The 144,179-nt window shown below is 39.5% G+C and overlaps 1 protein-coding gene and 1 long non-coding RNA gene across 9 annotated transcripts; one reads left to right on the forward strand and one right to left on the reverse strand.

Moving 5' to 3' along the window:
* The first annotated feature begins 834 nt into the window (after nt 1–834).
* Nucleotides 835–120,566, forward strand: GLRA2 (glycine receptor alpha 2). 8 transcript variants are annotated; one of them, XM_031503777.2, is made up of 10 exons: nt 835–1,410; nt 3,570–3,703; nt 24,836–24,903; nt 31,548–31,771; nt 44,161–44,243; nt 45,162–45,299; nt 47,686–47,762; nt 92,538–92,687; nt 94,566–94,685; nt 119,052–120,566. In XM_031503777.2, exons 1-10 carry the CDS (start codon nt 1,343–1,345, stop codon nt 119,328–119,330), a joined length of 1,341 nt encoding a protein of 446 aa, XP_031359637.2. In that variant the 5' UTR covers nt 835–1,342; the 3' UTR covers nt 119,331–120,566. The 8 variants fall into 8 exon arrangements, with proteins under 8 accessions (XP_031359637.2, XP_077637741.1, XP_077637740.1 ...); XM_077781615.1 differs by lacking the exon at nt 24,836–24,903 and adding an exon at nt 24,672–24,739 and having other exon boundaries at nt 1,008–1,410; nt 3,638–3,703; nt 47,548–47,762; XM_077781614.1 differs by having other exon boundaries at nt 1,009–1,410; nt 3,638–3,703; nt 47,548–47,762.
* Nucleotides 36,826–39,229, reverse strand: LOC116183193 (uncharacterized). The gene is made up of 4 exons (XR_004147734.2): nt 39,102–39,229; nt 38,911–38,985; nt 37,794–37,839; nt 36,826–36,889 (listed from the first exon to the last, which is right to left on the reverse strand). It is a non-coding gene; the product is annotated as an uncharacterized LOC116183193 (long non-coding RNA).
* Nucleotides 120,567–144,179: the final 23,613 nt, after the last annotated feature.

The raw sequence follows: 144,179 nt of genomic DNA on the forward strand, positions 1-144,179 counted from the left end.
GAATTGATTACCACACTGTTGAAAGTTGTTCATGTTCAGGTGGAACTTGTGCATCAGCTTCTGTCTCCTGCCTCTCCTAGCGGCTGGCAGCACCGGCAAGAACCTGGCACCTTTCTCTCGACGCGAGCCCCGCGCAGCCCCGCGCAGTGCTGAGGGAAGAGCCGCAGCCCGCGCAGCCCCGCGCAGTGCTGAGGGAAGGGCCGCAGCCCCGCGCAGCCCCGCGCAGCCCCGCGCAGTGCTGAGGGAAGGGCCGCAGCCCCGCGCAGCCCCGCGCAGTGCTGAGGGAAGGGCCGCAGCCCCGCGCAGCCCCGCGCAGTGCTGAGGGAAGGGCCGCAGCCCGCGCAGCTCCGCGCAGTGCTGAGGGAAGGGCCGCAGCCCGCGCAGCCCCGCGCAGCCCCGCGGGCGGCGAGCGGCGGCGGCTCCCGCCCGCGCCGCGCCAGCGCCCCCAGCGGCGGGAGCGCGCACTCGCACCGCGCCCCGCTGGCGGCGCCGCTCCGCGGCCCCACGCGCGACAAGCGCGCCGCCGACACCCCCACCGCACTCGCGCAGCCCCGCTGGCGCGGAGCCCCGGCAGCGCCCCGCACCAGCGCGCCGCTGGCAGGCAGGCACCCACGGCCCGCAGCTCCCGCCCGCCCCCCGCCCCCGGCACCGCGCCCCGCGCACGCCCCGGGCGCCCCGCGCCCCCCCGCCCGCCGCATGCGCAGCGCGGGCGCGGAGCTGTCCGAGCGCTGAATCCGGGCGCTCCCGCCCGCCCCGCTGCCCCCCTCCCTCACACCCTGCCGCCCTCCCCGGCAACGCCGACGCTTCCCTCCCTACCCAAAGAGGGGCAAGCACAGCGACCCAGTAGCCCCACCACCGTTCATAAATACTAATTTCCAGCGAAAGGGAAATAAAACATATCGACAACAGAACTGCTCTCAGCGCTGTTCTCTTTTGCCTGATGCTCCTCGCATAGTTGGGTTTTCTCCTTTTCCTTTTTTCCCCCTTTCTTTCAATTTCTTTTCTTCTTTTTGCTTGGTTTTTTTTTTTTTTTTTCTTTTTTTTTTTTTCTTTTCCCCTTCCATCACCAAAAGCAAGTCGGGGAAACGACTGTGTCTGATACCTTATCTCTTTTGTGCTGACTGCTGGAGATGAGCCTAGGCTTGACCTGACCATGATTCCAAGGACTGGCACTTCTCTTTTACCCCCACTTTGTAGAGATCCAGACCTTCTCTTCTTGATTGTCAAGAAAATTAAATTTTTGCTGAATTTGGAAATCTAGGCAGCAGCAGCTTACTTTTTCCCTGCATCTCTCTGGAATCGTTTCTGGGATATTTCCAAATCATCACAGAAAGCAGGAGGAATGAACCGGCAGCTAGTGAAAATTTTGACAACCTTGTTTGCATTTTTCTTAGAGACAAACCACTTCAGGTAGGTGATACCACTGTGTAATAATATTTGTCAAAAGGTCGTGAGAATCATAACTATAATGATACTACGTCATAATCACCTAGTTTGTTTGCTGTATTTGAGAATGTTTTGTGTTCATTCCATATAGACAATTCCTTTTACACTCAGAGACTCGTTGCTTGGTAACAAACACAAAAAATAATAATCTCAAGTTTGGGTGATCTATTTTCCATTTTCTGATGCAAAAATGTGGGGTTTTTTTCACTGTATAGCAGTACAGCTAGGAACATTTTCTTCAGCTTTTCTTCCTAAATGCAAATTCTCTGCTCCTGGCAAAGGTTGTTAAGGAAGTTGCTTTGGTTCCCTCCTCTTCAATCTTTGGAAATGATTGTATGGTTTTGTCAGGGATGTAGTTATTTGAAATTAGAGAACCAGCCCTCTGATTTTGGGAAAACCCTGGATCAGACTAGTATTGTGTTCACTTAAAGTCCCAATGTTTCTGATTTTTTTTAACATTTTATGAGCTTTTGCTTCAGCTATTGACTTTGTGGTGGAACTAAGCAAACAGGACAGTCTTATTAACCAGAACAGCATTTTAGATGAGATTCATTATTGGACTGAATGCTGCTGTGCATCTGCACGTACAGATGAATCTACACATAGAAGTGTTCTTCTAAGAGTGATGAGGTATACATATAGTGACAGAGTGAAACATGCTCATATTTGTGAGCCTGGGTTCACAACACGACTCATAACTAGTGGGCTCTGAAGGAAAACAGAAGTAATTAGTATATGAACAAGTGCAATATTTTAATTTTCCAGTTTTTATTCTCTTGTCTCAATTATTTCATTATTTGAGTTGGATAGCTCATCTGTTGTGTATTAAATATTAAAAATATTTGCAATGGTACTCTGTCATTGACAAAAGCAAAAGGAAGCAACTGCGTCCTATAAATGGAACCGGAAAAAAATGTGTGGAATCACACCACGAGAATTTACTATCACCTTGCCTTTTAACGATTCTGGCAAATTGTTTATCTTTTGTAGCAAAAGAGGATTTGGTATTTTCTTTTCATTATAGATGAGCACATGTATGTTTGATATTTTCATACTTGGATGTAGATGCATGAAAATACCCCATGAAACACTCCTGAAAGGGAGAGGCTCCCTTTGGGCATATATTTAAACAGTCGTTAAGAAGTCAGAGACAGAATTACTTTCAATGTAGTTCAAAGATACAGTGGAAACAGATACAATGAAATTGGTTATTTAAGACTTAAGATAATGTTTTATTATTAAATCTGTGTCTCTACACACCAAATATGATTGTTTTCATTCTATTTTCTTTTTCCCTGGGGAACAACCATGGGGAACTCCTAAGCTGCCTTCCTCTGCAATATATTATATGTTTGCAATATGTAATGTGCTGTGTACACAGCATTTCACACACATGATATCATACCAGAAGTTTTCTCTTAAATCCTCGAAACAGACGTGTTCAATGAACTTGTATATGAATACCACCTGGTGATACTAAATTTTATTATTCAGTGCTCTTGGAGTGGGGGTGAAACCCCCCTAAGATCAGTTGTGACTGACTCTGGAACCCTTTTTGCCATGTTGGGAAAGAATCCAGACACTGACTAGCATGATTTAAACCTTTTTTGGGTATCATCTTTAAAAAACAATTACATTTTTTTTTCATCTGTATCTTTCCCACCATTAACAAATCCGATATTTTTCACTGTTGCTTGTTAAGTGTTGTTGGCTGTTATTTGGAAGTTTAAGACCACCTTAAACCAGTGTTAACATAACATTTTAACAGCATCCATGCAATTAAAAGAATGATATAAAATAGGTTATCAAAATCACTCTAAGGTGGATCTACACATTAAGGTGAAGAGTAAATTGAATCTTCTAAAGTCTTAAAAATGTAATGAATTTATTTTTAAAGCTAAGACTTTTTCTGAATAGAAAATTGTGTTCATGCATGATACCTGAAACTTGAATTTATTTCTAGAATAAAGTTTTCAGATGAAAGGTAGAGTATGTTGCTCTTTAAAAACATTAATTTCTACCTTCACTGAGTTGAGAAAATTTTATTTAGTTATGTAATTTCTCCATGACTTGAATACAATACAAGCTAAATATTAGCTAATTTTGGATAATAATTTATTTAGGACGACTTTCTGTAAAGAACATGATTCAAGAGCTGGAAAATCCCCCTCACAGACCCTGTCTCCTTCAGATTTTTTGGACAAATTGATGGGAAGGACATCGGGTTATGATGCTAGAATCAGACCAAATTTTAAAGGTAAGTTTTCTAAGACTTCTAATTAATTAATTGATAAAGTTTGGGATAAATTATAGGTTTTGAGGAGTTTTTAATCTCTGGTTTTCCAACAACTTCACTTTTCCAGTGTTATAGTGCCATAGAAAGCAACTGATCCGTCGGGTGGACTAGAAGACAGAGCAGTGTAGGTAATAAGGGTCCAGAGCTTGAAAACCCTCTTTTGACATGAATTGTCAGTGTTCAGCTGTCAGAAAATACTTCTGAAGACCTTACTAATTTAATGTTGTGAATAGGCATATGGGCTTCAGACTAAAACCAAATGAGATGACTTGTTCCTGAAATTTTTAAGCCACAAAGACAATATCATTAAAACTTTCATGCTGAGATACTGTCTTCTTTATAGGAGTGTCTGAAGAAAAAAAAATGTTTTCTTTCAACTTGAAGAAAGTAAAAGCTTCTTCCCCAAGGTAGGGGAAACTCAAGGAATATACAGAGAAGATTTTATCCTGAAAATGCTGAATGAATGATAAGAACAAATGGCTCAAGATCCCTATAAAATATAGAAACTGTATTTTGTTTGCCACTTCCATGACAGACCCCTTTTCTTCCAAAATTTGGCCTGAATTGTGGAACATCATCACCACCATCCCAGCACAAAGAAGGCTGTGTACTGGAAGCTTCTTTTGCAAACATTATTACTCAAAGCAAGTTTTCTGTGCTGTAGCCCTGTAAATCCATAAAGAAGAGAGCACAGAATATCTTGTGGCTTTCTATGAAAGGAGTTGGGAGAGAAGTTTCCATTGCCAACATTTAGCATTTTGGGAGAGTCCTTTAATTCCACCAAAATCATCTCCTCTATGCCAATTTAAAGCTCAGAATAGGTTTTACTTTGAAAACTGATAGAATGCTTTCTCCCTTAACAAATCTCATGACAATGTACATTTGCAACTCATATCTGTTAGCTCTGGCCACTGGAATGCATTTTTTCCTGTATAAAGCCTTTTTAGCAGTACTGTGAAAGTTGATAATGGCTGGAAAAAATAATCATTTCTTAGCCAGTGAATGAACTGTAAGGAGAGAAGAAGCTCACATGTCAATAAGAAAAGTGTTTAATTAAATTTAGATCAAAGATCAGTTTCTTCTCTCTGTTCCACATGTGCAAATTACAAGATTTAGAACAAAGTGCCTTTTTTTGACTGCTTCCTATGCCTGAGCAAGGAGCAAACCAGTATGGATTTCAGATCCAAAGGTTTGAAAGCTGACAAATTAAGAAAACTGAGTCAGTGAAGTCTGAAGTCTTAATTTCAGAGTATTTTTCAAAGCGCTTATTGAGTTCCTGAACTGATGTCCACATCAGCTTATAGTAAGTAATATTGCACTAGACTCTTACAGTCATTTTGCGTATTTGCATGAGTATTACTGAAATTTTAGAGAATGCAAATGAAGGCAGAAATTGCCTGAATTGAGCACAGTATCAATCTTTAAGAACATTTTCCTGCTCTTTAAATGGGGGGTGGGGGGGTTGCACTAAAAAATCTTCATCTCTTGTATCTCAGTAATAAAAAGCAGTAATAGCAAGAGTCCCATGTACATACATGGTTTAGAGACAGCTCTCTGCTGCTCCCCTGTATGTGTCTACAACCATTTCAGGAAAGCACAAAGAGGCAGGTTCATGGCTTTGCTCCCCTGACACTGAAGTATAGAGCAGGTATTGTGTGGTGCACAGTCCTGTGTGGTTCACACTCAGCTTGACAGATACGTCTCACCTCTGAGTCCTGTATTTTGTTTGCATTCCCAAAGTGAAGCTTCTGCCTCTTGACACATATGAGACCCTACTGGGGCTTTCCCAGTAATATCTGCCATAGTTTTGTTTTTGATTTTTTATTAAGTCACACTCCAGAGCAGGATGGTATTTTTTGGTAGTTTGAACTGGTAAATAGATCTTCAATTCTTTCTCATAATTTTGTCTACATGAGTTCTCCCAGAGCTCTCAGTCTTCTGGTGAGGGGCCTGAAAGTTCTCCCTGTTCTTTGCTATGTTCATCTGAATGGTATTTTGGTGCTCAGAGTTTAGAACTAGGAATTAAGCAATGCAGTTTTGAACTTGACATCATCAGTCAAAGCCTTGTCAGCTAATAATTCTGTTTATTAGTCAACATCCATGTTTTAGTTGCCCAAGCCTCATTAATGTTTCAAAAAAAATTAAAAATACTTATTGTTTTGTATTACATGCTTCTTCCTTTTAGAGAATGAGGACAGCTGCCAAGGAGTCAAAATAAATTTATTTTGCTTGAACTTAGTATGATAAAGATTATGTTTTGTGAGTCTTTACTGTGTCCACAATAAATTGTTCTGGTTTTTAGCATTTATATGTATATATATATATATATATATATATATATATATATATATATATATATATAGTTAAGATAATTTTGGGGGTAAGGCCTATTGTACAATACTGATATTCAAAATCATACAAATGGAAGAATGTATGAAATGCTGAATGAGTACCTGATCCATAACACTTTACGCATTTTAAGGAAAGAAATTTTTATCATCAGAGGCTACGAGAGCAATAGTAGGGATAAATAAACTGGGAATCTTCTATCTGGTTTTGATTTTAGTCTGGGGATAATATTTGTTTCAGAAAAGACATTGTGAATCAAGATAGTTTTGCCACTGCCTCTCCTCATAGGGTCTTGAGGGGCAGCTGTTTGAGCAGTGGCTGAGAGGGCGCTTGGTCTGTTCAGCCTGTGGAGGAGGAGGCTGAGGGGAAACCTCCTTGTGGTCAACATCCTCACGAGGGGAAGTGGAGGGGCAGACACTGATCTTTTGTCTCTGGTGACCAGTGACAGGGCCCGAGGGAATGGCCTGAAGCTGTGTCAGGGGAGGTTTAGGTTCAATATTAGAAAAAGATTTTTCACCCAAAGGGTGGTTGTGCACTGGAACAGGCTTCCCTGAGAAGTGTTCACAGCACCAAGCCTGAGAGTTCAAGAAGCATTTGGACAATGCTCTCAAGCACATGGTGGGATTCTCTTGGCCCCTGTGCAGGACCAGGAATTGGGCTTGATGATCCTCATGGTCTCTTCCAACTCAGTTCATTCTGTGATTCTCTGATTCTACTCATGCATTTGTCTATTTTTTTCTGCTTAAGGCCAGTTACACAGCTTTTTCTGAGTCCACTACAGGGATTTTAAAGTGTCAGAAAAGTCTGATTTCATGGAAATTTAACTGAGTAGAACACATTTGTCTTATGCCACTGATTATACAATAATTAAATATACTTTTATGACTAGTTTGAATTACTGGAAAACAGCAGCTCTTAGATTAATTTTTGAAATAAAGGCTGTGCACTCTAAAGAGAGAGGAAAATGCTACTTACTGGAACAAGGAGCTTTATCCAGATAAAGCATTCCTTCATTAGTGACTACTTTTTCCTATCTTGTTCCTGCAAATTAAAAAATTCAAGATAGTGGGAGAGCAACAGGTGGATATGTAAACATTTAGACAACAACAACAGGGGTTCTTTGGTTGTGATTTTTTTTGTGGGTGGTTTGTTTTTGGTTTTGTGCTTTTTTTTTTCCATCAGTACTGTATAATGAAAGATATTTTATCTTTTGTATTGTTCTGTCTTATACAATTATTTGAACGCAGAAAAACATATTTCTTTTTCCTCTTGATTTCAAGTGGATGGATACAAAATGTCCAGACTCTAAGAGGGGATAAGTCCCTGATGAAAAGCCAGAAGGAAGTGCCAGAGTGACAGCTCTCAAAACTGCCCTTCTTTAATCACTCTCAGTTAGATATTTAATGCATAGTTTTTTATCTTCCACTTATCTTTCATTGAATTAGAATAGGCTAATAATTTGTGTAAGGACACAGAGGGGAATACTTCTAAATGTAAATATGAAGACTGCAATCTAGTACTACCTGAAGTCCCTGAGAGTCTTTCTGTTGACAACAAATGTATGCTCATGGTCCTGAGAGTTGATTTGCAGCTTCTTCTTCAATTATAACATCAATGGAACATGGTTTCTGAAATATAATAAAAGGTGAGCTTTGAACAATACATTTTTACTTTATTAATATTAAATTTCTATTTTTTTATAGTAAAACACAAGAGAAGTAATATCTTTTACTTTCCCCAGTGCTCACATTGCTTTCAAAGTTAAATAAAAGCCAGAAATAGCAGTGTAGAGTACCTCAGTTATGAAACTAGCCAAGAATGTGCTTTCTCCTTGCTAGAAACAAGAGATGGTGAAGTGGTACCTTAGCTTAGTGTACATTCAGCTCAGGCTCAAGAGCACTGCATGTAATGCCAGGATACAAGGGATCAATCTAAAACTGAATTACAATATGAGATGTAGGGCTAATGGAGAGCCGACTTGAATTTAACATTTCTGAGCAGGTGTTGATCTTCGGAGGTTACTAAATTCAACTTTTTAACACTTTCATCATCTACCACCACTAAAAATCTAAATGCAATCTAGAAATTATCAGATAGAAAAAACTTCATTATATCTAGGCACTGATATGTCTATTATGCCAAATACTTTAAGTAATAGGCTGGCTGTCATGCCCTGGGTACAGAGCAGGGGAATTGGCCACCAAGAAATGCAGAAGTGAGTTATCTTCAGGTATAGAAAACATTTACAATGACGGTGATAAAGATTTTCTTTGCATTGAATTTCATTCCATGTTTTAAATTCAGTCTTTCTGATTGAATCATTAATTACTAAAGATTATTCTGAGTTTTATGGAATTACATGAAGGTGTGCAGCAATAGTGCCTGTTAATGTTACCCTTATGACTGGATGTGCAATACAGTGTGAATTAACTTGCTCAAAAGCTGCTGTTTTGTTAGTGATGCAGTTTGGAGTGTAGGGCCGTAGTTGTAAAAGATTAGTCTGTGATTACTGCAGTGTAATGCCATTTTCATGCGAGTCTGTGGGTTTATATCTGAATAATAAACACATGGACTAAGTAATTTACTGACAATTAGCCTGACAACTGTTACAGGAAATGGCTTATGCACTTTAATACTTTAACTCCTTGGCAGCAAGGATCAGGTTTTCCCATATGTTCAAACCCATTGCTTACTTATGTGGCCCCTGAATTGACCAGTAATGAAATGTTTAAAAAACATGAATGGAAAACACTGAAGGACATTTAAGGGTGAAATTAGTGGCATCAAGCTTAACAAATAAAAGCAGTTTTCATGCACATGATAAGAGGATCTGTCTGCAAAAGTTGACCCTTATCTAAACTTATAAAAGTTGAAAAACATACCAAAGATAAGTTGTGGGACTGTAGCAATTTGTTCTCCAGTGATTAACAACCTTCCCACTACACTTCAGTTGGTAATAATTACTGGCCCTGAAGTCAGATGTGGTGAATATCCTGTACTGGGCTATTCTTCACAAAGAGCCAAGTTCAAAGTCTCAGAGGGCCAAGTCCAATGGAGGCTCAAATCTTCTTCAGGCAGAGCAGTGTGTAGTAAGAAAGGGCACATTATTGGTGCATTCAAGTTTTAGGGCATGGGATGAGGATTCTTTATAGGAAAAGGGCAACTAATGGGGCACTTTTCAGATCTGGCCAGACCATTACACTCCCTAAATATAGTTGCTTGAGAAGTCCAAGCATATATTATTAGGAAGGTAAGCTTCTGTTTTATTTTCTGTCTCGAAACACATCTAAAACTTTGTAGCGTTTTCAGATAAAGCCATGTACACACACCTCATTGCACAGCAAGATGTTGCATAAGGATACTTACCCACAGGACATGGTATTTATTTGGTTTTGGTTTATTTTCCTTCAACTGCAAAAATGAAGCTAAGGAAATGATGCTCAGTCTCTGCCCTAGGTATGCACTTTTTCAGGCAGAAGGAGCCTTTTAATTGTGTTTGTTTTAAAATTGCTAGGGAAAAAAAAAGGCTGTGGACCTTGCACTTCTTCTTCTCTTACTTTAATTTCAGGTTCTTTCTCAGAACATGAATAGGCTGGATGAGTTGCATGGCTAGTTAGGTTATGTCTAGGTGACTAGACAAATGGGGTCCCTATTAGCTACGCTGCTTGGCTTTTTGCTCATCCCTTGGATGGGCTCTTTCTGAGCTGCCCACAGCCAGTTGCTTCCAAAGCAAGCCAGAAAGTCTGTGAGCATGCAGTAGGGTAAAGCACAAGCTAACCCATGCAGTCTAGCATCTAAGCTGAGGATCAGTCCAGGTCTTCGTTTATATATAAATGTTTAGCCACAGTCATCTGTATTGTATTGGTGTGTTGCCTTTATTCAGAACCATTTATATATAAATGTTTAGCCACAGTCATCTGTATTGTATTGGTGTGTTGCCTTTATTCAGAACCATTTAATTGAGAGATATCAATAGATTTGGCTCTTGTAATGGAATATTCTGCTACTGCACAGACTGCAGGGGGGATTTCTGAAAAACAAATGTCAAAGCAGAGCCAAAGACCTTTCATATCAAAGGAGTAGATATTATTGTTTTGATTATATTCTAATATAAGTGTAATGTTTTTATCACATCCAGTGTTATATTCACACCTAAATTTTCTATGTAGTTGAAGCCAAGGCCATTGGGTCACTTATTAAAGATCTTGTTGTGTTTTGGCTGTTTTAGAAAGCATGCAGTTTATATTTAGAACATATAAAAACATATACATTAAATTCACTATAAGTATATGCATTTATAATCTGCAAATCTCTTTTACACGGTTACTCTCCCTCTCCCTCTCCCTGCTGCCCACACTGCTTTTCATGCAGCCCAGGACAGGGTTTGCTTTCTGGGCTGTGAGCACACATTGCTGGGCCGTGTCCAAGTCTTTCTCCTCAGGGCTGTTTTCCATCCCTTCTCTGCCCAGCCTGAACTGGCATTGCCCCACATACAGGACCTTGCACTTGGCCTGGTTAAGCTTCATGAGGTTCACACAGGCCCACCTCTCAAGGACCCTCAGGATGTTATCCCTGCCCTCCCGTGTGTTGACCACCATCCAGCTGTGTCACAGGAACACTTGTGAGGGTGCACTCAGTCCCACTGTCCATGTTCCTGACAAAGATATTAAAGCAGCACCAGTCCCAATACTGATATGAGCTGTTGGACTTGGACATTGAGCTGTTGACTGCAGCTCTGGCAGGATTGATGAAGGAGGTTCCTGCACCAGAGTCCTTTGTCACCATGCTTGGGCTCCCATCTTTCCTGGTACTCCTCAGGCAGCTCCTGGCTGTGTCACTGGCACCCACGTGAACCAGCAGCAGTAGGTAATGGTTGTACAAGGGTAAGCAGCTCACCTCTCCTGAGAGCACATGGCTCCTCCCTCCATACCTCGTCACCCAGAGTCCCCTTTTCTCAGCTGCACAGGTGGTTACACAGGGACCAGATGGAGCTGCCTTACTCAGTTCCAGCAGCAATCCTGATCTGACAAGTCTTTCTTTTTCATTCTCCAGAGCAGTGAAGTAGTTCTGTGGTGGCACCTCAGCCTTCAGGGGAAGTCCTTTCGTCTTGCAGGTCCTTTCCTGTCCAAACTTCCATTCTTCTTCATTACTGCCCCCCTCTCTCTGTGTGTGTTTTGAGGGGGAGGTGGGAGTGGTTCTTGACTGTAGGTACATATAAATCTCTGATTAAGTAATCTGAAAATGTATGTGACAGTTCAGCTTCCGAATATGCATTTTTGTCTTTCACAGAAATGTGTGATTTTAAGTCTGCAGAGAAGAGCCCCCCAGATGATGCAGACAGGGTGGTACAGGGTCTGGCAGAACTCTAATATGAAGGGTGCACCTTCATATGTATGGCATAAATAATGACCTGTCAATGTCATAAACACCAAGTCCATGATTTAAATTCTAAATTTAAATAGATATATAAATTTAAATTTATAGATATATAAAGGCTCTGATACTGGAAACTGTGCAAGATCTAAGCCATACAGTACACGAGAGAGCAGTGCAATTCACCAAGCATTCAGTTACTTATGAGGGTTAAATAAGAGCAGCCTAGTGGCTTATTTGAACTGTACCAGCTACCAGCAATCCTCAAGTATTGCTAGGGAATGAAGGTGTTATGATTACCTCATATGCATCAACTCAATGTTAGCATTTAAGAAGTCAATAAAAGAAGAAAGCATTTAAAATAGGACTTAGGTGGAATATGAGCCCACAAACAAACCCCATGCCTGCTCTCCAGAAATCTCTGATCCACCTGCTTTGTAACTCTTGGCAGTACATTACTGTTTTACTTAAATTTTCTCAGATTCTCTCAGTTTTGCTCTCAAGTATGGCTGTGTCACTGGCACCCTCTCTCAGATTTGCTCTCAAGTATGCACAGAACTGCCCCAGTCTGCTTCACAGAGCACCCACCTCTCTCCTAATCCAAATTTAGACTCTCTGATGAGGCACTGCTCCACCTCCATCTCCCTGTATGGACCAAGCATTTCAGAACCTGCCTTATATTCCACAGGAAAAAGATTCCTCTTAATGTGGATCTGTAATCACTTAACATGCCGTGCTGCCACACCCAAACAAATGGGGTAGTCTGCCATCCTCTGCAATACATAGGATATTTTCTGGTCCAGCTTCTCCTCAGCTTAAAGAGTTTTCTATATGATCCAAAGGAATATAAATGGTTATGAGAGGTCTATTTTGAAGCAAAGAATTAAAACTTGACTAAGCCAGGAAAAAATTGCAAAGGGAACGTGACTTTTCAACCTTTCAATGTAGCTGCTTGTCTGAGAAAGGAGAGCCTTTACTCTTGATCACTTTGATGAAATGCACAGAAGTGCCTGTTGTAGCCAATACACCTGGGCAACTGATGTGGCTGTTACAGAAAATGTTGTAAGGACAGGGTTTGAGAAACAGCACTTCTCTCACATTTCCTGATGATTACCCCAATCACTAAGATAGAAGTATTTTTAGCAGCAGCCACTGCTGCACTTTAGGATGAACCTTACCTCCTCTGAATAAAAGGCAGTGAGGTCTATCCCACCCCATTTTCCTAGAAATCCACAGCTTTGTAGCCTAAGAGATGCAAGTCAGCATCCCTTCAATCTGAGACAGTCATAGAAGCTCTTAGAAAGGACCTTTCTGCATGAAATCTCTCCATATTTTGTTATTGGCCACAGAACAGATTGTATTTTAGAAGGAAAAACTGAAATTCTTGACTGATTTTTCAGTGTAAAGTTGAAAGGTGCAGAGTGGTCTGAACAGTGGATCCTGAAAGGAGGTACCTCAAGCCCGCTGAGAATCTCAGTTTCAGGAGGGCAGACAAAGAGCCCATTGCAGATCACTTGCTCTCTGCATGTAGAACCCTGCTGTGCTGAAGCATCATGTTCTGCCCTATGGACCACATGGTTCCTCCACAAGGGCTTGGATATTCTGCACTGAAGCAGCAGCCACTGCACCGCCTTCTGTCTGCCATGGGGCTGAGATTTTTTTGGCTGTAATAAACAGTGGGCTGTCCAGGGAAGCACAGTAGCAGAATGATGCTCTTTTCCAAAAGATAACAACCTCTACCTGTGTATTTCTGTGTCTCCAAAGCCGAGGGTTGCAGAGAAGCAACTGGGCAGAGCTGTGACTGGCTGAATTGTGGGCACTCTCCTTTAAAGAATGGTAACCAACACACAACTGATTCATGCTGCAGGAAAAAATTTGTTGCTCCTCCATGCCAGGAACACAACTACAGGTTATCTTGCTTTTGTCCTTGGGGAAATATATCTGAGAAAAGGCTAAATGCTTTCCTTAATCTGACATAATTAGTCAGGAAAAACCTAGGATTAAAATTTACCAGATCAATACTCATTAAGTTAGGCTGCCTCTAAGGACTACACTCCCAATATGTGCTGTTTTTATGTCTGTGTCTCAGGCTATGAAATTATTGTATCAGAATTGCTATTTCTTCTTGCACTGTTTACTATGTCTGATAAAGTATTAGTCCTAAATAAGAAATAAAACAACAGAGCAGCCTGCTCAGAAGGCTGCTATAAACTCTCACACTGCAATTTAAATCAGCTGTTGAAGAGATGCAAATTACATGCACGGTGCCAAAGCAGGAGCATGTGTAAAAATTCCTTTTATTTCCAGGTGTGAATTTGCCTGTTGCCTGTGCATAAACACATGTGCATACTCCCTCTTATGTTAAACTAAAATGAAGGATGTGTTTACTCCATGTAAGTTTCAGACTGCAGCAATTTTCCTTTCCAGACAGTGATATCCCATCAGATGGAGCAGTCTGAAGTGTTAAAGCCTTTGGTCAGTCTGGTTATAGGAAACATCCAAAAATAAGCATTTGGGGGAATTTTTCAGCTCTGTGGATCTGTACCCCTGCAAATAATTTTGTACTCTTTGGCTTCATACCCCTGAGAGTTTTGGTTTCTGTCACACTTCAGAGGTGTGTTTTATGTGAGGCAACACACACACAATCTATTAATAACAGACTTTAATTCCTTGTTTTTTGATTAAAATATAAATTTGACTTATCAAAGTTAAATATAATTTGGGATAGATTCAATTTAGATGGATAAGTTCCTCAGTGTGGATACAGTCTCATTTGGATGACTTTGTAGAAGACCTCTGCTCAGCATGACTGGTGGTGGTAGAAGCCAGAGAAAGATCACATGCCCTGACCCTGCAACATGTTTTATGTCAGCAGAGGTCTGAGCCCATGTGAAAGCCATGTGGTGCTCCTCACAGTGCGGTGAACATCCTGCACCAAAGAGCAGGATGTATTGCTAAAAAAGTAAGGCAGTCAGTTTAGGAGATGCTTATTTTTTAGGCTGGCAAAGACTTCTCATTCCCCTCCCATTCTTCCAGTCATTTTATATATACAAATAACTTCTGTCAGAAAAATGCTTGTGCAAGACACCCAAGAAGTACATTAAGGATGTCTTGCAGTAAAAACACAAATTCTTTTCTGTATTTAGGATGTGGGATTCAAGATAGGATATTCCCCAAAGGAAAGGAGACGTGGGAAGGAGAGGGATAGGAGGCTGAGCAACAGATCAACTGATGGGAACATTGAAGATGAGAGTCAGTATGGAGGAATTAATTTCAAAATAATCTTTTGCACACATTGTGTGAAAATGAATTGAACTGTAAGGAGGTAAAAAATAGGAAATACTTAAAAAGAAAATTTCATTTGTGCAAGATCTGGTGGGTGTTTGCATCAGTGCCTCTGACATGTTGCTGATTGACATCTATACCAACTCCTGACCATTTCTTTTGTAATTTGTCCCTATCATTGAGCCATCCTATTTGTCTAAATCCCATTGTTCACCTGTGTCCCATGTATAATTTGGTGTATAATTCCATATCAGCCATAAATCAGTGTCTGCTCTCTAATATTATGTCATGGTTGTCCAACTGCTTTATAATTCAAGTCCTGCATATGCCTTCAGACAGTAAAACAAGGAACATTATGGAGAAAAACTGGCAGAATTGTTAAATAAAGTGAATGTCTGAGGCTCAGATGAACAAGAAAGGAGTTAAAATGGATTCTGAGTCCTTTCTGTAGCCACAGAGATAGGTATTGTTTAAACCTGTATTTGAGACTACAGCTGTTGATATTTACAACTGAGCTTCCATTAATTTCTGCAACACAAGATCAGAATCACAGAGAAGGAACAAAGTAACACATATTTATAGAGAAATGAACAAAATAACATTTCTTTTAAAAGAAATCTTTTGAAATGTGTGCCAAGAAAGAGTAATCAGTTCATTCTGACTTAAAATAGAAACCTAGGTTAGTAGCAACATTTTAATATTATTATTTATAAGTTTATTTTTTTCTTTCTTTCATTAAGTAGGTCTTCCCCCTGCCTTCTCTTTTCAGTGAACATATTTACATCTTGTGATTCCATGCAGTCTCTTAGATGAGTTGGCTACCCTGGCTTCATAAAACATTATTAATAAGATTATCCAGAAGGAGTTTGTCTGACCCTATGCTGGAGTGCAGATTTCATTATTTCATTACTGTAGATCTAGTACCATCTTTTATTTCACCATGTTCAGGAATGTCCCAGGCCTCTGCACACGTTATGCAGTTCACATGCCAATCAGCGGGGAAGAGCTCTGTTTTCATTAATGCAGAGCAACTGGGCAGTTTCTCAGGATCAGGTGTGAGGAGCATCTCTGCTGAGAGCCACTTCAGAGAGCACTGTTTTATGATAGGAAGAGCAATAGAGGTCCAGATATTATCATGTCAGAAGAAAAGCAAGCAATTCCTTTTGCCCAAATACTGTCCATTGTTCTATTACATTGGAAGAAGGAAAACTTTAAAAAGAGATGCCTTGCAAAGAGGTGCTTGTCATGACCTGGAAATTTCAAAGATTAGTGGAAAGCTCAGACAAAGAAAAAGGATTTGATGGACATATGAAATATTAAAGGATTGATTTGAATATTCTCAAAGTTGACATAAATTCTAAATAACTTTGCACTGTAAACTTGTAGTTCCAGTTGGAAGATTCTAGATGTAAGATTTCTGATTCACTGTTTTTTGGACTTATTTCCACTGTTTCATTTGCACATGGATCATTTTAGCTCTGGGAATGGCTGCACCTAGTTACAAGTGTTGCTGAGGGTTGTGTAGAAATATCTGGGTGAGCTTTCAAGTGATTTGCTCAGAGATGTGCTGCACAACACTGCAGTGATACAGAGCTCAGCACGAGCTGTGGTGTCTGGGGTTAATGGCCTCCAGTGAATTCCAGCCTGCCATGACTACATTGGTACCATCCTCAAACTACCTGTGTGAAAGCCAGCTCTGGCACATTTATACAATCTGTTGTGACTACTGGGGCTGTATATTCTCTGTAGACTAGCTCAGGTTAGCTGGGTAAACCAGGAGCATGTCAACTGTTTAACAGGCTTTCCTTTTCTGAACTCCTGGTTCGTGAAGTGAAATTAAATAGGGCCTGGAAATTGCTCTTGTTCAGTGTCTGTTAGATAACCTGTGTGGATATATCCCACTGTAACCCAGAGCTGACAGTAATGTATGTTTCTGTTATCAACCTCAGCAGAAAGAGTCAGGGAAGAATGAACTCATCATATGGACTATCCTGTAATGCCAAATGCAGAACTGAAGAAGCTTTGCAGAGTGAGATTTACCTTCCTCTGCCAGAACTGGGTCTATGGACAAAAGCATTCACTGAATGTGAAGCATGCCAATCCAACAGTTTTCACAAGAGCTTTAAGGCACAAAAAAGTGCATCTTAGCAGGGATTCTCCTTCCTTGAAATGTTGATAGGATTTTGCCAGCATGACTCCAGTTATATTCAGCAATAGTCCCACAGCTGAAAACTTACATACTACTTCAGGAATTGACTATTCACTGTTTGAGCTCAAGCTGTGTCAATGTATATATATAGAGAGAGATGGCTTTAGTAGTACTTACTCCAGAGAATTTTCTTTCTGTGACTCTTCCTGTGATCACTTGTACTTGACAATTGCAGGAGTATTTGTCTTGGGAGGCCTCAGTGGTATTTTGCTAAAGAAGAGCTTTCAAATCTGCAATATCACATGCCCTTTTTACATTCAGGTCATCTCATAGGGCCACATTCTTGCTTAGATGCTTTCTCAAGCAAGTGAAGGGAAGCAGCTTAAATCTTGATGTAAGAGTAGAGTTCTCTTTTTGTTTGTTTGTTCATACATGTACATAGGCAGCTGGAACTAGGGAAAAATTGTACTTTCTGCTGTCATGCTTTCCTGCTGATTCTATCCGGCATTGCCTCTGTATCTCATCTGCTATGGGTAGGACAATGTTGTGTCTCCCCAGTCTGAAAGATACCATTTTCACAAATGGTATTGCTCACATGTATTTCTCAGACACTTGGTAATTCTTGGACTGAGTGATATCAATGGGAATGAGAGTCCTAAAAGGATTTTAGACACCTAAAGATCTCTCCAGGGTTTTCTCTGGTTCTGTAAGTGCTTTTGGTATTCTTAGCCTCAGTCTGTTGGTCATAAATATATATTGATTGTACAAAATAAGATTCTGAGTCTTGATACAACAGTAAGCACCCAAAATCATTGCCATATTCCTACCCGGGCAAATGGCATTCTCAGCAAGCTAAGTTATTATATATGACAGATGAACTTTCAGAGGATGTTTGTTTTAGCTTGATGAAGCAGAACAATAATATTTTTTTTTTTTGAGTTTGCCAGCAAATTGAATCAGTGCAAAATAGCATACAATTACTGCATTTCTTATGGATTATGGATTTTTGGTTTGGTTTGACGGGTTGATTTTTTAAAATTTTTTGTTGTTGTTTTTTTTTTCTGTGGGTGTTTTTGGTTTTGGTGTTTTTGTTGTTGTTCTGGTGGTTTTTTTTTTTAATTTGGAGGTGGTTTTGTTTGTTTATTTAGTGGGTATCATTTTAATGAATTAATAAAAAGTGACATAAACTTAATAATCCACATTGGATTGTGTTGAACACTTCTAAGGAAGAAGAAATTCTGTGTTTACTGGGTATTATTACACTTAGGCAGTCAGGGTGATGAACTTGACAGAAATCCCATAGAAAGACAATCTCATAGAAGAAAGACATCACTACCCAGCAAAAAAATGTCACCTTGATTTGTAAGCCTTAGGGTAATGATGTTGTCCTGGTGCCGTCAATTTTGCCTCCTGTGACTGAGCTGTTAAGACTCTAATGAGAGGATGATGTTTAAATAGAGGAAAAGATTGGTTTTGCCAAAGGCAAAATGATAGGGAAAGAGAGAAATCTTACCTAGGTGCTTGCAAAAAAAACTACCTGTGGTCAGCCTCCTGATTTATTACTAAAACCTTCAGCAAACTTGTTAAATTGTATGAATTTTCTCATCACAGTTTGGACTACACATTATATGGGCCCTTGGAAACAAGTATGCAGCTGCACTTCTTCTAGGGTAGCTGCAGGATTCCTATGTCTCAGAGGAACTTTTTCAGTGCATCAAAGCTGCGTTTGTCTCCCTGGCCCAACACTCATGGTCACTGGCTTAGCTGCCTTTGATAATTCTTCCTATGTGCTACACCCTGGGCAGAGAAGGAGCTAGGATGATGAACAGCTTGTCCCTGTCTAATGACCATGGCTAGCTGAGGTGTCCCAGCAGCAGTTTATCCTCGTCTGACTTACAGGGATGTGCAGGGCCATGGAGAGGTGCCTTGGCAAGCTCTTGAAGTGGTAACTCAGGCACCCGTAGTGCTGCAGCTGCAGAGGCAGAGGCCTCCATAGGGATAAGCTCTGTTTCAGGTCTCATGAGGACTCTGATGGATGTTGGAGGCTGTTCAGTTTGGTTGGGGATAAATGGTTTCTAAAACACCAGCTGTCTCTAGAACTTGCATATAAAAAACCATCTCCAACAAGTTCCTCTGTCCTCCCCTGCTGTCCTAGGATGTGTGCTACTGGTGCTCAGGTCAGCATGTGGGTCTTTGTCCTGCCATCATCCACATTTTGATCACCTCCCTCGTCTGAGCTCCGACACACAATCCCTGTTCTACAGACAATGGGATTCTCCATCCCTGGTGGGATCACTGTCTCCCCACTTAGCCCTTTGGTTCTGTTCCCAGATTCCTGCTCTATCTTCAAACTCAGGTGGGATTGATTTTAGTCTTTTCAAATACTCTTGATTATCCTGCTCTCCGTGGTAAGGGGAGAAGGGAGGTTTGGCTCAGCTTTCTCCTCTGTATATACAAAATAAATCATTTGAGATAGTGACAAAAAAACCTCTACATTGGCACAGAGTCAAATTGAGAAGGTAGACCAGAAAATATTACATATAGAAAAAGATACAAGATCCTTCACAGATCTTGCCAATAACTCCACTGTCATTCCATAAGTTGGTTCTGCCTCTTTTATTTTTGCTTCCATGTCTATGCTTTGCCCACAGTTCTCTTGTATACTGTATTTTAGTTTGCCTTACAGAATCCCTCAATAAATACACATATCAAAGAAAATTGGCAATTATAATCACACAATCTCTTGTGTGATTATAATATTCCCTTCCCACTAAGGACAATTTAGCTATATGGTTGGAATTATTGTGAAAAGTCTTCCAGGTGCTGGAAACTCTACTCCAAAAAAGACAAGAGTTGGGATGAACTTGAGGATGTAGATATGATTAGTTGCAGTTAGGATCATCTCCAGAGAAAGAGTACAAGTAAATCTTCTCAAGAATGTACCAAATGAAGCAAGATTTGTGACTGTGTACCATCAATACTGAAGAATATTTAGCAGAGGCTGGAATTAGGAGTTGGATAGAGCTTGAATGTATTCCTCTCAGCACTCATTAATCCATATGGGGACTGTTCCGCACACTGGGATGGATTCACCTCCTCTGGCAGCTGATAAGGAAAGGATTCATTCTCTAGCCAGATGGCAATAAGATCACAGACACCTTGGGTACAGGAGTTTTGAGGCAACATGCCACAGCACATTCAGGGAAATATTCTGTGTATTCTGGTTTCTTGTGGGTAAGATAAGCAGATGAGTGCCAGGGACTTTCTGTAAGTGTTAAGTGCTCCAAAGTCACAGGAGGTGTGTGACACATTCTGTGTCAGGGTTTTTCAAGGAGGCAGTGTATCAGAGAGCCCTGTTGACTGGCAGCAGCAGCAGCAGCAGCAGCAGCAGCAGCAGCAGCAGCAACCCCTCTGGGGAAGCAGAGGAAAGGGAGCTGCAGGGAACAGAAGCCATATCTTAGCTGTTTATCGGAATACCAGACATGTACTTTCTGGTTGATTTGAACATTAGCTGCCTGATTTGGGCTTGGTTTGGTGTTTTGTGTTTTTCTGTGGTTTGGTTGTTTTTTTTTTTTTTTTTTTTGTTTTTTTTTTTTTTGTTTTTTTTTTTTTTTTTGTTTTTTTTTTGCCTGAGTCCTTTCAAGAAACATTTCCCTTATGACTCAAATAACACTTTGATTATCTTGAATGTGCTTGAAAGGCAACTGGACTGTTACCTTATTGCATTGGAAGTGACAAAAGGAAAACTAGGGGGAGAAAAGGATTTAGTTATAAAGTATACTTTGATTAATTTTGTAGGTAATGTCAACTCTTTTTAGATTTTAGGCAGTAAAGTCAAATTAATTATTTCCTTTGCCTTTGAAGATTTTTATATTGTGTCCTGAAACATTGGCTATGCTTCATGGAAGTTTGCTGCTTTAATTTTAATTGAACTATTAGATTAGAAAAATCTTACAAGATGAAGTGTGGTTTAGTTTACCATTGCCCCTTTTCCTACTGCAGAATGCCCCCATTAAAAATAATTTGTTCCCACCTTTCTTACAGGCCTGCTTTAAGTATTGAAAAGTTGCAATAAAATGTCCCTGGGACCTTCTTGTCTCCAAGCTGAACAAATTTTACACACCTTTCCAATTCCCAGGATATTGTGGGTGACTGTGTCAAAGGTCTTAGAGAAGTCCAGATAAATGACATCTGTAGCCCTTCCTTCACCCACTGATGTAGTCACTCTGTCATAGAAGGCCACTGGGTTTGTCAGGCAAGATGTGTCCTTGTTGAAGCCATGCTGACTGTCCCAAATCACCTCCTGGTCCTCCATGTGCCTAGGAGGATCTGTTCTATGATCTTCACAAGCACAGATGTCAGGCTAACAGGTCAGTAGTTCCCAGGGTCCCTTTTTCTCCCATTTTAAAAATGAGTGCAGTGCTTCCCTTTTGCCAACCACCAAGAGTTTCACCTGATTGCCATGGCTTTTCAAATATCATGGAGAGTAATTTGACAACTACATCAGTCAATTCCCTCAAGACTGGGATGCACCTAATTAGGTCCATAGACTTATTTATATTAGGTTCCTCAGGTGAGAAGCAAACCTGATCTCTGTTTTTTTATTGAGTTTACTGAGTTCTTATAGTTCTTAGAGTGTTCCACTTCTACCAGCAGAAGGCAAATTAAAGACTTAATTATAATTAAGTACGGAAACGGAGGGAGGTATTTACTTTATTGTGAAATACAGTGCTGTGGCATGTACTTACTACTATCCATGTACCTACTCCTGCACATCTGGACTGCAGTCTGTGATGTGGCAGCATATTTCCTAACATACATAAGCCATGTTTTCCTAACACTGTTAAGCATGTGTACTCTGTTCTGCTGGCACTCAGGAGCTGGAACTGTGACGCTCACATATGATGGCCTTTGCAAGACAACAGCTGTGATCCTCCTTCTCCACAGTTTTTATCAGCAAGAATGGTCTTAAGGAATCCCATGCCACTGAGACCTGTAATAAAGTCCAAAATCAATAAAAACTTAGTGATGAAGAACTAGGCTACAGAGCACTTAGGTAAACTGGACACAGACAAGTCCATGAGACCACGTAGGAAACATCCACAAGTGCTTAGCACAGCTGTGGATGCTAGGTCGTTGCATTCTTTATTATCTTTAAAAGGTCATGGCAATTGGTGAAGGCTCCTAATCATATGGGTAAAAAAATGTCACTCCTATCTCTAAGAAAGACAAGCAGGAGGATACAGGAGTTACAGGCTGGCCAGCCTTATCTCAAAGTCTGGAGCAAATCCTCTTGAAGCCATTTCCAGACATGAAGGACAGGAAGATGACTGGTTGTAGTCAACATGGATTTATGAATGGGAAATCATTCCTTGGAATGCTAATAGTTGTCTATGATGACTTGGCAGGATCAATGAATCAGGGCAGAGCAGTGACTATCTCAGCTTTAGCAAGGGTTTTCTTAGTGTCTCTCGCAACATGGAACAGACCAGCTAAAAGGGCATGGAAAACTGACTGAATTGCAATGCTCAAAGAGCTGTGATCAGCAGCACAAAATCCAGCTTATGGCCAGTCACTACTGTTGTACTACTGGCACAGGTACTGGGCCAATAATTTTTAATATCTTCATTGATTACCTGGATAATGGGACATGGTGCATCCTCAATTAATTTGCAGGAGATAGAAAACTGGGAGGAATGGTTGATGCCCTAGAGTTGCCTGATATTCAGAGGGACCAGGAAAAGCTACAGAAATGGGCCAGCAGGACCTCACTGTGTTCAGGAAAGGGAATGCAGTCCTGCAACTTGGAAGAAACAATCTGGGAGATGGCCAGCTGAATGCAGATTTGCAGGAAAGGCCGTGGGCTCCTGGTGGACACCAAGTTGAACATCAGCCAGGAATGTGCCCCTGCTGCAAAGGAAGCCAATGGACTCTTTGGCTGCATCAGGCACAGCATGGCCAGCAGGTTGAGGGAAGGGATCCTTTGCTCTGCTCAGAACTGGTGAGACACACCTGGAATGCTGAGCCCAGCTCTGGCTCCCCAGTATGAGAGAGACATGAATTCATTGCTATGAGTCCAGCAAAATGTTATGAAGGTAGTTAAGAGACTGCAGGATCTGTCATACAAGAGGAGGCTGAGATTGGTGAGGCCAGAGCCTGGGGAAAAATGGTTCTGGGGAATCTCAGCCATGTGCATGGATAACTGATGAGGTGTAAGTAAAGGTAGCCAGATTCTTCTCAGCTGTGCCTAGTTACAGGAAGAGAGGCAGTGGACACAAGCTGAAACTGTGAAATTCCACTTAAGCATAAGAGAAGCATTTTGCTGTGAGGGTGACTGCACACTGGCACAGGTTGCCTAGAGAATCTGTGGAGTGTCCATCTCTGGATATATTCAGAGTCTGATGTGGCACAGTCCTTCTCTAGCTGATCCTTCTCTGGGACAAGATGGACTATGGGGACTGGGTGATCTCCAGAGTTTCCTTCCAGCCTCAATGGTACAGTGACTCAGTATGTCTGGATGTAGAGAAATGTAGGTTCAAGGTGCCTAGCTAATAGAAATACCACCAATTCAAAGAAACAAAAATGATAATATAGAGGGAAAATAGCAGACTCTGGCTTGGTTTTGATCTGGTATTAGAAATGAAAACACATTTGCAAAATAAAAAGGAAGTATTTTAAAAACAATTATTGTAAAAAACCCTGAGCTAAACAACACACCTCATTGGAATACAAAGCCTCAAAACATGTTTCTGTTGTGGTTTTTATTCCCAAAACTAACATGATTGTTTCCTTTAAGGTGGGTAGTCTAGCACTCAGGAAGTTGACAATGGACTCATTATTATTCTTCCATTTTACTAAAAAGAAAGTAATAATGTTTCCATCTTTTGTAAACCAATTTCAGACCTGAATTGTAAACCAAATGGGGATATTTATATTCTCTGCACTGACATTTTTTCATTTATAAAAAATATGCTATGATTAAAAATAGCAGTGACAAAAGATAGAAGAAAGTACTTGATACTCAATGCTTGTACCAACTTCTGTGTCACTGAAATTCAGGCCTTTAGCATGAATCCTTTTTTATTCTGTTGAGAACCCTGTTTATTTTGTCACACCTAAAAAATCAAGGAGGCTAATAGGCAACTAATTAAATATTAAGTCCTCATTCATTCTGTCACATGTCAGTGACTGCTGAATAATAGCAAAGGTGGTGGGAGGGAAGAGAATACAAATAGCTGTTTAATGAAAGCTATCTGTTCAAGCCAGAACAGATACTGCTAAAATATTTGGTCATGGCAAGCCAGAGACTTCCAGATAAGGTGCAGGAGGAGCTGCTTGTGGTCTGGAGTCAATGTGAGAAGTTTCCCTTGCTGGGAATTTCAGTGGCAAACATTTGCCTGCAGAGTGGAGTAAATGTGGAGAGATAACTTTTTGAGTTCTGGATGAAGGGAGAAGGGAGAGAGGAGTAGTTGCAGTGCTAAAGTATATTCTGTACTGGTACTGTGGATGAGAAAAAAGCCCTCACTCAACTCTCTTGTGAATCTCTAAATGCAAGGATGTTGTTCTGTGTGTTCATATAACAACTTCCAATGAAACTAGGTCAAATAAATTAGTGTTCATAATGCTTTTCTTTTGATCAAAATTTACGTGAGCTCTTTGGGAAAACTCACTTTCTGCTTGTTTTCAGCCACATCTGTACCAGATTGTACGGAGGCTGAGGGATCTGTACTTTTGTTTCAATGTATATTGCAACATTTTTATTGCATTCCACAGGTCCTCCAGTAAACGTTACTTGCAATATTTTTATCAACAGTTTTGGATCAGTCACAGAAACCACAATGGTAAGTGCTATGATGCCATTGGCAAGAGAACAGCAATACTTAATATATGTCATGAACACAACCTGTCAATTTTTCTATTTATTGTTCAACTTGCAGGTCCTCCTGTAAATGTTACCTGCAACATATTTATCAACAGCTTTGGTTCAATAGCAGAAACTACAATGGTGAGTGGGACTGATCATTGAAGCCATCTTGCGAAGGAGTGCGATGTGATGTAGAATAGAGATACTCAAGATTTGGGGATATTTACTATGAAGCTACTAAAAACCTACTAAAAACCTGAGTAAAAATAACATAAAATAAATATAAAATAATTATATATATATATATAATTAAATTCACCTATCAAGTCTAAACACACCTACATAGTGATAGCACCACAGTCTGTGGTGACTATGATGGCAGCAAATATAGGTGTGTGCAAACCTGCTTTCTCAGGTTTCATTAGCTCTGAAAAAGCAGAGGAATATCTGGAGCTCAGCTGTGGATTTCCCTGCCAAGTGCACCATATTTGAGTTGTGAGTGTGTTTTGCACCACATGCTGAATCACCTGCTGCTGCAGAAAATGGTCTTGTTTAACTGAGATAGATCTCTGTGAATTGCAGCCACATCAGTTACAGAGGAAGTGTAAAACTTGAGTTAAGTGACTAGAACATGTGGGTATAAGACTTAGGTATTTTGAGGTTAAATAAGTACTAGGAAATTATGGGATTGCACCTGGCTGAAATTTGTATTTTGACTGAATGCAAAGAACAGAGTTAAAAAAAGGTCACATTTTCATTTTAAAAATTGCAAAACATAGAATAAACAAAATCAAGCTAAGGAAAAATGAAAGTTAACATTTTCATCCAACTTATTTTTAAAAATGTTTAGTCTAGAAGTCTATCAGTCTATTATATTTTTCACTATTTGATAAGAAAAATAAAAATATATTTTTCTGATTCCATTTAAAAATATGCTGAATTTTCAAATGTTTTTCAAAAGTGAATAAAAAAGATCTGTCTTTTTAATCAAGCCTACATACACCTGACCATGGGGGTTAATCCACAGAGATATTTTTTGACAGATTTATAATAAGGTGATAAACCTATAATAATTATTAGGTGCTCATATCTATGGCACTTTTGGAGAAATTGCAGTGTAGTTTCACAGCTCTGTTTTCCAGAGATTCCTGGAATCACAGGAAAAACACAGTATCCTTGTTTTTCTGGACTTCCTGAAGCCAGAGGCAATAAAAATCCTTGGCTTCCTGTAGGACTGAAAATTTGGTAATTAATAATGAACTTGCTGCCCACTTGAAGTAAACAAAAAAAGTATCTTTTTTGTAAGATGGAATAGATATTGCCTTGTGGGCCCTGCATTTTGAAGGAAGAGAAGATTTTTAGCCTGACTTATGTATTTTGTTTAATATTAATTTAGATTAAATTGTAACTCATGCCATCATTTTAGTAAGGTCATTAAAGAATGAAGGAACACAAATCTTCTGCTCCTGAACAATTTTATTTAAAAAACCCACCCTGTTATTTAATGTTTTCTAGAGATGAAAGGTGAGTTATTGCTAGGCCAGGTTTCTTTCTTTAACAGTGTGGGAAAACTTTGCTATAAATGACAAGCTGTAACATACAGAGCTATAAAACAAATAAGTTAATGCTTTAGACTATATATCTGTAATATTTTAAAAAAACCTTAAAAGAAAACTAAAATAAATTTTAAAATGACAGGGAAATAAACATATCAGGATGTAACATAATTATCAACAGACAATTTTCATTAATTTTGGAAAACATGAATTGTTTTACTGTGTTTTAAGGATTCTGAGAAGATAGCTGTAAATATAGCATTTTTACATGTCTGTTGATCTCAGTGTTTAGAGACATCAGCATATTATTAGTACCAAAAATCCTGCACGTCACTAGCTTTACAAGATGGCATTCAATGAAAATATTTGCACGACCTAATGCTGATTGCATTAATTAGACTCCTTCATTGCTTTGATTAAATCCCCTCATTACATTTTACCTTCTATCAAATATGTTAATGTGCATCTTTCCAATGTTCATTAACACATTTTGCTGAAAATAGCCAAACATTCAAGTAGATGAAAACAAAGACTATTGGCTTTCTTATTTTGCTTTGTTCATTATATCTGCTAAAAGTGTGGAAAGATTTCTCTAAGATGCTGCTCACTAATTTGATACTAGTTTTCTTAATGTTTTCTCTCTTTTAATGACTATTGTGACTAGTTTCAGGAATCTTCTCTGAGAGGCAGACATCAATTGCTGTTTCAACTATTTTGTCTTTTTGAAATAGATATAAATGTGTGGTAAAATTGTTGGCATCCCTTATGATAAATAACAAGTTTGTTTGACTCCTAGGAATCAATTTTCCCTATAAAATGCTCTTGATGATTTTGACATAAAACTAAATGATTCATTCAAAAGCCTGGATTGCAAATTCAATAGAGACATTCCTGTCTCAGAGGAGAGGAATATTTATTGAAACCATGGACATGCACTAAAGGACATTATCAGAATATAGCTTGGACCACCTACAACAGTCCTTTGGAAATTTGGAAGATGAAAACTTGCTCAGGGAAGCTTTGTGGAGGAGAAATTAATTAACATAGCAAACGGGATTACAGTCCCAGACCTACTAAATTCAGTAACATTACCAGGAGGAGATTCTGTCCTCTGATTAAGACACACAGTACAGGATAAAATTCCTCTCAATATGAAAGGCCAGCACAACTCCAATGTGCAGCACACTCTTCTAAAAATGGAAAACTTACATTAAGAAATAAACTTTGGATTTTTTGCTAATTCAGATGGATGAATTCAACAGACTCTTCATGAGTTTAATTCCCAAAGATCTAGAGAAACAAAATGCAGATATAACTGTCTTTCTGCTCTATAATGCACATATAGGACAGTATCCTAATAGATTATTTTTCCTGCAAAATAAGTATTTTTCTTTCTTATTAAATGATATATATTATACCAAAATGAAAATAATAAAAAAAAGGCCAGAGTCAAGATTATATAGTTGAAAATTTTCTTTGATTTGTCTTTAAGTCCTAACTTGCAAATAAAGAGAAAAAGATTTTTCTGAATAAATTAACTGAATAAAGCAGCTATGAGAGTAAACTCTATATCTATTTTTGGAAGTATTTACACATGCAGTATTCAGCAGAAAATTCACTGTACAGCATGTCTGCAGTTGAGTATCACAGATGAGTAATCTACATCAGCCTGGGCAGCATCCCAAAAAATTCAGATGTTCAGTGTTCCTAATGACCAGGATTTTTTAGCTATCAGCTGTAGGAGAAGTTAAGAGTGTTTTGTATATTGACAAGCTAATTGTTAATTACAGAAATGACTAACTGTGAGGACATTGTTATTGTCGTTGTGCCGTGTAATCAGTGACTGACACTATGCAGCAGGTTCTCTGTTAGGGTAAATGATCCAAACTCCAGTTGTGTTTTGAGTACTTATGTCAGCAGAAAAACCTGCCATTTCTTAATTTTAAAAGCTGTGCTGTGGCTGGCTATATGATACTATCTCCCATTTAAAGGGAAAACACCCCATGATTACAAAAGAGTTTCTTAGATCCTGATTAATTCACATGTATACTTTTAACTAAATGAAAGGCTCCCACTGAAGCCACTGGGGACACATTGCATGCTTATGCCCACAGGTGGCCAAGTGCCTTTTCTGTTGCATGGCCTTGGAATAGGTCATCAAACCACTGCTTTTCAGTTAGCATTTATCTTTAGGATTTAGAGAGAGTCTTTTTGGCAAACCCCTCCTATTCATGGAAGGCCAGCTAAATCTGCTGTTTGTTTCTGACTCCCAGCTCAACTCCTGGGCAATCACTGCTGTTGGAGGGGAAGGTGGGAGGAGAGCTCAGACCTGAGACAAATGCTGGTTCAGAGGCAGAAAGCAGAACAGGGCAGGGGCTCCCCTGCACTCCTCCTGCCACAGCACTGCCTGAGGCCAAAGGGATCCAGAGCTTTGCTCTGGGCAGTGAATCTGGATTTAGATTTGCTGAAAAATGATATCTATCTACATTCATATAATATAGACTAAGTATATCTGTGGATCAAGTCCCTAAATCTTCAGATAGAGCTACTAAATCTAATCAGATTAATATTCTTTCAGTATGTTTGTATTACTGCGAGCTTATGACTTGAGAACAGAGGAAAACTGTTTATCTGAGTTGCCTTGAGCTATTGCTGACACTGGTAGTGCATCTGAGATTGAATCTTCAGGTCCACACTCCTTGTTCAGAGTGGTGGTGCTGTCAGAAGGAATTTGCAGCGTAGGTGTACTTGTGGTTGTGTAGGAGTGCTTTACTACAGCACACCCACTTCTACCCTCAGGACCTCACACTGTAGTGTGCCTCAACTCCATGCTGTCTACTATTCTCAAGAGAATTTTCCTTCAAAACATACTTACAGTGGTAGCTCAGGAAAAGTAAATTCAAAATTCTGCACACGATTAGGCCTGATTTTGTAAACACACATCCCTCTCAATTGCTTGCACAGCAAGCATAGGAGGAAAAAATAATGCTGTTCTTGTGATGTGTATGTTATATTTCCTTTTTTTTTCTCATTAAAATATCTACACATATATATGGAAAGCCTATCAGATGCAAAAAAAAGGTTTCAATTCTGTTTTACTTCTAACAACAAAGCTTTCAGAGGGAAAGCATTTCCAAGTGTATTGGTGTGATGACTCTGATAAATTTATGAAGGGACATATTGAAATATATAGGATAATCTTATTGGTACTATTTTTGATTTTGGTATAATATATATTACCATATGAAATATCTTCTATGAATAAAGATTTTCCGGACAGATTTTATTATCTAAATCACCAACCACTGAAGTTCATCAAAGTAATTTTTTAGATTTTGCTATATAATTTACTGGCCTGACTTATGTATGACTTCTATGTAATGGGGGAAACAATCCCTCTGTTTTCCATAGACTTCATTATATCATATCACAATGAAGAATTAAAGGCCGTCTCATAACTAGTTGTAGCAATTTTATTCTATCAGCAATTGTTCCTGCCTTCTTTTCTGCAGAATTTGAATCAGTGCATTCCTAGATTTATAGCTAAATCTGTCCCATATAAACTCTGAGACTCATATATACTTAAAGATAAATATAAGCTTAAAGACACTTTATAAACAGAAGAAACTCCCAGTTTCTAAGACCAAGAAATAAGGGATAGTATGATTATGGATGGTGTATCCTCACAAGATGTGATGACATTTTATAAGCTCAGAACTGCAAGTAGCTATTTGATATTTAAATGTCTGAAACAAGAACATCATAAAAAGTATTATGACTTGTGAAAAACAGATACAGGCTTTTGTAAGTATCTTTAATAAATGCTATTCTTGAGACCTCTCTCAGGTCTGTCTTGCTCTGATTAGTCAACATTCCTGTTTGGAATCACATCTACCCAAGAGCAAAATGCAAATGAAAAACAAAGGAAGAAAAGTTATTCACCTAGTGACATTGTAAAGCATCTTCCCATTGGGTTCAAAATCTGCATCAGTTTGGATGTCAGAAATATTCTGTCAGGGCAGCAGCACACCTCACTACTACACAGAGCAAAGGGGGCAAAAACCAAAGCTCGGAGGGGCTTGTTCACAGAGTCTGCATATGGGGCAAGCTGCTTTCTGCAGCTCTGATCAGAGTGAGAATATTCATCTACATTTCAAGGGTGATAAGTTCTTTTCTATGCAGTTCAGGTACCTGACTAAAACCCAGTCAGCTCATACATTTTCCAACTCAAAAGCACAGTGTTGCCATTTTAATGTGCAGTTGAAAATCCAAAATGTTAATGCTTTGTGTTATCAGCAGAATTATTTGATAAAGCATTCCTTCAAATAATATAATCAATAGAAATATTATTAAATATTTTTCTTTTAGAGGAAGAGTAGATGGTATTTCTAAGACAGTGTTCACGGACAAATTAAAAATAGTAATTTCAGAGAGATGAGGATCTTATTTGCTGATTTTGGAAAGCTGGGATTAGGAGAGTAAACACTTGCTACTTTCTACTCCCTGTAGAGAGTTTAGAACCTGAAAGCTCTTTTCTCACTCCTCTTTAATAACCAGTTCTTGACATAATGTTAATGTTGGCTCTAAATGAACCTCTAAGTAATTGCTGCCTTTCCCAGTTGTGACTAGCAGACCACCAAGCAGAAGAATACAGTCAGGCCAATTTTGATGGGATGCAGACAGGGAGGAGTAAATGAAGGAACATACACAGAAATCATACACTAACTAGGAAAAGGAAACAAGTAATAAATAAGAAGCAGTAATTTAATTTCTACTATACAGTTTTGGCTTCACTGGAATTAAAAACTATTCATGAGTGCATTAGACATAAATTACTTACATATTAGAATAAATTTATTTAAATTGGTAATTTTTTAGCATCTTTGTTGAACTTGTATATATTTAACTGCAATTCTTTTTGAATTTAAAACTATCTCTTAGGTGATTCACAACATTTGAAATAGGGTTACATTTAATTGGGGAGATTGCAGTTAATATTTTTCTCATCACTGAAGGATGTTTGATTTGGAAAATGTACCAGTTCTGTTTGTTTGGTTCGATGCAGCACTTTGACAATTTTAGTTTCAAATGACAACTCTGATGTTCAAAGGATAACACAAATGTTTGCTGTAATGCTGGTACTGCAGTATATCTAAGAACATAAAGCAAGCTGAAAGTGGGCTTCCAGTTTTGGTGGCTTAGTAACCTGTTTACATGACATTTCTGTAGGACTACAGAGTGAACATTTTTTTGAGGCAGCAGTGGAATGACTCACGTCTGGCTTACAGCGAATATCCTGATGATTCCCTGGATTTGGATCCCTCAATGTTGGATTCTATTTGGAAGCCAGATTTATTCTTTGCCAATGAGAAGGGAGCAAATTTCCATGATGTTACAACAGACAACAAGTTGCTGAGGATTTCTAAAACTGGAAAGGTGTTGTACAGTATCAGGTAAACCAGTTAATTTTACTTATTTTCTCTTCATCCCTTTCTTTCCCTCTCTATTTTTCTGGATGCAATGTAGATGTTTAATTTTTTTGTTGTCCCATGTGTACAACTAAAATGAAACTTAGTAATAGCAGGGTGGAAGGAAAATTTACCTATGTTTCTTTGCTAACATTTTACTTTTTGCAAAATAGTCTCTTAGTGTCACAGTGGTACTTCTTGGTCATGTTGAAAACTTGAGGCTGTCTAGAACTTTAATGGTATGCCTCAGTAATTCCCATTAGCATTAGCTCAAGTCACTTCTCTTGCAAAGAGGAAATCATCCCCACTCTTCAGTAGTCTGTAGGTTGTAATTTAAAAGTAAAGGGGAATATGAATTTAAATGACTGCTCAATACTTTAAAAACATGCTTGAAATTCAATAAATTTGACATGAAAATCACTGGATAAATTGGATGCATCTGGTCACATAAAAAAACCTGGAACTATAAAAAACATTTGTTTTTAGTAGTAAGAGCACTGAAGTGTGTGTCATGTGACTAGCTTTAGCTGGATTAATAAACACTGACAAAATATGATTTGATATGACCTGATGAAACAGGACATAAGCAGAAAAACAAAATTACATTCCACAGGCATAAATAGCAGCAAACAACCTGCAGTATTCATTTAACATTCAGCTTACTGTGAAATATTAATTGCTTAATAGAGGTAGCCAAAGATGCAAAATACTCTATTATTGCTCTTAGGATTTTTTAAAATTAAGTAATTACTGGAGCTCTGGAGCATTTTTCTTCCTGGGGATGCTTCTTGATATTTTCCTTTTTTGCATTGTGGAAAGTAAACATGATAGTATTTGTTTAACAGGTTGTTTAGTGAATTTTCTCATTTGCAAAGCAGATTACTTTAGAAGGCAGTTATTTCTGATGAGGTATTGTGGTTTTTACTGCATTTTCATTAAGGAATTACTATTGATCCAGACTCAGGATAGCTGTGCTCTTTAGGATGTTAAACGAATAAATATTAGTGTGGAATTTCATCCACTTAACATAATTCTTGTGGAAATTCCTTGATAAGAGCCCAGTAATATTTGGATAGATGGAGCAGGGTTACTGAGCAGGGTTTCAAAGTGCTCTACCTGAAGAGTTTGAGAAAAATAATAGGATACAAGGATGGTGCCAGAACTAGCAGAGTGATAAATATGCTGTCACTTACAAATATTTCCTGTTTCACCCTGAGAAAGAAATGAATGCATCTGTTGGTTTGAATGATATCAGGCACCATCTTATTGGAGGAAACAGTGCAGTTGGGTGCTGCTCTGAACACAGATGGATAGTTTTCCTGACATTTGCTCATGCAGCAAAAGTGGTATTTTGAGCTGCCATATCATATTTGTAAAATTCCCACACCTAAGTGCAAATTAACTGGGAGCAGAGTAAGCAGAATTACAAAAGAGCACTGAGCAAACTCATCGCTTCTCACAACCATAACAGAGTAACCCAGCACATCCAACCTGTCATAGAATTTTTAACACTTTCTGGAGTATGGAATCTTGAAATCAGGAGCAATTAGAAATACTTGTCTTTACTCTCTAGATACTGGGCTAGATACTTCTATTTGATGTCATCTGCTTGTAGATATGCTGTGCAGAAACAAACAAGAATATTTTAGTGATTGGTTTCAGTACATTGTGAATGTTCACTATTGAACCAATAGCACTTTGCCTGTCATTGTGATATTTAACATTTAGCATTTAGTTGCTTTAGGTATTTAAAGCACTTGACAAATGCCTCAGGGATGTAGCAGGTAGGCTGTTTTGTCATATTTTCAAATTTAACAAAATCAAGATCAAATTAATCTTGCATAAATAAATACTGTTCTTTGCATAAAGTGAGTTTAGAAGTACACATGGTACTTTATGGTCAAGAAGCAAGGGGTGTGTATTATATGACAGCGGGATCCCTCTTCCCTATATACTGCACCAAAAACATGCAAAAACACCATGCAGGAGGCTGAACTGGCTTATACTGCTAAGTGCTCTCAGAGGCCAAACCTGCCCTTTCTGTACAGAACCTGGAAAGCCACCTGAGACAACAGTTCATGGTCCATATTTTACCAAAATGACGTATTTGGTGTAGGATATGGGTGCTCAGAAAAATAATGAAAAGGTGTGTGAGGGTCTGGGCCATGTATCACCTCCTGTGTGGTGCTTGGCTGCAGGAATTACCTCACCCTGTGAGATAAAGGCTCTTCATCCTTCTCTTGTACAGCTGGTCAAAGAAACAAGCCTAACACAGCACAGAGAGGCATAATATAGATTTTCGTCAGTTTGCCTTATAATAATAATGATGCTCATACTTGCAGATTCCTACAATTATATTTAATTCCCTGGTAGTTGTTACAGAAAATAAAAAGTCATTCATGGTTGAGGTACCCACCTCTGAATCATAACTTTAGGAATCCAGCCCCATTTTTATATGTTTTCTGCATATTCAGATGATTACCTTGATACCTTTTTTGATCTCAGATAGCATGCTGTGTACAGCCTCAGGCTCTGTAGTTGGGTAACTGCTCTGCACCTTTGGGTGCTGCAGGGAAAACTAGAGCCTTGTGGAGGGAACCCAGAACTACTTAATACTGTAAATATATGCTATTGCCACTGGAGATGTAGCAGCAGCTCTTAGAGGAACATGCATTTTGAGAAGTCTGCAATTACAGCAAAGTTATATTCAGCAAGGCACTTTAGTCAGGATCAGCCTCAGTTCCACTCATGTACAACAGTTGAAAAACTGTTAAATAGCTATAACTTTTATTTTAAAGCACTCTGTAGAGAGCAGTCAACAAGAAATGTTTGTAATAGCAGTGTTGAATAAATTAGTTTCTGTTTATATTGTGTGCTGAAAAAACAGTATGAGTTCAAATCATAACCTACACAGTTTCACCCCCTAGATACTTGTGACTCATCTGCTTCCAATCCTTGACTGATTTCTGCATGGATTGGATTTTGGAGGGGGTTCTGCCCTTGGAAAGTGTTGCAGCACGGTGTGATGGTAGCAAGAGTCCTGTTCCAGGCACTCACATTCTGTATGACACCTGCATTTTGCATTGCACACCCCACTGCACAGGCTTTATGTTCCAGGGACAAGGATCGTGTCTTCTCCTCTCCCTGAGGACACCTGGGACATCAGGAAAATGCTAAATAAACTCACAGAAGGCTTTATATTCTCTCTGAGCCACCCATTTGTGCTACCTGATTCCCACAAACTCATTTCAGGCTGCCAGCCAGCTCAGAATATTAGCATCTGCCTAAAAGCTTATTTTAGCAAAATGAGGGAAAGTGGTTTTATTTAAGGTTTGTGGCTTTTTTTCTGCATTAATTGCCTCCTTCTCTTTTTAATATTTTCAGTGCATCTCAGCCATATGAGATTGATTCAGAAGGTGATATAATTCAACCGTAATATTGATCCACAGCATTGAATCTAGAATATATTGCTCAGGAAGGTAAAAGCATTGTAAATTTATAAATATATATATATTTTTTTTTAACTTGCTGCTCCAGAGAACACTCTCAGTTGAGCTTTGCTCTGAATTGTAATGCCAGTGTATTTAGCCAGAAATAGTTACAAAGGAGATTACTACATATTTTTTAAATATGAGAAGATTTTAGAATATGTTGTATGATTTAATGAGAGACACTTGGAATTCTAGAGAGGAGATCTGTGCAAATTCACAAATTACATTTCTTCCCCTATTTTTGCAATTCCTGTTCAAAAAGCAACTAATTACCTAGGAAGATTTTTCTCAAGTCTTTCAAAATACCTGTTTTTCTATCGTTCTTTTTCTTCCCAGTGCCAGAGAACTGTTACTCATGTAGACAATTAGTTCCTTGCGGTTTCAGCTATCGACCTAGTTTTAATTGTAAATGTTGCTGTGGCTGAGGGCAGAGTGTCTGCTGGAGAGCACTTCTGTGCTGTGGGGCACTAGGAAACAGAGAAGGCTCGAGCTGTTGGATTGCTCTGTTTGTGTAGCTGCTCTGGGAATGCTTACCAGCCCTCCATTCCACAGCAAGTAGCTGACAGGGCAGTATGTACATCCCACCAGTGGGAGCTGGTACATCCCAAAGCCCTCACCTGCTTATGCAAGCCAAGAGAAATATCTGTGAAATAGTACATCTATTTGCAATGCTGCCTCCCACGCCAGCTGCCTTGCTCAGGAGTTTCCAAAATCAGCTGTTCCTGGTGTGGCCAAGCACTGAGGGACAGAGCACTGGATCAGCTCACTCCTCCACCCCCATGACCCCACACAGGTCTAGGTGTTAAATCAGGAGTTATGACTGCCATGCCCATCACATAAATCATCAGAGGTAATCCATGACACTTTCATAATGCAGATTTTCTGAGAGAAACTTCTGTGTTTTGTAGTCTCCTCTGTACTCCTGTTCTTTGCCTTCTGGGAAAGAAAAGCAGGTTAAGGAAATACATAGGTAGCACTGCTGATCCCTCTGCAACAGACTGCTCATGGCAAAAACATTCACTATCCTGCTGAAATATATTGCTTTTAAATAAGATACAGTCTTGGAATTTTTGCATGGCTACTAGAGAATATGTTGCCACGTTACATAGTGAAGTCAGGTGTAGGTTTTCTAAAACAAGCTTGGGGTACAGACTTTATCAGCTAAATGATATTGAGGATCCATTTATACCAATTATGAGTAAATCTTCATCATCCCAGCACAGTCTAGCCTAGCAGAGTTGTAGAAAATTTTATGTTCTACAGCTCTGTGTGTGTTCTGTGCTTTAATTTGATGACTTCAATTTTATTTTACAATCTAGTGTTGGGATTTAAGAGGATTTGGACTTTAATAGCAGCATTGTCTGTCCATGTGACAGATTGGCAGAGGTGGGATCACAAAGACGTTTATCATGATTGACATGTCTGTTTGCTTATTAAACTGCCACCTCACACAAACATATCTATTACCTCAGGTCCTTTCAGAATAACACTGGTATTGACAAGGTGGTGATTTTCCCTTGGGAGTCAATGTCAATAATCACAGGGACATTTTCACTGAAAATTATTTAATTCTTCCATTGGCAAAAAGGTACAATGCTCCATTTTAACTGCCCTGAAAAAGCAAAATGCATCAAATGTCTTAATATATTCCCTACATTTATACCAAACCAAAACATTTAAGAACAGTCAATGGAAATGCTAACTGAAATAGAGAACATCTAAAACATTTTGGTGTTTGACAAATAATATGTATTGTGGGCTGAGGCCTTATAGGGCTGCAATCATTAAACTTTATTATGCTGCACAATGTTACTGGGACTCAGACACTTCCCAAATGTGGCTGTATGCTGTGTGAATCCAGTGAATTTGACAAATTTTTCTTCCCATAAGCATGATTACAATAATAACAATGGTTTCAGAAGCTAAAAAAATTGCAGCCTTTTTTGGGACAAGCAGCCGCTCTCATTACAGCTGAACCCAATGTTCTTGAATTATCAGCAGCTCTCTGTTTTTCCTTTTCCTTTTCCTTTTCCTTTTCCTTTTCCTTTTCCTTTTCCTTTTCCTTTTCCCCCTTACTCCTGCCTCTCCTTCTAGCCCCACTCCAGCCCCTTCCTTTTGGGACCTCTTAAATAAATGAACTCAGATTATTCTCATCCTTCGGGGTTGTTTCTAAATACTCTCTTTAATCATCTATTTTCTTCTTTCTCATTCCCTCCCAATCTACAAATTCAGTCTAAGGATCTAGCCCCAAGTTTCCAATACCCTTACTTTCCTGTCGTATCTTAAGTACTTGCTTTGCATAACAAATAATAAAATCTACTAAATAAATAATAGAGCCTAATGTGGGTACTTTGTTATGCAACTAACATAGCTATTGTGAAAACCCCATTGATTATACTGCTTAAGAAAAGAATAATTTGCATTTTAATGACACAAAATTAGTTGCTTTTCACTTCATAAGGCATTTAAAGCAAAGCAAGGATAAGGTCATTATATCTGAGCATATACTGCCTCACCTCTTCCTTTAAGGCCAGGCACATCTCCAGATGAGGCAGGAGAGCACTGGAGGAAAATACAAACACAAGAGGGGAGCTGCTTAGACCAAAGGACAATACTGCCAGGAGAACAAATGGCTCTGAACTGGTCACAAGTAAGCTCACAGAGGAAGTTACAAAGTTTACAGCCATATACACCTTGAATTCCTGCAACCATATTCCAGCACAAACAGGGATACACACACTAGATACCATGAAATTAACTTTGATTGTTTTTGAAAGAGGATGTGACTCTGGGTGATAGCAGATGATCAGACTTGATGGCAGAAACGTCACTTCTACAGCCCTATTCCTGTGTCTCAATTAAAATGAAGACTTTGTTCTGAGCAAAAAAGTGAGAAATGCTGCTGGAGACCAATTTGTACACGTGAAGTTGATCTTGGCTGGCAGGATCAAAAATACTGGCAGGTGGCTACTTCTGGATATCTGTGCCAACAGGATGGTTGCACAGCCAATAGACATCTGTGTACACCCTCCTCATGGCTATGGCAGTCCTTGACTGCTGGTGATCAATCACTTCATTTAACCAGCTAAAGGTTAGGTGTAAAATGATGCAGGTGAAGGAACCCTTCCTAAATGGTACAAAAAAGCATGATTTCCTAGAACATGGTCCCAGGTATAAAGGTCTTTTGACAATTGGATTGAAATATGTGGCTTAGAACTGAGATGTCATCACGCCAGGAGGAAAGCAACACCATACCAAACACACACTGCAGGAAAACTAAGATAGAAAATGACAGAGAAAAAAAGAAAAGGTGAAATACTGTTCTTCAAGTAAAGGAAACAGGTGCTTACAGAATTTAACTGTTACATACAGTCACACTTGAATTTAATTTCATAGATTTTTTTGAGCAATAATTGGAAAATAATTTGCTGGCAGCTCATGTGCTGACATTGTGTATCTGCAGACAGTGATTGCATTACAATGAGAAGTGGGATGCCTGAAATGAGAACTCCACCACCCCGCTCTGTGCCAGCTCCTGTGTTGTTAAGCAGTACATGAAGCAAGGCAAAGCACTGGAGGGAGTGAGAACATGCTCAGCAACAGCAGTACGTGAAACTCCAGCCTATAACTCACATTTTCTCATAGCAGAGAGCGTTCCACATTCCTCTAAACTCTACTTCAGCCCATTCTCACCTGGCAGAAATGAAGCTGCAGAACATGACAAATATTAGAGAGGAATTTCAGGATTCCTCAAAAATAAGAAAAAAACAGTCAGTTCAACTCTTCCATTTAACAGGACAAAGCCCGTAGACTGTGAAAATTACCAGAAATGACATTCAAAATGATGAGTCAGGTCCCTGAAAAAATAATGAGATGGACTACAAAATGAAAAGACATTTAAAAGAAGAATGCCACTGGGAAATTTTTTTGCTGCCTTCTGATAAGTGATCGGTGTGTGTGCCCTTCTTTCAGGCACCCAAGAGAGGGGGCTGGGAGGAATATAAAGAGATTTTAGATTCTCCTCCCTGTTTCAGTGTCACTAGCCTGAATGGCATTTGCTCCTGTGTCATGCGATGCTGTCATGGTTGCTGTGCAACTTCATCTCCCCTGCCAGTTTAATAGGGAACTTTATCTGCTTGTGCTTAGGTAGTATTTTAATGTTATTTCAGCAGCTACAAGGATCAGGAGTTTAATATTTCAAAGAAGAAAAGTACCACTAAAATATCTTTAACTTTATTGTCAGCTTGGAGCTTTAAGAATAATACCAGAAACCTTGCAATTTACAATGGCACCTTTAGATTTAACAATGCTGGAAAAAAGAAATCCCACTTGTGTCACTAAATCCAGCACTGAAGGGTTTGCACAGGTATTAGTATTGTGATAAAAATGGCATGTAGCCAATGCTACCAGTGATCATGCATGTGCTATTTATGTTCTGGTATTTGCAGCATAAAATCCTAGATTGTGAAATCTCTTGTCCCAGCAGCTGAGGTGCAGATGGGCGTAGTGTGAAAGAATGAAAGGATAATAATAGAGACAAAATGTTATTTTTAACATGATGCCTACTCATGGTGAGGCATATATTGCTTTTCATGCTAGTGAGGAGATAATCTTGGGGTTTTTTGCAGGAGGGAGGGATTTATACCCTTATCTACAGGACTTTTTAAATTCCCAACAGTATTTCTATACATAACAGGACTGATCCTAGTTATTTATTATTACAAAAAACTCTGTGAGGAGGCTGTTGTTCTGTAGCCCACTCACAACCCACCTTTCCCGCAGAATAAGTAATGAAAAGAATACTCTCCTGTCATGATATACCACGTATATATAATCCCCAGGGCCCTTCTCTTGTGGAACCAGTGTCCTCCTCTGGGATGAGATATCACTGAGATCAAGGGAAGTTTTGGGTGTCTTGCAAGACATCAGGGTAAGGAGTGATAGCTTCTTTTAAAGGAGTGGGTTAGAATACAGTTCAGTGGCTGCTGCAGACAAGGCAATATGATACATCTCAGTTAAAATTATATATTCTCCTAAATTTATTAAAAAAAAAATTCCTGGATTATGTAACGTGTAAATGCTGTTGCTGGCCCATCTGGGGCCACGGCAGCTCACACCAGGAGAAAACACTGACATTGCAAAACATGTTCAGGTGTGAAAGATAACCAGCATGAGGGTTTCTGATTAAGCAGTCAGACTATTTATTTTTTCCTATGAGATGCCTTATTTTGACTTCTGTGACAGTGGCGGCAGCCTAGGGGACCTTGCATTCCTGCCTGCAGAAATTGGGGAATGCAGACCTCTGAGTGATGCTCTAAGTGGGTTCCTGGGGTGACCAGACATTAAAGATTTTGAGTGGGGCTGGGAAGAGAGACAGGCCCACAAGCCGAGACTTAGTGATATCTCAGCACTTTATAGTGAAACCAGGGGATGAAAGAGGGGGTTTTGAATGAAATGTTGAATGAAAAAAATCCCAGCAGTGCCTTCTGCACTTTGAAGACATTTAAGGCATCAAGAAGAGGGTTCAAAACATAATACAGAGAATGCTGCCCTGGAGTACTTGGATTATAGCCCTGTCTGTGCTAAAAGTGCTGCTCAGTGACATTATTTATTTATTTATTTATTTATTTATTTATTTATTTATTATTTTTGTCACAGTGGCAGCTAATTGTTCATTCTTTGTTTTCTGGCTCTGATTCTATATTTTGTTATGTTCACACTCTTATTTGCATTATTCCAGGGTTTGATTCTTCCTTGGCTGTGGGTTGAGTGAGGGAGCAGGGAGGGAAAGAAGAGAACAGCTTTTCCTTTACTCTGCGGCAGCTTGCTGTCCCTGGCATGTTGCCTGGTGTGCTGAGGCACTGGAGACGTGACTTTCTCCTTCTCCCTCATGAGCCCTCTCTGCTCAGCTGGAAAATGTAATGTGCTCAGCCCCAGAGCTTTCTGTGAACCAGCTGTGCCACCTGGGTCTGGCTGCCGTGGGGTGGAGGGTGCTCAGGTAATGGAAGACAAAATGTAGTCCCTGGTCATCTTCTTCTCATTTCAGTTTTACAGATGGTTCATAAAGCACTTCCCATCAGTGTTTTATGGTTCTCCACCACCAATCTGTTGTTTATGCATCTCAAATGCCTTGGTGGCAGGATGCCTGGAAAATAAAATAATTGTTCTGTAGCAGTTTGTTCTGTTTTATTAACGATTAAAGTATTCATCAGTGTAATTCCCCATTAAATTTGCTCTTTGCTGCAAACCTCCAGGGGCCCTTAAATTTGCCAAGTGTGAGACATTCATCTTGCTGAAATATTTTCTGTCAATGACACTGTTATCATCAGCAATGTGGGTAGCTATATCTACCTAACACTTTCCATTTATGACCCCATGCCCTTATTAACATAGATACATAAAAGTAGTGACATGGCACTGGGGCTTGGAAACATTTTCAGGCTCATAGCTTTACCGAAAAGGAGTAATCTGGTATAAATTGGCCCACCATGGACTTCAGAGACTCGATTTCAAATTCCAGCTGCTGAACATTTAGTATGTAGTGATCTTGTTGAAAATCAGTGGAATTGTGGATGATACAAGGCTCCAACCACTTGTTTCAACACTTGCATTACTGCTGCTAAAAGGGCTAGAGGCAAAGATGTTAATTCTGGGTGGCTGCTGTGCAGAGGTGAAAAACAGGTAGAGGTAAAACTATAACTATAAACATGATATCTTGAGCTACTCTTATCAACACAGTGAATAGAACTTGTTTTTCATTTTTCAGGGTGAGAAGAGAATAATTAAGTCTTTGTGAAAGACAGCAGTGATTAGGAAGAGAAAGTAGGACATCAGGCTTTGTGTGGACCTACAAAATGAGCCTACAAAATTTTCTTATCTCACCTCCATTGAAAAAAATTATATATCTGCCTTATATCAATGGAGATAGAATATTTTTTCCTTGTGAATCTTGAAAGCTGCAACTGCGTGTATTTGCTTTCTCATAAATTTGATATTAAAATAACAAGGGACCTTCCTGACCATGTATGTAGTCAAACCCCCAAATTACTTGAATTTTTGAGGAGTAGAAAGGGCTGAAGGAGAAAGGAAAACAAGTTAGTGTGCAGTCCACACCTGACAGTCAGTAAAATCCAAAGGATGAATAGTCCATGCCTACTTCAATGAATGAAAATAAATGACGTTTACAAAGGCTACATTTGCATAAAGGCATGTCTGAAAAGAGCTTAAAACATCTAAATCATATTTAGCAAATTACTGAAAAGAAGGGAGCTTGATATAGCCATGTTTCAGGAAAAAGACACAGGCACTGTTTTGTCAATGCTGGGGATTAGCAACTTAATTAGCTCAATCTTTAATGCAGGAAATTACCTAGTGAAAATGAGACTAGTTAACATTTGCAAGGACTTAAAATATTTAAATCAGGAAAGGACAGATTTTCAATAACACTTACACATCTACTAGATAAACATTTTCCTCTAGATGAATTTTTTTTTTTTTTAATACTTCTTCTATTTGATACCAAAGGTTAAATGTGAGTTTATTTCCTATGGAGATGTTGACACTGGGGACTGTTTTTTATCTCACTGCCACATAAATGATCTCTAATTTCCTGATATCGTCATCTCAGTTACCTAAATATAATATTTTTGTCACAGTGATTTTATGGCTAGAAGCCCCAGCCAGGTGGTCTCCAAAATTTCACATGGTGAAAAAATAGACTGAAAGTCCTTGAATCACTTGCATGTGGTAAGAACCACAAAATCATCTTGGGAGACAGAATTTAGTCAAGTATTTCTCTGTAAAGATCACATATATTTGTAGGACAACATAGTTTCAAGGTTATACTTATAAAAAGGTGACCTGTGTGTTCACTGACATAACTAAATAATATTCTCATTATACTGTGTCAATGTTTCAGTGTCCCTTCAAATCAGAGAGTCTTGTTACTGCCCTTCATAATAAATGGGCAAGAGGGGCCTTTTTTTGGATTCTTTGTTTTAGAGTGGAAGTTTTTTTGTGCAGAATGTAATCAGAAATAAAAATGTACTTTAAAAATATTATTAAAGCAAAATCCTAATATTTATACTGTTTATCAAAGCTAGTTTGTAATTAGGCCATCTGAATATCTTGGTTAGCTAAAAATGGCTTCATTTCACACAGAAAAAAAAGAAAAAATAAAACAGAAGAGACAGTCTTGAAATAGATTTCAATCAAATGTTAAAAGATTAAATCAACTAAAAAAAAAAGAGGAAAGAAAGAAACATTAAAAGTATTCCCATTTAAGTAAAGTTATGCTTTATCTGGGACAATAACAACTGAAAAATTAAAAGAGAAATATATTTTGTATGATTATGTTCCTTTAGGCTTACTTTCTTCCATCTGTACTTTTTTAATGCAATGTTATTTTTTTTACTGAATAAAGTTTTTTTCCTTCTTTTAGTGGCTGAGCAGTAAGAATGAAGGCTTGGAAATGGGACTCATTCCAACAGAACAAAAAGCACTCTAAAATAACCCCCATGATTGTTTTTCCCTCTTTTTTTTTTTTGCTTCTCCAAAATAAAACTTAAAACCATGTGTCCCATGACCAGGCATTTCAGCTTTTGTATTATTTGGTTCAGTATTGTACACAAAACATTCACTGGTGCAATAGTGGAGAACATATCTTGCTAACCTGACATTGCCTTCACTGCCTCTGCTCTGCTCAGCCAGGGCAGGCTGTGAGTGCCCACTTTGCTCACACATTTTGTCTCTACAGCTCAAGGGGGAGATGAGCCCAGCCTTTGAGGTGCTAAGATTTGGTCTTGATCCTTTGAACTCTTAAGTATGGGGCTTTAGATGAAACCTGTAGATGTCTAACATGGTTTTTTTCCCCTCTAATTTTAGGCTTACTTTAACCTTGTCCTGTCCCATGGACTTGAAGAATTTTCCTATGGATGTACAGACATGTACAATGCAGCTAGAGAGCTGTGAGTGCCCAGTTGATTTACCTATCAAATAACAAGTTTTTACCCTAATATTCAGTGATCAGGCTGTATTTACATCATTGCATTTGTGTGGTGAGACTCAGTATTCTTGTTTTGTAAAGGAATTATGATTATCACCATAATGTGAGGGTTGCCTATTTCTGTGCTGCTCCTGCTTCCTTATCTTTCTCCCTCCTGGGTCACATCACCTCACCCATCAGAGTTGCATCACTTCCAGGGGCAAATACAGCAACTCTGTGGGAGAAATTACTAAATCTCAGGAAAGTGAGAACAATTATTACACAGCCAGGGATTTGCTATGTCTGATAGAGTAAGGTTCACTTTTGGGAAATGGAAGTGAAGTACCCCATGAGGCAGAGATCCTGTTAGTGATACCTAAACTGGTGTGCTAAACCCAGGCAGGGCGTGGGCTGGGGAACCAGCACACCCCCTCCATGCTGTGTCACTGCCAGCACACACCACAGCTCTGCCTCCTGCTGCCCAGGTAGCAATCAGCCAAAGCCAGGAGTGGCTCAGGCTCTGCCAGGTGCCAGTGGATCGTTCCCAGTATTCAGCAGGTACCAGCCTACCCTGATTTCTTCTTTTTTTTATCTAGGGGAGAAAGGACTTAGCTGTATGGATATGATCTATGGCCTGCCACCTGCCTTTATGCCCAGTTTTTGGTAGGAAACCAGGGCAGTGCTTCAGAATATAACAGTGTTTACTTCTTGCTTTTAATAGAGTAATTGTGTAGTTATAGCAACCTACAACTAAGAGGAATTGTGCTGTTGTTAATTGAACAGTTTGAAAATGTAACTGAGATAACACATATTGCAGTAAAAGACATGCTTTTCAGACATTAGAACATTTGCTCTTTTCTGGTCAGTTGCCATCTAATAAACTTTGATTCCTTTATTACAGTTGGCTACACCATGAATGATCTGATATTTGAGTGGCTAAGTGATGGACCTGTGCAAGTTGCAGAGGGTTTAACCTTGCCACAGTTTATTTTAAAAGAAGATAAAGAACTTGGTTATTGCACAAAACATTACAACACTGGTGAGCATTATTCTATTTTTTTTTTCTATTAATTGTTCCCATGGTATTTATTGTCAATTTGTAATGAAAAAAATAGGGGTAAAATGAAAAAAAAAAATTGAAATTAAAATTTGATTCAGTCATACTTATTTTTCAATCTGAATAGAAAAAAAATTCACTCTGGTATTTTTTGAAAGATTTAATTTCAAAGTTCCCTTTAATTTCATTAAAGTATCCTAATGTCCTTAAAATCATCAAAGTATTTAAAATATTAAAAAACTGATTAAAAAATTAATTGTTTTGGTATCCTTGAAATGAAACATTTTAGCAAACTTACTCTTTTATTAAATATTGATTACTCACTTTTAAAGGTCTGATTTTTCTGAACCTAGTTAATTTCTGCAGCATATCAAATTGCTAATAAGGAAAAATATTAAATTTTCACCAGCTTTTGTATGTAGTCTAATTTATGAGATGTAGCATGTACAAAGACAATGTTTTCATTGCTGATTTGAATAGTATAGAGACATGGAACATTGGGAAATTGCTTGTTTAATACTCTTAAGTTTTTTTATTTTACTTGCTCTTTAGGAGTTTATAATGCTGTGTTTTCTATCTTTAGCTTTACAGAGAAGAGGAAACTGTTAAAATTTTGATTTAGATGCTTGGACTTTATTTAATGGGGACAGCATTTAGAGAACAGTTTTCTGGGTGCTTTCTGGGATTAAATATAATCCCTCTCATCTAAAATAGCTTTTTCATAATTTCAGCATAAGATCTGATCTGGTTGCATCAAATACATTTGTTTCAGTCTATGAAATAATACAATGTGAAATGTTCTGTCTCCGCCAAAAATAATGTCACATTTATTTCTTATGAAAATTGTTGGGCTTAACTTTTTATAAATGCAGCCTCTCATTTTGGAGCCTAAATTACCAAGGAAGGAAAACTTTGTGATTGGCACACCCACTGCTGCCTTGTCTGTAGTTTGCTCCTTCAGGTTTAGTGCGAAATTAAAATGTGGATAAAACTTATTACTCAGCCTTCTCCTAAACTCACTGTCCAGGCTGTGCCACAGAAGTCTGGAGAGCCTCTGGCAGATGGTGCTGCTCATGCCATTGCTGCCAGAGGTGGCCACCACACCCCTTCCCAGTCCCCTTCTGTGTGGGCAGACTGGTCAGGAACAGCCTCTGCCCAGGTCTTGGGGTCTGCTTTTCAAGTCACAGCTCCCTCATAGAACTTCTGGGATATCAGAGGATACTATTCAGTCTCCACTCCTTTCTTTGTCAAACAGCCTCTGCACTCCCCTTTGTCTGACTTTTGCACCCACCATTCAGCATTGTAGACCGCCAGAAAAATATAGGGACATCACAAAAAGGAGAAAATAATCTATTTTCCCCTGAAAGGGTGAACAAGGAAAAAAACATTATTACATTAGTTCATTTTCCAACCAACACAAAATGGTTTGAAACCATTAGCATGACACTTTAGGAATGAGAGTCTGCCTGGAGTGAGATCCCTCACAGAACCTAACCCAGAGTAATTTTGAGAGCAGCACAGAGTGATAGCATTAGGAGCTGATGAGCTGTTGCAGCTCAGGACTCTGCATCTCCTGCTGCACAACTACTTCCACTGCCAGGACACCCAAAACCTCTGTCCCCCAGGACTGCTGTGCAGCAGCTATCACTTGTTTGAAGAATCTCTTACCTCCCATGAGAGATTGGTTTAGGTTTCCTGGAGTCAGACTTTTAACAAAATTCAAAGTAGACTTTGAGTTTATTCTGTGAGATGATTCTTTGACTTGATGCTGTGAGACATAATCCACAGACAGAGGCAAATGACGTTAGCAGAATGAGGAGTGTGGTCTACCCTAGGACTAAGAGTAGTAGTTTACAATATTTCTGTTCAAACACGGTTGCTTAATATCATGCCTCAAATTGGTCAAAATGCTGTCCCCTTTTAATACTTAACATTATATTTGACTAAAGTAAAAGCTCATTGAATTTTGAGAAAAGAAACATTATGTTACATTTTCTGGAGGTGAAACAATTGTGCTAATATTCATTTTCTCAGTTAATATGAAGAACTGGGCACAGTATTCTTCAGTGGTCCCATGCTGCTCCCAGGCTAGTATGCAACAAGTGGCTGACTCATGTTTGTGTATCAGGAGCTGCTTACAGCATTAGGTTAGGAAACGCATCTAACTTATGTTCAGAAAACAAGATAAAAATGTGCAAAAAGCATTTATGAAAGTAATTTCATGTTCTAGGAAAGTTTACATGCATTGAAGTCAAGTTTCATTTGGAGCGTCAGATGGGATACTATTTAATCCAGATGTACATTCCTAGCCTGCTGATTGTCATTTTATCCTGGGTTTCTTTCTGGATCAACATGGATGCTGCTCCAGCCAGAGTTGCACTGGGTATCACTACAGTTTTGACAATGACCACGCAAAGCTCAGGATCAAGAGCTTCCCTCCCAAAAGTAAGGAAATAATTTTGTACTATGAATTTTCTCTTAATAGGGAATGTTTGTGCTACCCTTTTAAATTTCAGGAATATCTGTGTAAATATGCATCTGATAAGGATACGTGAGAAAGTGGCAACAGAGTGATGTTAAATTTTCAATACCCTTCCTTGCATTTGAATTAAGGAATGTTTCTTCTGTTTTGGTGGATGGCTGAATGGTGCAGCAGTATGAATTTTTAATTTCTAGTTTTTTATCATTTTAGTTTCTACTAGTTTTGACACTTATTTCTGAGTGTTTAGAAACCAGATTTTCTGAGATATTTAGATACCTTACTGGATTTCTTTCAGACTGGGGACTTTAAAAACACTGGACTGTTAGACTCTCATATATCTTGATGTTTCTAGATATGGCACTTAGTCCAATGAATATATAAATCTATGCCCCAGAAGTGTATATATATAAATACATGTTTGTAACATATATGCAACTAAAAGATTTCTTTGGTGAACCTCTTTAGTGTGGAACTGCTGGTGTGTTTGTTTCACAGCAGAATTTGTCCATATTCCATTCATTCAAGTGTCAGCTGAAGACCTTCATCCTATTTATGCACAAAAATATCCTCTCATTCAAATTTTGTGGTCTCTTTAATCCTAGCCAGATGCTGCAGATGAATTTACAGATTACAGATTGGATTCTCTGTTTCGTCAGGCTGACAGCTCTTTTTAGCATAGGCATAGCTCAAATGCTTCTGATAACAGCATTCCCAACCGAATTTTATGTGCAAGCTCAGGTTTTATACAACTTTCTGGAAGGGAGTTCAGAGGTAGTAAAGTTTGCAGTAGTCTAAGGAGTTACGAGATACACTCCCTGAAGAGTTATTTTCCAGCAGTCCAGCACCAAAGGGACTGGGGTCATCGTATTAATGAAAAGCACAAATTCAGAGTGTTTGTGCAGATCATGATGCATTCATGGAAAGGAAGCTCTGTATTGTGGTGCTCCACTCAATATCACATTTGGTCTTCCAAATATACAAGCTGTTCAAGTGGAGGGAAACTTCAAAAATATAGGGCAACTCCAAAAAGTGCATGGATTGTCTTACTCCTCTGCTAGTAACAAGAAAGTATCACCTAAAAATCTGGTGAGTACATTTAGTTTAGCTTCCCTTATTCACTTAGAGAGATGCATAATTTTACATTCAAACTGAAAGCCTCTCATATATTAACTCAGAATTTCAATCTGAAAATTTATTAAACATTTCTTCAGACAATTCAGTCCATATTACAAGTGAATGTTCTGAAAATAATTTCTGAAAAGATAATCTTGGCAAGAAGCGTACAGGCTCTTCAAACAGCAATTTTGGAGTCTCTGAAGACTGTGTCTAGATAGCACAGCATGAATCTATTTGAAATATTCCAAGTTTCTTATAAATTATCTGGCTTGAGAAGTATGGATAATAGAATGACTGTAGTGGAGATTCCTACCCACATTTCCTACTGGGCAAACAAACCCTGACAAAAGGCTCTGCAGTGTTAGAGTGCCCCAAATGCTTTAGAAGGTGTTTTCATCATAGGCCTTTGATCCAACTGAAATGATTTCCCTTTTGCATTCTGTTTTGCTTGAGTAGAAAAGTGTTTGCTAAGTGGAAAATGGGAAGGTGTAAAATATGTTGACCGTGATATGTTGATTATCAGAAAGGTTCTACTCCAGATTAAATAAATTTATCTCATCAGCTGTCAGAGAACAGTGGTGCTCTGCCCTTACTCCATCTTCTCCTATTCTGATGTATTCCTTTGCCAGAAAACAGGCACTCAGAAAAGTATCTCACCAGAAAGCCCAGTACAACTCATTTCAGTCAGGCTGTTACATTTTTTTCTGTTTAATTCAGCTGAGCTCTATTTTATAGCTTTGATTTCTATATGTTAGTTAATCCTTGTGGGGGCTTTTGAAGGTGTATCACTTGGTTTAAAAATGTGGTTCTAAGTAAATGCCAGCATTCCAGATAGCTGACTCCCACCTTAGATGATTCAGGTGCTTGGAGAAACATGGGCACCATTCAGGTTCTGAATCACCACTACCTGATTCCTTATACATAAAAGCAAGATTTTCATGCTACAGCTCTTCCAGGCATTTAGTTATTTTAAATCTGTAACTTAATACGAAAATTGTATTTATTAATAAAATATGTCCAGATGAAATGCATTTAGAAATAAAAATATTAAAATAATTGAATCAAACCAGTATCAGATCTGAAGCCTCAAAATCCCTGTTTAAAAGTAATGGTTTTCTAAGCCCTGTCTACATATTGCCAAGACAGAGGAAGTTAGGCTGCCAATGAAACATCCATTTAAAAGTTGCTCCTAGCATGAATGTCTAGCAGAATAAGATATTTCAGGAGGGTTATTTTTGCAAGAATATGAAAAACACAGATGCAACTTTGCTTTGTGAAAGCAGCCTAGGATTGAATACAATATAATTTCCCCATCCTTCTTTGTGTCCTGTTCTTATTAATATAGATTTATGCAATTTAACTTTAATTTACCCAGTTTCATGCCAAGAGTTTCTTTCCATTCTTCTCTATTTTAATAGTGCTTTACCACAGAAAACAACAAAGTATCATAACTCACCAACTTTAAGGGAATAATTTCTTTACCTAGGAAAGACCAAGAAAAATTGTGATAAGATTCCTTAGGGATTTTTTGTCTGTTTCCAAGTCACTATCTAAATGACTGAAATGTTATTGTTTAGAAGCAATTACCTATGTATTGTTCTCAACCCTGGTGTGAGATAACACAACAATGTTCTGTTTGCTTAAAATCGCTCCTTTCCATATTAATAATTAACATTCATTTCTATACACTGATTTCATAATAGTAGGTCATGGCCACACAGACATTAGGCACTCAGCTGTTGAAAATTAAACATAAGATTTGGATTGCTGAAAAGAAAATAAAGGAAAATGAAAGGAAATGAAAGAATGAAATTAATTCAATCAGAAGGTCATATTTGCTGCATATAAGAGAATTATCTAGAATGTACTCTTCTAAATGAAATATTCTTTGGTAAATTTTGTAGTATTTCTGCAGAAATTACTATATTTGGAGTATTTTGTAATGCTATCTATGAATATGGGGTGAAATTCCAAGAAATATTCACCATGGAAGCAATATCTTTTAAAGTGATGAAATTATTTTGTATATGTTACAGAGAACTTGTGAGGACCAGAATTGCCCTAGCTGGCTGTGTTAGAGTGTGGTAAAAAGCTCATCCAGAAAGCTGGTGTGGAATTCCTTACTTCCAGTTTGACTAATCCATCTCTGGAATGCCCTGGAATGGTGATCCAAAATAGCAGGATTCCTATGATCAGGTCCTCTTCCCACATGTTCATGTCTATAAGTCTTATCCACATCTGATACTCTTATGTCTGAATTCCCTGGTCACATCATCACTTTCCACTTAGAAACTCCATCTGGGTAATGTGTGTGCACCCAGCTGGTCTTGCTGATCAGCCAGCTGAGCAGAAATCCTGGGTGCCAGCTGGGCAATCACTGTGACCACACAGCCACAGGGAGATCCCTGGGTGACCCTGAGCCTCCTGCGTGAGTCCTGTGCACGAGCCAGGGACATCCCTTGCGCCTGGGCTGTGCTGGGCTCTACCTCTGCAGGGAAGAGGCACCATGTATCCATCAAAAGAGGGACTGAGGACTGTCTGGGCACCACAAGGGACACAAGACACCTGTCTTGCAGTCTCAGATGTGTGTAAGCTGGGGGAGTAAAGAGGGAGGAATTCAAGGTCCAGTAGTGCAGAATTGTTAAGAAGTGTTACAAAACAGTTCTTTTCTTCAGAGCCTTGAAGCACCATTTTCTTCCTATTCTTTTTACTTGTAAATGGCTCTCCTGTTGAATCAACAGACTAAAAAGTCTGAAAGGATTTTCAAAAGAGGCATTTGAAAGAATAATGAGTTCTCTGCTGTGCTAGTTGTGTATTTTTCAGACTGTTTTTTTCTTAAAACACTTACATAAACCAAACCTTAGCAACAACAGTCCAAGAAAATGAGTTACTTTTAATGCCATAAAGCAAAACATTTCAGGATATTTTAAGATATTATGGCAACTGTATTTTACACAGTTGCATAGCATTCATTTTGTGTTACTTTAATACACAGTGCTTAATGAATGCATTTTCTGTCCCCAAGGAACAATCTGTGCAGAAAAAAGTCTCATTCAAAGCTCACCAAAACTTCTGGGCATCCTTTCATTCACTTCATTTTGCTTTAAAGCTCTCTCTATATTAGCAAATACAATGAAAGCATAGGTACAGAGACTTGCAAAACCAAAGCCAAAGAAGTCTAACCCCTTTGGCAGTAAATGACTGTTTTTATGTGTCATCAGCTATCCCCCAGATATTTGGAGACTTTTACAGATTCTTTGACTTCTGGCAGGACAGTCTCCTTTTTTTGAATGTCAGAAGCTATCAAGTAAAGACGATACAGGAATACGGCAATTTTGATTTTTTTTAAAATTAAGGTTAAAATGATACCATAATAAGAGAAAAAAAAAAAAAAAAGAAATGAGGGACAATATCAATAAGGACAAATGAAAAATGCTATTATCAGGGATGATTTTGTTCTGTGTACATTTGTTTTCATAGGAAGTAGAGCACCAAAGGTGATTGCTTACTCTTTCATTAACAAAGCACAGAGATGATACATTCTGGTACAGCATTATGGTAAAAAAGCAATAACAAAGTAACTTGGAATGGATGCAATTTTTTGACAAATTACTTTTAGTCCAGTCTCGGGATCTGAAGAGGAAATATGGAAGTGATATGGCAATTATGAGATTTGTTAATTGGCACTTGGAGTATGTGGGTGTCAGCATTTTACACACTGCTTAAGTGATTAAGACAACCCTATTGCTACAGGCTGTTTACAAATTCCTCTTGGAGAGCTAATGGCCCTAAACCTTGGTACTTTAATATGTCTGGTCTACATCACATATTTATGTATCCTGACAGCATTACTGTAAACCAATTTCCAGTTTTAAAAAATTTGTTCAGGACCCTTGAGTATTTTATTGGTTGTCAGTTTTCTAAAAAAGTGAAAGAGGGTATCCTGTGCAAACTCTTGGGCAGTCAGGCTGCATTGTCAGGTAGCCAAGAGGAGTTACTCTTCAGTCATTTGTCCACACAAAAATGTTTTATGACTCACTAGTTTTGTTAATTTCCAGCATTCTTATATAACTTTATTTTCTGTTCACATTGTAGTTTCAACATACAACATTTACTCCTTCTTTTACTAATATTAAAAGATCTTGAAACCTACTTTAACTCTTTTTTGGGGGGAGGAGTGGGGTTTGACAAAGTTAGGTACAACTAATTTTTGTATTGAGACAATATTTTCAATGTCCATTGGTGTATTCTATATAGTATTTGAATCAGTATATAGAAATCTGTTCTATTCTGATGAAGGAAGTCATATTGACTGAACTTAATTTTCAGCAAAAAAGTTCCAAAGGTAAAAAAGCTTTCACGTAATTGGACATTTGTTTGCATATTGTGACTTATTGAAACAATTAAATGGGTACAAACTGATTGGAACTTTTTGTGTGGAAATAAAAGTCCTACAAAATGCTAGGAAAAAAAAAAATATTCCTGCCAAGTAGTTTATAAGTACCAACTCATAACTTACAGTTCAGGAAAGGTGTTTTCTAGTTCTGCTCTACAGATTTTCACATGTCATTTCTTTATTCTTACTACTTCTCCCTTTGATTAGGCTTTCTCAACAGTGATTTTGAGGCAGGATATTAATGTGTGTGTGCTTGAGGGCAGTGGGAGAATGTGGTACATACATCAGATGATATGTGGAGTATCAGGGAGAACTTTCCAGCCACTTCGAGTATTAATAGCACTGTGGCCATGTTAGTGCCAGCTTGAAAATACATTCTTGGCCCCACTTAAAAGAATCTGTGGTGCCCAGAAACTTCTCTGCTACTTCCAGTTACAGCAGCTGGTCTTGCTAAAAACGCCTTGTTTTCTTGAAATTTTGCACCTTTGAGACCTACTTACAGATCTAGCCTGTGCAGTTACAACTTCACTTGGAGCAGAAATCTCAATTAAAATGATGTTGGATGATCTTTGGCACAGCTATATATGCTGTGATCATGCATCCATAATAGGAAGAATTCTTTTTCTTCCATTCCACAACTGTTTCTAATTCTATAAAACTGAAGTCTTCAGTGTTCTGCATAGGTAAGAAGACGAAACCCAGCAGAATCCGTGCTACTTGTGAGAAAAGCAGGAGGAAGAACGATATAAAAGTTAAACACTGCATCTAAATCTGATGCTAGAAATTGTCACATTATTCTGTTTTGTTTGGCTGCAGGTATGTGGTACCCTGGACAGTCTTTGGGTCTTACAATATTTATGTGTGGGTTCTAGAGTTTCTCTCTGTCCTTCATTTTGTGCAAAGTTGACTGATGAGATATGAATGGTATCTGATTAATACCAATACATTAGGATCTATAGCAAATTCTACTCTATGGAAATCAAAAATGAATGAGTAAATCACTCACCTTTTCCACTGTACTCATCTAAACTTCAAAGTTTACTTTTCTGTATAGTGAAGACGGTGATATTTACTGTACAAGAAAAGCAGTAGTTGCAGTCATGTGTGACAGCTAAAAATATGCAATAAGATGTGTCTGAATACCTCTGGGATGTAGTTTGAGTACTCCTGGCACTTCCTCAGCAGGTTTTATAACGCATTCATCTGGGAGGGCTGGCATTCAGCAGAGCCTATTTCAAGCATCAAAGAAGGGTTGAAGTTATTGTGCTCACCCGTCTGCTGATTGTTTCATAATCCTGGCACGATACTGGAGCCTTCAGCTTCATTGTCACACCCTTCAGGACTTTCTGGTGGCTTTTAGTGTCTCTCTGAGGAGGCCTCCTGCTGCTCTGTCACAGACATAAACACTGCAAACCCTCTCTAAAGCAATGACCTACTCTGTTGTGGCTCATGCATTTCAAATAATTGCAAGACTTGACTCTATTAGATCATCTAGAACTATTACTTATGAATATATTCTGTTAATATTTCATTTGAAATAATGTTGATGGGACCCCCTGGAGTCTGTGAAAATCATTTTCATTTGCAGTTTACCTCAAGGCTGCTTCCTTCCAGTCTGAATATCAGTGCTCACTGCACGTGGCCACTGAAGCAGCTGGGCTATTGACATCTTACTCCCAAACGTTGTCTTTGAGTGACAATGGAGCCATTAGAATTCTGTTACTTAAATGACAGGTCTTTCTTTTCCCTTTGGGAAATATTTTCATGGGGAAAATAATTGCTTGTTGATATTTATATCTAAAAGTATTAACTCCTCCTTCTCCTCTCCCTCTTCCCTGCAAGGAAAACAGAGGGAGACAATTTACTTTTTCATGGGTGCATCAAACAAGCTTCTGTAAGAGCAGGAACTAAATTACTCAGTGTGTCTTGTTTTCACATAAAATATCTGTGTTATGACAGAACTACAACTTTAATTCACCAATAGTGTGGCACAATAGTCTTTGCTGAAGTAAGATCAGCTTTGGAAATTAAACAATTCTTTACTAGGTATTGCCAAGAAAATGATATAATTTTGGTTTTTAAGGCATGGTCATCATACATTCTAGAATGTGTCATTATTCACAAACCTTTGTCTTAAAGTTTTAAACTGTGAGGAAATAGTGCCTTTTTCTTCTTTTTCCTCTTCGTAGAAGCTTGGAGTTAATTGAGATCTCTTGTCTCAAAGAGAAGGGAGCATGAGAATAAAAAGCTTTGATCCTCAGTAGCTTCTATCTGGTGTTAGGCTGACCTGCCTGTGAGAAACAGACATGGTGTGCTGTCTTCCCTCATTCTACCAAAGGTCAAGGCTCTGGAGAGTGGAGCCAGAGCTTTCAATACATCTAGAGAGGAATATAATGACTAAGTCACAGCAGAAATGTAAGTTAAGAAAAAATGAGAACAGGTAACACATGTTGCTTGGTTCAATGATTCATCAAAAAGATAGTACAATAATGCTACAAATAGTTATTGATAATGACACATAAGGAGAATACATCAATATTTGTGACTTATTGGAAAAAACCCTTTCTAAGGTTGTCTACTGAGAAACTAAAACTTGCCTTTAATTACTTCATTGATGTAAATTATGGTATTTTCTGTCTCTTTCCTGCAGAAGGGAATTTTCCTTTGTTTGTGTAATAGCAATTGAAACACTTTATTGATTGATTTGTACTAAAATTGGCTTAGCAGCTCTACTTTTTAAATTTATCTGTGGTCAGGAGGCTTGATGTCCATCCATTTCTTAAGGGATGATCAACTTGAAATCATCACTTAATTTGTGGGGGAACCATATAGCTTGGTGACAGACTGCAATGAGTGTACCACCCTCCTGGACCACACCACTCTATGCTTGAGTGTGCTCTGCTAATAAAAAAATGACTTGAAAACAATTTGATTTTCCATAGAACTGAAAAAGAAAATATGAAAAATTAAGAAAATTAAGCAGCCCAAGTGTCAGGATTATAATAAGAGCTCTTTAGAGTTAGACAGTCTGTTCTGTTTCTTTTTCTAATTCAAAAAATAAAGATACTTGCTTTTTAAAGGAAGTGGTAGTTGTCTGACAGGATCTATTTTATGAGTTTGTTGGCTGCATTTTGCTGTCTTCTGAACATTCTAGCACAAATAAAATCTGCTTAGAATGAAAACAAAATCCTGAATGATGTGACTTAAAGCATTCAGATGCTCAGGCTTTACTGCTGCCCTTATTTTTACCAGGGCTCTCCAAAGTCAAGGATGACAGAGTTATGTTGTGAAAGTAGCACAGACCAACTAATTTATGCATATATCTATGCCTGGATATAAACTAAAAACTACCCCAACATTGCTTTTATATATATCAAAAAGGATAAAATACCATTCTAGGAAGAAATGTGGTCTATTTTTTTTTTTTTCTTGGTATATTTTCTTTATCTACCGCATCTAGTGAGAAGAAAGAAAATCACATAATTATTCTCTTAATTGGTTAATTATTCCCTCTGAAGTTGGTTCATTTGTCATGTTTTAGTAATGATGAGTATTGATTTTAACTGGGTATGGTTGGGGATTTTTGGTAATTGAGAATTTTTTTCCCCAGCAATTTTCCGGTGCCCTGTTAGAATCAGGATAAACACTGCATGGCTCATGCTAGCAGTGTTGTGTGTGAGCTGCACAGCTGGAACAGGCTGGGACAGTCTTCATTGACTGGAACAGCAGACAGATGTTTCACAAGTTAAAAATGTGTGTACTACACATCCTTCCAGGAAAGACCTGTAGCCTGGCAAATGATGTCAGGATGAATTGTTTAAAGGTAAAATTCTCTTGGTGAGTGCAGTTATAAGAGTTGATTAGCTTCTTACATTAATGAGGTTTCAGTAAAAGCTTTTCCCAAATTGAAAGACATCTCTAATTAGAGGCTGTGCATTGCCTGAATATGGGAACTGCACTTCATGGCATTTCATCTGGCCAGTTTCATTCATGATTTCTGTGATTAGACTAAGTTCCTCCAGATGCACTTCCCTCTTAGTTAAAGCAAGGTGTTTTCTATAGCAGCTGTTGTCCAGAGCAGAGTTCAAAATCATCTTACCCAGCTCCTCTGTCTGCCATCTGTGAAAGAGACTTTAAAAATACATCCTTGGCACTGCTAGCTGCTGTTTTCATTGTGTTTTTTTTCAGTTTTTACTCTTTTGAGATGCTCTTCTAAAGAAAAGGCAAGTTAAAATCACCTTGAAGAGAGAATGAAAGTGAAATTTCAGAGAAGTTCTCTTCAGCTAAAATCTGCAGTTTACAGCTGAAATCAAATAAATAGTTCTTCCTTTCTCCTCTTTGTGTAGTACACATTGTATTAGATCTATGCTCCAGCAGTGACAAACACTTTATATGGGGTCAGGCATTTTCTCTGAGGAACTGCTTTTTGTAAAACACACATCCCTTTGTTGAAGCTATGAAAAAGATACCTTAGCACAATGTTTTCATTTGTTGGAAAAATTCCCCAAATAATTTCTGTTGACTTCCAGCCACAATTGACTGATTTCTCCAAAACATCCTTTTTATTACTATTATGGAAATGCCTTGATACCTGGAAATCAAAATTTAACTAGTCTAAAAATATCTGAAAGGTTTGACATGAAAATGGAAATTTTAGAAATTATTCAGTTGATATAATTTTAAAACCCCAAATTCCCAAATTTGTGGTTTGTGACTTTTTTTACATTTTCAATTTTTATTCTAATTTAGAATCCATTTCTGGAATGTCAAAAATCTTGAGGGAAGGGAAAAATTGCATCCTACTCAGATCTAACATTTATTGAGATACTTGTAGGTACTTTTCAAGCATGAATAATACTAAGAGTTCAGAGAAAAACTGCTCTAATTAAAAACTTACCACATAAGATCAAGCTCAGGCACACAAATACTGAAAAGAAAATAAAAGAATAAAATCAAACTGCCCCACATTGATCTCCAGCCATGCTCATTGTAGCCAACATATGAAACTTCAAGTTACCAGGGCATAGTTTGGCTTGTTTGAATTCTGATGTGGCTTAGTGACTTGTAGAAATAATTTTTCAGCTCCAGAAGGGACAATGAGAATTTCCAGGACAACACTGGTTTTCTGCCTCCAGTTTCTGCTACAATTCATAGATATTCTGTATTTGGCTTAAGCTTGTCTTGAAAGTGTGCAGTCTTCTTTTGAAAATGGAGTTTGGCATTTTATTTTATTTCAATAACTACCTGGGCACACTCTTAAAGGGAAGTGTTTTTTAAGACAGGATTCTCTGCCTTTACCCTCCAGTCAGTGTTCCTTGCTGTGCAATTCTTGTTTGGTCTGGAAATGCTGTCCAGACCCAGTGCCTTTTCATTTAGGAAGCCCTATCATGAAACCAAGTGACCTTTTGAACTTTTTTTTTGTTTGTAAACTACAAATTGAGCCTCTTTCGTCTCTCACTCAATGTCTTTGTCAGCCTGCAATCTTGTATCTTTCTCACTGTGCCAATATAATCTTTTAAAACATAGTAACCACAACTACACTACTGTGGAAACTCTTGATGTAGTTTTCTTCTTCCTTCCTCTCCTCTGTTGTTTATATAGTCCCAGTAGTTATATTCATCTTTTCCCCACAGCTTTCCAGAGCTGATGCTCCATTGCCCGTCCCTTTCTGTTCCTGTTGAAATAAAAATAGAAAAGCTTCATTAAAACAAGTGGTAAGTTAGAAGGAGTATCAGACTGGATCATAAAAAATTGTTCTTTATATTAATTTTAGCCACTTAAATAGCAGTAGAGTCTTGGGCAGCTGGGAAAAGTGTGATTGCCTGAGAGCCTCCCAGGTTTCAGCCAGACAAACAAGTGATGATTTGGGTGTATGGGAGAGGTGAGGTCAGAATTTTTAAGAATGCTTTGTATCATCAAATGGGAACAATGTGGGTTTGTATGGAACATGTAAATGTTCTATACAATGTAAATGAGTTTCTTTAATTATAAGACAGAAGAGTTCCAGTGACAGCATTAGTATGAGAGAGAAAAAGCTCTTCATTAAGTGGATAGGCAATAATTTTTAATACCAATTGAAGTGAATAAGACAATGTTAAAAATAGTAAAAAATTCAAAATGTAGAATTCCTTTTGGGTTAGGGGAACTGTACTGATTAACAAGTCACTTGTTCATCCATGTAAGATAAAAAAGGAAAAAAAAAACCTGTTTAATGGATAGGGCAGAGTGAAGAGAGAAAGAAATATATAATAAGACCTTTAATAGTTTAAAATCAACTAGTGAGGTACATCACTAGAGATGTTGAAGCCACACATCAAATCTTTTGTTGAGTTTTGGGCCCCTTGCTACAGGAAGGACATTGAGGTGCTGCAGCACGTCTAGAGAAAGAGCTGGGAAGGGTCTGGAGCACAAGTCTGATGTGGAACAGCCAAGGGAGCTGGGGGTGTTTAATCTGAGGAAAGGAGGCTGAGGTGGGACCTTATTGCTCTGTACAACTGCCTGAAAGGAGGGGCAGCCGAAATGACCACAGGGTGCACCAAGGGAGGTTTACATTAGATCTTAGGAAAGATTCTTTGCACAGAAAGGGTTGAGAAGCTTTGGAAGAGACTGTCCAGGAAGAGGCCAAGTCACCAACCCTGGAAGTGTTCAAAATACGTGTGGATGTGGCACTTGAGAACATGTTTTTATAATGAATATGCTGGGGTGCTGCCCTGAAAGTTTGACTTGATGATCTTAAAAGTCTTTTCCAGCCTTAACAATTTCATGATTCTATGATTCTAAACAAACACTGAAAACATTCATGTGTAGCTCTATGTAATTATGAATAGAGGGCTATTTTTCAGCTGTGGTTTGTAATATCAGACTGAAGAAAGATTAAAATAATCCATAATGGAAAGAAATTGTGTTCTATTTTCAATTGCATTTCTGAAGTTGTTCAGAGAAAGCCAGAGAATTTTTTTTCTAGTTTTACTACTGTTGGCTATTTTATTATATGCATCTGATTTTTTAGCACTAATTTTAAATCAGAAAGTAAACAACTGACTTGTAAACTTGAAGTGAGATCCAGCTGTCAAAATTGAGGTGACTGAAAGTTGTTTTGGACTGTGTTTCTAGCCATCTGAGAGAATGAGGCACCTCCACTGCAAAATTCTGACAATCACATCAGTATGTGAAGCAGGTTAGGTGACTTCTTGCTTCAAGTGTCAACAAACAATGCCAGACTGACCAGTCTGAAAGTCACAAGTCTGAAGCAGTGTGAGATAAATCTTATCTCAAACATGCAATATGAAATGTACTTAAAACCATATCATAATGCATAAATATTCAAAACATAGTATTTTTTTCAGACAAGTAGCTATACAAGAATCTTTTTACCTACATCTACTATTTGTGTGTAATTAAGCTCAATCCTGTTGCATTTAGGAAAAGAAATTAGTTTTTTCCTTCTCACTCTTATTCATATGCCGTGTCAAAAGGGATTAGAATAAATTAATTGTAGATGAGGTGGTATCCAAACTCTTGTTTCATTTCAACCTGTTACATGTTTTTTATTCTTAAAGACAAATAGGTTACAGGAGGTGACTGTAAAACCCTGCACAGAGAGAGTGAGGCTGCCCACAGGGCACAATTCTGTCTCCAGTTCCAGTTTTCTAGGCAGAGAGCTGCAACTGCTATCACAAAGACTCAGTTTGACCCTTGGAGCTGTAAATTAGAAAAGAAAATTGAATACATACAAAGTAAAAATAATTCAAACACGTGACTTCACAGTGGATTAAAAAATCAATTCTAAACATAAACTTGCATTCCAGGAGGAAATCAGCAGCTGATATTAGCGGTTTCTTCAATGCATGCATTTCTGGATAAAAATGATTTAAGCATTTCAAGAAGGGATTGCCATCAACAAAACTTAAAAAATCCTCCTGCTTATAAAATGGTCACATTTCATACTGACTGGAGCCAATATTTGTTTTCTTACATGATTTAGAGTTATGTACCAGTGTCATTTTTACATTTATGTACAGATCTGCTGTGCATTGAGCATTTATATGATCTGTGAGAGCTGCATTTATTTACATGGTGGATTTTCAGGCCTTGGTGGGTGTCACTGTGATTATGCACATTTGAAGGAGGGAGAGGCAAATGCAAGTCTCTGACTTAGGAGGTATCTTTCCCTCTGTGATCAATGCTTGTGTCCAATATATAATTTTAGAGCTCTTGCCCACTGGGGTCATGTTTTATTTGTTTTTTTTTTTTTTGTAAATGCCTGTAGAGGTCAGTACGTGAGTAAGGTTACAAGTGTGTCTCAGAATCTAATATAAAGTATTTAACTGAGTCCTTTGCTCTAGTGTCCCAACAGGCTGCATGGGGAGATTCTACAATCTGCCAGAAAATGAAAAGCTGAGCTTTGCTGGTTAAATTCTGCAGTATTTTGTGTGGATCTGTAGTTTTTTCATATGCATGGAGCAAGAACACACCGTAAAACTGAGATCTGCTGTTCAGAGCAGAGGCTAAATCATCAGTTCCATTAAAATGACACAAAACCTCTGACTAATTTACCAGCTGGAGAACTTACTTGAGTATATTTTTTTTTTAGTGGAAGATTTTTTTCTTTAATTAAATCAATGTTCTTCAGATAAGTCTCTTCTTCAAATGAAAAATTTAGGGGTCCCCAAGTAACCCAGGAGAGCAAAGATCTAAACCATTTCCCAGAAAACATGTGGTAGTCCTTCTTTATTGAATGATTTTTGATTTATTCCAAATTTGACACCTGACATGTGTATGTTGTTGTGTGTCCTCTTGCTAGTTCCAGTGCTCCATTAGGCAGAATTTGCTGTTAATCTTTCAACACTGTTGACATGACCATTTTTGTGGCTTACCATCTCCTTGTGTTGTCTCTTGGTCACTTCTAAATCTAGGATCCCAAAACAGTGAAAGTTTTACCGATTAAGGAAAACAGATCTGTGAAACCACAGCTAGTTCCCAATATGATGTTCTTGTGAAAATGTTTGCTTTTATTTTATTCTATAGATAATCTCCAGTGCAAGAGTTTAGCTCTAAAACTAACGGTGGTCACATTCCACCTTACTTTTCATGTGCAAATATTTAAATTTTCAGGTGTCACTGTTTATATATGAATTTGGTGATGAAGGCAGAATGTTTCATAATTCAGACTCTCAAAAAATGGGTTGAAATGCAATAATTCTGTGAAGAGATTAAAGCAGAAGTGAAATTACATTTTATCTAATAAACAAGCACATACTTTGTCAACTGCAGAAAGCATTCCCCTCCTCTGAGAATTTTATCAAGGCTATTGTGCATGTTCAACAATTCTCCTTACTGCTACATCACAAAAAGCCTTTAACTATTTCACCATTGCTACCAATGCCCAGCAATAATGGCAGATAAGAGCACTGCAACTGAGACTTCAGTGTTAGAATAAAAGTGAAGGAAAGTAATTATCCTGCATCTTTTTTGCTTTTAACTGTCATTTCTGATTCTAGGAACTTGGCTGAAAATACTGCAAATTGGTGGTTTCATAGAAAACCCAAGCTGCAATGGGAAAAAAAAAAAGTACAAGGCAATCTGTTGTTGTACTGTATATGTCACTTGTAAAAATGAACCTGAAGTGAACATATTTATACAAGTGTTTTCAAACAGCCCTACATCATTCCCCCTCCTATCTGTCTTCCCCTCCACATAAGCACACTCCATCCAGAGTTGCCAGGATACTGTGAGAAAGGCTGGTTTTGCAGGGCTCTCAGCTGTTCCCAGACACAGAACTGTGACTGCTGTGGAGAGAACTTCCCTTCTTGGTGTTTCCATGTTGTGTTGACAGGCTCAGGAGATGTGTGTAAGAAGCACCTCCACAAGCACTCTCAGGGTGAGGTACATCAATACAGGAGAATTTTGGAGCACATCCTTCTTGAGATTGGCTCCTTCTGTGTCCAGAACATGAAATGTGTCTTTGACTTTTGTCTCAGATAAGCTTCACTGACCTGGAGACTATCTAGCATTCATGGCTCTTGGAGGAGCAAAAAGAAGTTGATGATATCAACAACTCTTTACCCCCAGCAGTGCACAGAGGTCCAAATGATGTTGTGGACTCATCATGGAGCTGAGCGCCAGGCCTGTCTGGTTGTAAATATGGATTTTGATCTTACTAGTTGGGTTTTTTTCAGCACAATCTTATTTTTTTTATTTGAAAAACATGATTTTCCCAGTTCAGAAAACTTTCCTTGGGACATTTTTCTTGGGTTTTATTCCTCTTTCTTGGGTTTTATTCCTCTCTCTTGGGACATTATGCTGCTGTATGATCCAAGAGCAGCTAGCAGAATGAAGCACAAAACCAGGAAATAGAGATCTTTGAATCTCCAAGTTTTACTCCAAGTATTTCCAAAACAAAATTTTTATATTCAGAGTATTACACATGCATGCTCACACTTCAGGAAATGGGTTCTATAAATCAGTAAATCCCAGTTTTAGAAACTATAGGGGACAAGCAATTACACAAGTACTAGAGACAAATACCATTTAAAAGGAACTAAATTGGTCTATGGGCTAGTCAGCTGTGAATGGGAATAGAAAGATTACTTTATGTCTTTATACAGCATTGTCACCCTGATTCTTAAGATTTTCTAAAGCCTTCTGAGTTTACATTCTGTTAGAAAACTTTCTCACACAGTTTTCTATAAACAACATATTGTTTTGCATTCCTTCATATGGGAATGCAAATAGGGAGAAACTTGATGTACTAGTAGTTTGTCCAATGTCTTTGGAGAGGTGGCACATTCACTCTCCAATCCACTGTCACCTTTGGAAAAGCATAAAAGTTGGAGTCAGAAAATAAACCTTCTTCTTTACCTTACAAATAGCAGTGGCTCGCATTGTACTTTCAAGTGTCCTATAGCAACACAGCATTTTTATGACTAACACTTGTATAATCCCTTTTTTATGTGACCAGGGAAAATAGAACTACCTACTTCATAAGACTAAAATTCGTACTTTTTGTGAAATGATCCTGGATACTGTTTTACTCTTTGGTTTTGCTGAGATTACAGGCCTCTTTTATCACATTCTGTGTTGAAACTCTTTGACATTGTCTTGCCATTTTATGCAACAAAGGTCTGTGTGGCCTGATAGATTCGTGAAGGTAGCTGCAATCAGCAAACACACGCATCACTTATACAAACAACAACAGCACAGGCACTGGCAAAAGGGATAAGAGCATTTTTAAAGTTTTCTCCCCTTTTCATTTGTCCTAAGATATGATCCAGAACTGAAATTCAGATGGCTAAATTGTTTTCAAGAATTTCAACTTCTCTTTTCTCTACTTTGTCTTTTGATAAATGAAAGTAAATTTCCAACCACAACCAGTTTGAACATGTTTGCTCAGCTGTCTCCAGTGTGTTAGCAATGCCCCAGCCCAATGTCCAGCTTAGCAACACTACTCTCACTTTGGGCATGGTCAAGGGCATCACAGTAAGAGCCGGTGGGAAACCACATCAATTTCCCAAGTCCTGTGATTAAGCCTGACTTGCTTGGTGGCCCTCTAAGGTGTGTATGAACTCGGGGGACTATGACAGAACAAGTTAAGTGATGAATCATGTAGATTATGCCCTGCTAGTGTCCCCCTCAGCCTGCCTCTGCTGGTCTTGTAGTAATCAGCATCAAGCAGAGAGTTTGCTTATAGGTCTCTAAAAAAGCGTGCCAGGAGACAAGGATTGATAGCCTTATGTTTTTGAGGTCCCCATACATCATTACCAGCAGCTTAATACTTCAAATTCTAAGCTCTCTATGCTGTGACCAGTGTCACCTCTGACCCGACAGTACAGAGCTCCTGCCAAAGCCTTGGAGGAGGTCTGGGAGCCGGAATGTCCCCCCAGGCCAGTACGTGCTGCGAGCACTGTCAGGGAGGGGTGAGACACAGCCATGTCCCAGCCACGGCCAGCGGCGCTTCAGCTACAGGAAAGATTTGCAATCAGCTGCTTGAGCTGCCTAGAGCTGAAGACAGGAAGCTGCTTCTCGGAACGTGTTTCATTAAAAGTCTATTGTTTGTGTAGTAGAGAAAAACTCGCCCTTTTCCTTCTTTCTTTCTCCTTCCCCTGATGTTTTGGCACTGTTTCTATCTCCTTGAGTGGGCAGAACTGGGAGGTAAGATGTTCAGCAGGTCCTCATTTTCTGTCGGGACCTGATGACCTGGGCTTGCCCTGTGGGAGGAGCCCTGAACTTCAAAAATGCGTGGCCAGCTCTGTATGTACCTTGTGTTCTGGCCTGGTTTCAGCTGAGATAGAGTCACTTTTCTTCCTAGTAGCTGTTACAATGTTGTGTAATATTGATAACACACTGATGGCATAGTTGCTGCTAAATAGCACCTAAGGCCAGGACATTATTAGTTTTGCAGGCTGTGACAGAGACTAGGTGCAAAAGAAACTGGGAGGAAGCATGGCCAGAACAGTTGTCCTGAGCTAGATAAAGGGATATTCAATACCATACAATGTCATGCCTAGAATATAAACTGGAGGGAGTGGGCTGGGTAGTGCCAATCACTGTTTGGGGCCTGGTTGGATGTCAGTCAGTGGGGGATGAGCAGCTGTACTGTGCATCTCTTTTCTTTCTTGGGTTTTATTCCTCTCTCTCTTCTCCCTGTCCTCCTCTTCCTTCATTACTGTTACTACTACTAATACTATTATTATTATTTTTAATTATAGCAATAGTAGTGTTTTACTTTATTTCCATTATTAAAATGTTCTTCTCTCAATTAATGAGTTTTACCTCATTCTGATTCTCCTACTTGCCACAGCAGAGAGTGGGGGGGAGTGAGCAGCTGCATGGTACTTAGTTACTGGCTGGATTAACATATCTGTACTAGGCTCTGCATGTTACTTGTGAACTCCAAACCCACTCAATCAGAAGCTGGCATACAGCAGGGGAGCTGCCCTTGGCTCTGCTCTGACCAGCCTGCTATTGCATGTCCACTGAAAAAAAAGATATTGTTATTACTAGCACCTTATGACGCCCTAAGGTTACCTAAAAAACCCTGTCCTGCAGAGAACACCTGGTAGCATCCTCAGTTCTGAAGCAGTTGGTTTGCAAACTCACCTGCAATACTCTTTCCTTGGTGAAGTGTGGGTTAATCCTGCCAGTGAGATGCAGACTTCTGAGAGCTGTTTGGGGACTCCCTGGCAAACATCTCTTGGCATGATCTGGGTCCATGTAGAGGCAGGAGAAGATGTTTAGAGCACTCCCTGCTGTGTCCTGTGGGTTAGGACTCAGTCTTGCTTGAAAGGACCTAAAACTAGGCTGAAGTCCCTTGTCCCTACTTCAGAGGCAGCCAAACAGGGCCTGGATAAAGTAGTTTGCTGGTAGATAAAGTGACACAGTTCTCTGGAGACATTAATTCATTTCACTGTGGGTGTGTGCAAATGTGCTCTGCAGTTGGTGACCATATCTGTATATTCACAGACATGGTTTAATTAATCCTCTTATGGACAGAACCTACCATGGCATTAAGAGAGCAAATATTTTTAGCCTGTATAAGAAGTCAGTCCTGCCCACTCACATTAAATCCTTTAGAAGGCAACTTATCTACTGCAGGTTAGCTAGGATGACACAGGAAAGTGAGGTTTAGATAATAGTAATTAAAACCTCTTGGGCAAAGGAAGTCTTGTCCAAAGGGACAAGAATAATTGATGACTTCACCTTTTAAAGAAAAAGAACAACTATCTTGCAATGTGCCAGTCCTCCTCCCCACCCTCCGGGCAGAGGTCCCACTGCTTTTCATTGTGCCTTTTATAAAGGTGTGAAAATAAGCCACATTAACTGCTGAGTTCCCATGGCTGACGCTGATAGAAGCAAACTGAAAGGACTAAGGCAGAAAAAACCTTGAGATAGGCAGGACTTTATGTAAGAACTATGAACAGCATCTCTCACCTCTTTTTTTTTGTCAGACAGATTTGTGCCTCTTCAAAATCATTAGGACAACTGCACATGTGAATTTTGAATAAGTGTGCAAATCTCAGAAAAAAATTAAAAGGAAAAGTGAGTTGCTGTTTGCTCCCTCTCAAAGAAATTGCAAAATCCAACAGAATGTCTGCTGCAGATTTGCCTCTATATTCACAGTTTAGGTATAGAAAAGCCCTGTAAGAAATTCCTTCCTGACTACAAATAATGCTTTTAATGATCCTTCATGACATTTAGAACCAAAATAAAGTCTACTCTGAAGCTCATATTTTATATCCCAAACTCAGCCAAGTTCTACTTTCTGGAAGAAGGAGCTCTTGCATTGCATGTGAGTATAGGAGAAGTGTTTAGAAGAGTGGCCAAAGGGAGGGACTTGCAAATACCTGGAGGAACATTGAACCATAGCAGATCCTGTGCTGAAAATCTGTTGGAGGAGCAGTATTCAGAAATTCATATAATTGAGATTGTTTTTTACTCTTTCAATTGCAAGAAACTTTCTTTAAAACCCTTTATGACCATTTTCTTGTAGAGGGCATATAGACAGCTCTTGGTGAGAAAATTGTTTTCTGAACATACAATATTTCTTTGGGTTAGAAATTCAAGCAAATATTGGGATAATGGACAAATTGAACTGATGCTTTTATAAGAAAAGGATATCACTAATGAGATTTAACCCAGTTAATGTATCAAGGAAATAGCTGTTAATGTTTTGGCATATTTACTTTTTTGCTGTTATTATTAAATGGAGGAAAGCTATTTTTATGCATGCCTGATCAGGATAAAGGCAATTTTGACTTAAACCAATGTTCTGTGCAACTTAAACCCTTTGTAGGAGGACAAAACACTATTTCCACTATGAGGGCAGATAAGAAGAGGCCTAGAGAACCACTGTCCTTGCCTTTGGAACAGATCACATATTTCCTGTTGAAATTAAAAGGCAGCTTATCCTAGCTCACATGTGTAAACATTCATATCAGTCTGCCACATACACAGTAGACAGTCTTAACAAGCCTTTTGAAGCCCTCTTTTTTTGTCTTTGCCATGCCATCCACTCTCCAGCCACAGAACTTTCCCCCCTCCCCTCATCCTTGCTCCATTTGAGATGGGAATCAGAGGAAGAGTCAGAGAAAAGCTGCAACTGCATGCAAAGTTCTCCTTTGCCTCACTGAAGGTGCTTGTCCCTTCCTCACAGGCTACAGTCTCACCTCAGAAACTTGTCTGGATCACCCCTGTCCCTGCCTGTGTTCACTCTGTGGCCACCCCTTTCCAGCAGCCTCTCAACTGAGCTAAAGTAGGGGAGGATATTGTGGAATATCGCCTCATTGTCATCAAAGGGTTCAGGGAAACAAGGCTGGGGAAAGACACAAGCACCTGCAGCTCTGTGCACCTTCCCATCTTGTTCCTGCATGCTCTGGGGACATCCTCCCTGCCTCCTCCATGGAGGAGGAGATGATAAGCACAGATCAGCTGAGAGCTGAGTTGGTGAGGCAGCCTCTGAGGCAGGGACCAGAGCCTTTCTAAGTCAGACTCACAGCATGACAGAGGTATGAGCAGAGAATCACCTCAGGGAAAGGGAGAAGGGCTCAACAGGCACTTTCATGCCATGTAATTTATGGTACACGTTCTGCTTTGTTGGATGGTGGTGCTTCCTGTCAGCATTATGTTTATAAAGGGTCTCTTATTCCAAAACCAATCTCTTCTTCTTGGGAACACTGTCTGCCCTAATAAGAGAGAACTCATCTCCTTAAACCACTTCCTTTTAAATCTGTAGCTCCTCATGGCTGCAGCAACTCCTCTGCTGTTATTTGCCTGCATTCTGCTGAATTGCAGTAGATTTAAACTCTCAGTCGCTAAAAATTAAGTTCTTCCTCAGTATTAATGGGATTACTTCTGGATGGTCCTGGAAAAATATCCTGGAGTGGCTCTGACTGAAGATCTGCCACCATTATCTTCTGCAGTTTTAATATTAAAAAACTGTGCAGTCAAGGCAACTCTTGTGTAGACAGCATGGTCATTTTAATTACTTTTTTTTTTCAGAAAGAGAAAATCCACATTTCAGTACCCATTTTGAATAGCCACTGTGAGATGGTTCATTTAATTGGGTTCAATATCAGCTGAGTTATAAAATACATGAGAAAAAGACTTTGAAAGTGTCAGGGATTCACTAATGGAAATTAAAACAATATGCATCTCTAGTTAGTGCTGAGTGAAATATCAAACATCTGCTGCAGGCTATTATAGAGGAGAAGCCAAATGAGAAAGGCAAATGTGTAGTCTCAGCTGCAGGGACTGGAAGGAGACAGCATGTAAATACAATTTGGAGGCATCCCTCATCGCTCCACATTGCTCCTTGGAAAGCCAAGAGGTTTTCTGATGGACTCTTCATCTCCTGAGTAGAGGCTATGCAGAACAGGGAATTGGCAAATGGGCTGGAGATATTCCAGGGGAAGGGACCGGGCTGTGGGGAATGAAGAAAAAGAGGCAGCAGAGAGTGCTGGTTCCATGTGCAATGATCAGATGAGGAGGCAAGGGGGATCCCGGGTTGACTCAATTTGCTTTCCATTGTGGAAATTAATTAGTTGATTGGGAGAGAAGAAAGGATCAGTAGAGGTGCTTGAAGACAGAGCAGTCAGTGAGAAAGAGATGATTCCTAAGGAATGGCTCTGAGCCTAGCATTCTCTAATCTGGACTCTGAGGAGTACTTACAGTACATCCCAACAAAATTATTTTTTTTCCTGGTGATTATTGTTCAGGGTTCAATGGTTTAGCTCCTGCCGCTAATTAAGGGCATCTCTTCAGTGTGAGGTACTCTGGAAATAGGGTAGGTACAGGTCCAGGTACAGATAGATAGAGATGATGAATTCCAGCATTCCTTTGCCAACTGTTTTAAAATTCAGGATACCCACTCCCAACTTCCCTGAGATTGTAGGGCATGGCTCAGATGAAGAAGCAGATGGATTATGAGGATGTCGATACTCAATAGAGCTAACTCTTCTTATGTTTCCATACTGCAGGCTTCAGTACATGCAGTCCTGTAAAGAGAGAGTAACTATGGAGATAGAAGCAGTGGAAGATACTTAGAGCACCTGGAGGTACAGGAGGCCCAGGAAGTGTGTTAAACTGCTTGGAAAATCCTCTTCGAGCCCAAGCCTACTTGGCATGGTGAGCACATGCACTTACAAAATGTCACCGTTTCACACCAGCCCGTTCCAAGAACCTGCATTCTCCCTGGGGCCCTGCAATTTTAAAACACTTGAAATGTATTTCTATTGTGTTTATCCTCTCCTTTTTCACATCAAGGGAGCCTGTCAGCAGCTTGCTGTGGGGATGGGTCCTGTACAGAAACACTGGAAAATCACCTGCCATCTTTGTCAGCTCAGTGCACAACAGCCCCCAGGCCAAGTGCAGCTCCGTGGTTCTTGCTCTCAGATCAAGGCAGAGCTGTGGCTTGGCCACCTACAGGTGTGTGTCTATAGGGTGCTGTAGGTGCTGGCTACACCACCTCAGCATTCAGCTTTTAATTTTTCAGTTTTAGGCAGTGTTAAACTAGGCAAGCGACCCAGACAACAATCTTGTCTCCTTGGAATGTGCAAACTGGCTTCTGTATACCACAGGTCTGAAACAAAAATTTTTTAAGGTCCCTGTTCACTGTTGTTGGCACTGTTTCAGAGATAAAGGCACCTTGGTATAGGTGTCTTTAGTCCAGAAACTGTTACTCTCAAAGTTGCAGTACATACAAGGAATTTCTTTGTCTTCATTGACATTCCAATGTGTTGCATGTTTTCACATAGTCAGTAGTGTGCTCATTAATGTGATCTCAAATGAATGTGCCAGTTTGAAACCTTCTGACATGCAGAAGAAAAAGGAGAGAAACATTGTGTATGTTTTCTTGATTAGACATCAGTTTTCCTTTGAATGTGGAGCCAAAAATCAAACTAGCTAATGCAATGTTCTGCTTGACTGACTCTTCTGAGAAACTAAACATCCAGTATCATGTCAGCTAATTATGGTTAAATAGGTGACACAGAGAAAACTCTTCTCAGTTAATGTTGAAAATTACTGGCTAGTCTGTTGAGTAAGGCTAGTCACACCATTAAATTGTGATTAACCAGGTTCCATTTTTGGGAAGTATGCATGTTACACATGGATGTTCCACAAATTATGGAGCCGACAGTCTGTCTTCTGTCAGGGCAGAGTTAATGAGAAAGAACTAAAAACTTGCTAGTTATTTTAATATTTATCTGAAGCTGATAAAACATAACTGATCAGTGTTGGTCTTCTGGAATTTGAGTTACATTTTGGGATACTTGCCTAGATACCCTTCAGGGTCTGGTTATCTGTAAGGTGCATAAAAGTCATGGCAGAGAAGACAGTGAGTAAACATGATATCCAGCAAAATTGCATCGTGTTAGCATGTGCAGGTTTTAACTTCTTTTTTTTTTCTTAATTCAGGATCAGAACACAGTAAAAATGTCATGATCAAAGTAAGAATTTCAGCGAGACATTTTTTCAAGGAATGAAAAACAGTGAATCAGTCTTGTAAAGAGTAAACAAGTTCTTCTTGCCCTTCTCAAGTTATGAATAACTAGTTTTGGCCTATTACTCTTATTTTTGTGTGGAGATTATAGGGTTTTCATACTCTTTCTCTTCCCACAACTCACCCACATTGAATACAAGGGTCATGCAAAAATATTTCCACAAAATGCAAAAAAACATCTTACAAAGTGTTTGCAAATTATGTGCCAATGACACCATCATTGATCTTTTAATTCAGCATGTGTTCATGTAAAAACCTAAAGGAATAGAAGGCCTGCTGTGAATCTTCACCTGATTGCCCTTTTGTTAAAGAAACTAAAAAAATGCTTTTATTTTGCCCACAAACTTTGGTATTTCTAAGGTTCTTTAACATGAGTGTTATAGATACATAAAACTCTTTTTGAACACTTCTTCATGGGCACTTTCTTAACATTTTCCCTAAAGTAACATGAAGCTTGTTTCTTGGAAAGAATCCTTTCAAAATCTGAGTGATTTAAAGATGGGAATAGAGCAAATTTAAACCTGGAGCTGTCTGCTGTACTTTTCCACAAGACAACAAAATAGATGGTATCACTAAGGGTCAAGTTTGTCCTCCTCCACAGAGGAACAAAAGGGCAGGAATTTTCTAGTCTTCCATCACTATCTCAGTAAAAAACCTGGCTTTATTTTTGAAACACTGCCAGCTACAATGAGCGGGCCCTTAGAAAAATTCTGGGTCAGACCTGTGGTTTATAGAAGCCAGTTTGCACATTCCCAGGAGACAAAATTGCTGCATGGGTTGCCTGCCTAGTTTGCTGTTGCCTGAAAGAGAAAAGCTGAATGCTGAGGTGGTGCAGCCAGCACCTATAGCCACCTGCAGACACCATATAGACACCCTATAGCTACCTACAGCCACCTGCAAGCACCCTATAGACACCCTTTAGCCACCTACAGCTACCCACACACATGCTATAGACACCCTTTAGCCACCCACAGCCACCTAAAGCCACCCTATAGACACCCTATAGCTATCTACAGCTCCCCACAGACATCCTATAGACACCCTATAGCTACCTACAGCCACCCGCAGACACCCTATAGATGCCCTATAGCCACCTACAGCTACCCACATACATCCTATAGACACCCTATAGCCACCTACAGTCACCTAAAGCCATCCACAGACACCCTATAGACACTGTATAGCCACCTACAGACGCCTGCAAACACCCTATAGACACCCTACAGCCACCTACAGTCACCTAAAGCCACCCTACAGACACCGTATAGCCACCTACAGCCACGTGCAAACACCCTATGGACACCCTACAGCCACCTAAAGCAACCCTATAGACACCCTATAGCCACCTAGAGCCACCTGCAAACACCCTATGGACACCCTATAGCCACCTACAGCCACCTAAAGCCACCCTATAGCCACCCTACAGCCACCTACAGCCACCCTATAGGCACCCTACAGCCACCTACAGCACCCTATAGACACACACCTGTAGGTGGCCAAGCCACAGCTCTGCCTTGATCTGAGAGCAAGAACCACGGAGCTGCACTTGGCCTGGGGGCTGTTGTGCACTGAGCTGACAAAGATGGCAGGTGATTTTCCAGTGTTTCTGTACAGGACCATCCCCACAGCAAGCTGCTGACAGGCTCCCTTGATGTGAAAAAGGAGAGGATAAACACAATAGAAATACATTTCAAGTGTTTTAAAATTGCAGGGCCCCAGGGAGAATGCAGGTTCTTGGAACGGGCTGGTGTGAAACGGTGACATTTTGTAAGTGCATGTGCTCACCATGCCAAGTAGGCTTGGGCTAGAAGAGGATTTTCCAAGCAGTTTAACACACTTCCTGGGCCTCCTGCACCTCCAGGGAAGAAAAGTTTACAGGATTGTGGCTTATGAGCACCTGGTCATTTGTTCTGAGTGATGGAAAAACGGGTGAATTGTGTGAGAGAGATGAATCTTATTTTCCCTCCTGATTGGTTTGTATGCACATGGTGGAGACAGTGTGGTCCTGCTCAGATGCTGCCTGGCAACTCTTTACACCCGAGAGCACATGACAGTTCCTCAGTCTGCTAAGCAATGGACTTCATTTTGATAGGGACCAGAAGCCCTTTGAGGATGGCTCAGGAATTTTACTGTACTCAGGCAAGCTTGGGAGTGCCCAAATTGTCCTGTCATACATGATCAGTTCCTGTGCCTCCAAGATCAGGTGGTTTCTATGTCCCCATCCCTCTGTGTCTCAGTGCAAGGAGTATGAAATGCACCAAGGCTTTCTTGTAGCTCAGAGATCATTATCCATAAATGCAGCATTTGAAAGGGAAGGAGCCAGCTGGGGTTGGGGAAGGTTAAACAGCCTTTCTTCATCTGTGGTGCTGCTAAGACACAAAATATGCTTAGGGGTTTTAGCATGTTCTTGTGTTGGCCAAATATAGATGAAAAGGGATCCAAGCTCTTCATATCTCCTTTTGGCAGGGAAATTTCATGGTTTACGTGGAAAATACAATGGTTTGAAATTTCATATTCATATGCAACTGTAAATTAAAAATTACTTATTGAAAACATGTAAAATAATAATATAGGGAAAACTGAAATTGCTTCCACTTGTCAGAAGTCACCTTGCTGGCTTTGTTAGAATCTGCTGTGTTGGACGCTGAGTGCTCCTCCTCTGTCCAAGTGTAGCCATGTTTCATTTGGGAGCGTGTGAGCTGTGAAGCTGAAGTCCTGCAGTGCAGCTGGGCACTGACACGAGGACTCAATGAGTTTATGTGGGGACTGTGTGTTGCTGGAGACTTCAGCTGATTCCCATCTGCTGCAGATCAGGGCTTCCTGATCAGGGACGCTTCATGAGGCAGGTTACCATAGCATCAGGCTTCTCAGATGTAGCATTATGTTGTTTCACTTGTCTGAGCAGGACAAAAGAAGTGATGTGTATATCATGTTGCATTTCTCAAAGTAGTCATCTCTAGTCTTGTACAAAACAAAAATCATGAACACTGTGCCATTGCTTAAGGATAGAAATTGAGAGAGCAGGTTGTGCCATTACTTGTAAATTAAGATGAGTCTAGAAATGACATTGGCACTGATCGAAAGGCAACTTCAGTGAGCCAGAAAATGTAAGATCAGGTAAAGAAGCTACACCAGATTCTTACAAATTGCAGTTAAGACATCTTTTCACACATGTGATTTCTGTCAGGCTCACAGGAGTTAAGGGAAAAATTTCTGCTGTGCTGGAACCCAGTGAAGAAGAAAAAAAAGCTTCTACCTAGCAGAAGAAATTTCTGTGACTGTAAGGTCAATGAAAAACACCAAAAAGTTTTGAAAATAGCCCTTTTTTGGAACTTCTTATATTCTACCCCAGATTTGTGACCAATGACTACTTTTAGAAAGATGATGCCTATATTCCTAACAAATTGCTGAAATTCCCCTTTTGTGATACAGTTGAACTGTCCAGTAAAAAGCAATGATTTCACATTATATTTATATGTGTGTGTGTGTGTGTGTATGTGTGTGTGTGTGTGTGTGTGTGTGTGTATCTATCTAAAATGTTCCTGTAAAGGTTACAAGTGGTATAAATATTCATCACTACCCCTCATATGTTTCATATTAAGGGATAAAAATCATATCATCCTGACTCCATTTTTTTTTATTCTCTTGAATTTCATTCTGATTTTGATGCAATGCATCTTAAACCCACCAAAACCAACTAACTATAGAATCTGATGGTTTCAATGTTGTTGTTTTGAGCACACTAATACATGAATCTGTGTAGCCAATGAACCAAGTACAGCTGGAGGCCAGGCTGGTGACAGGGCCACTGTAACACAGGTCACTGGCCAAGGGTCCATGCAGGAGACCTGGCTGACCACGGCCTGTGTATGGCACAACCCAAACTGGGCTGGAGGCTGATCAGGGCAACCAGTCCCCACAACGCCAGAGCCCCAGGGACCTAAGATATCTTCATTTTCCCTACCACATTTGCTACTGACCTTGTTTAAGAAGAAGCTTTGTTAAACAAACACTCTCAAAAGAATGGGCCAACATTTCAGCTGCAACTGAATGCTGGAAAGCAATGCTTCATTTGAACTTTTCTGCAGTAATCATTATTTCTGCACTCATCAAAGCCAAATAGCAATGATATATGAACAGCAGATTAAGCCTTTGTCTCCTTAGAGAATTTAAGAAAGGCTTGTCACAGTTTGCTGTGGTCTCTCTAGCTGATTAAACAATGCCTTTCTAGTGTGGGTTCTGAAACTTAAACAAAAAAAGTCTTAAAATAATTCACTGAAAGAATAATGGATACTATGTTAATTGCAGCATGACTATATTTGCTACAATTACACCAAGAAGGATTATCATTCAAATGCAAAATATGAGGCATGTATAACTGCAGAGTCATGACATATTGTGTATATCATGGCCCAAGCAACTGAATAGTATTTGACATTTGTCTGCCCATATCTTTATCTCTTTGCCTTTGCCTGTGCTCCTGTTTTATTGTACACCAGCTCTTTCTTTTGGTGTCTAGGATGAATCACCAGTGCAGAAAAATACTGATGTGGTCTTGATTTCTGTAGCAAAATACTCCTTATTTAGGAACAAACTATATGACAATGAATGCAACATCTAAGAATGTATTGTAATTCTAAATATTATATATATGTGTGGGAGGTGGCTTTGAAATTTAGATTACTCCAGCAGAACAAAAAAGTCTGAGCAATGCTAAATGCATTCATGATGTTTATTTTTTTTTTTTGTTTTGTCTTTTATTTTTCTTGGGTTTTTATATCACTGTTTTTATCCTGCAGGGAAATTACTACTAAGAAGCTGACTTCCATCTTGGTTGCAAAATTGATTATGTTCTACCCATGGAACCATTTAAATTAGTTGTGCTGGGGGCTTGAAATAAAATGTTATTATAGCAGAAGAAATTCTCAAGGCTTCATGTCCTAAGCTAATAACAAGTCCTGTCAAATAAAGCCTATTCAACCCTTTTAGTCTAAACAAATACTCCAGTTTCAGTTTCAGAAAACATTTGCCATTTGAGCAAAATTGGTTTGGTTGTTAGGATATTTTTAAGCAAAAATAGGGACCAGCAAGGTTCCTTTCAAAAGGCAAAATCAATGGAATAAATGACATTAACATGTGCAACTGCAGTCTGGTGCACATGACAGTATTAAAAATTTTTGCAATAAAAAACCATCAGCCTGGAACAGCTCGACTTTCTAAGCTGATAACATTTTAGTGAGAAAATAACTTTAATAATCCCCCTGAACATCATATGCATGCACAAATTATTAGATTAGACTGTCCTAGTTATTTGGTTATTACAAGGCTTCTGCAGGAATCACACCCAAGCCACAGGAAAACACTGATTAAAAAACTCCAAAGCCTAAAGATAGCATAATTACAAGAGGAAAATCAGTTATTAAACGATAATATTTAAAATAAATGGCAGTGTTGAAAGGCTTTTACAAAATGTGTTTTAATAATATTTGTCTCTGTTAAGTCTTGGAAATAAATAGACAAACCAGGAACTTCCCTTACAATTAAAAGACTGTTCACAGCAAGAAGCGGGACAGAGTGAATCAGGGAACCCTATGGCTTTGTAGTTTCTGAATTGAACCCCAAGTTAATTTAATTGGATTCTTCTCCCCTGTATTTCTATCTTCCCCTTCCTCCCCCCCTTTCAGTGCATGACCTGGTTTTTCAAATCGATTTGGCCAGCAAGTATCCTTTATCATAATTTCCCCTTCAGTGGGCAGAAATAGATAGTTCCAGAGAGCCAATTCATCCCTATGGCCAATCAACATCTAAAGAGAATGGGCTGAAGTCTTCCCTAGAGCTCCTTGTCTGTTCAAATGGTGATCTGAATCCTCCCCCCATCATTCACATAGCTGAGGACCCTTCCTTAGCAGCTTGAACAGAGAGCAAATAACTCACCAATCAAATAAAGTGTTTCTCCATTCTAGCCAGTGAGTGACAATATACAAGAGGCAACTAAGGCATAGCTCTTTATCCTCTTCATTGAAACAAAATTCAGAAATTTTGCTTTCTTTTCTGTGCAGAACAGTACACATTTGAGCTTTAAAACCCCTTCTCTTCCCATCCTTGCTCATGGTCTACTATTTGTATTGTGGAAGGTAGAAGAGATGCCCTAGTATCCTATCAGGCTTTAAGGTGTGTTTCCCTCTTCCTTGATGAGTGCCAGTACCACAGATCTTCCAAGGGAAAGATTGGCATGATTTTGTTTTACTATTGCTGCAGTTACTGTGGCATTTCTTTAAAGGACCCAAGGCTGTCAGTGTGTGCTTGGTGGACTCTGGAGAAATTCCTGTGCACAGTCCTTATATGTTCCTATTGTAGCTCCCAAATCATATTTGACCCAGGTTGGAGCTAGATGCCTCCCTGCAAATAGAAGGGGGGATTCTGGACATGAGCAGAACCCAGCTGCCCAGAAAATGTTGAAGCTAAACAGTGAAGGACCTACTGAACTTGAGTTCTCTCCAGAATTCAGCAGCAACTGAGCAAGGGCAAAGTGTTTGGACTTAAGCACTTGGATGTTTTCTGTATCTCCGATCAAAGGGACTGGATAGAGAGGAAAGATGAAACAAACACTCCCCTCCAGTTAATTTTTATCCCTTTGTACAGCTACTGGGTGAAAAAGAGAAGAGTAAATACTTGTGAGAACTGGATTGTTAAGGCCAAGAGGGGAACATCGCGTGAGTCGAGTTTAAAGAAGGAACATACTATGATACAGCAAATTACTTTACAGGCCATTGTACCTAATACAGTCATGAGAACTCACCTGCCCTGTAAAAGTGGGTTATTTTCCTCAGGAAAGAGGTTGTGAGGCTTTATTGTAGCAATGGAAAATCAGTGCCAATGCACCTGCTGTGTGGCAACACCAGTGCCAAGAGGAGTATTGACTTCCAGCTTTTCTGAAGATATATTGAGGAGTGCTCAAAAAATAACAGCCCTCAGATAAGAATGCAGAGAGCTTCCCAAGAGCTCAGCAGATCCTCTGTGGAGACCATTCTGTGCAGGAATGACTGCTCCAAACGTGCAGGGCAGCTATAACAGTATTCACTAAGGATAAGAAGCTTTTGCTTGAGGATTCTTTGTGCTCCCCTTCCTCTGGTAAAAGCACATTAATATTGACTGAATGACATGGAAGGATTTTGATGGGATGTGCATGAAAAGGAATGTAGTGAGCATATCTGTTGGAGAACCAGGCCCTGCTTCTGTCTTTTTCTGAGCTCTTCTATAGTTAGTTGGCAGCTGGGGATGTTAAACAGATGTGGGTTTGTTAGAAACAGGAAGCTCTGCCAGCTCTGCCAGCTCTGTTCCTTTGCTCCCCTCCCACCTTAGCACCACTTAAGGTAATTTGCACCTAGGACCTGACCTGTGTGAGTAGGACTGATGGCTGTGATGCCTTTCCTCCTTGCTGCCCTCGCAGTTCAGACTGGGGCTGGGCTGCTCTGACACACAAAGCATATTTAAAAAGCAGCCTTTAAATTTTAATTTCCGTACTTTAAAGTGTTTTTGTGTAGGAGTTTCCTGCACTTAAGCTTTCTGATATGCAATTGATCAAAGTCATGGCTGCTGAAATAACTTTAGGTTCAAGGTAGGCTTTAGGCAGAGTAAGTACTGCAAAATTGACATATATGTATACAACATAAACATTGTATTGACAACTTCAGCAAAAATCTCTCTTGCATGTGCTGAAACATCTCCCTTGCCCTCCCCTCACCTTACTCATGAGTATGGCCTACTCTGAAAAAACTTAAATCTGTTTTAATTTCTCTTCACTGCTTTTTATTATGTCCAAAACCAAGCTGACAGCAGCAGCCAAGAAGGAGTGGGCACTATTATTGCACATTTTCCCCTTGCCTATCTCTCGTTCTCCTCCTGTTATGTCTGACAGTGATACAGATATACATTTTTTTCCAAAATGCCATTTGTAGAATGTTGGTGATTTACAGTCTCCTCAGGAAAATTCTTCTGTGTTTAGGCAGTTTGTGGAACAGTCAGCAATGTGGATTTTGGAAAGATGATCTGAATTCTAAAACATGGATTAAAATTTCATTCAGGGTGAATGAAATCTGGAGCTCTTCCATGGGCTCCTCCTGGAAACCTCGGCAGTATACTTACCATATACATGCCTTAATTTCCTTATTTGTAAAATGGAGCTAAGAATATTTCCCTAAATTGCATATACTCATTGAGAAGCAGGCAGATTATATTCTTTAAGACTCATCATTAAAATCTTTCAGAGAAAAGAGGCAGAGAACCAATCCTTTGTTGAAATACTTGTAATATGAAATACTCCTTAGTCTTTGAGTCTTATTATATGCAATCTACTCTCTGCTAGTTTGTGATGATGTTCCATGCAAAACAGTTCTCTAATTTTGTTTTCTTTTCTATCTCCACCACAATTGCAATTGATTAAATGTCAGTTCATATGAGCAACATGTAACAGGGTTCATCAGCCAGGCAAGTACTTCCCCATAGCTCTAACATGATGGATCATGTGTAAATGAAATTTCTGACATCTATTAATAACTTATCAAATTGAAAGAGAGCTCTTAAATATAATATGAAATGTGTCTCTTTGTATTTCTAGCCATATGTGACTCTCCTCAGAACTTGATAGTGGGGTTAGAGTTATTAAGTGGTAAGATTTTTCAGGAGACTTGTATATTTATACTGAATGTGAATACTGGGTAACATGGCGATACAATCCAGGCTTCTGTACAGGATCAGCAGACTCCTCTTTTGATCTAAAAGGAGTCAAATCTGTTTAATATGTGCTGAGTCATAATGGAAATGGAGTGGATATGAATGATGTAGGTGTGAATTCCTACATCTAAGTTAGAAGCAGGAACATTGTATTCTTACAAGGTTGTGAGAATATTTAGTGCTGGGAAGAAACCTGGTGGTGAACTACTATTAGCCTAGACTTACCAGTAAGGCAAATGCCCACAGAATGATTCAGGAAGGATACAAGCTCATTTCCAATTAAGCAGATAGAATTCCTGGCTTAGGCAGTTCATTAAAATCTTCTGAAAGAGTTACAGTTTGATCCTGGTCTTCATGACTTAAAATTCTGACCAATGTGTTTTCTGAGCTTCCTAAGAACTTTAAGAGAAAAAGAGAGATTGGGGGTGGGGTGGGGGGCAACATGACTCACTTCAAAGCTTTGTTCTTCTCCAGCTACTTATGGAACTGACAGGGGGAAAGCTATATAGGTTGTTATTTATATGTAGGCTGTTTTCTTCTCTTGCGTAGGCTGACTCGGTTTTGCATCTTCTTTTAAGTTACACGAGTCAGCTGAGCATGCCAGAATTGCCTGAGAGTCAGAAGAACTGTTCCATTTTCCCCTTCCTCTCCCACCTCTGACATGTGCTGTGCCTAGCCTGGGGAGTTTGGGCTTGTGCAGTGACTGTGCCAGGTGTCCCCCCAATTGGAGGGACAGCAGAAAACAGGCCCTGGGGCACCAAGCCTGTGCCTTTGCAAGAGGGACAATCCCAAGCCAGAGCTTTGATGTCCCTTTACCCACTTCTCACAATGAGGTGCCACAAGGGATTAAAAGTTTTAGCTGAACTTAAAAATTACCCATGTTTCATCAGAACATGAATAAGACAATATTTTTTTTTTTTTTTCTAAATGAACAAAAGTCAGAGCAACTAGATAAGACTAAGCAGGAGTGCAAAAGTTCATCCACAGCTCTCCTCCCACCTACTGTGTCCTCCATTACAGCCATCCCAATGATTTTAAGTGGAAGAAAACTCATTTTGGTCCCCTCTGGGCTTTCAGGAAATTATTCTGACCATCATCTCTGAGAGTTTCTCAGTGCAGTTTCTCGAGATTCCATATCATTAAGCCTTTTGAGCTTTCTCTGTTTGAGCAGGATTAGCAATTTCCCAAGGATGCAGGTGGTTCAACCTCATCTATTTACTGTTTTACAGACACAGTATATGACACAAACTAGGAATACACACACACAAACACACACATGAAGAGAAGTAAAGGGACTATACCATCAGTTACAATGCCATTCTTGCAGCAAGAATGTAACCCAACACATCATATGCAAGACTCTATACATTTGCAAATAGAAATAAGAAAACCAGAAGTTAGCTGGTCCTTACTTCCTGCACAGATGAGCAATTTTCACTGTGAATCTTCACTGTGCAGTGGTGATATCCTCAGTAGCTCTCTCCTGGTTGTCTCCAGCCTTTTCATAAGGTGAACATTCATCTGTCAGTATCATGAAGTCATTCTGGCAGCAAGATTTTGCTTGCCACGGAGCAACAGAGTTCAACAAGCCTTGAGCATGTGGTTCAGACTGGCATGAAAACCATTCCCTTTCCTTGTGCAGTCTCAAGGGCCATCCAGAAGTCTGTCTGAGAGGTGCCTGTACTGTCCTTCAAAGAGCTCTCCACCTGTACTCCAGACTGCTTCTGTCACTGTACTGAGTGTTGTGGGTGCTTCTGGTGCTCATGGTGTGGGGTTCCTTGGAGAGTCTCTGGATACTTTAAATACAGGTGCAGACTACAGAACCAATGTAGCCGCCATGGCTTTAGAAAAGGGATGAGGAAAAAACAGCAGTTTGTAGGAGTAAACACTGGCTGTCAGCTAAACAATCAAATAAACTTATGAAAAGAATTTTCCTGTTATGAAAATCCAGTACTTTGGCTCAAAGTTATGTTGAGAAGGGAATATAGATGTGCTCCACACATGAAACTGCATGGATAAAAGGCTTCTGCACAAACATCTTTCCATGAGAAGCGATGGTGTTCTTAGTTATTGCTTTGATTATATAGATGTACTGAGTTCCTAACTATTGTGACTCAAAATGAGTGAAACGTGTGATGACACTGTGTTGAACAAAGCTCATGGTATCAGAGTCCTAGAGACAGTTTAACATTACAATATGAGTCAGAAAGTTCTCAGATTTATAGCTCAGGTGAAAATGAAATTATGTGAAAAACACAATAACTGCAAACAAAACCTTAGTACGAGACTCTGCTTGGGAGGAAAGATTCAGGGTTTGGGACAACCAGTTTTTACTCTAAATCAGCAGAGTTTTGTTTTTCTCTTTTGAATCACTGGGGAAACAATTCTGCAGCAGCCCATCAAGTTATTACCATAATCAAAATCTGCATCAGAAAATGAGCATGAAAGGTGACTCTCTCTCTTCTGTGCTTAAGTAGCCTTGTGAGTCCTTGCAGGTGTTCCTCCTGGTTCCACATGAACACAAAAGGGAGCCTGCAAAGATGTGTGCCTCTGCAGGTTTTTTCTGCTTTTTTTTTTTTTTTTTTTTTTTTTTAAAGGGCTGATCTTCCACAGAGGTATTGAAAGCATAATTTGCTTAACAATATCAATTGATCAGACATCTCTGGCTGGAAAGGACAGGGAGATCTTGATTAGGAAGTCCTACAGAATAGAGGATAAAAAGATTACTACATTTCAGAGAATATGAATAATGAAAACAGGGAAGAAGTTACAGGCCAGTAGTTTCAAACTGTGCAAGTCTGTGCACCACAAAGCCTGGTGCTCCAGGAGCCTTCAGGCCCAGAGTTTTCTCCAAAAGAGGTGGTACAGGTTGGCAGTCTGTAGCTGGCTTGTGGGACTCGAGTGGGTTAGGCAGGTCCTTGGTTGGAGGAGTCCATGGAAAAGTATGGATCACTTGGCTTCCTCCACCATCCCAAGTGAGGTGAAAAACAGAGGTCTGGGCATGCCACCTGTGTTTCACCACAACCAGTGTTGATCCCAGATCCTGAGCCCACAGGCTCAAGCTAATTTGGGTGTGTGATAGATACATTTACATTAACCCAGCAGCACTGATCCCTTTAGGATATGGAAATGATTCAGTTAAATTAAAAGAAGAAATCTTTGTATGAATCTTACTAAATGCTGCTGTTCATTCCCCTTTATATGAATTCCATTTCATTTTCTCTAACCTGCCCTCTTTATCCTATTTTCTTTCTTTGTGTTTATTAATATTCAGACCATCAATTTCTTTCAACGTACATTCTCACCTTTGCCATAGTCTATTATTCCCATTATACATCCTCTTTCAATTCTGCATTTCCTTAAGTGCTTTATTGTACATGAAATGTGACTCACACTTACAATTGGAATTGGACCCTGTTATCCTGCTGGACCCTGTTTTCTTTGACATCAGCTCAGCTTCAAGATCTCTTTTTGCAGAAGTTTTTATTTTTAATTTCAAATCATTTTTTTTCAAAGACAGAAAGAGAAGAAATATAAAAAGACAAAATAACTTTCATGGACTGTATATACAGATCTATTTATTATGCCATCATTATCAGTCACAAATTGCTTAAATTATCCAAATATAAAGCATTTTTCCCCTTCCAGCTGAATCAGATGAAAGAAGCAATTCAGAATCCAGAACCAGAAGATATGCTAGATAAGAATGATAAGTGGCTCAGTAATACTAAGTAACTGATCAATTAATAGTCAAACAAGAAGCATATGGGGTTACTGAGTAATGTAATGACCCATCCCATTCTCAGTTTTTTTTTAAGTCTGATCTTGTATTTATTATTGATAAGGCAATTTTCCCTGACCAAAGGTTTACTCTGATTTACCCATCTCTAATCTAGAGAGACTGGCAGTCATAAAAGTAAATAATTGCTTTTTCCCACCAGATTACATTGCTGAAAGTCCTAGGAATTCCAGAATTTAGGAGTATGATCTTAGAGAAGAATTAGAAAATTAACTCTCTTTGCACAAACAGCAGAGACCGAAAGTGGAAGAAAAAAGCCATATTGCCCTAGGCATCCTTTTATAATTTTAGGTTTTTGTTGTTTGGTTCAGTGAATCAGATTGCTTTTAGTGGTTCACTTAGTTGTGACTACCACAGGAAATACAGCACAGAGAAGATGTTGTAGAATGGTCTGAAGATATTTAACACAATTTTTATGCTATCCAATGAAGAAATAACACCTGAACATGTATGTATAGCTGCACATGTTCTTACTATTGATCACAGTAGCTACCCTGCTATACGCCACTACTGTGGTCCTTACCTGCTTTACTTGGACTGAACAGATTTGTTCCTATTGCTGCAAAAATGAAATCCTGATTTGTTATTTGATAACAGTCATGCACTGAGTCAGTTAACTCTTCAAAGGTCAGTGAATAATGCAATTTGGTCCAACTCTTCCTAACTGAATGGCAGAAGTAATAACTGAACCTGCATGGCTGTGACTGAGGTGAATGAAGATTACTTTTCACCTGAGGTAACTAAAGAACTTCTGGATCTACAAGCAAAAAGAGTTTTCTAAAGCTGATTTAACAAAAAAAAAAAAATCAGAAAATCATAATCACAGCAGGAAAGCTGGCATTACAGAAGTAGGCACTCTGCTGTGCTCAGACACATACCACAATGAATTCTGATTTCAAGTGAATCTTAAATAGAAATGCTTCTTTGGTCAATATCAGCATTTGACTCTCTTTATTAATTTAATGACATTGTTCAAAGATCAGGCTGGTGGTTCTTGCTAGCAAACATGCAATATTTCTCAATTTTTTTCTCCTTAGTGATTGTTTTTATCAAGCTCTAATCCTCTGAAAAAATTACCACTTAGAGTCCAAATATTCAAGTGAGCATTTAATGACATTAAAGAAATATTATCTGTTGATTTCAGTGGGAAGGAAGAGCCAAATCTTCTTGTGGTAAACGAGACCCAAGACTGTCATCTATCTGCAAGGGCTGACAGAATATGTTTTTACCTGTATTTTAATGCAGCCACATATAATTCTCAATTTGCATTGAGCTCAGCTCATGTGTGGGGGTGTTTCTGTGTGATAAATGTTTTTCAATTACTTAGCAATAAGAAGCTGCTTCCTTGTAGCAGAGACATCAATCCTTATTTGTCACCTTTGTAAACTAATCACCATGGCTGCACCAATCTGTTGGTTACTTTCTTTGGTTCATACACAAGAAACATTACAAATATTGGTATTATTTATTTTATTTCTGCTAATATGAACTTGCTGCATTTGCAAGCCAAAAGAAGGGCAATGAGATGTGCTAAAATGGTAGGGCTATGGTAACCTGTGGGGGCTGTGTGAGCACAGAGTTCTAAGGTTTTTGTGGGGCAGGAATATTTCTTCTCCCTTTGACTGAAGAAAGCTTTATCGGAAATCTGGTTGATTTTCAAGGGAAAAAAATTCTTAGTCAAATGGTGTAAGTGCTTATTCAAGATCAATTTATTGAAGACAGAAGAAGACTAAACATACAAAGTGAGACCAAGGGAAAGACCAAAGATGTGCAGAATACAAGTGATGAGAAGCTGATGTTTGGAGTTGCAGGTTTATTCCTGTGACAGCTGAAGCACAGATTGTGGGTGTTGCTGGCTTCTCTGAAGTCTGACCAAACAGTGCTGCCTCTGCCCGTGGCATTGGGTGGTGCGAGGTGCCTCTTGGTCTCCAACACTCCTGAAGGGCACACACTTGTTGGCCAGCTCAGCCATAATCTTTTCAAGAGGGCAGAGAGAGGCAACCAGGCTGGAGAGTTGCAAGAACCACAAATTGCTATTTACACATAGTGTTAAAGATGTGTCTGAGCTGGTGTTCCCAAACTGTTCCTCCCCAGCATTTTTCAGGATCAGGGCAACGAGAAAAGTCAGCAGTGCCCTGGTGCATGCCAAAGTCATAATAAATAATGAGCAGACAAAATTTCACTGTTTCCCTATCCTTTTTCTATAGTTTCAATCTGTCTACTCAGGGGACTAAGGCTCTGCTCAATCTAAGTTCCACTCTACCATGGTTTTACAAGTCATGAACTCAACACAATTCTTAGGCCGGGCCACCAGAACCTTCAGTTTCCAAATAACTTAGCATTTCACCTCTATACTTTAACTATTTCTGCAGTGGTCTGAGCTGAGTTTGAACTCCTGAGATATGACACATTTCCAGACATTATTGTCATCTTAGAAGTGTTACAACCTGCAGTTGACTATCAACTTGTAAAAGTGAGCTTTTGACCCTGGCTATAATTTCAGTTAGTGTTACTTGGTGCTTGTTGGCAAAGGTCAGCCTGTCCCTGCATCATCAAGGCACAGGAAAATCTCACAGCTTGCTCCCAAACCAAGCACCAGCACCATTATCTGTCCAAATCACAAGCCTTTGTTTTCTCAGCTGTAACCTGCTCCATTAGAAAAAGTGCCTTAAGCTATCACTCAGACTTCTTTTTCTTTGTCTGCAAAATAGTCATACTATTTTTAGAGAAGTTGAGGGCTTTTGAATCACAGAATCACAAAATAGGTAAGATTGGAAGGGAGCACAGTGGGTCATCTGGTCCAAACTCCCTGCTCAAGCAGGATGAAGTGGAAATGCTGCATCCTGTCTTAAATTTACTGTACAGAAAGAATGAATTCTCACGAATAGGAAACACAAGGCAATTACACCATGTGATTGCACAAAATGACACATGATGAGTGTGCCAATACTTCATATGGCCTTAGGAGAAGCAGTATTGGCTTCACCAATCTGCAAACTGATTTTGTATTCATGGTATTACATTTTTCAAAGGTGGAAATACAGCATTTGAGAAGAAAGATCAAAATGTCAATAGACACTGCCCATGCTAAAAAGAAATATTTTATTGCTTTTCTAAAGTGGCTTAACCTGGAAGACAAGTTTACTCTTTTTTTTTTTTTTTTTTTTTAATTCCTGCAGTTTCTTCAGGTCCAGCTCCACCCTGAAGATGGGGGGCATCTTGCTTTCTCTCTTCAGTGGGAATTGGATGGAGCTGGCACAGAGGTAGCTGTGACCACTCACAACCCAGGCCTGTATTTTTACATGGTTAGCAGAACAAAAATAGCTTGTGAATTTTGTTACATGCTTGTGATCACCTCTTCTGGCCCCTGATCAGAGGGCACTCTGCACGTCTGTGGAAATACCTTAACTCGCTGATCTTCTTCAAAGACTTGAAGAAAATTTCCCTTTATCTTTGAAGGAAAATCAAACCATAAATATTTCCCATACATTTCCTGGCTTGAATACAGTCAGCATTTATTTCTGCATCAGCAGTGAGTGGGAGGTTTAGCATCTCATGACTTGGCAGAACCAGCAATAGAAATAGAGCAAAAATTAGTTTATTCACTAAAAAAAGGCAATTTTGGGTGGCTGGAACAACTTGTGAATCCCTGCTGAGCAAGGTGGACACTTTCATATGGAATCTGAATAATAGAGGGAGGGTAGTAGTAATTTTTCACCCTGTTTAAATTAAACATTTCTTGCTTGTTTCTTGTTTTGTTTTGAAAATTGCTCACTTTTCATTTAAAGTAACTTTTGTTTCAGTTTTGATTTAAAATGATACTTTATTCTATTTCCACCTTTCCAGTCTGAAAAATTCTTTGAAACCTTTTTCTCCAAGAGTTTGTTTTAATGCATGGGAGAAGTTAATTTCAAATTGTAAGATTTCATGGTAGCTAAAAATTTTATTCTTCAAAAAAGCTTGCCCAGAATATGGCATTGTGTAAAAACAGAGGTTTGTGGTCAAGTAAAAGCTAAGTTTTCATAAGATTCTTCCTACCAAAAAAAGTGAATATGTGTTTTTTAACACAAACTGAGTACCTTTCACTGCATATTGAAGTTATTTGCACAGTGCAGAACTCTGGGAGAGGATGGATGTATCTTTATTTCCATTTTACACTTGTTTGACAGAATCAGAGAGTTAAAGCAGTTGTCTAGATTCTCATGAGACTGGCATTGTAGCCAAAACAGAGCTCACATTTGAGTTGATTAAAAAATGCCAGCAAATGACAGCTGCTGAGCTGCAGGACCCATGACCATGTTTTCCCCTGGATTCTCCCCACAGAGGCGTTCTTCATTCTGGTGGTGACACACGGCACTGTGCCGAAAGGGGCCCAAGAGCTGTGGGAGAGTCACGGTGACAAAATAAAGAGTTTAAGAAGTGGAAGGTTTAATCCCCTCAAGTGCTTCACAAAGAGTGTAATTCTTCTTGTACTTTCATTTCCAGGAACTTCACTCGGGCCAGCGATGCTACAGCAGTGCATGGAGAACAAGCTGGTCTTTTTTAAAATACTGGGTATGGCCAAATAACAAATGAGGAAAATTACGAAGGGAAAGAAGTAGCTTTGTCACTTTTACTATACTTAGCCTTACCATACTTGGCTCTTGATGCAGACAGCTCTAATTTGGAAAAAGTTCCCTCATTAGCTGGCCCTAAAACATTTACAAAGCATCTGAATAATTGATATAATTTATGGTTTTATTGGTGGGAGCCATTAAATACCTCCTCCCAAACAGCATTAGGGAGGAAGCTTGGCAACATGCAGTAAAAAATGGAGCAGCTATTTAAAGAAAGAAAAAGACAAGAAAATCTTATTAAGCTTTCTGAACATAACACTGAAAAAGGCAGAGTTTCCAAATATCCACTTCTAAAAGTATTTTATAGTAAATGGAGCCAGTGTACTGTGAATGTTAGGCTTTTCAGTGGAAGTTTTACAAGGTCTACCTTTGAAAAACAACCCCACTTAATTTTCATTTTATTCATGCTAGCTTAATAATGTTAATTTGGAATTTTTATTGTTGCTGGATTCTGTACTGCAAGTGAAATTACAGGAAAGGTGGCAAATGCTTAGGTAACAGTCTCTATTACATAAGGCTCATCTGGGGTCGTTTCTGTTATTCTGCTCTGCTCTGATTAGGATTACACCAAGGTACTGACTAACAGAGATAATTCATAGGCTTTATCTAGCCAAAGTTAATGTATATCAAACATACATGTATACCTGAAATAGCCTTCCAAAACTCCAGTCTTGGTCAAAAAGGAGAGACTGGCATTTTTAGGGTACAGTTTATTTGACTATAGTATAGATATCTATGCTCCACTTAGAATAAATTTGTCCTAAATTTGCTTGTTTCTTAGCATTAATTGAAAAAATCCCTGCATGTACGTAGTCTTTTTTAAGTTAGGTGAGAAGAAACCTCCAACAAAAACCAGTCTGCACTGTCCTACTGTCCAGGAGTGAGTATGGAGCATGAAGTGTGGACATGGTGGTTAAGGAAGCTGAAGAGAGAGCACTGTCTGATGAGTCCTTATCAAAGCTGATGCTATTAGCCTTTAAGTTGAACAAACACATGAGTTTTAATGTTTTACTATGATCTGGGGGAAAACCCCCTAGCTGATAATGTTGCTTTTGAGTTTGATGGAAGAACCTGCCTGAGCAATGGATGCGTCTAGGTTTTCATGATTTACTCAGTTTTGCAGATTCCAGCTTCTACGAGCATGACAGAAAATTCCATAGGATTTTAGGCTTTGAGCATCACAATTCTGTATATACTGAGGATTCATAGGTAGACTGCATAAACTGATTTGTAAACAAAGGTGTCAGCTTTTACTCATTGCAGGATTTTACCATTTATTTATTTTTAATGTAGTGCTGGAAGCAATTGCTTTCTGTTTTCCCATTTAAAGCTGTGCCATGGTGTGGCAGTGGCCAAACAAAAGAACAAGCTATGTGTCTGCCAAGGATATCGTGATTCTCTGATTCCAGCCCAGCGGGCTGGAGTTAAAATAATCCAGCTGGCTCAGCAGCTATGTAGATGCCATTTATGGTAGCACAGTGTAAGTGGCAGGACAACTAACTCACAGCTTCCTTTATCATTTTGCCTTCTCTGCTTTAGGCCCACCAGGACAGGATTTGCACAGTCAGAAATGCTGATTCTTCTGACTTCAGCTCCTTGTATTGTGCTGTCAGAGACAGCACAGTCCAGCTGTTTATTCATGTTTAATACATTTCCTAAGGGCATTTGTAAAGGAAACAAACTGCCCCTTCAAGGAAAGCAGCAAACAACCTAATCTCAGCTGCATTTTACACAAATTACAGTGACTTGATTCCTACTGTGCCTCAACCTGTGGCACAGAGCATCTGGGATACTGTCGAGTTTTCTCTGGTTTTCATAGCTGCTCAGTAAAGATGTAACTTGTACAATTTTTTATACATGGGGAGTGAACTACATACCTGCTGTGTATCTAATTGAAAGGCACAGAGCCATGGTGTCACCTCAGCCTGCTGCATGTCAGCCTGTGTGAGCTGTATGGTGGGTATTGCCACGTGGAGCTGCACTATTGCAACTGAAAGGCATGTTGCTCTGATGCAGGCTGAACAATGGTGCTTGGCATCTCTAAAATGTCCTTCTCAGTGTTCAGGATCTGCAGGATGAAGCTCTGTATCCTTTCTGTTGTGCTTTAAATGCCAGTTCCTCTGCTCATATTGTTTGCTGAAGCACATAGTACAGTATATTCCATTTAACATTAACAAAAGGTCTTTAATAGGCTTTGAAAAATGATGATATTCAAGCACATGGCAAATAGGAGCAAAACCTATTTGCACCTAGAGGTGCAATTTACACCTAGAGGTGTGGTTCCTTCCATTACTGAATGGTTGTCCAGCCAAAAGAGTGAGGTCATTTAGAATAGTATGCAAAGGATAGATGTGGAGTTTTCCAAGGTGGAGATTCAGTCTCCTTAATATGAGTGTCAGGAACACATCATCCCTTTCTGCTGCCTTTTCAGGCCACTATATGTTTCGACTGCAATGAAATGTTTTGCCTGCAGGTTATTATCTAAATGTTTATAATATTTTGGGGTTTAGGTACAATCCATTTTGCTTCTCTTGATTCATCTGTATGGGGGTGTTATTAATCTCATTGTGGAGAAGACATGTAAAACAGTTCAAATGCCTTGCATCCTAGATACACCCATTCTTCTTCATTCCTTGATTTATTTATGTCAAAGTGGTTTATGCAACTAGCTCACATGTATATTGTAGACATTAAGTCAGATCATTGTAATTCCATTCAGGAGGTAAAACCTGATAAACAAAAGAGACAACCTGCTGTTACCTAATCATAAAATCTCTGCTTAAAAACTGCAAGACTACAAAGAAAGGCAGAGACCAAACACCTATGGAGAATGTGCCTTTGATATGCAAAGTGTGTAGCTCATTAATTGGCTACTGTTTGGCACAGTGTGGGTAATATGATAAAAATCGTGTGACATTGGAGTGCTGTAATATGTCTGATTTTAATATGGACCAGTCAATTCAAATCAGAATAGATTTTTACTAGAAGAGAGGCAGCTGGTATTTGGGTATTTTTAGTAGATAATATCTATGAAGATTTATTTCTCTTACAGAGATGTTGGGTAAAGGTCTCAAGCAACTAGGATAGAATATTTAGTTGATAAATTTGTATCAGCCCATACAATAGAATACCCTGAGTTTACTTTGAGGTTATGGATACCAAATAGATATTATTAAGCATTATGGTAATTGGTTCATAAAAATTTAAAAAGATGAAACCTATAAACTTTCTAAAACTTTCTATAGTTTTTTTTTCAGTAGGTATTTTATAATATCTTGTATTTGTATTCTTTTTTCCAAACTTTTATTGCAACTATAAGAACATTTGTATTTTGTTAAAGTAATCCTGTTCTTTCTCTAAAGGCAAGAGCTCATTTGTGCATTTTTTGTGGGCACTCATTTTCATTAATAGTTGAATTATGTATTTTTTTATCAGCCAATGCATTAACAAATCAAAACACAGAGCAAGAAAAACCCACGTCATGGAACTCATGCTGTGCAAAAATGTTTATTTTTTTCACATCAATATCTTCAGTTTAGGAAGTAGTTTGAGGTATAACTGCTGTGTCCTATTTTTTTCTAGGTCTCCTATGTAAAAGCTATCGACATTTGGATGGCTGTGTGTCTTCTCTTTGTCTTTGCTGCTTTGCTGGAATATGCAGCAGTCAACTTCGTTTCACGGCAGCACAAAGAGTTTCTGAGGCTTCGAAGAAGGCAAAGAAGACAAAACAAGGTACAGCTGATCTTTACCTGGGGTGTCTGAATATGCCCTGACAGCCCTGCTCATGTGTAGCTGATTTCTTACCTCACTTCTTGCCCTTGCAGGAGAGTCTTTTTCTAAAGTTTCCTTTTGAGTGATTTACTCCTTGATAAAGAGCTCACAATTGGCTGCTCGGTTCATTTGCAGTTTATGAAGTTATTGACAAATGTCAGTAATAGGTCACCAGTTCCAAGAATTTTCTTCTCTTCATGTAACTGCTGAGGCAGCTGGACCTCTGCAAATACTGTGCTACTCTGTGGCACCACCAGTGGATAAGGAACAGTTGGATGCAATGACACAGACAGAGGAATGATATTATCCAGATGTGCTGTCATCAGAACATGCCTGAAATCTGTCTTTTCTAGTACTGCCCTAGTTAGCTGTGCTAAAATGGGAGATTCTCTGGAATACCCATTGCAATGATTGGCAATTCTGCCCTCACCTACGCCACCAGCAAATGGTGTCTTTCCCAGCTGAAACCAGGAAACATGGTTATTTTAGAAAAGGAGAAGGATTAGAAGAATTTCCTCTCTGGATTCTGTCCTTTGACAGTTTGCAACTGATTTAAATTTTAGATTTTTAGCAAAAGACTTCTTTGTGAGTGTCATTATCACAATTTTATATCAGTGGCTGACATGTAGAAGAGGGGATTGTTTGTAACCTAGGTATCAGTCTAGAAATAATTTTAGGAAGTCTGTCCATCTGTCCTGGTTTGTTTCTTTCTTTTTTCTCTTTTTTTCTTTTTTTTTTCCTTTTTTTTTTTGTTTGTTTGTTTGGGGTTTTTTTTTTTTTTTTTTTTTTTTTTTTTTTTTTTCTCCCAGTAAATGGGAAGACAAGAGTAGACATAAAATTGAGTTTTATTTGAGTCATGATCATTCACATGTCTAGAGAATCGGGAACTATAAACTCTACGTATATATTTGCTAGGTGAAGTAAATATTTACTTGAGCTGCACAAGTGCTTCAAGCCACAAATAATAGTTTCCTTTACAAGAGGGATGACAACAATGGTACAGGGCATTTATGTTTTGACAGGTCTGTCTAATAAATGTTCTGTAGCTAATGTAATATTTGATGGATACTCTGGGAAGAAAGCTGTTCTCTAGTTTAATATTATTGTCAGATGAATTGAGATTTCAGTGAAGATTAGATTACAGGAGAGAGCAGAGATGCTTGCCTGTCTGCAGGCCACACACACTGCCACTGGAAGCCTTTGTTTTCAAACCTAGCATGGCAGCAGCAGAAGCTTCTGTATGGCATCTGTAATTTCATTTTTGGATGCAAGATCTGGTTTAGAGGTGAACAAGTAGCCATCCCTGGTAAGTATCAGTATCCAGTGACATTACTCAAATTTATGAGATTTTGGTCCATGGAAGTGGTCATTAATCTGCTTCAAAAACTATTATTTTGTTGACTGTGAAAAAAAGTTATTTAAAACCAAATCATCAGAAGACTTGTTTTTATCTTAAGCCATGTGGTGCATGGATTCTTTGCAAAATAGGTAACAACATAATTGAATAAAAGGAAATATGCAGCTGAGTAAGTGACACCTATCCATTTGCATAGGCTGGCTTTTTTCCTATAAATCTGGTTGCACAAATTTCAAAATAGGGAACAATGTTACTAAGGCAGTTTCTCTAGGAGGTTTTTTCTGCATCTCTGTACTTGATTTTGTCTCTCACGATTTTCTCAGTTTATTTTGCCTTGAAAGTGATTCTCATTGTTTTGCATGTCAGTCTTCTCTAACCAAGCCATTCTTCTCTTTGCCTGTTGTGTGTGTGCGTGTCGTCATGTTACTGCTGTGGTATTCCCATTCTTGCTGCTGCTATCTATGCTGACACTCTGGGGACAGGCACAGACTGTGGCTGTTGGGAATGAGAGCGTTGAGTCCGTGCGGCGCATGAATGGCTTGCGGAGCAAAGCGTCATCAGCTTACGGGACAGTGAATCAGATCGGCAATTCAAGTTTGAGGGTAAAGCTCTAGTGAAAAGAGAAAGCAAGAGAGTTTTAGTATGTGCAACGATGCCATAAATCAGCAAAATGGACCATTTTGATTGGCATCACTAGTAGTCTCTTGCATTCTCTTTGCTAAATTCCCCCAAAAATACACAGTACTGTCCCCAGCATGAACAGCAGTTTCATGTTGTACATTCTTATGGCCCATCCTAATGCTTGCTTTTTACTGTGGCTGGGCTATGCCACCCCTATTCCAAACCTCTTAAGGAAAGTGCATGCATGTTCAGCAGCTTGGTCCTGTGTAAAGATAGAGTGAATGGGGTGGGGGGAGAGTGCCATAGGAGATGCCTTGAGAAAGTAAATCCCACATTGTGTCATCTTGCAGATGAGCGCGTTCCAACAGAATGTGGTATGTATAACAAAATATTGTTTTGTTGCTGTGGTTTTTTATTTATTCCTGAACTGTCAACCTGCAGCCTCCCTCATCGTGATGTCCTGAGCCCTGCTTAGTGGAGTATGAATAGCTATGAATGAAAAAAAGTATTTCCTTGGTTTCTTTTTATTTGCTTGGAGAAGAGCCATGAAGCTGAAATCTTTTACACAGTGTAACGTAGCAGATCAGAAGCAATATGATAACAGCTGATACATCCAGACTAGGGGTGAGTTGTGGAGGTAATAAAATCAATGATGGAGAAAGAAACTAGCTTAGTGTGCAGCTCACTGCTTGCTACTAGTGGCTGAGGAATGAAATGGGTTCATTTACATAAAATGGGACTTGTGTTTTAATCTTTCAGGACTTGATTTCCCAGAACAAAAACATTGTCTGAGCCACTCTTGAGCTGTAAAGGGCTTCCAACTTTGATCAAGCTCTGTAAAGTCATGTTATTATAAAATGCTGATGAATTCAGTGAATTTTTTAGACTGTAAAGGGACTTAGTCGCTTCCAAAATCAAAGCAAAACCCACAGTTCACATTACACAGCAAAATTAAGATAGAGGATTTACAATTCAATAAATCATTCACTTTCACAGCTACAACATCAAGCAGTAGTAAAGAACCTTAATTTCTGGATTGTTTCTATTGTAGAACTAATTATATTTACATATATACAAAAACTGAATACAAAAAGAAAAAAAATCAGGCGCTCTCTATGCGCCTATGGTCAGTATTAATATGCTGCCGCTGAAAAGCTGATGCATACAACTACAAAAGTAGTCCAAGTAAGTACTCAGTGCTGCATATCTCGCTGGTGCATCTTTCAAAGTGCTGGTAGTCCAGTTAAAGTTTGTGTAAGTTGTGGTTATCCCCTCCTTTAGGGAAGCTTGTAGAAACCTCTCTTCTCCTTTAGAATATTGTGCATTACACAGGCAGCCAGGGCAGTACACAGAGGGGCCGTGTCACTGCAGTGCTTTTGCTGCAGAGCCCTAAGAGCTGGAGCTGCTCTGGTATTGTTTTCCCCTGGAGAACTCCCATCACATAAGTGATGCACACTTGAGAGGTTAACAGAGGAGATGTAGCAAGGCAGAGGTTTCTGGAGCAATGCTACCACAGTTGAAGCTTTCTGCTCAAGAGAAGGATGTTAAAGCACAGAAGAGAACATAGGAACAGAACATGTGGTGCCACAAGGAGCCTCACAAGCAGGGAACTTGACTTGTTGAGATATTGCTCGTTGAACCAAAGCTTATGTTGAATGCCAATGTGAAAGTCATAGTCAAGAGAAGATGGTGTAAGACTGTGGTTTAGTATCTACACTGCATCACTCAGTTCTAATCTAGGGAGAGGAAAAAGGTGCTGAAGCACATGTGGCCGTGATTCCTGGATTTGCAGCTTGATTTACAGGACAAGAAAATACCTGTTCTTAGTTTTGTAAGCCTGTATCTCTGTCACTGCTTTTGTTATTGTCTGTGCTGGGTCTTGTTGTTCTTGGTGCTGCAACCCTCAGACCAGTGCATAAAGCAGACATCTTAAGAGACCATCAAATCTCTTAAGTCAATTATCAGATTGTTACTGTTTTTCTAGGAAGAGTCTGGGTTGTATTGTTGATCATCCAGAAATTATATTACAGATGAACCATTTGAAAAGACAGCTTTATCAGGACCTGTTGGCATCTTCCACACATACAAAATCCCTATATCCTCAGGTTATCAGTGCTTCACTCTGCCTGTCTTCCCCATACAGTTTCTCTTGGAGAAAGCATTCAAAGTTTGTCCTAAAGATTCATGTAGTCTTTCTGATCAAGTTAAACAAACCCATCAGTGTAAATTAACTTGTATTTAATACTTGATTGCTGCAAGAAATGGTTGCCTATTTCTTGTATATCATGGTACAATAGAGAATACAGGTTGCAGAAGCCAGGAGTATGATGGTACTGAGGATGTAGTGAAGTTACATTATATTAAAATCTAAATTTTCATGGTGCTAGATCATTTGAAAATAACTTATTTTTAAAATATGATTTTTAATAAACATTATTTGTTAGCTTTCAAAATGATGGGCTTCCAGGGAAGCAGAACTGTTTACACAGGTTCAGTCATCCCTTTTTGAAAACTATAATTATTATGTTATATGATCAGCAATCAAAATGAGTCACAGTACACTAGTATTCATATTATCCTCTCAAAGATGACTTCCTAAATTATATGTGTGATGGTTACCACTGTGACCAAGACTAGGGGTTAAGTTTGGGACTCTTAAAGTTTAAAGTAATATGTGATAGCTTGCAGCTGGAAGACGTGACAGGTTTAATCTTGTGTACAGGGCACACAGAGCAATACAAATAACAATGCTGCAACCAAGGGGGCTCATATGCATGCAGATTAGTAAAGGGGGCACAAATGGAGTTTTCAAATGTAAGAGCTGGGACTGGGACTAAGTGTGATTACAGAAGCAAAGGATAACTCTCTAAGCAAAGCTGGGAGCACCTGGTCGAATGCTTCAGAGAATTGTTGGCCTATGGATGGAGCTGCCATGGGTGAAGCAAGTACCACAAGTGTCCAGACAAAGTTACTGAGATAATACAGTATTTCTACCTTTCAAAAGGAGAAGAGATTTGCATTGAGTAACACCAGCTTCTATAGACCGTCTCTATCATTTTAATCATACTGAAATCCCTCCGTCAGATCCCCCAAATAATTTTCTGAGGTTTTTTTAGACTTGCCCATTGAAAAAAATCAGTGCCTTCAGCCTGACTTTGCCTTTAAAGCACTTGGCACTCCTGTCCCTGGTGGGAATGTTTCCCTGCTGCCATCCGTGCGCAGCGCACTCGGCGGGAGGATGTGCACGCTCCGCGTTATGTAAGGTGCCGCATCATGTGAATAATAGAAGTGCTCAAGGAAAGCCCTTTTGCTGAGCTATTTTTGGTACTCACTGAACAAGCTCAAACACATGAGTTTCATTGTGAAAAATAGGAATCTGAGTCTGAATGGCTTTTTCTCTCTCTCTCTCATCTTGCTTACTTAATGGATTAAAGTGTATGTAGCTTCTGCTGTAGATAAACATCCTCAAGATACTGTGGTTACTTTCATTTCTCCAGGGCAATTGCATTAGTACTTTAATGTAGCTGTAAGAAAAAAATGTAGTAGAAGATAAATACATCAAAATTATAATTTAGCTTGAAGTTATAGTCCCACATACAACTGCAGTGAATATTTAGCTGTAGTTAAACAATAGACACAATTCACTGCATCATGTTGCCATGTCACTTTGTGGCTTTGTCTGAATGTCCTTGGCTGTCTTTTTATATTGAGCATGAATATGCTCACAATGGCCCTAGTTAATATCAGTGGAAGTATTTGTATTGTTTATAATACGGACATACCTCACATACTTTAAACATTTAAAAAACTCCATCATCTCAAATTTGAGAATTATCTTGATATAAATCCTTAGTCTAGCTCTGGGCACAAATCTAGACATGAGTTCCCAAAGAAAGAGCAACCTGTAGGAAAAAAAAAGCAGTTCAGCCATGGGGGTGTTATCCAAGGAATGGATCAAAAAATTCTAATAAGAGCAGTCTGACCAGGTAGGGAGACTAAGTTTACTGGGCATGTAGACTTTCCAGTGAAAAGCAAACACAGACAAAGAAACAGTGGAAGAGAAAAATTGAGTTCCAATAGTGTCCTGTTTACAAGGGAAATGGAAAGTGAAATGAAAGCTTTTCCCTCCCTTACTGGAGAAGGGAAGGATAAAAATTCTAAATAAATTAGTATATTTTGTGTGTTTTACTGCTTCAGCCACAAAAAGATGATGGACTGTGTGGGGTGGATTTTTTGCCCCAAACCGAGAAACAGAAGAGAAAATGGATAGTTGCATTTCAAGGGAGAGAATTCTGAAAACCAAATAAAAAAACCATGAAACATTCTGTAACAACAGGCAGACTAATTTATGGAACATGCCATGCCAGTTCCTGAGAAAGACCTAAATATCTAAACAATCATTGAAGTGGGTAGAGTGCTAGTACACAAGCTGGAGCAATTGAATCCAGGTACCAGAGTAGAAATAAAACCAGAAAACAAAATCAGGAAAAAAATTAGAATTTAGAATTTCTGGGGGGAAAAAACCAAAACAAACAGCACCAAACCAAATCAACAAGAAACCACAGCAAACCAACCAACAAACAAACAAAAGAAACACACAGGAAATGAGAACAAGGAAACCATGGCTAGTCTAGAAAGAGTGGAAACCAGAGAAGTGAATAACTGTGGGTGAGTACATAAGGATGCAGAATGATGAATTTTAATACCCACTGAAATGATCAGTGGTACAACAAAACTCGCTCTGGGGCAGGGGACAGATATTGAAACCATGCATGGCACCAAAGCAGCAAGCATGACATGATGCAGGACATCATGTCATCATGATGCAGGACATCATGCAGGACATTGCCCAGCTTGCAAATACTTAAACAAATTATTCCTATGGTTAAATAGGATAGAAACAGGACATAAGCTACAAACCAGCAATATTACAGTATTTTCAGTCCGGGTTGATGAAGTGGCTGTGTGCTGTACCACATGGGATGGGTAGGACTGGAAAAGTCAGGAGTACAGGATAAAGTTTTTTCTTGTTTGCTCAGTAGTGAAACTTTGCTTTAGAAACTCCGAGTCCTCTCTTGTACCTACCCAGCATGCAGTGGCTGAAAGGATCAGCTCTGAACTGACGAGCCTTAGAGACCGAAGTCTGCACTTCACTCGAGTGAGTTTGTCCTGGTAGTTACTCATGAACAGCAGGAGACACACCAAAAATGAACTCTGCAGTTTTCCAGCTCATGAAAGGTATTCTCCAGCTGGGTGCAAATGTCTTATTTCTTATTATACCTAGGGGAGAGTGCAAACTGAAAATAGGGCAGAGGAAGTTAGAAAGAGACAAGAAATGTTCTTATTTTTGAAGCTTTAAAGCAACAAGCAGCTTTTCAAGAACCATCTGCCACAGACACCAGACTTTTGTTTTCTAGATTATTTTAGAAAATGGTGATTCTTTCATTGAATGTGTTCTGGCCCACCTAATTGCACAGGAAAAAAAAAAGGCAGTGAAAAAATTGTCAAATATATGTTAATTATAAAAAATATAAGGAAAGTAGACTTCAGGTGTATGTTTAAACTACACTGCCCCTATCCAAGACTCCAGATAGAGAGTGAAAAGCCATCACAATCCCAAGATATAGGCTTAAGCAGCAAAGGAGAAAACTTTGCCTCAAATTGGTTCCTTTGTTCTTTCCTTGTAGGTGGCTTATCTTGATTGTTTCCATGCCCAGAGTCAGCACCCAGTAAGGCTTTGTTCTCAGGGTTTCTCACTGCTATGATGGCCAGGTCCTTGTTCCAATGGAGGAAGTGAAGACGCCAGTGAGGGAACAGTTTCTGATCCATCTTTGCCAGGGGTCTGTTGTGTTGCTTCATATCAGTTCTGAGCTCTGTCCCAAGCCTCATTTTCAACAGCAAAAAAAGTATTTCAGTGTTGGCAAACATAAATTAGTATTTCTACAAGAGAGTGAAGGAGTTGAGCAGTTAGAGCCAAGCATAATGCAGGCTGAGAATGCCAGCACTCCGTCCTCATTCCTACCCCCACCAGCAGCCCTGCTCGCCCTGTGGATCTCCAGAGCATACTACACCACTTGTATCAAATTACATGGAAACTGGTGAGATGGGCAAGCGTTCAGTAGGATCCACAAAATGCATATTTACATCTGACCCAATTAATCTCATTCTCCACAGGGGATAGAAGATGCTATTTGAATGTAATTAATTGTGAAGCATTCTGTAATGATGTCGTCCAAATGGCATTGTTCAAAACCAAATTGCATTAACCAGACTGCTGAAAGCTCATTCTCTCTCAAGTCTGAAAAACTTCATGGGTTCCAGTAAAATCCAGTTATTACAGTACTTTTAAAAAAGGGGTATTGAAACCATTTATTTCTTCACCTTTATTTTTTTTGACCCTGGGGAAAACCAGCCTTGTTTATAGGTATTCCTGTTCAAGTTGACAGCTTTTCTTATGGCAAACTGATCACTCAGAGCCTGATTCTGATACATGTGGCTTGATTTAATGATCAGATGTGTTTATTCCTCTTGATCCACTGCTGGAGAAGTGTGCTATTTACTATAATATGATAGTTTGTACTTGTGTATTTCTATTGTGGCCTGATATATTTGTTTGTTTGTATTTGGGTAATTTTGGTTGTGGTTTTTGTGAGTTTTGTGGGGGGTTTTTTTGTTTTGTTTTGGTTTGTGGTTTTTTTTGGTGGGGGATAACACCAATCTTGCACCATGTTACTGTGAGTAGTAGATAGCTGAGGAAGAAGATTTTCTTTTCTACAGCATGAGGAGAGGGCTAGAGATAGTTGCACTGGAAGGAATAAACACCTTGAAACCCTACATATTCTGAGCACTTGTTGTTGAGTCTTGCCAGAGCCCTCGCAAAGACTCATTTTGAGTGGAGAGCATCCAAAAACTCCATGCCAAGCCAAACCATAAGTCACTCAAAGTTTATTCACTTCCACTCTCTGTGAACTCTCAGCCATATCTCAGAACTGTCCACCGGCTCTTCCCACAGTATAAATCTACAGCAGGATCAATGTCAAGGACTTACTATGGAAAAGCTCCATTTTCCAGTGGCTGCTTGAATATATCAGCCATACTGAGCATGTCAGACTGTTTTAGCTGCTGGAGAAACAGATTGGAAAGGTCAGAAAAAACTGCTGTGTTTGCCAGGACACATGAGGTGCCAGAAGTCCAGAATCCTACCTGTGAATTTCTGCATTGATCCTGTAACTTCTCTCTGAGCAAGGACATAACTCTTAAAGTAATTTGATTTTTAACTTGTATATATCATTTTTCATACAAATACTAGGTGTGCATTTGTACATACAAATAATACACCTGTATAAGTGTAAGTTTTTTACCAAGGGTCCAAGGTTTTATTTTCTCTGCAATAACATGACAAGACTCTTAGGAGACAGGACACCTTTGTCTTCATGCTTCACCTCACTCTCTTCAAATGGTTCTCCATGTCTGTTTTGATATAACCCTTTTTGCTAGTCATGTGGAAGTGCTCTGCCTGTGACTCATTTACTTTTCTGTTAAGCCTTCCCAAGCCTGATGGTGGTAGAGACTTGTTTCCAGGTTCTCTGTAATCTTCATCTGTCAAAAGAACAACTACTGTAAAATAGAAATCACAAACTGTTCATTAGAGATTATCTGAGTTGCACAAGTGTGAGAACTTGCACACCATTCTAGTAAAGAAACTTATGCATTTCCTCTTCAGGATGTAAAGCCTTACAGACATCTGCAAGTAGCAGCCTTGACACTGTCTAGCACAAACTTTCAATGTTTTCAATTTATCTATCTGTTGTCTCCTAACTTATGCCAGCTTTCTTTCTGACTTCCTCAGTGGGATCAGGCACCAAATCTACTCATTTTCCCCATCAGCAGAATTTTCATCTTCTAGGCTTTTTTTTTTTTTTTTTTTTTGTTCTGATCCTCACAGGCAAGATAAATTCTAGCAAGTCTAATCAAGTGTGATGCTGCTACAGGCTGGTGAGATAGAGAGAGCTTGTGTGCCACAGGATGCTCTTTTACAGCCCTTGGTATCTTCTGTCTGGAAGTCTTTCAAGGTCCTAATGGCCTTTTTTTTCACAACTACATACCTAGTTAGATGGATTAAGGGGTATTTTTCTGGTGCAAGTGTTTAATTTCGTGTCTAGAATGGGTGGTGTATACACCAATGAGTGGATAATCAAGTCTTCTGAAAAATCACTATGTGCTGTTGTTCAGTAGTGTTCCTGCCCTACTAATAGGCTATATGTGTTTTACTTATAACCTTCCAGTGGCTCTTGCAGAAGACAATGGCCTTTCTTCAAGATTTGCAAGCTCTTGCCCCATCCTTTCTGGAGGAATAGAGGCAAATGATGCAACTATTTGACTACAGTTTCCTTGTTTGACCATAATGATAGCTGGTCAGACAGGTCCCTCTTAGGGCAATTGTTTTGGAACACACACACATGTATGTTGTGTGTGTTGTGTGTGTGTGTCCAAGACAAGAAGCCAGAAGAGGTGTAACTTATTTTAGATACTATTCTCCCTCCATTAGCTTTACACTGCATTTCCCACAGAGGTCTCTGGATTTCTTTTGTGCCTCTCTACTTAGTAATTGCCAGTTTTTCCATATATTGGCATATTCTGCCCTATCTGGGCTTCAGCTTTCTTGAATTTATTAATCCTGGTTCTTCTTTTGAGCATCTTACATTTGGGTATCATGCTTCTCACTCCAGGTAGCCTCACCAATATTTCTAGCTATGAATTCTCTAGCAAAATTAAAGAGGATTAGGTTGTTTTTTGGTTTTGGTTTTTTTTTTTTAAATTTTTCTGCTACTTGCAAGTTTATTGCTCCATATAGCTTCTTTTTTTATTGCTTCTCATCTGTTTTTTACCAAGCATGAGCCTAGATGCTCATCCTCATTTGCCAAGCTGTTTTTTGGTTTTTCAACCTACTCACTGTGTTTTCCATGTAGTATTTGCTTTCAGCTTTACCTTTCTAGCTAGCAACAGTCTAATTTATTATCACAGGCCCCACAAAACTGGATTCCTATCAGAAATAAGATATAGCTCTATTACAGATTATTTTTTAAAATGCTCGTAAACAATTGTTTTAGTAATGCCTATGGAAATGCATAACATTGAATTTCGATTCTTATTTCAGGTTTACATCTTATGAAAAACAGACTTGTCAACTTTTCAAGCTAAACATGCAGCATTATAGTCATAAAGCAAGGGTATTTGGTAGGAACATTTATTTGGGTCATTATCCAGACTTTTGAGTTAAATAGACAGTGTAGCTTTGAAATTCATGAGGCAGTTGTTCAGCAGCTGGCCACATCTCTGTGCTGTGGGAAGCTCCATCTGGAGATCACAAATTCCAGGAAGGCTGTCCTGTGTTGGGCCAGGGCTCTGCCTTGCACAGGAATCTCTGTGTGGCAGCAATCCATCCTTGCTGCATCCTCCTGGGCTCCAGGACTTTGCAGCTCAAGGACTTCTAAACCAAAGGTGGTATTTTTGTGATGAGCAGCCTTTGCTATTTATGGATAGAGCAGTCAGTTCAATGTGATGATTTATGAATTATTGAAATACTTTTTTAAAACTTGCCATGAGTTGCTGTTATTAGGTCTGCATCACTTGTGGGACTAGGAGTACGTATGGCCACTGGAGCCAACAAGAGTGCATGCTGGCAGGGAAAAGGGTATTGGAAGTGGAGGGAGATCTGGTGTGAGGTGAATCCAAAGACAGATAAGACCAAAAATGTGTATTAGATGAAAGCAAGCAGGATGAATAATGGTTTTGCAAACTGTATCACATACTCACAGTGTTTGGTGGGTATTTGTCATGAGCAAAGTAACCCTGAGTTCAGTGCCTGTGCCTGCAAGGAGGGCAGGTTTGAAAGAGAAAGGAGGGGAGACAGTTGTGCTAGTTTTCTTTTGTTATCTGATGTATTTCTCTTTGCACAATTATACAAACAACAGCAGGAACAAAATCAGCACATTTAGGGATTTAGAATAAGACAATTTCATTCTGCCATTTCAGGTTTCTAAGATGGTGGTTTGGGGAGTGAGTGGTGGTCCTTAGCCCATGCAAAGAAGAAAAAGCAATGGGGAAAACAAGTTTATTTGCTCTCATAATTAATAACATTTAGAAAGGAAATCATTAAACACCAAGTCAGTGCTGCTGTTCCAAAATTTTACCTTGGATTTAGACTTTAAGTAAAAGCAAAATATTATCTAGCTGTTGCAGTTCTCTTTTAAAATGTCTTTGAGAACGGACATTTTGTTCCTTATCTTGAAGATGTCCTAGATTTGTCTGTCATGAACTCTAGTGGAGTCAGTTTTATATTTTTTGCTAATGGGTTGGACTTTTATTATTCTGCCTTTACTGTTACCTGTGCTAGATGTTCATGCAATGGAGACACAAAATGTACTTTTTTCATAGGGACCAAACAGGAGTGTGAAGAAAAAGGCAATAAAAAAGTCGAGAGAGGGTAGTTTTATTCAGGCACGGAAAATGTTGTCTTGCTTCCTAAATGTAAATACTCCTTTTTTTCAAGTTTGCACAAAGGATGTTTTTCCCCAAAGACATGACAGCTCTTTTAAGATGCTCTGGTGCTGTATGCTGCTGTTCTTTGTCTTCTAGATACTGGAGATGCCTGTTTATGTTGCCTGTCTCTTATTTGCTCTTTGATCTTTGCTCACTTTCCCTTGAGGCTTATATCGTGTTGTTTTGTTGTAAAAATAATCTATTTGAATTTCACTTTTTGATGCATGGAGACTGCTGCTTTTGTCACACTTCTCTGTACTGTTACTTCTTTCCTCTTTAGTGAGTTCTCTTGTGAGTGTTTGTGTAGCTGGGGTTGAATATCAGACTTATACCATGACAGCAGATCTTTTTCATCAGATGCTGTATTTGAATCTAACAGCTGCTATTTCATGAATATTTTTTGAAGCCCATGTGAAGCTTAGGGGTGTTTTTATTGCATGTGGCATCCCAGCCAGTGTTTTTAGCACCTCACTTTTTTTCCTGTCACTGCTGTATGTTCCTTGCTGCCACACCTCACTCTTGTGAGCCTGTCAAATATTTACCTCCTTTAGCCATGAAATATGAACCCCATTCTCCCCTGGTGAGGTCTCATTCACCTGAGGGGAGATGGAAAGGTATTTAGCCAAAAGCACCATACCCCAGGGGTACAGGGGTGCCCAAAGGGTAAGCAGTATCACATGGTGGGATGTAAATGTTGACCTTCTTTTTACCATAAATCTTCCCTCCTTGCCTTTGATTTCAGAGTAAAGATGTCTTAGGAATTGGTACCATATGAATCTAGGGATCTTTTCTGCTTGGCAGCTTTCAAACCTTCGAAGCAAAGAGGCTTAGACTTTAGCCTCTTTGCATTTTTAAAGCATTACAATTTAGAGGAAGCTGTTTGGCCTGGACAGTTATTGACTTCTATTCTGTTCTTCAGACTACAAATACAGAGTTGTAAGGTGGCAGGGAAGATGGCTGGCTTGAGAGCCAGCTGGCAGAGCCAGCACCAGGCAGTGTATTGAACAATTTACAGTTGCTGAAATTATTAATCAGTGCTGTTAAACATTGTTCTATAATGTGCCCAATATATCAGGAGTGAGTTTAAAAGAGATTCATCAGGGATTGTTCCTAATGGAGAGTGTGAGCTGAATTTTATCTTTTTGTGGATGTGCTGATCCACATTTGAGTATTTCAGATCTACATCCTGTAATTCTCTTTGACTTGCAAGTACTTCTGGAACAAATGTGAGTAAAAAAGTATCTGAACAATTATTTACCATTCTGGACAGAAATAGTGATAGGCTCTTTCTGAACTAAGTGTTTGCTTCCCCTTCCTTCTGCAGCAACACAGATTACAGCTGCAGGTATGCTGCTGAAATACAGCTACACAGGTTTGTATTTTGTAACTCATGCCAATCTTCTACTGAGATGTCTGCTTTTTTGTTTGTGAGATCTCATTCTTTCTCAGCTGCCCTTCACCCTTTAGCCCCTTTTAGAGGCTGCCCCTGACTTTAACTTCTGTCTGGACTGAGGAAGTAATTTCTCAACATGTAGATGAGGAGCCAAGATTAATCCAATACTTTTTTTGACAGAGATATATAACCTATAAATGCATTATGCAGTCTAAAAACAACCTGCCTGAGCAATTAGCTCAGTAATCAGACATTTAAAAACAGTGGCAGAAGAGCAGAGCTATGGATTATGATGCACAATAAATTAGGTTATTTAATAGAAAGCATGCAGAATTTTAATTACAATCAGTAAATTTTACATTTGCTGCAAGTACTCATGTGGGTTGCTAATGTGACAACTGTGGTAAGACGAGGAGACACCACACAAGGCAAGACTTGAAAACTATAGGCAGATAGGAATACAGAGACTATTTCATTTAAGGCCTGCAAAAGAGCACATTACTGAAATGAATATGTGACAAGAGGGAAGTATTGGATTTCTGTGTGAGGAGCTGACAAGTCAGACAAACAGCAGCAAAGTATTATCTGTGACGGTGAAAAGATCACATCACTTAGAACCTCTGAAGCAACAGGGAAACCGAAGGCAGCATCATTTTATAATGATCTAAGAGAGAACCGTCTCTTTTTTTCCCCTCCCTGGTTATATATAGCTGTTAGAGAGAGCCCTGCTGAGTGGAAAATGGAGCATATGATCAAGGACAGTCCAGTGAGTCAATTTACTGACTAATACTGTAGATTATCATGTCAAATATATAGCGCCAGCAGTATGAACAATAATGAAGCCTAGTTTATTTCTTTCCTGTAAATTGAAATGAAGATGTGATTGGAATTGTCACACCTTGGATATATGAGCCATATTCTCTTAATCATCCAAAACAAATTTCTTTATTCTTTATAGTGACTTCTATTTTAGGATCCATTCCAAAACTGGCAAGCTGAAACCATCTATTTAAATGTGTCAAACATGTTTAAAATATCCTCTAGACCACTGTCTCCTCAGGTGATGATGGTTCAATGGTCTCACACTTTGAAATACCTGCTCCCTTCAGACCCAAAGAAGAGATAACTCAGCCTTTCATCCCGTGGGAAGAAATCATTCAGCACAGCACCATGCAGAGGCACTCTAAATGAACTCCAGTATCAGCAGTAAAACATCCAGCTGTGAAGCCAACAGGGAAAAACACTAGTGGAAACCCCAGATGGCCATTGAAGGGAGCCTTTCCTTGCCTGGTTTTCTATTTTCCTATGTCTCAGAGGGTCAGTGAGAAATTACAAGGGGGATATTGCCAATATTGCGCAGTCTCCTTGGGTCAAACTGATCACTGCTTGAAGAGAAGTTACAGTTAAGCAACCTGCTAAAAAATTCCACTCCAAACAGGAGTTAATTTTAATTTAGCTGTACAATACCAGACTTGTGTTTTACTGGTTTCCAAGCTCCAGGTGAAAGTCTAATTGCCTTTGGGTCTGGCAAAATTTGAGTGTGAGCAAAAACTTAAGGAATTAACATTTGAATTGCAAATCACTGCCATTCCTTCAGGGTTAAGAATCATAATCGATGTTATTGATTTCCAAAGTCCTTTGTCTGAGATGAGTAACTAAAGAGGCTTTTACTAACTGTTTGCTAACAGTAAGTCACAAAACCCAAATATTGCATGTCTGTTAAGTATAATTTCCTGAAACTGGTGAGTAAACTTTTACAGAAATTAGCAGAGTGTTATAAATTTAGCACATATAAGGAAAAGCAGATGGTACTGCTGTGATTGGACATGTCATTGGAGTATTCCAGAGCATGCCAACTGTTTAATCTCTTAATATTTACATATACTACCACGTTACTCAGTTTTCAGTAGACTAGAACAACATGTGCTACGCACAAACTCTTTTTTCTGAACTTTAAACTTAGAATAAAAATGAAACTCCATTTGCTGGGTTTGCAGCATTCATGTTCATTTTTAAAAGCCTCCAAAAGCTTCTTGTTGCATATTCTGGGTGGTCAGAACACAGTCACAGATTGCTGCATGGGCCCACGCACTTGATGATCTTCAGCTTTCTGTGCCAGCAATGGGACAGGCTGTGTGTCATGAACAGCAGATCAAATGAGAAGCATCACATTTCAAAATGCTTTATGGTACTGGAAACTTTGAGCAATTATCAACTCTGTAGTTTTCCAAAAGCAGATGGTTTTAATTAAAAAACCAAAACCAAAACCAAAACCACAAAACAAAACCAACCAAAAACCCACAACGCCAACAAAATAAAACAAAATCTAATTCCTGGCTAGTCTTAAAAAATAGAGTAACACCTCTCAGTTTAGAAATGGTCTTGGCCTACTTTTATGGCTTTCCTTTTCTATGGAGGAAGATAATTTAGCTGCTAAGGAGAAAGGGCCACAGGATGTAGGACTTAAGGAAGGAACTGAATTTTTCAAGCAGAAGGTATGGACCATTTATAAGGAAAACAGTGAGGATGAAAGCATCAAAGAGAAGGTAGGCAAAAACAGGTCTGGGAGGCAAAATGTGCCAGAGAAAAAAAAAGTTTAAAAGGAGTTAAAAAGAGAAGAGATGGTTGCAGAACTAAGGAGACAGGGAAGCAAAAGACCAAGAGTAGATAGTAACTTGCCTGTGTTTCACATTAGGGATTCCAAGACCCCATTCATGTTTTCAGCTCAGAGGACAACAAATCAGTTTAATGCCCACCCATTATGATTGTACAGTGTGTGTGATGTCCTACTGTGCAGAACTTGGGTTATCACCAAACACCTCTTCTGCCTGGTACTTATGGAGCTTTTGGATGTTAAGTGAAGTAGAAACTTGAGCTGCCAGGTCTCCCTGCCTCTCAGGGTGCTCCTGCTTTGCTTTGTTCTTTGGCTTATTGGCATATTTTCTGAATACCATCCTGCCCCTAGTGCTGTCCCTTCTCAAAAGTGGAACCTCAAGGTCAGGAGGTTGTAGGCAGTCACAGTGAGTCCTGACCTCTTCCATGTACCTCATGACAGGTTTCTCCAGAGCTCTGGTACTGCAGACACTGTTTTAGAGTTACTCCAGGACATAATAGATGAAACATCAATGACACTCAATGCTAGAGCAACTTGACAGTGCAATCTCCATGTGGAATTGTTGGGGTGTTTTCCTGAGAAAACATGCATGTCTCAGGAAGGCTGGTGGCATAGCAACCCTTCACTTTTGTGCTATCCTTGTGTGATGTTATTTAGGTAAATTAACTGGACATTTACTCTCCTGTTTTCCTTGATATTCTTGAACAAAACTTGAGTTCAGATAAGCATCTGAGATCTTCTCCCAAGAATACCTTTTCCAGTGCTACAGCCATGCTTCCACATTTCATCTGCCTGTGCCTCTCAGTACTGACTTCTCTCATACACAGTTAAATATCTTGTTTTAGGTTATCTTTGTATCAGTTTTGCCAAATAATAAAAGGCCATCACCAGGAGATCTGTTGCTTAGTTACTGGCCTGGGCAGATGATCCTCTTGGAGAGATGTCAGCACCCCCCAAAGAGCCTATTATGGGCAGAGAGGGTTGGGAAGGTTTAATGACCATTGCCTGTGTGTTCTGTATTCTTGCTTCTCCGAACTACTGCAGGGGAAAAGCTAGTGTAAAAGTTAGCATTTTGAGAAGCTATTAAAAATTAATAATTAATAAAATCCCTGGAGAGTGCCCTTAACCTTAAAATAGAATAAAAATGCTCTCACTAGGTGAACTTGCCACTAACTACTGCCTTCAGGGAATGCATTAGAGGATAGATTAAGTAGATGCCCACACCTATGTGTAGAACATGGGTGGGTTCATGTGTATGTGTGTGTGTGTAATACAGTAAAAGAAAAACTATCAAACCCATTTTTAATGAAGTATTATTTAATTTCCATTGCATGCATACTTCCAATCACCTTCTAGAATTTGTCTTTGGACTTATTTATCAGATGAGAAAAAACACTCCAACAATTCCATACAGAGATAGCAATTCAAGTTGCTATAGCATTGAGTGTCATTGATTTTTACTTCATGATGAATGTTTATTTTCCTGAGAACAAGTAATACTAGAATTTGATAGAGCATCCCTCACAGAAGCAAATAAAAAATGAAAATACAGAGGTCTACCTGTGTAGTAAATTTCTAATACATTCAAAGAGTCAAGATATGTCTAAGATGCAACAATTTATTTTGGAAACAAGTTTGAAGGGCAGATAACGGGCAAATATATATTTTTTAACCCAATGATGCTTTGGGCCTACACAAGAATAGCTTGAGAAATCCAGATTGAGATCTTGACTAACAAGAAGAAATAAATGATATGGAAAGCCGGAAATATAACTTGTATAATAGAAGATAAAGAAATGAAACCAAATCCAAAACATTATTTATTGGAAGCCTGGTATTAAGAACTGATAACTGGAAAAGAAAGGCTTGTCACTTAAGGAACAAAAAGCACCCAAAACCAAAAACAATGAAACAAACAAAATACCTCCCACAGCCTCCCCTGATTTAATTTATAAAATTTGCATGTGAACACTTTAAGATTATTCAAATATTCTTGACTATTTTTAGCTACAGAATTTAAATTATTAATGTAATTTGCAATATTTAATTCATTTTGTTCAGTATTTGCATGAATTAAATGCATTAATGTCTGAGAAAAATCCTGGTAAACTCTGTCTGCATTTGCTGGGGTTCGTTCTGAGTGTTTGTTACAGAAAATGGCTTGAAGGTGAGAGTCCATCACCAGAGAGGCAAAAAGCCTTTTCTTCTTCCTTCCCTTTGCCTGTCCCCTTCCTCCGCCCCTTCCTGACACCATATGCCCTTGTCCTGTGATATTGACCCTGCAGCAGCTTTCTGGGAGGGAGAGAACTGAAGTCTGAAACTCAGACTTGAACACTGCTGAAAGGAGGAAGGTGAGAGTCTGCTCACTCTCCTGATGTAGACATCTTGGAGAAAGCAAAAGAAAATGGAGTAAGTGAATTTTAGGTACATTTCCACTTGTGTTGCAGGTTTTTGATCTTCTAAAATTTTAGCTAATGTCTTGCTTTACATTGTTTAGCTTGATGTGTCCATTGACAGCTATTTCTTGTTATAGCTGAAAAAGTCATATATTTAAAGACCAGCTTTGCATTTTACTCAGCGTTGCATACAGATAGAATGAGTAGAAGTCAGCTGCCCTTTACCCAACAGATTTCTGGTCAGAGCAGATTATCTTTCAAATCTAGGTGACAAACATGTATTTGTCTGATGTTAAACAGAATAATGTGCCATTTCCACTGATAAACTGGCCAGCCTCTTCTTTCTTTGGAGAGACACTGGCAGAAGTTATCCAAGAACAGTCAAGCCTCCAGACTTTACTGTCCTGAGAGAATTTAATATCCAGTCAAATTATACTTATAAGACACAGAGATCGCTGTATCTAAATATTTTAAGGCATAAATTTCATTTAAAATAAAGGGAAACAAGCAACCAAGACTGTCTCAGAAATCAATCTACTGTTTTTTTAGGGGGAATGACTATCATAACATTTATGGTGCTTTGCAAAGCATTAGTTCATCTGTTCTCTCTCCCCTAAAATGACAACAATCATTATATTTTATATAAAACTTGAAATTTAATAAGAAATTTTCATTAATTGTGTTTGCAAAATTTAGAGACAGAAGCCTTTCTTTACTGAAAAAAGATTTTTTAGTTTTTTTTCCTAGCAAACTACTTACCCTTACTGACTGTATAATCTTTAATGTGAAAGTAATTTTTGAAAAATTTTGGTTCTACTTATAGATATTTCAAGGCAGGAAAATATTTTTGCTCACAACATGTTTAAATTATGTTACTCTTTCAGTTGGATAATGTTCAATTCCTACATGAAAAGGGCGAAGCCGCATTAACTACCATTTCATTATTGCATTAACAACAGTTCACTTGCTGTTCTTTCAGACTGCGTAAGTAAATCACTCATGCTTCAGAGACTTTTGTGCTGTTTACTGGAGACAGAACATGCTACTAAACACAAGTTTCCAAAACAAGCCTAAATTTGTCCATTGGAAACCTCACCAAAGACAACAAGGACCAATTTCTCTTCCATTAATAAAAGGTCTGTTTATAATACAAGGTCTGTTTTATTTAGATTCCATAAGGGTTCAAATGAGAGCAAAAGCCAACCTCAGTGAGCAGGAAAATCGCTGTTAAGAGAGGCTGGAACAGGGTGAATGCCACTGTCACATGCAGAATGATGGGTCCTGATGGAGTGTCATCTTGCAGTAGGATTAGTCAGAGCCTGTTTACACTTTTGATTAAACATCTTGGCGAATGTTTACGGAAAACTATATTTAAACCAAATTCTGGGAAGTATTTGGTCTATAATTTGGGCAGGATTGAAGTGAGGTCACAATTTTACATCACCTTCTGCTCCTCTGAAGTCTGCATTAAGAAGGAGTGGGAATGACATCTGGCATAAGTGAGCTGATGTCCAGAGCTTTTCAGGCTGTAAGAAATCAGAATAGTTTGTTAGCATCCTGTGATATCACCTTCCAAACACAGCTTTTCTAAGATGAGATCTCATCTCTTTTCTTCATGCAAAGTAAAAAGCCTTTACCATCCTTGCTGTTCCTCTTTGTACTTTATCTACTTCTTTTATGTCTTCATTAGGCTTGAGTGACCAGAAATACCTCTTGTGTCCAAAAACTGATGGCTCTGTGAGTAGATATATGGCAGAATGGCATTTTCTGTTTTGTTTGCCCATTTCCTGACTGATGTTTAGCAGAGGACTGATGTCAGAATCATATATGTACCAATTTCCCAAACTCACAAATGAGAAAAAAACCCAAACAACATTTTTAGCCCACTAGCATTTATGTGTAATTAGGATTATCTTCTGCAATGCTTTACCTTGCACTTATCAACCCTGTATTTCATTTACTGCTACTCTGTTACTTAGTCACTCATTTTTTAGAATCCTTCTAGAAAGCCTGGCTTAGCTTTGTCTGTTCTGAATATCCTGTTTCACCTGTGTACCTTCCCTTGGGAGCCTTTGTCCCAGCTTATTTATAACTCAGTTCCTTCTAAGTGCTTCTCACAGAGATTCTTAGAGATCCCCTCCAGTGAATCCCCCAGTTATGAAATTGATCATTTACTCCTAAACTCCATTACTGCCTTTTAAACAGTTAATCTGTGAAAGGACCTTCCTTCTCATCTCCTCACAATTGAATTGAATTGAATTGAATTGAATTGAATTTTGTAAGAGGCTTCTGTGAGGAACCAAAGGGGATTTGAAAGTCCAAATGTGCTTCTCAGCTGAACTATCTTCATCCACATACTCAGTGACTCCTGAGAACTGAAACCATGTAAGCATGACTGTCTGCAAACCCATACCATGAATTATGTAAAGTACTGAGAGATGGGAGGTATCTCAAAGTCATAAAGATGATTTAAGAATGAAATCTCCATACATATTTTGGTGTCCACTCCCTAATGATTCCATTTTGCATTCAAGTCTGAATTGATTCCGGGTTTCTAACTTTGTGCTTATGAATACCAAAAGGAAAATTTCTCTGATGTTCTCTATCCTATACCTAAAATTAATCATCTGTATCCTTGAAATTTAATTAAACCAGATAGTCTTTTAAATAGTTTTTCCACCATATGTTGGAAAAGAGTATCAAAATTAAAAGAATAAATCACATCAGAGAGCAAATTAAATACACTGCTTGAAGCCAGCCTCTCTCTCATTTTCCTCATTGTTAAAACTTATTCAATGCTGACAATAAGCATTTAAAAGTGGTGGGGACAAAGCCCTTCAAAATGCATTTTACAGAAAGCTGAGCATGGAAGGCATTGAATGGGATAGATTTTCTAAAGTGTTTTTCCTATTTCTGATTGCTTTGGTGTGAAACTGGTGGTATGAAATACATTCTAGTCCTGATTGAGTAGAAATAAAAGCTTTATAAAAATGAAAAATGAAAAAAGAAAGCCATTTCAGAAGTATTACGGCCATTTATGTGTTGCTTAGTGTAAAACTAAGTCAAGAGAATTTAATGCCATCAATTTGTAAAGTACAAAAAATCACTAAATTCATAAAGGGTTATTTAAAAATAAGAAAAATATGTAATTCTTGTTTAATGAAAATCATTGAAAGCCAATACCTAAGCTTGATCATTATGACATCATAAGACAATAGTCATAAATTTATGTTGTTGAAAAAACATCTATAGAAAGTATTTACCTCAATCTCAGGAAATATAATTAGTTTTCAATTGATAATTCTTCTAAAATACTCAGGGTGTTAACATCTGAAAGAAAATATCAAAAGAACCCTTTCCTCTTGCTATTAATTTCTTTTGTTTTTCATCCTAGTTTATGATCCTTTCCCCTATGCCTTAATCAATGACAGAAGGAGTTGTGACTCTGGTTTATGTAACCTAACTTCACATCTCTTTAGAAAGATAAAGCTAATAACTTCAATGGCACTGGATTCTGCCACTCCAGTTGATGCCCAGTGTCTTTCAGCTGCTCTTTGATTTTGGTTTTAGCATCTGTAAACACATAAATAGTCTAGGATTTATGCAAGTGAGATTCTGTCCAGTTTAAAATGAATATGTTTAAAGTGTAATCTGATTAAAAATAATGATAGAGATGTTTGAAAAGTCATTTGGAGTACTTTAGCAGTGACTAAGGTAGAGAACAGGTTGAAGACTGTCGGTGGATGAGTGTCCATGGTAGGTATGTCAGAGGGTATGAACTGAGTATGACCTTGAGAATGAAGAGTGACTCTGCAGCCTCACCAGAAGGTACCCAAGGTAAGTTGTGCAGTAGTTCACCAACCCTCTAGCTCAAAGGAAGATATATCCACTCCTTACGGGAAAGCACTTAAGGTCAGTTCTTCATCTAGCATTTTGAATTAGAATTTTAAAAAAGGTTCTTTATAAAAGTGTGTAAATTTGTTTTTTTCTCTGTGACTATTCCCCCAAGTCCTTTATATGTAACAGGATGTTGGAAGATTATCTGAAATGTCAAACTGTGCTTTTGTCGTAAGATTATGGTGGTTTAGAGACAGATTTTTTAAACTACATCCATAATGCTAAAGTAAATCAGATGGGGGATTTTATTGTTCCTGAGGCCAGATATCACCACATGACTCATGATGGCATTGTGTAGTGTTAGTCCCCAGTGGAGCCCAGATTTGTCTGGGCGAAAGCTTTTTGGCATGATCCACTCCAGAGTGAGCTAGCCCACAAGCAGCATGGACAACGAACTTCCAGCACTTGGCCTGATTCCCCAGCTCCCCTCAGCAGCATGGAGGAAACCTTCTGTCCCCTCTGCTTCATTTTGGGTGGAACCAGTTTAGGAGCTCAGAGGGCCAAAAAGACACAAGGCCACTTCTGCAGTCTCATGGCAAAAATACCCTCTTAGCACAGACATGTGGGACTCCAGGGTTTCATTGTTAACTTTCAACACCCTTGGCCACTTTCGTTGGTAAGGGCAGAGTTCTCACCACCCTGAGGTCTTTCAGGTGATGTCTGCTCAGGTGGGAGAGCTCTGATGGGGTCAGGTCTTGCCTGTGAGACCTGGCAGTGCTCAGAGTGCAGGCACATGCCAGGCTGCAAAGCTCCTTCGGCTCCGGGGGATTTTCCTGTTAAAAATCCCATGGTGGTTTTGGAGCTGTGGCATCTCCAGGGCTGGAGCTGGGGCTGTAAGGACTCTGGCTTTCCTTGCCTCTGGTGGCACTTAAAAGATCCCAACAGCTACAGCTTGGGTGTTTCTAGTGCTGTGTTTGTGTAAATCCATCATATCAGGCATAGTAACAAGTGGGTATAGCAAGACAATGCTGTTCTCCTAATCGATTACTTAGTCTTTGAAAAAGGTTTTTCTGATAAAGGTTAAAAAACCCTACATTAATTTTTTTTTTTTTTTTTTTTTTTTTTTTTTTTTTTTTTTTTTTTTTGCAACCAGCAAACAGCTCCATGTTGGGAAAACAGTAATAAATCAATCCAGAGATCTATTAGGGAAAAGGAGATTCAAATCTGTTCAAGCAGAGAGGGAAACTGACCATGTATCACTCATACCCCAGGTGAATGAGGTACCTCTTGTACACAGGGTAAATCCCATCTGCTGCAGTCCTAAATGAAAAACTAACATGAATACTGGACATGCTTTCCTCTGGCTTGTGTGAGGAAGAAGTGGCACAGACAACTGTCTGGGTGGGAAAAGCAGGACTCTAAATCCCATCGGGACATAAGTGGCTCCTTACAGTTAAGGGTTGAGTGCTGAATACCTAAACTAATTTTATTTAAATGTCCCTGTCCCTAATATCAGGTGGCTGCCCACTCAAGTTGCTACAGCTTAAGCTTGAAAGGAAGGCTGTGACATTGTAGATGAATTGCTCAACCTCATGTGACAATGCTGTGATCCACCAGGGCACAGTGGAAGTCAGGACTCTCCAAGCTGGTGTTGAGCTCAGTACTTTTTATTCTTCCCACAGATCTCTCAGGAGCAACAGAAATTAAATTTTTAAAAAATGAATGAAGTACATATGGCAACACAGCTGCTGAAAATCTGTTACCCTTTTTAATCACCTCTCATGTCCTGGGCATGCATTTTATCCTTTAAACTCAGTAAAATGAAAAACACTGAGAGGAAGGCATCTCCCTGTATTATTGGGGGATTCTTTTGGTAGTGTTATTAAGTCATGCCAGACAAGCCTTGCCTAATAAGACTATCCAGAACTTAGGTCTCAGTGGGTTCATCTTTAAAATACTTTACACACTTATAATCACTAGGACAAGCAGAGTTTTCACAGAAGCACTGCAAACTGCAAATAAATAAAATTGAAAAATGAGAGGACCATCCTTCTTGTTTTTTCATGATGGTGAACTTTTGAAATGGAAAGGTTGTAAGCCCTGGATAAGTGCTCAAACAGCCTTGCAATGATGCAATTTTCCACCTGCTTATGGATACTGTGTAGAATAGACCTTCATGCTGAAGTGACGGGGTCTCCAAGGTACTGTTTACTGCCTACCTTCCTTCCATAAACATTCAGTGCCATAAGCAGAGTGACTATTCCTCATTTGGTAGCCTTGAGTCACACTACTGATTATTCACCTTTGCATGTCAGCTCCAAGGTAAGGACAGCAAATTGGGTGATATATTCAATTCCAGTCCTGGACCTGGGGAGAGAGAAAAATGCTGCTATTGAAAGAGGTTCTTCTGTGAAGGAGCAGTGATTTACATCCTGAATAGGTGCAAATTATCCTCCCTTCCCACCCCAAAGTTCAGCCAATATACTCATTATTCAATATCTTGCTGCTGTGATGCTTTTTTTCCTTGCAGTTTTTGATTTTCTGTTAAGTTCAGAAGGCTGTGGTTTGGTAAGAGATATGAGGATATTAAACATCCCCGTGAGGGATTTGGCTCCTTATCTGCCCAATAACTGGTTATTTTCAGTCAACAGTGAAGCATCTGTCAGTCAAAGAAAAGGTCTTTAACTAGAACAAGCTCCTGAACTTACAATTCATCTCTGCTGGAATGAAAAAGAATAGAGCTGCTTTGTCTATTGGTTTTGAATCCTTCATGGAGAGCTGCCAGCAACTGTTAACTTGTGTATTATTGTTCTATCAGACAGGAGAAACATCAGGGAGAATTTACCAGCACAATCACAAGCCTTTCATCACTCAGTTATTATAGTGATAAAGTTCAGTGGTAGTTACTCACCTCTCCAAAAACAAATATCACCCATCCAGACAAGAGAAAATGGATTTCTGCAGGGTGATGCAACATTAGCTTGTGCTACTGCACCTGACTCCCAGGTGCCAACACTAAATCCAAGTGCCCAGTGCACTTTGAAGAACTGATTGACAGAGCACTCCTGTGAGCAAGGAGGGACCATGATCTGCCCCTGTTTTGCAGGTTTGAGATGGAGCTGTATGGTTGCTGTGAGGCTGAGCAATGAACTTGGGCCCCTGGATCTTTGGGTCATTCAATTCAGCCTGGCTGAAGCAGACATCCTGCTACCAACACAACCATGTTTCCTCCCCACAGAAAGCTCAAGGAGAGCAATATAAACCTGTGGAGTCAAACCTCTTCCCTATAGGGCTGGGATACAGCTTGCTGCTCAGGGCACTTGATTTAGACATAGCTAGAAAAATTAAAGCTCAGATTCACAAACACTGGAAGTTACCTGATTTACACATATTTTTTTATGTGGGTTTTAATTTCTTGTTTGTCTTTAAAACCCAGACTTTTTGTCATTGCGTAACCAGGTAATTTGCTGAGGTACTTTGGAGGGGTGCACCTCAACTACTCAGCTACATGGCATGCTCAATAGACAGGTGATTGTGTGTCTTATTTGTCCTCTTTATCCTCCAGGAAGACGAAGTTGCTCGTGACAGCCGATTCAATTTCAGTGGCTATGGCATGGGCCACTGCCTCCAAGTCAAAGATGGCACAGCAGTCAAGGCTACGCCACCCAACCCAGCTCCAGCACCACCAAAGGATTCAGAGTCCATCAAGAAGAAGTTTGTTGACCGTGCAAAAAGGATTGATACAATATCCCGTGCTGCGTTCCCACTCGCCTTCCTCATTTTCAACATCTTTTACTGGATTACATACAAAATTATACGGCATGAGGACATTCACAAGAAATAGGAAACTCTGCTTTGCCAGGACTTCTTAGCCAAAGTGATCCACATGTAAATAAACAGCAAAATGTCATTCTGTCATATGGACTAAGGGTTTCTTCCCCACTCCCCCAGAACACTGGAGAAAAAATTAGCAAAGAAGAAAAGGAGTGTAGAAGGAAAAGTGATTCCATGAAAAAATATGCCGTGAGACCAGTCAAGAGGCTCCCCTTATGTACTCCTAGTGTGTTCTTCCAGATTCAGCATCAATCAGACATCTATAATTGGGGCCAAATTATACCCAACTTCATTGCCAAGATATTACCTTTCAGAACAAAAGAGAATCAGAAAACAAACAATTCTCCTAAAACATCTATCAAGAGACTGTGGTGGCTACAGTACAGTGAGCTATAAGAGGACCAAAATTTTTCAGGATAATGTTGCCTTTCTATTTGAAACAAGTCTACTGAGCTACATTCCATGATCATGTCTGTAGGTAGTGGTTTCACCAAGGAGTCCTTTTGTGGGTTGTAAATTCTTTCTACTGATAGGGGAGAGGGAAAAAATGAAAAAAATTTATACTTTACTATCCTTGTGGGTGTGCATTTTAATATTATCTTGCTTTACTAGAATTGTAATTTTGGGGTTGAACTTGTGTGTCATGTGATTTATTTGATAGTTGACACTCCAAATCCAGTGAAACTGCCCAGTTTATTTCTGTTGGGAGACAGTGCACTTATTTTATTTTATTTCTGCTGATTTTACATGCAACTTGAGGTGCCAAACTGTATTTTACCTGTTGTGCTGCCCTGTACCACATTACTTAGTAAGAACTTGTTTCCAGGTGTAGCTCAGATAAGCATTGAGTTTTTATTATCGCTCTCATTGTAGCTGCAGTCAATAGCTCTATAGGTAAACACAACTTGTTTACAGACCTCTAATTTATATCTTTACTCAAAGTGGCTATCATTTTAAATATCATTAATTAACCTAAGAATTTTAAAACTGTACTGTGATTTTCAGAACCTGATACCTTTTGGTGCCGGATCTGCATTATTCAAATCCTTGCTACATGTTTTAAAGTAGAAAATTTAAAAAAAAATCTAAAAAAAGAGGAAAAAAAAGATGGTATTTTTGCTTACATGGAAGAAGACAACCTGTAACATAAGATGAGTAAAACATTAACATTTTACACTTGCTGTAAAAGGGTTTATTAAAAAAAGGTATTTGTTCAATTTCAATAAAGCTAAATGTGGTACTAACATTCCTTCACTCTCTTCTTCATTTGCAGCAGCAGCAGCAGCAGCAGCAGCAGCAGCAGGGCTGTTCGTGCCACAGCCCAGCTCTTCCACTGCTCTGTCAGCAGAAAGAGGGTGAAAAGCAGCCTTCTGCTGACATGACTAAGCACACCACATTTTTCTGTCTATCCTGCAGCAAAGGGACTATTGCAGCCCCTGGAGTATGTCAAGGACTGTCAGATGTGTGTCTGGGATACGATGGGAGCATTTGTAGAACATTTGTATGTGCTGAGCCAGGTCTGGGGAAGGAGGGATGCTGCTCCCCTCTCACACCAACCCTGCAGAGCAAGAAATACAGCCTAACTTCACATGTGCTGTGCCTGGCTTGGGGATGGCCTGAACTTTCTTCTCGCTTTCTTACAGCTTCACCACCTTGGTGAGCCACAGGACATGCTGAGATGGCCTGTGCCAGGTGCCTTTTGTAGCCATGGGAATGTCCAATAGTTTAAAAACAAATTGAAAACTGAATTCAGTTTTCTGACCTTCCCTTGTGAGGCCCAAATACACACACTGTAGCTGCCCAGTACAGGCAATTTTTCTCACTCCCCTAATGAGATGTGGTGCTGAAACATACTGAGCTTTCAGCACCTCTCAGTCTGCTTTTGCTCCTGGACCAGCTTCTGCTGAGAGAATACAGGTTCCACAGCTTGTCTGAGCCTGTATTTGTGTGTTTATGTGTCTGTGGTTGTTTTCCCATCTCTCTCCACATGGCTGCCTGTAGCTACCAACCTTTGTTCTTTTCCATAAAAAAGGAGGGAATCTGGAGGTTGTGACAATCTGATTCCTGAAAAATAAATTTGTGACAAAAAGCCAGTCATGCATTTTATCTTCCCATACCCTCCTCAGCTTTGTAGACTCTTCTGCTGCTTACACTTCTGATGGAACTGGCATCACCTCCACCTTGTTGAAGCAGGGGATCCAGATGTGACTGACAGCTCCAGAAAGGGTAAAAAGTGAGAACTCAAAACAACTGTCCCAACTATTCTTCTCTAAAAACAAGCTATTGATGCAAATTCAAGTATCGTAATATATGCAGTTTTTATGGTATCAGATTTGCTTTTATTAATTTTTAAAGTGAAACAGTATTTGATTATAGATAATGTATAGATAATGTAGTAGAGGAAAACCCCAGCACAATCTTAGTACAACAAACTGGGGCAGGGTGAAGATACCCATCTCTAAACCATGTTTTTATGGGAAGTTAGGAGCCTTCACTGGTATGTAAACAGTCAGACCTCACTTTTACTAACCTCTTGTTCCAAATCCAGTTTTTCAAAGGGAGGTGTAATGTCAGCATTAATCAGGATTAATCCTCAGTGCCCAGATGTGTTGCAGAGATTCTCATGAATGTCAGAGCCTGTTGCTCACAGCTGCTCCAAATGGCTGCAGACCACTGCAATAGGAATGCAAACCTGCTCTCAGCTGATGGATGTCTTTATGTTCCTTCCCATGGTGAAGCTCACATGCCTCCAGCAGCCACACCACAAATTCAATGGCACTCTGCAATTCTTGGCTATTAGCATTTATTATATAGTTCACTAAAATATCTTGCTGATCAGAACTCAGGTTTGCTGACAGTATCCATGGGAAGATTGCTCTGCTATTGTCTTCTGTATAAACTTTGGTCCAGTCATGAGAATAATCTGTGCACAAAATCTGAATAGGTCTGTCTCTCTCTTTGGAAGCCAGAATGTATGGATACATGACAATTAGTCAATTAGTCATGGATATTGAAATTACTAAATTTTGGAAACAATGTGTGCAAATGGACAAAGCCCAGCAAGCATGACAAATAGGCATGGCCACATAATACAGAAAAGTTGCCACGTGCTGGCTAGTGGCCTATGAATCTTCTGACACAGAAGTGGTTTGACACTGGCCATCTACTAAAGAACCTTCTCTCAAAGAACATGATTGGCACCAGAAACTGGCTGAGAAACTGACTGCAGAAAAAACATCAATTGAGAAGGATAGCAAGACACAACTTTCCTAAACAAATTCTCAGTAGGGTTAACAGAGAAAAAAAAAGACCCAAAAAATTATCATCTTGCACTCAGGGAAGCAGAAGAATTAAATAGTGAAGCAGTTTTATTCCAAGACACCAAGAGGGGGAAAAAAAAGGCATAGAAAATACCTCTGAGACAAAGAACCTTTGTGAAACAGGAGACACATGAGGATGTAAGGAAAGAGACCCAGGATTAATTCTGAAGAGATTCCACACACATTAGAAATCTTGCATGCTACAATTCTGAAATAAAAATAAGCCCTAGGTAAAATAAAATTAAGCCCTAGGGCATTTAAACTGCTTGCATTTAGTTATAAGACAATTATGATGACTTCTACTTTACCAGGAAAGCTTAGAAAACTTTAAGCATGTCTTTAGAGGATGCAACATCAGGTCAGGTCAGTGGCATCCCATTATTACAGGCTGGACCTGAGTGATTCAGTAGTCAAGGGGAAGTGTTTAGCCATCTCTCACCAGATAGATGCTGTCAAGTGCTGTGATAAAGCCTAACTGATAAAACAGATCTTTTAAAAAACTCTTATTACACTAGGAAGAAAGTGAAAAATAAAAAAATAGTGTAATATGAAATGAGAGATCTCTTTGTGTTTCTTTTTTCTGTTTCTTTTTCTCTTCATGTTTATTTAGGTGACAGAGACATAATTTGTGATATAATGAATCAAATGTGGTGTAGCAATAGAGGCTTTTGGAGTAACCAATATGAGATATCAATAATTCATACCTGCTGGAGGACAACTCTGGGATATGCAAAGAGTCTGGGGTCAGATTTTTTCATATGCTACAGAGGTGAGGAATATGAGTGAACCTCATCCACAGACACTGAGATTTTCTTGCTTTGATTCCATTTTTTCCCAGCATGAGATGTTGAAAGCAATAGGGAAGAGCTGATGGAAAAATGATGTTTGTCTCCTGCAGGCTGAACTGCTGCAGCTCTTCATCTTTATACAAACCTGCCTGACATGGTTGGCACGGGAGCTGCTGCCCAAACATGAGGCACCAGCCCAAACTTACAGCCTTTTGTAGTGATGTTAATGAAAATACTGTGGAAGAATCTGAACTAACCTTTGAGATTACAGGCATGGGCATTTCCTGGGAAGGGCTTTCATTGGGGTGAAATGGTATCTGAAGCCTCTGCAACAGGATTCAGCATCTGCACCTGGAAGTCACATTTCATTGATTAATTCAAAATATCTTAGTCCAATAGTGGCATTTCTGTATTTAGAAATATATTTCTAAATACATGAATAAATATATTTAATGTGTGGTTATGAAAAGTATATGCACAGCTTTCTTATTCATTTAAAATTAGAACACAGCAATGAACAAAGAAACAAAATCTTTGTAAAAATATCATCTTTGTACTGCACAAAGTAGTATGAAAATAATTTTAGTTAATATATTAATTTTCACTCTTAATAATGTAGTATCTGTGGAAAATTATCTTCTGTCAGACTTTGAAAGTAATTTATTCTATTGATTTTTGGCATAGAATTTTGTCTTTGGAAAACTAAAACCAAAACCAAGACTGCCAAGAGAAACTTCTGCCTGGGAAAATACTCTATGCAGGAGCTGCTTTCTCCATAAATGCCCCTTACAGATTTTACATTAAAAATCAATCTTCGCTAGTTTAACAGGAAGATAAAAAGAAGATATTCTTGTCATTTGAAGATACCTTTCCTAATTTTGTAAGGCAATTGTGAAATATCATCAAATTCAGGGCTCAGCTTCAGAACAAGAGAAGCTTCACCAGTTCCAGACAAGCTCATTTATCCAATTTACTTCCAAATGCAATGTAGTGTTTCCTGAAAGCAGAAAGAAAAAAATTCTTCAATAGCTTCCAGATCAGTTTCTTATAAAGGATTGGTTTCCAACACTAAGCACTAGAAATAATTTGAGAGGGAAAATATTCAGAGTGGATTAGCTCTCTTCCTCTGAGGAGGAATAGAAAATTGAGTGAAAATAAGCATATCAATAATTAGGAAAACTGACTCTGTGAAATACATACACTCAGTTCTTTAAGTTGCCGCTGAAATGAAATGCAGAAAAATTAACTTTGCTATGGAGAAATGCTGTGAGGCAATATTAGGAAAAAAGTAGTGAATACCAGGGATCCTGATTATGTTTTGCTTGTGCTAAAAAATGGGATTTTACTTGGACAACTTATCTAATATCTGCTCTAGTCATCTGAACAGCTGTACAAGTGATTCAAAACCAGCTCCTTGAATCTGATGTCCAGCAGGGTGAGTTCCTGTTGTGGAGATGGTGGAGAGTGCGGGCCATGGCAGGAAGATGGCAGCTGGATGCATCCCTCCTTGTTCCACAGGAAAAACAGTGAGATCTCTGAGAGTGCACACAGGAAGTATATTCCACAGCAGTGCTTAATGGAAATGCTTTAGCCAGAGCAGCTGAAGGACTCACAGATTTCCACTTAACCTTTGCTTTGGCATGAATCCATTTTCCCTGAGGTGATGAAGAGCACTACTCTTGACATCCCAGGGTCGGGCCTGTGGCTGGACATGTTTGGAAATCACATTTTTATTTCCTGGCTTGTGAAAAATACCTTTCTTGTTTTGCCTTTAATACAAAAAGAGAAAAGAGCTATACCACTGTAGGAAACACTGTGGAACCAGAGTCTTTAGCACGGTTTTCCAGTGAGAAAATGAGAGCACTAATGACTTAATTCACACTGGAGACACTACCTCCTCCTCTCTGTGCATTGTCAGGCAGAGATGTTATGAAAAGGCAGGAGAGTCTGGCAAGGAAGAAGTTGCCAATGCATGGTTGAAGTTTTCCTCTTAGCCATTGCTTGGTTCAAAAGGGACACAGGTATGGCTGCATTAGGGGGAGACCAAGGAGAGCAGCATGGACAAATGTCTGTGATGAGCTAATTAACCTTTAGAAGAGGAGAGTGAGCACATTTTTCCTTAAATAAGCTAATGAACTTTATTCTCTGGGAGAAATGAGGGACATAATCAGTGAGGCTCCTAACAGGGTTTTGCCAAAGATGCTCTTCAGAGGAAGTGTGAAGAGCAGGGCTGTTACTGATTCATTAGCTTAAAAAACAGGAGCTGAAAGAGCTGCCTGCTGCAGGAAAGTTGAGCTCCCCTTCCATGTGTATTACATTACATGTAATAGGGCTTTGAAAGCATGTTTTCTGCTTGGAAGAATATCACGATTTTCCACTAATTCATAAAATAAGCAAAGCTAAAAAAGGAGAAAATATCTTTTTCTTGGCAGTTGTTCCTTATAGTAGCTCAAGTCAAAACAAAGAGAAACTTTTATGATGACTTCAGATGTAAGTCAAGATGTCACAGGTTGATGGTGAAAGTGTCAATATGGGCAGGGTCTCAGCCTACATCTTAGCTGTCTGCTGGTATAGCACATTTGCTCCTCACTTTGGAGTCTGGTGACTTTGTTTTCTTGAATTGCCACAATGAGAGGTTCCGTCACTGATCCTTCTGGTGTTGCAAGTTAAGTAAGTGAGGTCAAAACTGAAGAATTTGCTAAAGAACATTTAGAGCTTCAATGAAACTTTCCTCTCATTAGAATCTGTGTGTATAATAGTCTTTCAAAGGCCTTTTCAAAAGGACACTGGCAGAGGCTAAAGAGCATTTTAATGTTTCCTTTGATTTATTAACACTAGTTCAGTGTTTAATTTGCAGAAAAGGAGTGCTCCATTATTACCCACAGTAACATTTCACATTAAACATCCTAAATGTGACCTAATCTATTTTTAAAGGAACTAATTCCCATGCATTGGTTGACTTATTCCAGGCATCACCAAAGCTGAAAACATGTGGCCTGCTCCTGACATGCAGCAAGGTTTTCTTGATCAGCTACACCATTATTCTATGTGTAGTTTTCTGCTATAATATCAGTGGGCAGGACTTGCTTTATGGAACTAAGAAAACAAGGGAGGATATTTTATCATAAAGGAAGTTTGCTTATTTGCTGCTATAAGAGCAGAGAGAATTTCACTGGAAATTGATAGCTTCTGCAAATTGTAAAACTCTCATTTATGCACACACACATTCTTTTCACTTTGCTTCCCTCAGTCTTATTGCAATATTTCTTTAATTGATGTCCCTGAAAATTTAATCTGCTACACGGTGCTAGCTAGTGTGGTAGGACAGATAAATATCTACCTCCTTTTTCTCTGACCTAGATGTGGAAAAGGTCCAAAAGTTATCTTTAGCCTGATTAATCTAAGTCTGATCTGCTAATATGCTGTCATGGATTAAATATATATATATATGCCATCTGAAACAGCTGAGGCACAGCTCAGACACCCTGTAAATGGCAGTACTGGGATGTACCTGCAGTGGCTTTTGCTAAGCAGGCACTCTGCCCAGTACTCTCTGATAAGGTTTCTGGGTCACATCTGAAGCCTTCTGCAGCAAATGTGATTGTGGTTACTACTGATGGACATCTTTCCTGCAACTTAAAATTCGAGCTGATCTTAATAGATCACAAGGGTAACACGTACTGAAAAGGGAGGACCCTTTAACCTCTCCCTCTGCATGGTGCTGGCACAAGAGCCACAACAATGCAGAAGGCCACCAGAAGCCCCTTTTGCAGCTGGGGAGGATCTCCATGGCACTGGTGCCTGGGGAAGCAATGCCAACCTCCTGGACATCCTGCAGGGCACAGAGGGGGTGCCTTGCAGCAACAATCAGGCCAGGGGACATCCAGACTATAGAATCAGCAATGTTCACCCTTTGGAGCAGGCTCCAGGAAGAGGCTACTTTACAAGTGCTTTATTCTCCTCACCATGGCTTGATCAAATTGTCTTTTCAAGGTTGCCCAAGCTCTAATGTTCACACTTCAGTTTCCAAGCCGTGGTCAGATGGTTGCACTCTGGTGCCTTTTGCAACTGCCTCATGCACATCTCGCCTCTGGCCACTCTCTGGGGTGTTCTAGCTGCCCTCCCTTTACACTAGCTATTCTCCCTTCAGGCTGGACAGAAGTGAGCCAGGTCCTCTGTAAAATTAGAAGGATGGAGAAAGAAACCTACCTGCCAACTCCAAACCACCCAGAGAGCGGCTCCCCAGCTCAGCCACACAAATGTGGGAGGTTCCCTGTGAGCTGATGAAAGGGCAAGAGGGTGCAGCTCTGTGTGTGCAAAGAAACCCAAGTGTAACTGGAAAGCAAAGGGCAGCAGGTTTTGGAGACACCTCAAAAAGCTTCAGAGACTTCAAGACAATCCCAACAGCAAAAGAAGAACTGAAAACAGAGAGAAAGGTGCCAGGGAGGACGATTCTTCGGGTCCGCACGACCCTAAAATCCTCAAACGAGGGGTCCACCGCTGCAAAAACGGGGCCCCACATTGGGCACCAGCTGCCGCGCTCCCGCCCCGGTTCCCTTTGTCTCAGCCCCGGCTAGCTCTCATCCTGGGGCGAGGGCGGGCGATGGAGGCACCCTCCGCCGCTCCCAGCTGGGGTTTGGAGAGTGCCTTTGTGGGTTCCGGGCAGCGCTAGCAAGCCTCGCGGTGGTAAATGAAGAGCGGATCCTGCTGGGGGCTAAGTCCGAGTTTATTGTAGCCCAACGGGGCCAAATATCCTAGAACGGTGCCAGCCAACAGGAACAAGCACAAGGTGCTTGCACTGGCTTATAAACTGTAAGGGAGGGGTATCCAACGACCAATGGGGATAGGGATAGGGGGTGGCTCCGGGATGGGGGGATATGGTGGGGTCCAATGGGGGAAGGATATGGGGGGAGCCCCAGGCCCTCGCCCAATCACCCGGTGCCCTGAGTAGAAGCTTCTGGATGGATGGGAAGGGACACCGAGTGACAGACAAGGCACCAGGGAGGGGTAAAGGGAAAGGCTGCGCCTCTTCCAGGATGATGGACAGCCACTGGAGAGGCGGGAAGGGAGGACAAGGCGGGAAAACTGGGGACAAACCAAGTTGTACATGGGGGTACAAAGGAATAAACCAATACATAATACAGGGATAATAAAACATACAAATAACGCAACTCCACAGAAAGGATCCTCTTGTTCATTTCTGTGGGGATATGAGGAAGACTAGAAGATCTCCAATCTCCAAGGATATTGTCACCAATTTCTGTTTTTAATTAAAATTGCCTGGCAGATCTCCAGTATCAGCTACTCACTCAGAGGGGCTTTTCTATTATTAGGACAGTCAGCTGGGAGAATGGCCAAGCTTTATATTATCTCCATTACCAGCTAGCTTTAATGGTACTGGAGAGCATCTTTGATTTTTGGACACTACTCCAATATTCCTCTTTTTCAAGAAGGTCACCACTGACCCCTCAAAAGAAAAATTAAAATTCTAAACTGAAGTAATGAAAAATCAAGGTGTGAAAGACCTTAAGAGTTTGCAAGATTTACTTTGGCCTCTAAGGGACTGGCTGTAGATGTACTAATGGGTGTGTGTCCCTTGGAACCTCCTCTTAGTTCTGCTCTGTCTCAAAGCAAACATTTCATCATTCACAACATTTTCTTATTTATATATCCCTATGAGAAAAAAGTCAGTTTCTCCTCACAAAAACTTGCACCATCTTTACTAACTTTTCCTGTCTCATAGGGATTTACAAAAACAATTGTTAAATTTTAAAACAACAAAATCATTCAGCAAAGAAGCAGTTTGCTACAGAAAGCACCATTCAGCTTTTTGGTCTTGAATATCCAAGTGTTTATCCAAGTTATAGAGCATAATTGATTGAAGAGTTCCTGAAACCCCATTGTTCCTGCTAATTCTTGTAGAATTGTTAAATTCTAAACTACTGCATCTCTGTTCTAGAGGAGTGGCTTACTGGGAGATTTTTTAAATCTTTTTTAATTGTATGTTTCCAATTATGATCACTGAGCTTCAAGGACAAAGGATTTTTTTATTATTATGCTTCTCATGCATCATTGAAGCACCTAAAGAGCTTCCAACAGATTCAGAAAATCAGGCTGCCTGTAGTGAATGAATTCTTCAAAAACGGTGATATTATTAGCTCTTATGTGTCATTGAACAGACAACCTAAATACTAGAACCAGAAATTTCATTAAAGATTAAAGAAATATTATTTCATGTTTCACCTGCTCCTTTAATATCAAATATGAATTCTCTTTCATGACACAACTGAAATGCAGTGTAAGATTTCAGTTATACCATTATCTAATCTCTTTCAGAGAAAGAAAAAAATGCTCAAAATCCTTGAAGATCTATGTCTGAGCATGACAATATGCTTTGTCTGACCATTTTAAGGCACTAAAGAATATCTTGGCCTTGTGATTTTTCAATACCTCCTGTTCTTCATGCACCACTTGAAATACATCAACAGAGACATAACTTTCAGGAAATGCCAAGCACTTATTCTTGGAGTCTGAGGCCTCCAAAGACTTTTCTGCTGGAATACCCAAGAAGTGAGGCACTTAAAATCTCTAAGTGCTTTTGGAAATTCCAGTCTTGAATATTATGATCAAACTACTTTTACCTGGAGTTTTTCCTGGTCACTTACTTGCAGCTCCATCTTTTTCCTTCTTCTCACAAAGAGTAGTTTTCTGAGTTTCAGATTCCTGGCCTTTTACCAGAGGGCAAAACCCCTGGGGACATGGTCAGTTGCATTTCAGATCTCTGCAGCAAGAAGAGGATTGTAAAAGTTGCCTTCACAGGAAAAACTGGAAAATATTCCTGTTAGACATTTTTCTAAGAGCAGCATCCTAGCAAAAAGGCAAGTTCAGAAGGTCATTCCACTATGTTAGCCTTCACAATGTACCTTATAGCAGAAGATTAAAAAGGACACCAAAATCTTCCCCAAAAATACACACCATTGTTTCTGAATAAATTCAGCATAGACTTTCAGAAGACTTCAATATTCAAAAGAGTAACTCTCCCACAAGTGGAGTGTAGCTCTCAGTTTTGTCCCCTTCCTGGAACTATGTATATATACATTTGTCACACCAATTCCACTGTCCTCTAGCAGGAGCCATGGGGTGCTCTACCACAATTCTCTATGTCACCAGTTTTTGCACTTTCCCTGAGCTTTAGACCCCTGCTTTTTCCAGTGGCACATACTGGTGTCAGCATAGGATAGGGCATGGAGCTTTGCACAGCAAGAGAGGATGAGCCTCCCCTGGGGAAAAAGGAAACCTCCTGACAGGTTGCTTTTAAAATGATTGAGGTTTCCACCTCTCTGGAAAAGAACACAACCAGGATTCCTCAACCAGCCCTTCCCTGCAGATATCCTAGTCCTGGCTATGGCAGAACTATACAGCTTTCCAGTCCTCATGGCCTGTGCAAGAAATCGAGCCTCTATTTTAAGAAAAGAACAGCACTAATAAACAATATGGGAAAAAAGGTAAAAGCATGTGTTTTTATGAAGCTACAGCCCCAGGGCAGCTTTGCAGAGAGAGTCTCTGGGGTGCCAGGAGTGCCTTTTAATCTCCACTGTGCTTTGGGAAGTGGTTGCCAACCCGTGGCTAGGTAGGACCTGACAGGTCTCCTCCTGCTCCTCCTCACTACCCTGGCCCATGAGCACGTGTCAGATACCACCAACATTCCCCCTTTGCTCCAGCCTTGTCTGGGCCAGGGTAGAGCTGAGCCCACGGGGGCTACCCTTTATTTCAGTTCTGTCTTTCCTTCCCAAGGTGTGTGCACAGGCAATCCGCCCTGCCGCCCTGGCTGAGCTGCGCACCCCCAGGGACAGGCCAGCTGTCCCCAAGTGTCCCAGCTGCCCTGCACACATGGCTCGCCCTTCCCGGGCAGCTCAGGCAGCACTGCCAAACCCGCAGTGACAGGTTATTGGGCTCCTACAAACGTTAATGTGATGTTTACTGCTCACACTGAAGTGCCACATGGGCTGCAAGCTGTTTTCTCTTGGCTGAGAGCTCGGAGGGAGACAGCCCCAGCTGCCTGGTGAGCAGGGACTGCTTCCCCGGCTGCCGACCAAGCGGGCAAGAGCGCGTTTGCTTTGTGTTTGTAGAAAACTCCTGGCAGGGATGTGCCAACTTTATTTCAGCTTCTCACAGAAATCCTCTAGGTAGTACGTGAGACAAAGGTTTACAGATGAAAACACTCTCAAATGCACAGCCTTGAAAAAAACCCAACCAGATCCCAGCTCCCTGACTTTGCAAGGAGCACAGGTATTTTCCCAAGATCGATTTTCCCAGGTGATCCTGAACAGATACAAGCATTCCTGCAGCAGCAAATGACCTCCACAACATTTGTTCCCAGTCAAATTTGCCTGGCTGACCTTTTACAAAGATTTCTGATATTCTCACTGCCCTGCCAAAAAGATTGCTGGGATTGGCAAAGGTCTGATGAGTTGAGCAGACAGAGGAGAGCAAGTGCAGCTGAGTTCCTCAATGGTCCCAGCTTACTTCTCAGCCCGCTAATTGCTCAGCAGTGCAAACAAGTGGAAAACAAACAGCTCCTATTGGAAGAGGTTGTGAGCAGACCTAAATTATTTGGGAAAGAGAATCCCTTCAGACCCCCCTGTTTTCCTAACAGAAAGAAAGCTGAAGAATTGTAATGGAAGGAAAACTTCCTACTGTGGTTTCTACACTGAGGCTGGCATAATTCAAAAACACAAATTTGAGGTTATGCAGAAATTGTTTCACAATCCCTCAAATAAACTTTTAAATCCTCCTACAAACTCAATATTATCCTTCAAGAATGTATCAGCAAAAATACAATTATTTTATAAGCATTGAAATATTTTAGGACTAATAAATTTAAACTTCAGTAGTACTATGGCAGTCATTAAAGAAATCTGAATTCATATTTTGGTAGTCTGGAAATGTGACATTTAAATTTTTGGTTTAAAACTTTTTAACCTCCTGGCCTGGGAAGATTAAGTCATAGGAAACATTATGGATAGGAGCAACCTGGTAAAAACATCTCTCCAAGTAGGCTTAACCTCACTAATTCAATAATAGTGGCAAGTTCAAGAAATTCAATACTGCTACAAGCTCAATCACAATAACAACAGCAATGTAGATACAGCAACAATAACCTCTGTGCTTCAAAGGTTTGAGGCTGGCAGGGATGCTTCCAGTAGTGTCTCTTTCCCTCCTAAGAAAGCTCCCCTACTCTGCTGTAGAAGTTAATATTTGGGTATAGAGGGAAAGTAAAGAAGCCTCTGAGGGTAATAAATAGGCAGTCATGAAGGTATAATTTATGCATAGGGAATTCATGCATTCATTTCAGGTCAATGCCTAACTGACCTCCTTTTAATTCAAAAAGCATCACCCTCGTTGGTATTTCAGTGAGATACCAAATTGGAAATAACCCAGAAACTCCTTGATGCTTGCTGTCCTCTGGAGAGTGGCTAGAAGGACAAACAGGCACTCTGAACTGCTGTTGGACGACTTCTTTGGAGCCAATATCAAAGGACACATTTTCATAATTGATCCAGGAGACTGAATTTTCTCCATTACCATTTGAATCCATATAACTCTCTGTAGATCTGGCCAAATTCAACTTTTGTAATTACATTTTCCAGAGCAGAGTAAGCTTAAATCAATAATTAAACAAAAATTAGTTAGCACTTTTGATTTACTTTGCATTTTTAATGTAGACTTACTGCAAACTGACATAATTTATGGACATCTCCTTCAAGCATATACAGTCTAAACTATAATTTAAATGGACTGTAAGAAAAAATTATTTCTATAAGTTGGATCAATATCTCATGAATTGGCATACAGCATTAAGCAGGGCAAGTAAAATTGGATAGAGGAGTTATACATCCTAGAGTACAAGGTGATGGCTGTGTTCTCCAAACCTCAACATCTGTGCCTTCATGGGTGCTGAAGAGTGGAACATGTGTGGGTAACTCAGTGGTCAGCCTTTATTTTCTTAAAAGAAAGAACATCCTTACTTTACCATGTGATCTAAGTTTGGGTAGCTCTGGGGCACTTTATTTAAAAATCTAATACATGTTTTCTCCCCAGAGAAATATTGAGTTTTCATGGGTTAGGGTGCTTTTCTGTTCACAAATTAATATTTTTTTTTTCAGGGTTTTTTTGTTTGTTTGTTTGTTTGGGTTTTTTTTTGGTTTTTTGTTTTTTTTTTTTTTAATCCACATTCAGGGCAAGTTACTTCATAGTGTTTGGCTCTAATGAGCTTGAAAAAGTGATGGCATAAATTACTCAAATTTTTCACACAGTTGTATCTTACTGAAAACAAGCACCTAGCCATGCCTGAGGAAACTAAATCATAATTTATTTAATTGATTATCAGTACTTACATTTGTTTTGCTACAAGCATAGTCAGGGACAGTTAAATTATATATGGCCCTCTTAAATTAGGCTGCTTCTTACACCTGCGATAAAATCCAAGGTACTTGCTGTAGTGCACATAGGAGCAAGGTTTGATGTAGTGGACAGGTATGGTAAGAATGCACTGAAACCTGTGCTCTGGTAACTCCAAGCTGTCTGGGTCATCTGAGAGCCTGGCTGCCTGGAGAAGAGCATGGAGAGGCTGCTGCTGCTGTTTCTGTGCTGCTGTAGTTACTGGGATTGAGTAACAACTCGTACCAGTATTGAATTGCTCCATCTTGCCACTATTATTGAATTAGTAAGGTTAACTCTGCTTGGATATGCCAACATATAGAGCAATCACCACTGTGGCTGCCATTTAGACATAAACTTTTTTGGGTTCAGGGGTAGTAATCTGTGATGATTTTTCCTCTTCATGACTTGCACATTGATGCCTTCTTGGTCTGGTGGTGCCTGCCCTTCTAGATTCATCACTGTGGGCCAGTCCAGGTTCCAGGCTCTGCACTCCAAAGGATTTCCAGTCTTCATTTCTGGTGTCTTACCAAAAGCAACCAAATTTCACAAGAGCCCAGTGTTAAATGATGAATGTGAAGTCCACCTGCCACAGAGGGTGCCTGTATGGGTAAAGACAAGAGGAAGAAATCCTAATGAGTGTCCAGTGAACAGAAATCTATTACTATTACTAGGAGCAATTTCTGTGAAGAGGCTGCTGGGCTCAGTACACCCCTGCCCTGCTGAACAAGAGAGTTATTTGAGAGAACAGAGCCAGAGGGTGAGAGAAGAGGTAGCTGGAGGTATCTGAAAGCTGTCAGGGGTGGGAACTGGGGGTTGTGAAGAAATCCTCACAAGCATGTACACCCTATGAGCTAGGAGAGCAGACACAGGGAAGACTTCAGACCACATCCTGGAGCAGCCTCCAAGTCCTACTCTTGTATTTAGATTTCAGTTTAGAATATGATTTTAAAAATACATTTAAAAGAAAGTAATTGGAGACTGTTGTGTAACATGCATTCAGGATTGCAGAGATAACCTAAATGCTGATATTTTCTGACTTCAGAGTGATTGAATTACCACTCTTAAAACACTCTCAATATAGTTAATGAATGTAATTAGATCACAGCGGCTGGCTTAAAACATCACAACTGCATCATAAGTGGAGATGTTCAGCATAATAACCCCTCATTTCATATCTCTCTGTGCATCAGCCCAGCATGCTTTCATTCAGATTCCCCCCATAATACCTACTGTTGATCCAATCACTTTTTTGAGAGGTAGCTCTGACATTCAGACAGCAAAAGTAGCAATGTTAATATCTTGTTGTCAACAACAGGGAAGTGTCACAAGACAGAGATGAAGAGTGCAAGACAAAATGCAGTCAGGGGAAGAGGAAAGATAACAAACAAGATTATTTTTGCTCCCACTCATTGTGTGCTTGGCTAAGCAGGTGGGACAGGGAAAAAAAATAATCAAGAAAGACTGGAGTCAAAATATCTATAAGACAGGAGTGGAATGAAAACCTCAAGTGAGAACTACCTTCTCCCACCAAGACACATTTGATGTTGACATGCATGAAGCAATAGAGAATAAGCTGGGCCAGTTCCCATGGCTGATTGGCCCTATTGCTTCATCTGCTAAAGCTGAGGTGAATATTTTGGCAAGCACCATCTGTGATGAAGACACTTGTCCCCAGCAGCTGGATGCATTATGTACAGGACATATAATAACTAGGGCCTGAGCAGGTACCAAACCAAGTATTAGCAGACTCCCATTCACTTCCATGCCCATAGAGTACTAGCTCTTTATAGAGGATGCTTTAATAAGTTAATAAATTAACTAGTTCCTGTATATAAGATATTTACATCTTCTCACACACATCTGTATATGATGTATATAACCTGTATATGAGCAAGCAGATAAGTGATTTTACAGGATCTGAGTCACACTAGAAGGAACTTCCCTAGTTCATCTACTGGATATTTTTTTATGCAGTAGCTTGGTGTCCTAAGAAAATAATGCCTAGGAATCCCAGCTTTTGGGCTCTCTGGCAAAGTGCAATCAAATGTGGTGGTAAGGTCCACATTTAAAATACTGTAAAAGTCATGCGAAAACTAAGATCTCATGGGAAAAAAATGAATCCCTTCATCTCCCTGATGAAGAGTTAGGCAGAATTCAGGCATAACACATACTTGTAACAATTGCTTGCTGTGCAACTGGATGGTATCTTGCCCCCAGACTGAGCTGTCACAAGGGACAAACAAGGAAACTGAAATTACTGTAAAGCAGGGAAGGTTTACAAGTATAAGGCTTTGTTTCTCCTCAGCAGTAGAATAACTGATTTTTCCTTTTATAGACTACTGAAGGGTCCTACCAATGGCACCACTTGAAGATGAAATAATGAAAAAAGTCTCCATCTCATTGCCCCTTCAGCAAAGAGGCAATCACTCTAAGTAAGCCTGTGTTGTTCTGCCTAAGCCTTTGACCACCTTCAATGCCAGGTAAAGAGGCAGTCGGTGCTGATAGCATCTTGGAGTTAGGACTTTGACAGAAAATTAAAGGGCTCCTGGAGAGGGCTGTCAATAGCTCACTAGTGCAGGCAGCAGCCAACTGCATGAACAAGGACATGTGATATCCCAAATCAGCTTTTCTCTGGAACCAGCAAGAGAGCTGCTTTTAAATAGGCTTAAATCCAATGCCTTAGACATTCACAAGTCTTCCTCTTCCCAGATGAACTAAACCAAGATGGAGAAAACACAAACAAGTAAATTGAAGAGTAACATGAGAGGCATGGACATTATATGGAGATGTTGCATTACGTTCAAACCATGCATTATTTACCCAAGGTGTTTATAGTTAATGTTTTATTTCAAAGAAAGGGAAACAATTTTAGGAATGAGAATACTCAGTTAGTGCCTGTAAATAGCCTTAAGTCTACCCTGCAGTGACACCTTGAGGGGAAAACATTAAAAATAAATAACCAGAATGTGCATTTCAAATCAGTGCTAAAGAAACGGAAAGCACAGAAAGACTACTTGGATGGACTGCTGCCTGGTCTCCTGGAGCAGCTCATGAAAATGTGGGGATTTATAGCACCACTTCTGACAAACAGCTTTCTGTTAGGCTGTACTATCTTACAACTTCTCTTGTACACATCCCATATTTCTAGTCTCACTTGCCTTTCCCCTTTTCCTCTTCTCCAGAGGAGATACAATTATCTCATGATTTTCAGAAATGGCTCAACTTTTGGTTTTGGCATTACTTCTGTAACTAAAAATTATCTTACACAAAAAATTGATTTGTTTTGTTGTTTTGTTTTCAAAAGAGGCCCTTTCTTATTCCCTGAGTCATAGAATAAATTGCTTAGCCTCCTGGAGAGCAATGGAAGGTCCCAGGCTGACTTGGAGGTGGCTTCGCTGTAGGACCTGGTCTGGCCTGGCAGATTTGGTTGTGGGGTCAGCCTGATGGCTGCACCCATAGTGGGCCTAATTTGTTCTGGCTCCTCTCCTACTCACCAGCCTTTTCTTTTTGTTGCATGCTCAAGACTGGTTGTAAATACAAGACCTTAGAGAAGATTTCTGTAGACATGACCTAAGAATGGCACCAGAGGTGCTCCTGGAAATGGCTCTCACTTGGGGCTGTGTGCCCCACCTCTGCTGAGTGCACAGGCAAATGTTTGGGGAAATGTCCCCTGTTTTAGCAAACTACACTGACAGCGATCTCGGGTGTCCGAGGGATTGTTGCTTATGAGGAAGAGCAGCTGCAAATGATCTCTGCTCTTTCCAAAGGGCATTCATAGGGAAATGAATACTCTATAAGACTTCCATATGTGTGAGCTGCACCTCTGTGCTGTGTGGTCAAATAGCAAGTCAGCACACAAAATGCTTTATAACACCTCCAGTGGGGCTTTGGTCCAGTGAAGTCCAACAAGGGGAAGTGCAGGGTTCTGCACCCAAGGAGGAGTAACCCCAGGCACCAGCACAGGCCGGGAGCCAACCTGCTGGAAAGCAGCTCTGCAGAGAAGGACCTGGGAGTCTAGGTGGACAAAAAGATGTCCATGAGGCAGCAATGTGTCCCTGTGGACAAGAAAGCCAATAGAATCCTGGGGCACATCAGGAAGAGCTTTTGTAGCAGGTCCTAGGAGCTGACCCTGCCCTTCTGCTCCAGCCCTGGTAAGAATCACCTGGAGTGCTGTGTCCAGCTCTGGGCTTCTCAGCAGAGACACTGAGCTCCTGGGTTCAGTGGAGGGCAGCAGAAGTAATTAAAGGACTGGAGCATCTCTCAAGGCTAGGTTGAGACAGCTGAACCTGTTTAGATTGCAAGAAATGTCTGAGAGTGGACTTTGGTGGTGTTCAGCAATACGACAAGAAGCAATGGGCAGAAACCAATGCACAGGAAGTTCCACTTGAACATGAGCAAGAACTTTTTAATGTGCAGGTGTCTGAGCACTGGAACAGGTTGCCTGGAGCTGGTGTGGAGTCTCCCTCAGGGAGATATTCAAGAACTTTCAGGGTGCAATCCTCTGCCGTGTGCTCTGGGATGACCCTGCTTGGGCAGGGAGCAGCCACTGTGGTCCTTTCCAATCTGATCCATTCTGGGATTATGTTTCAGAGATCAGGTCACATGGCAGGGTTTGTGTGGCTTGCAGACTTCATGTTTTGTGAGTAAACACAGTTGGTTTGAGTTCAGCTTGGGGGAATGGGGAGAGTGAGTGCTTTTGTAGTGCTGCTGCCATGTACAAAGCAAGAGATAACACTGTGCTTTGGCTAGGGAGATAAAGGGCACAGGCATGAAAAATTTGTACATTGTTTTTTACATGCCATGGCATACTAATGTGGATTAGTTTTAATTTCTAATCACTATGTTTAAATAGTCAAGCCTTAGAAAATACAATTGATGTCATTTGGGAAAGGGCACATACAAAGAAAATGAGTGGTTTTGAGTACAAAATTAATTTTAACCCTGCCTGTAGAGCTACTCCTAACTTTCCTAATTCAACTATCTCAAATGTAAAAAAAAAAAAAAAAAAAAAAATTAAAATCTATTTAAACTGAAGGTTTGTGTGTTCAGTCAAATAACATAGTCAGTACACTGTTTACTGCTGCACATACGAAATTCTACAAATTAAATTATATTCAAGACAAATGGTGTCACCACAGCAGTCATGTGTACTGTATGCGCTGGCACTGGGGAAATGGGAAATATTTTCCCTAGTCATTGCAAGATTAGTCTCAATTACCTTGAAATGAAGCTACCAACAATGTCATCAACAACAAAAATGTCAATCTCTTCTTTGTTTGCCCTTACAAGCTGCAGCAAGTGGGTCTGTAAGGAGTTCATCAATAATCATAGACCATTATGGGATTCTGCAGGTCAACATGCTGCTGACAGCCCTCTCTAGGAAATCCCACAGCTGTGGAACAAGAGCATCAGGCACTGTTCCTGCCTTTTGCATGCCAGTATTCTTCACTGGTCAGGAAATCATGCCCCAGAGAAAATGAAAGTAGGGTATTTAATCTCATCCCAAAATACCCATTCCTTGGCACCAGTGATGCACAAACTCCATCAGAGGCATCTCATGTAGAGCCATGTTTATTAGGTGTGAACATGACTGTATTGTTTCAAAGAGTGCCTCGGGAAACAGATATGCCATTCCAGCTTGGTGAGACGCCTGGACCAAGCTTACCAAACCCAAGCTCACCACACACAGAGCCAGCCTTAGGCTGATGGCACATGGTCCCTACAACTGGACAAAGCACCACAAGCACAACTCAGCCATATCCAGCTTGCCTGGATGTTTATTAAACCTGGGCAGATGTGTATGCTTGGATGGAAACCAGTTGTACAAAACTTGGTGTGGATATGATGGAGGGGGAGGTGATACTTATTTACAATTGTCTGTGTTCACAGCCATTCCCTTAAACACTTCATTCACCCCTTCCCTCATTCCACATATGTACAAGCAACAAGATGCCTGACTTGGACTACTTGTGTGTGACACTAAGGACAAAGAACACAAGCTGCCAAGTCCTCTATTTGTCCCCCTCTTGTTGAGAGTCACACAAAATCTCATTTTGGACAGATCTCATATCTGTTAGGAACTATCATCTCTTATGAGGCAGTCTAGTATAAGCATTGTTAATTTCAGGTCTTTAATCTTTTTACCTTGCTGCTCATTGTGCCTTTTTTCTTGTTTGGAAAATGTTCCTTGAGGGCTAATAGGAAAAAGCATATATGCAATGTAATATGGGATCTGTTGCCATGTTGATGCCACTCTCCTGTTGTTGGAATGCAGGGTCTGCTGGGGAGTCAGTTGGCCTGGGGTCTTCTGGGCTTGGAATAACCACCCTTGTTTCCATTTTACTGCTGGAAAGTGTGTTTTTTGAGGGGATATCTATGCATTTAATCCTTTGTTCTGCCAGTTCTTCTGGTGCTTGATCATACTCTGTTCCTGCCAATCTTCATGTTTCTATTACAAATCTCCTCAGCCTTTGGGTTCTCCCGGGCTCCAAGCAGACTCCCTGCCTGAGATGAGGCACAATGCAAGCACAGAGGTGACAGCCTCTGCTGTATACCTGGCTCACATTTTACCTAAATAACCCAGCAAAAACTATCTGCTAGCAATGGCAACAGGTGATCTGCCCTGGCCTGAGAAAGACCTTTGACAACTGATGTGGAGAAGCACTTTGTATTGAAAGTAATTTGAAGGTGCTCACAGGTACTTGGAGCTATGCTGAGCCTTATTACATGAGGGTCTCTGCAGAGCAGCCCCCTTGCTCCCAGTGAGTGGTGCAGCCCCCAGGGCGGAGCAGAGGCAGCCGGGCTGTTTGCCAAGCAGCTCCCTCACCGCTGGAAGCAGCTGGCCCTGGGAGCCTCACATCTACCCTTGGTCCTGCAAGCCCATGTGGCCAAAGGCATGTGGCCATGGTGGGCCCTTCCTGTCCATTTGCATGGCTTGCCCGGGCTCAGCTCTCTGTGACTCTCTTGGGCCAAATGCTGGCAAAACTCTTCAGCTTGAGAAAGAGTGAATGACAGCCAGAACATGCTTGGGTTTAGGCTGGTTTGAAGAAAGGAAAGACATGTTTCTTTATCACCCTTTTGTCCAATTGGCTTTTATGCACTGCATGGTACCCTGTAAGCACCATAAAGCTTTAACATCTGTGGTGCCTTCAGCACTGCAACACAGCCTTACAAACTGAAAATTGTCACTGTACAACTCAGATTTGTATTATTGCATGAATGGAGCTCCAGCCTTCAGAAACTATCATTTACAGTTTTCTTTTGAGTAATGACTGCTGGGTAGGCCTTTTAAAAAAGGGTGAAAATAGCTTTGAATTAAACAAATTGCAACAAATAGCGGGTAGTTGTATGTATGCCAGTCTGTGCCACAGGGAAGGTAGATATTACAAATGCTCTGGGATTCCACTTCATCCTTTTATAGTATCTTTTTCTCCACCACTGCATACTCTCCAGTAATGGTGTTAAATAATGCATATGTAAATTTGGTGTTTTATGCTGTGTTTTGCTTCTAACACTGGTCTGAGACAGTGTTTCCCTCCCTACCCTGAAATTCAGCTGTGGATATAGAAATTCTATAATTTGTTGCTGCAGCATGTGAAGAATTAGAAAATACTGTTTGGAGCACACATCACTTTTTGTTTGGCCTCTCTTGACTGAATCAGATGGACAGATACTGTCATGCCATCTGTAGTAAGCCCTGCAGGTGGATGTGCCATGCCAAGAGATTCTGTTTGACAGCCTTTATTCATCAGATGGTTTTGCAGGCAGCTCATTACAGAATGATGAACCTGCCTGTTTCTGGTTAATTATCAACTTCACAGTCCGTTGGGTGAGATCAGCTCTCTTATAAGTGACTACTGATTCCTGTAAAAATTATTTTTTTTCTCTTTTTACTGCACAATTTAAAAGTAAACCAGCATTTCAGAAGCTTTTATCACAATTGCCTTTTAGTCTTCTATAGAGACATCTCCACTAAAAAAAAAATGCCAATAAATAAATATACAGTATACTGATCATCTTTGATAAATCCTTTGTTTCTGCTCTTAGCACATGTGCACTATCATGATGAAAAGCCAAATGCTCTCTTCTTGCAACTTCACAAACACCAGAGAAGTTGCACAGAGAAGAGTTTGGTCCAGAATCAACAGTAGATTTTTTTTCCTCTCTTTTCTATGTGATTAATGATATAAACATAAAAGTTAGTTTGAAGGAATAATGTATGTTTCTTTTAAAGTTTGTGCTGTTTATTTGACAAATTTACACCTTTTCTTCTGTTCCAGGAAAGCATCTACTGCATTCTGGATACTAGTTTATTTTGAGAAGTTATTTGGTTTGTTTACAATCTTTACCATTCAGAGCTCAAATATATACAAAGGTGGATAAATAATTTCTTTCTTAACATCTTCCTGTGTGTCAGTGCAAGAGAAATTAGTCCAGAGAAACAGGAAATTTCATCAGGAACAGTGATGCATTGAGAGAGACCAAGCAAAAAGTCAAATGCCATCAGATACAGTTCTCAAAAGCACTTCTTACACCAAGAGAGGATCAGGGATGGAGAAGTCCTGGATTTGTTGGCATCACAGCAGTCACTCTGTACATTCATTAAATTTGTATTCCAGAGCAAGCTATCGGGTTGTGGCTGGTAAAGCATCACAGAAAACAGTGCAAGGGAGGAAGAATTGCATCACTGGTTTCACTCTTTGCACAAGGCTTGATGAAATGGGTGCCCCATGCTGCCCTCTCTCAGCAGGAGTGCTGTGACCCCATGCTGGCAGTGCTGGATGGTGCCAGTACAGAATTCTGCTGCTGTCCCTGCTCCCCACAGCGCCTTTCCCTGGGGCACAGCCAAGCCCCTGATGCCTTCCTGCTCTCCAGGGTGTGTCCCCACCCTGCGGGGTGCACCATGGCAGGCAGGTGGCTCCAAGCCCTGGTTTGCACAGTCCCTGCTCTCTCAGGAGTCACATCCGTAGGTCCCGGTCCCCAGGGGAGGTTTGGCTCCCTGCAGGAACTCCCAGCCAGCTCTGCACAAACACTGCTCCCCATGGATGCAGGTGAGCCCACAGGGCTAATCCCTGGAGGAAATGGTCCAATAGGGTATCCAAAGTTGGTATCCAATAGGGGAAAATCTGGTTACAAAAATGCAGGTCTGAGAGTGCAGTAGCCTGCAAGGGAACTCCTGGTATGAAATCAAAACAGGTAAAACAAAGCGTTTTCTCTCAACAACATGGATTCTGTCTTCACATTACATCTCCAAACAGAATGACACAACACTGGAAAAAGCACACCTTTGCAAAACACAAATATAGTTAAGGAATACACAAATGAAAATACCATGCTCTTCCATAACAGAATTTTTGGTGGGTTTTCAGAAATGGCAAAATGTCATCTATGTAGGAGGTAAAACAAATGTCCCATGTTATCCAGCTGGTTCTCCATTCTGTTTATTGCAACACATCAAGAGGCATCTTGGGAAATGGTACATATAGAAACTAAAGTTAAAATGGACTGAGAAGCATTTTCTTTGGGAAAATGAATCCAAAGAACATTAAAAGATGTTTCATAACTCTATGGTGTTTTAATGAGGAGATAAGAAATTTATTGAGTCCCAGTAAGTGCTGATTTTATAACAGAGATCTCTAAGCACAAAGAGAAATTATCTCTCTTTAAAAATTATTCCGGCAGCCAGTTTGTTGTGTGCAATACAGCAGTGTAAGCAAGTGCAATTCCTGCTGTAATCACTGGGTGGCATTTGGATGTGTTGGAAGAGTTCAATTTTGGATGGTAAATGAAATGGAATATTGGATTTTATACAGGGTAATGAAATGTAAACAGCAAATCAGTGACAGAAATAAGAATGCAGGTGAGTGCTAGATATAGGTTCATAAAAATTCTAGAATAAATATATATATGTTATTAAAATACTGAAAGATTACTGTAAGGTGCTTGATGAGAAGTAGTGTTATTAAGGCTAATCTTAGGATAAGCTTTTTATTGAGAGAATAGTGACTATTAATCTTGTGGCTGTGTACCAGACATCATCCCACTGGGCAGGGGGATCCAGGTATATTACTCATCCCACCCTTAGGCTCATACAAACTATGGAAAAGCAAACAATCACTGGGCTCCCATGCTGACCCATCCCCTGGGTGCACCTGGGTGGCCCCATACACACACAGTTGCAGAGGCCACATCAGTTTGTGATGCTGATCCTGTACAGGTTGGACTCCCATCCTTCCTTCCTTCCTCACTCCCTCCCTCCCTTCCTATGCACATCTGTCTTGGTCACCCCTCACCAGACTGAAAGGGCTG

The sequence above is a fragment of the Lonchura striata genome, chromosome 2 (assembly GCF_046129695.1).
Source record: "Lonchura striata isolate bLonStr1 chromosome 2, bLonStr1.mat, whole genome shotgun sequence".
In the NCBI taxonomy this organism is placed as follows: domain Eukaryota; kingdom Metazoa; phylum Chordata; class Aves; order Passeriformes; family Estrildidae; genus Lonchura; species Lonchura striata.

Excerpts from the sequence above, each read along its gene's own strand:
- GLRA2 (XM_031503770.2), top strand. The coding sequence starts at position 1,343 with ATGAACCGGCAGCTAGTGAAAATTTTGACAACCTTGTTTGCATTTTTC. Across the intron at positions 3,704-24,671 it reads AATCAGACCAAATTTTAAAG|GTCCTCCAGTAAACGTTACT; the intron begins GTAAGTTTTCTA and ends TGCATTCCACAG. Across the intron at positions 92,688-94,565 it reads GGCAAAGAAGACAAAACAAG|GCACAGACTGTGGCTGTTGG; the intron begins GTACAGCTGATC and ends CTCTGGGGACAG.